The following is a 143,127-nucleotide window of genomic DNA, read 5'->3' as shown; positions in this document are numbered from 1 at the left end:
AGTGGCGCCATAAAGGGGGAAGGGCTAAGACCACCTGAAGAGCCTGGAACAGCCTTGGAGCACAAAGTTACATTGCATTTGTGATTCAGGTATTAATTTTGTAAGTGGGAAAATGTGGCTGTGAACCAAAGATTCAACACCCATACCACACTTCTTGGGGTGCACTACACCAGACCAAACTCCAGTGAGATAAATAAAGGTTAATGCTAACCACTCCTTTCAGTTTTTGTAGAAAGCTATCTCTAATGCAACCCAGCTCTTTTCAACCATACAAATTCTCCCCTACTGTGTATACTGCATATTCTCTGAAGAAGATAACTGAACCTTCTAAACCTTTATACCTTCTTTAATCATAATTTCAACTCTACAGCCCAGGCCTTTGTGGTGTGTGACAAATTTAACAAGACAAGGTTATGAAAGCTAGCTTTTATTAAATGTAGCAAGCTAATAGAGGAAACTAACAGCAGCAGTATGAGTTAAACCATCACTTTAGACCAGGGGTGCCCAATACGTCATTGAGATTGACCAGTCGATCGCACAATGTGATTGACATGAAATGTGGACACTGTTTCTTTAATTTGCGGTTTGTTACAACAGCTAGACAGTTTTCATTCATCAGTAGCCAGTTTGCACCATTTTTACACTGTTTGTGAAGATGAGTGCGCAACCAAGTACAAAGAAATCAAAAACTGATCGATTCGGGCACGACTACTGCAAATACGGAGAACAGTCAGATCTCGTTACATACAATTTTGACCCTACAATCTGACATTCATATGAAGACAAGGGACAGTTTTGGAACTTGCTGGCTGAGGAAAAATATCCAAACGTAAGGATATGTGCCTCATATTTCACAGCATTTTTTGGATCAACCTACTTGTGTGCATCAGCCTTTTCCCACATGAAAATAATCGGGCCATATCGGACCATCCTTACTGATGATCACTTGGAAGCCTGCTTGAGAATTGGTATTCAGTGCAAATCATAAGAATCATCAGATGGTTAGTGTGATTTTTCAGTTGCTTGCCCTGTAATGCTAAATATCAATATAGGCAACTGAAGTGCATTTACATTTACATTTTCGGCATTTAGCAGACGCTCTTATCCAAAGAACTTACAGAAATGCTTCCATAGCATAACATTTCATTACTCTAGTTAAGTAAACAAAAGTCCAAGAACACAAATCTGCTAAAACCTTGATAGAACCAAAGTTTTTTTTTTTGGAAAGAAATGAAAGAGTGTTACTAAGTAAGTACAAGTCAGCTTAAGTGCTTAGTGAAAAGGTGAGTTTTTAATCGTTTTTTAAAGACAGCAATAGACTCAGAAGTTCGGACAGACAGAGGAAGTTCGTTCCACCACTTGGGTGCCAGTACAGAGAAGAGCCTTGATGATTGTCTTCCTCTAGTCCTGGGTGGAGGATCAAGTTGAGCGAGACTAGTGGCTCGGAGGTTGCGTGGTACAGAGTGGGGTTTGATTAGATGGATGTATGGATGTATGGATGTATGGATGGATGGATGGATGGATGGATGGATGGATAGATGGATAGATAGATAGATAGATAGATAGATAGATAGATAGATAGATAGATAGATAGATAGATAGATAGATAGATAGATAGATAACTTTATTAATCCCATAGGGAAAGTCAGTTATTACAGCAGCTCCAGGTACAGGGGTTGGACAAAATAACTGAAACACCTGTCATTTTAGTGTGGGAGGTTTCATGGCTAAATTGGACCAGTCTGGTGGCCAATCTTCATTAATTGCACATTGCACCAGTAAGAGCAGAGTGTGAAGGTTCAATTAGCAGGGTAAGAGCACAGTTTTGCTCAAAATATTGCAATGCACACAACATTATGGGTGACATACCAGAGTTCAAAAGAGGACAAATTGTTGGTGCACGTCTTGCTGGCGCATCTGTGACCAAGACAGCAAGTCTTTGTGATGTATCAAGAGCCACGGTATCCAGGGTAATGTCAGCATACCACCAAGAAGGACAAACCACATCCAACAGGATTAACTGTGGACGCAAGAGGAAGCTGTCTGAAAGGGATGTTCGGGTGCTAACCCGGATTGTATCCAAAAAACATAAAACCACGGCTGCCCAAATCACGGCAGAATTAAATGTGCACCTCAACTCTCCTGTTTCCACCAGAACTGTCCGTCGGGAGCTCCACAGGGTCAATATACACGGCCGGGCTGCTATAGCCAAACCTTTGGTCACTCGTGCCAATGCCAAACGTCGGTTTCAATGGTGCAAGGAGCGCAAATCTTGGGCTGTGGACAATGTGAAACATGTATTGTTCTCTGATGAGTCCACCTTTACTGTTTTCCCCACATCCGGGAGAGTTACGGTGTGGAGAAGTCCCAAAGAAGCGTACCACCCAGACTGTTGCATGCCCAGAGTGAAGCATGGGGGTGGATCAGTGATGGTTTGGGCTGCCATATCATGGCATTCCCTTGGCCCAATACTTGTGCTAGATGGGCGCGTCACTGCCAAGGACTACCGAACCATTCTGGAGGACCATGTGCATCCAATGGCGGTGCCGTGTATCAGGATGACAATGCACCAATACACACAGCAAGACTGGTGAAAGATTGGTTTGATGAACATGAAAGTGAAGTTGAACATCTCCCATGGCCTGCACAGTCACCAGATCTAAATATTATTGAGCCACTTTGGGGTGTTTTGGAGAAGCGAGTCAGGAAACGTTTTCCTCCACCAGCATCATGTAGTGACCTGGCCACTATCCTGCAAGAAGAATGGCTTAAAATCCCTCTGACCACTGTGTAGGACTTGTATATGTCATTTCCAAGACGAATTGACGCTGTATTGGCCGCAAAAGGAGGCCCTAAACCATACTAATAAATTATTGTGGTCTAAAACCAGGTGTTTCAGTTATTTTGTCCAACCCCTGTACATTAAAGCAAAAAGTATTAAAGTACAAAGAATTAAAGTACACAAGTAATGTTGTACACATTATGTAATTGAATAAATAGAATAAAATAAAATAAATGAGATATGTAGTACATGATATACTAAGCTGTTGTAAGTGTTAAATAATAACAGATATGTAGTACAGTCTAAGACCACAAAGGTAGCTTGGGGTTGGTCCATTTTTTTGGCTTTGTAGGCGAGCATCAGTGTTTTAAACTGAATGCGTGCTGCTACAGGAATCCAGTGAAGAGAACGCAGCAGTGGGGTGACGTGGCAGTGCTTAGGTTGGTTAAAAACCAGGCGAGCAGCTGCATTTTGAATGAGCTACAAAGCTACAAAGCTTTTTTGTAAAATGATGAGGCCAAACAAACTAAAAAGTAGATCATTTACATTTACGTCATTTAGCAGACGCTTTTATCCAAAGCGATTTACAGTTGTAACAGTACACAGTCTATTGAGGGTTAAGGGTCTTGCTCAGGGGCCCAACAGTGGCAACCTAGCAGTGGTGGGAATTGGACCAGCAACCTTCTGATTACTAGTCCAGTACCTTAACCACTAGGTTACAGACATGTCGTCTGAAAACAGTAGATCTCATGCCACGAAAGTGTGAGCAATCCTGCTTTAGACACATTTGGTAATGGCCAAAACAACAACAAACTACATACAATATTAAAGCATATTTTAGGGAGTGTAACCATTGGTCATCTGAAAGGCTTTAAGAATATCCAGTTAACTCACTAAATCTTACAATTACCACGGTAGAGAATTGACATAACACGGTAAACAGTGTGTGTGTGTGGAGCAGGCAATAAGGAGTAGCACAACGTTTAGGACACGCGGGACCGCCATTGCGCCGAGGTGCGCCAAAACAAAACAGCGCTCAGCTCGAGTAGCGCATGCGCAGTAGATGTGTACGGGACCAAAACACGAGGACGGTCGGTTGGTCTGTGAGTTTGGTGCGCTCGGAGCTAATGAGAGCAGCGAGAGAGCTGACAGAGAATGCCACAGCAAGCCGAGACTCAAGTGTTCAGCCAGGGCGAAAAATTACTCGTTTTCTTAAAGGTGCTTACAGTTTAGACTTAAGACCTAACTGCATCCCGGCTCATGCTAGAAACCTTACAAATAACATGCCAGAGGGAGTGAATGCGCAAGCTTCTGGGATCCCCATGTCCAATGCGATGGGTACGTGCAAGGTCAATGCCATTCAACCGGGCGCCTGGTTTAATGTGAATAGATACTTATTGTGGTTGGATTGCTGGATTTATCATAAACTACATATCTGAATTAGTAATACCTTGTTTGTTTGACCTTGTTTTTAAATCATGCATGGTTTTCTTTTTGTTTTACCACACAGGTTTTACACACACGCATTACAGTAACAATATCTATATTATAGGGCTGATATTGATGTGACAGACTGTTGAGGGAAAATTACATTATAGGTGTGGCAGAGGTTTATGTTTATGGTCGGTATGTGCTGCACCAAAATCTTATTTACATTTTTCATTTTTGGACATTGTTCCTTGATGTCATCTTGCAAGATGGGAGTTTTAAAACCCCAGTTCAAAACAATCTCTAGATATAAACACCAGCAGTGTGTAGCTTGAATGGTCCTGCTTTAAATTACTGAATGGTTGAATGGTTTGTTTACATGTAGTACATGTACTTGTTCATTGTATTTACTGTATTATTATTAATACTAATGTAAACATAATGCCTTCCAAAATCGATAAAGCTTTTTAGTTATCGGCACAATGGAACAATGGAGCCCCGCTAAAGTAATTTAGAGGGGAGAATGTGGTTGGTTTGGTTCCCCCCAGGTTATTATGAGAAGCTGGCACACTAATGCATCATAATGTTTACCTTTTGATTTAAGGTGATTTAGTTTAGATAGATAGATTCTTTATTGATCCTTTGCAGGAAATTTCTTTGTTACAGCAGCTCACATCATACAACATTCACTTACAGTATAAAAACAAGCAATAAGAATAAAAATGTACAGTATGGTACTATATACATGTAAACATTTTATGGTGTATGCATAGCATACAAAAATTAGTATTTATTGAGGTATGTAAACATTGGTTTAATGGTGCATGCATAGCATACAGAAGTAGGTATTTATTATAAATGATTTATTTGGATTATTATGAATTGTTAAACAGTGATAGCAGTTATAAGAAAAGATTTTCTGTAGCGTTCAGTCCTGCATTTAGGAGGAATCAGTCTGTGACTGAAGGTGCTCTGTCGAAACACCTCCAGCGTATGAAGTGGGTGTGAATTGTTTTTGATTATCGAGTTAAGCTTTGTGAGCATTCTTAACTCTGCTGTCTGCTGAACTGAGTCCTGTTCAGACCCCACTATGGAGCTGGCCTTTTTGATCTGTTTGTTTATTCGGTTTGTGTCCATTGTTCTAGCACTCTCACCCCAGCAAACCACTCCAAAGAAAAGAGCACTGGCCACCACAGACTGATAGAAGGTGCACAAAAGTTTAGTTGCTCTTTGACCAAACAGGGTACATGAGTAATACAGAGTGGTACAGTTGTGCAGCCGGGGATAGGGGTTCAAGACTGTGTTTGCATTTGTTTTCTTTGGGTACTCTGGGGATAGGGGTTCAAGACTGTGTTTGCATTTGTTTCCTCTGGGTACTCCGTTTTCCCCCACTTCTTCTCAAAACATAATTTTCTTTATTATTATTATTATGTGCCATCAAGTTGATTCCAGCTTCTGGCCACCATATGTAAAGTCATAATGGCTGAAGAAGTCACTTGGATGAGGGACGAAACGTATCTCTACACCAAACTTGTATCCAGATGAACTGATTCAACTTATGGACATATGTATAGTGTTTCTCCAGAACATCCTGTCTTCTGTATGGGTCTTCAGGCTTCAGTTTGGTTATTTAGTAAACAGATAAGCATGTGTTTCCTTGTGATGGATTGGTGCTCTGTCTTAAATAAATAAATAAATTAAAATTAGTAAAAAATAAGCTGAATTACATATAAACCACTGACAGGTTGTTGGGCAGCCAAGACACATTAATGCCAGAAGACGCGAAGGCTATAATGTCTAGTGTAAACCAATGGAAGAGCTACTGTGGCTTAATTTGATTATATACTGCTGATGAGGTGACACACACAACACGCATTGGAATTAAGCCTTCTGTGTATTGGGCTGTGTAGTCACAGGTCAGTCAAAGTGCCTTTGCTAACTTCTGTCTGGTGTCAAAAGCACCTACAAATGGGCAACCAGGCATTCTGTTTTCTTCAAGATCATGTTGACGGATAAGCATGTGTGCATTGTTTACCCGCAAAAGAGATGGCACCAAGATGCACTGTAGGATGATATACCTGATGATATACAAAAGTATACCATAGGACTCCATCAGAAGTCTTGTAGAGTTCATGTCTTGGTAGGTTAGAGCTGTTTTACAGCATATTAAGCAGGTGGTCTTCTGTATAAAACCTGGATACATGTCATTACAATGCTTGTAAACAGATGAGCATGTGTTTTGCTGTGATGGATTAGTGCTCTGTCCTAGAAATAAATAAATTCATAGTAAAAAATAAGCTGAAGTACATATAAACTTTTATTTTTCAGGTGGCATAATGATGTAGCAGGTCGTGTGGATGTTGGGAGTTGGGCATTTGTTTAGGGTTTATTTCCACATTGCAATCAGTGTTCCTGGAATTGTCTCTAAAACCACTGTAATCCTGCCCAGGAAGGTAAACCATCCATTGATTAAAAAGTTGTAGTTTCAATGACTAAGATAATTAATACCAAAGGGGTAAAGCCAGTATGTTTTGCTTGGCTTGGTTATTTTGCTGATTCTTCAAATCATCTACTTGCTGTGACAAAAATATAATAATAACAATGCTGTGGGGCATTTGGTTTTTTCCCCTCACTGTTGGAGGGACAGTAGTAGCCTAGTGGGTAGAGCTTTGGGCTATCAACTGAAAGGTTGAGAGTTCGAATCCCAGTTCAGCCATGCAGCCACTGTTGGGCCCCTGAGCACTGTTAACCCTCTCTGCTCCAGGGGCGCCGTATGATGGCTGACCCCAGCTTCCAAACGGTGCCAACCGTCCCAGCAACCTTTTTTGCTCTGGCTTGACAGATGAGTCAAAACATTTGGCTCCCCCAGAAATGTGCATTGTAATGCCTACTTTGTAAGGGATATATAAAATGCTGGACGGATGGTAGTTACTCATAGTACATCTGTTAAATGGGCAGCATAAAGACCTGAGTGACTTTGATAAAGGCCAAATCGTTATGACCAGATGAAATATCTCAGAAACATCAAAGGAGTGCTTGCGGGCAGCCTTGTAGAGTATCCACTGACAGTGGTCAGATAAGGGACAAGCCACTAACCACTGACAGGTTGTTGGGCAGCCAAGACTCATTAATGCCAGAAGACGATGCCAGAAGGCTATGATGTCTAGTATGGACCAATGCAAGAGCTACTGTGGCTTAATTTTATTACTGCTGATGAGGTGAAAGTGTCACAACACGTATTGGATTTAAGCCTTCTGTGTATTGTGCTGTGTAGTCACAGGTTAGTCAAAGTGTCTATGCTAACTTCTGTCTGGTGTCAAAAGCACCTACAATTGGTCAACCAGGCATCGGAGCTGGGAAGATGGTTTACTGGTTTGATGAATCCTGTTTTCTTTAAGATCGTGTGAACGATGAGCATGTGTGCATTGTTTACTCTGTGTTTTAAGTGTCCATATACTTATGATGCTGGAATTTATGACCGTTATGACTGTTATTAATGTCCTTTTTATCTCCTCTCCCCTAACCAAACCTTAAAGGTATTCTAGAGATATATGTGTCTATATAAGCTCCTGTAGTACTAATAATGAATGAAGGCATCTCAAACTCTGATTTGTCTCTTGTCAGAATGCTTTCCCCATATGGGACTCATTAAGTTCTTCCTCTCCTGATCTATGTCTATAGAAGGGATGTCTGTAGTAACTTTAGACTGCACCAGGATTCACTAGAGGATGATACACCTCCAAGGTACAAAAGTTAGTCCTAATACCGTATACCACAGGTCTCGTAGAATTCATGCCTCGGTGGTTTAAAGCTGTTTTTACAGCAGGTGGTCCTAATGTTTTGGTTCTTCTGTATAAAACCTGGATACATGTCATGCTTGTATAACAACGGTCTACTGTATTATTTTTTAGGATCCTTTAAGAGGAGGAAGAGGAAGTCCATCATAGTGACCGGGATGCTGTTTGTGGTGTCTATGCTCATCCTCGTCTTTGGCTTGGCTGCTACCACAAAAACACAGAACATCACAGTTGGAGGCTACTATCCTGGAGTCATCGTGAGTAATAATTATATATCCCTGGTTGTTGCTTTTAAATTAAAATTATGGAGGAAAGGTTTAAACCTTGAGTATTAAACTTGTGATTTTGAGAGCTGGGCTGTTTATTATTCGGTCTGGACAGGATAAAACGTTTCATGTTTCACGACTGTAAAAAAGAGAGAGAGATTTTTTTTAGCTAAAGCTAACTTGCTGTTATCTAATCAGTATTCATATATTACTTATATTGTGTTTTTATTATAATATTATAAGATTCATAGTATTTGGGGAGTTTTAGAGAGAAAATCCTTCCAAGATATCATATGCAACAGTTTCAATTGCAAAATGCCTACAATCAATTTTATTTAAGCACATTATTCATTCAAAAAGGTATTGTAAAATAATAGGATGTATGATGTATTTGTTTTTTTCTCTAAGTAATGAGTAATAAAATAGTCATAAACAACATTATAATACGAGGGATCTTCAAAAAGTTTCCGTTCTTTTATATTTTGGTTGGAAAAAAAAGGGAGGGACGAGTAGTAATTGGCAGTGATTGAGAGACTGAGAGAGAGCTTATAGTCCACATTTAGCACCATCTGAGTTCCATCTTTTTGGATGCTCAAAGAAGCTTTAAGGGAAGACGATTTTCATGTGATGACACGCTCAAACAAAAGCTTTTTTGCTGATGGCATTAAAAAGTATTTGAGATCTCAGCTCTGGTGAACAGCGTGTGTTTTTGGAGAATGTTGTCATAAGTCAGTAATTTGAGGCACAGTTAGCAATCGCGACCGAAAATTTGTAGCACAAGAGCAAGTCCACCTCTAAATGGTTCAAAAGAATATTAAAGGATTTGGAATGGCCTAATTAAAGTCCAGTCTTAAAGCCTATTGAGACTTTAAACAGGCAGTTTGTGCTCAAAAGCCATCCTAAGTGGCTAAATTAAAGCAATTCAACAAAGAAGAGCGAGTCTGTGACTGATCTCCAGTTGTCAGGATTGGGTCAGAGTTGTAGCATACACAGAAGTGTGTTAGTGTACTGTATGTGTTCCAATAAATCAGTCACAAAAAGAACAGTGCAAAATCATTATAATCCATGTAACCTACATGTAACTTACAAGTGTATTTAAGCTTCTTACTTCAGTTGTAGCCACACTTAATTTGGGACTTAAAAATCTTTTTTGATTCTGTTGTACTGATTGATTTACACTGCTGTAAGACTTCTTTCTTTGGGATTTAATTTATTTCTACACAGAGAGTGTTACCTCTATGTGTTGCCTGATTTTGCCTGTAATTTTGACTGGATAGTGCTTTTTTTAGACACTATCACTGCAAATGTATTACTTTACATGAGCTCCTGATGCGTAGATCAAGTTCACACACTCATAGTCATCTCAGCCTGTGGTTCAATGTAAAGAATAAGACTCAAAGGAATCTTAATGGCCAATGTGCACCAAGAAATTCTGATCAGTCAAATTGTTATGCTAGTATAATGATTTGTAATAAATTCTTGTAATAAATCATAAAATGGGAGAATTTTCAATAGTGTTCATGCAGGCAGACTTGACAGCAAAGCAAGCCGTAACATCCCCGGTCCAACAATGCCCCTACCCGCCATCAGATCTCAGACCTATTATAAAAGCACACACCACAGAATCTTGGCAAAGGAATGGGAAATTCACCAATTCCACTAACAATGTCTAGGAGGTCCACCCTACCATAAAAACGAATAGAGCTCACTACCCCAAAAAACGATGGGAACAAATTATCTACACAAGATGCTGCATAGAACACACCGAATTCACCCATACCTGCTAAAAGGAGACCAGGCCCCCACTTGCCCCCTCTGTGGATCCAGAACTTCTATCAAACACATCCTATATTAATGCCAAATGATGAACCCCATCAGAATAAAATTCTACCATACAAATAACTACAAGAAAATCTTCACCTCAGTACCCCCCCCCAAAACTGCTCAAATTCGAAAACTAAAACCCCATATAAGTTATTAAAAAAAACTATTAAACTCTACACCCTCATAGTCACACAAACACTCAAACCACTATACACACAAGTAAAGAAAGCACATCGACCCCCTACTTTGATGTTTAAAGAATCTATTATCCAGCTATGATAATAGCCATAGAAGCTAAGAATTAAACAAACCAACAAACAATAGTGTTTGCAGACCTTTGACCTGGTGCTGGGTGGTATATCACAAAAATATATATTTGATATTTGATATAACTTTTTACACAATACTGAAAATGACCATAATCGTTATATCGAGTATGTCTAGGATACACAGGTTACCATTTGAAAACGTTTAAAACAGAGCAGAAAAACGGTGTGCCTGCTCTCTTTCACACATGAGCGATAAAAACAAGTCAAAAACGACTCCTTTCAAACGAATTATTCATTGGAATCGAATCGGGAGCTGTGCTCTTATCTATGATAAAGATTAATTCGTTTTGCTCACTCTATTTTATTATGGTGTTGTGCGTAAACAACTCCATGGATCAGAGCGCAGTTGTTTCAGTGAATCAGTCATGGTTCTATTGGTTGTAGAGGTATAAGTGACAGCTTAGCCAAGTTACCAGTTTCAGCTTTTAACCGCTAAAGCCGAGATAATAAATGATCCGTTGAATATGGATTTATATATTCTGGAAACATTCTGGAAACATGAAGGAAAACTTTTACAAAAAAAGTGGATTTTATCGCTGATGTAACAACGCACGGGTATAGATTTGGTCTCAATTTGAAGAAGAGAAGAGTGACCTGCCATTGTTCTGTGTTAAGTTTAATTACAGTAGACACTTGAGTTACGAACGGTTTACCATACGAACATTTTGGGTTACGAGCGATCTTTTTTAACTTAACGTACGAACAAATTTCGGATTACGAACCGAAACACGTGACGTCATGAACAAGTTGACTCATAGCGTCTCTCTCTCTACAGTGAGCGAACATTCGAACAGCGGACAGTGTTTTTCCGATGTTTTCTTTATATTTTGTAAAATTCTATATTAAAATGTCCCCAAAGAAGGTGCAGAGAGAGCGCAGTGTTGAGAAAATGAACAAATCTATTACATTTGTTGTTGTATAATTACTCCTGACAGTGAGTGAGAGAGAAGAAGGAATTCGGCTCAGTAAAGTATTCTTTCTTTCGTGCAATTACACCTACAAAATACAATACTATTGAAATAAAGAAAGAAATAATAGAAAAATATGAGAGTTATTGTTGTTTCTGGTAGATACATTTTATATAAAAAAGAAGGAAATTTATTATGATGTATGGTACAGCACACGTACTGTACTGAAATGTGATGTGTGTTTTTATGTACAGTACTACTGTGTATTGTTGTTTATTATTGTTTATTACAGTAATGTCTATTCTATAATTTAGGATTGAAGGGGAAATATACTGGTATTTATAACAAAAAAGACCATTTAAGACATTAGAAAGATTGGGTAAGGTTAGGTTAATTGTATTTACATTATTTCTTATGGGAAAAATAGGTTTAACTAATGAACATTTTGACTTAAGAACAGCCCTTTGGAACCAATTAAATTTGTAAGTCAAGGGTCTACTGTATATCGTATCTGTTATTCCGTTATTTTGTCCTCCCCATGTACTTGTACAACAATAACACTTCTGATTATTAATCCTGGTAAAACATGTGAAAAAGCAATAAATAAAAATTATGTAAAATGTCCATGATTGTGGTGATAATGAACTTGTTTAACTCAGGCAAATGATCAAACCAGTAACTGCGTCTATCCTGTTTTATTTTTAGCTCGGTTTCGGTTCATTTCTGGGAATCATCGGGGCTCATTTAATAGAGAATAAGAGGCAGATGGTAAGAGGTTTTCTGTTACATTGCTTCTTCATATCAGTTTCTCTGTTTTTGCTCTGTACTCTATAAATTATGCTGTCATGGAAAGAAAATCTGCAATGCTTATTATTTATTGAAAACAAATCCGAATTCTTATTACGAGCAGGAATGACACGACTATAAAAGATGTGTTCATAATTTGACACGGTGACAGTAATAATTCAGTTTGAACATAAGAATATGTTTCAGGGACTCTGGTGGGATAGACCCAGAAATAGCTCCGTGAAAGAGGAGCAGGATGGCTGTCCAGGCAGGAATGTACGACGCAAACAGGACAGCAAAAAAAAAAACTTCCATGAAAAAATATCCATTAAATCGAATCATTAGGCGCCACACAATGCACAGACATTAAGCTGGCAATTTATTAGGATTGTTAGAGAACCCGATCTGCTATATAGAACAGAGTGCTTGCAATAAATCTTTAAAACATTCAGACTGTAACTGTTTAAACAAGTGCTTTTCAATCCAGCTCGGTGGCTGTGTCAGTTGTAGAATGTTGCATGTCACTGGGAGTGTTCAGGTCCCTCCTTTAGCAGAGCTGCGTACACTGCAGACAGAGAGGGATGACGCCAGTCGAATCCTCCCTGTCTCTCGGTCAAAGCAGGGAGGGGAGAGCTCATTCAACGGGAGCTGGGCACAGCTCCAGGTAGGGGGCACAAGTGAAGGAAACTCATTCACTCTCATCATGCTTTCTGCTAAGTGTTTTCTCACTTGCTGAGCTATGTCTGCAAGCTAACAGATACACCGATTAATGCATACCACTATGGGGTCCGTCAGTAATTAGATTTACACTACGTCTTAATTCTGTGATTAATCATTTTGGGCATAATTGTGTGGATGAGTAAAACTATGTGGCTTGCCATTGCAGTTTTAGGCAGAAAAATAAGATAAAGTGTCTCAACAGTTTTGTGAATAAGAGTTTTTGGTGATCAAGTGAGCTTGATGGATCAAATGGCAATTATTATTATTTTTTATATATATTTTTGATATGCATTTCTCCCCTTTTTTTTCTCTCGACTTTTTAGCGTATCCAGTTACCGAAATGCCGATCCCCGCCCTGGTTGAGGAGAGTGAGACTGACACACGGTGTGCAGTAGCCGACCGCATTTTTTCACCTGCAGGAGGCGAGTTCATATGCGGATCAGCTTTGTGTACATAGAGACACACTCTGATCAATGTATTATTCCTCGACTCAGCCACCGTGTATGAACAACAGCCAATCGTTGTTTATGTAGGCGCCCAGCCTGCCGGCAATTATAATCATTTGAAATCAGATTCACAACACTATAAAAGGTGCATAAAGCCCAGGGATCTGATTTCCACTGTATTATTGCTAGTTCTGTTTTAAAGTTATTAACTTATGCTTATCTTCCTGGTGCTGATGTGTGATTTCTGCACTAGCAGTCTCAGCTCTGCTCTGCCCTTTTCTTACAAAAGTCCGGCGCTCAGGTGGCGCAGCGGTAAAACACGCTAACACACCAGAGCTGACATCTCGAACTAATCGTTTCATATCTCAGCTCTGCCACTCGTGAGTGCCTACACGAACAACGATTGGCTTGTTGTTCAAGGGTGGGTGCCAGAGAGGATTCTTCATAACTGATGCAATTTCGACCTTTGTTGGCTGATTGATGCCGCCCGCACAGGGACAAGGGATAATGAAATCAGGGTGTGGCTCTCTGTACACAAAGCTGATCCACATATGAACTCGCCTTGTGCAGGTGAAAAGATGCAGTCGGCTACTGTACACATGTCGGAGGGGGCGTGTGTTAGTCACGGCTGTACTCAAGACAGGAGTGGAGGTCAGCATCAGTAGAGAGGAAGTGTAATGTAATCGGGTAATCGGATATGACTAGATTGGGAGCAACATGGGGGGGAGTGCAAAAACCAATAGAATTCATGTAGTTTTTATGTTAATATTTGTTTACAGTATGATTTTGGATAGGAATAGGGAGTCTAATTGGGCTTAATAATTATGAATCTGGCTGTGTTGACACATCTGTTTAAGGGACAGTGGTAGCCTAGTGGGTAGAGCTATGGGCTATCAATTGTAAGGTAGAGAGTTTGAATCCCAGCTCTACCATGCATCCATTGTTGGGCCCTTGAACAAGGCCCTTATGCCTCTTTGCTCCAAGAGCGCCAGACAATGGCTGACCCTGCGCTCTGACCCCAGCTTCCAAACAAGCTGGGATATGCGAAGAAAAAAAATTGTTGTACTTTACATCTGTATATGTGTATATGTGTGTCTATTCTATTCTTTTTTCTATCTCGGTTGCAGCTGGTGGCCTCCATTGTCTTCATCAGCTTTGGCGTGGTGGCTGCGTTCTGCTGTGCGATTGTGGACGGCGTGTTTGCCGCAAGACACATAGTGAGTTCTTGTAGTACTCCAAAATACAGTACCCGCCACTTCTCATACTATAATGTGCATTTTTCATGGGTGTTCTGTCCCACAGGATCTCAGACCTGTTTACGCTGGACGGTGTGAATATCATTCCAGCTTAAATACTTTTGACTTGGTGGTAAGTTTTCATCCACATGTCGCGAAAGTCGAAGTAGGCCTGTCATGGCTGAACATATAAGCTATTGAAACAATGGGTCATTTGCTGCATGTACTGCAGTCAGACTATTGCAGAGGGACAGTGATAGCCTAGTGGGTAGAGCTATGGGCTATCAATTGTACGGTAGAGAGTTTAAAGCCCAGCTCTGTCATGCAGCCACTGTTGGGCCTTTGAGCAAGGCCCTTAACCGTCTTTGCTACAGGGGCGCCGGACAACGGCTGACCCTGCGCTCTGATCCCAGCTTCCAAAATAAGCAAGAATTTTGTTGTTCTGTACACCTGTATATACACTGACCAGGCATAACATGACCACTGACAGGTGAAGTGAATAACACTGATTATCTCTTCATTATGGCACCTGTTAGTGGGTGGAATATATTAGGCAGCAAGTGAACATTTTATGACGACTGGGTCAGAGCATCTCCAAAACAGCAGCTCTTGTGGGGTGTTCCCGGTCTGCAGTGGTCAGTATCTATCAAAAGTGGTCCAAGGAAGGAACAGTGGTAAACCAGCGACAGGGTCATGGGCCGCCAAGGCTCATTGATGCACATGGGGAGCGAAGGCTGGCTCGTGTGGTCCGATCCAACAGACGAGCTACTGTAGCTCAAATTGCTGAAGAAGTTAATGCTGGTTCTGATAGAAAGGTGTCAGAATACACCGTGCATCGCAGTTTGTTGCAGATGGGGCTGCATAGCTGCAGACCAGTCAGGGTGCCCATGCTGACCCCTGTCCACCGCCGAAAGCGGCAACAAAGCTCCAGGCCGAGCATCTGTGGGATGTGCTGGACAAACAAGTCCGTTTCACGGAGGCCCTACCTCATAACTTACAGAAGTTAAAGGATCTGCTGCTGACATCTTGGTGCCAGATACCACAACACACCTTCTGGGGTCTAGTGGAGCCCATGCCTCGACGTGTCAGGGCTGTTTTGGCAGCAAAAGGGCGACCAACAAAATATCAGAAAGGTGGTCATAATGTTATATTAATAAAGGCTGTTGTAAGGCAGTTGTAGCCTAGTGGTTAAGGTACTGGACTGGTAATCGAACGGTTGCTGGTTCAAGCCCCACCACAGCCAGGTTGCCACTGTTGGGCCCTTGAGCAAGGCTCTTAACCCTGAATTGCCTAGACAAAGATACTATCACAGTACTGTAAGTCGCTTTGGATAAAAGCATGATGAATTTTGTGTAACCAGTAATAACCAGTCCTGTCATGAACGTAACCAAAGTGTGTAAAATTTTTTTTTTTTTCAGGTAAACTGCCCTACGTCATCTCGTGTGCCATGTAACCTGCGTGTGAAGAGTAAAACCTGCTACTGCTGTGAACTCTATACCTGTGGCAAGTACGTATATAACCCTGACTCTGATTCCACCCTGTGTTTGACAAGGCCGCTCGCTCTGTGGTGAAATTCTACTATCTTTGTTTTAATCTTGGTTCAGTTACTGTTTCTATTTGCTTTCACTGAGCGTGCTCTTATTTCCTCTAGCTCTATTGGAATAGAACGCTTGTGTTTACTTATGTTTCAGAGAACATCCTCTTTTGGGACTTCAGAGTAAAGATGTTTTGAAAAAATTTAGGAAATCATCCGTGGTTTGGAAGTAGGTTTTTCCTATTTTTGTAGCCCCTCCACAACATTGACAAGCCATACACCGATCAGCCATAACATTAAAACCACCTCCTGGTTTCTACACTCACTGTTCATTTTATAAGCTCCACTTACCACGTAGAGGCACTTTGCTGTTCTACAATTACTGACTGACTGTAGTCCATCTGTTTCTCTGCATGCTTTGTTAGCCCCCCTTCATGCTGTTCTTGGACTCCCAAGGACCACTCCCAGGACCACTACAGAGCAGGTATTATTTAGGTGGTGGATCATTCTCAGCACTGCATTGTGTGTTGTGCTGGAATGAGTGGATCAGACACAGCAATGCTGATGGACTTTTTAAACACCTCACTCTCACTGCTGGACTGATAATAGTCCACCAACCAAAAATATCCAGACAACAGCGCCCCGTGGGCAGCGTCCTGTGACCACTGATGAAGGTCTAGAAGATGACCAACTCGAACAGCAACAATAGATGAGCGATCGTGTCTGACTTTACATCTACAAGGTGGACTAACCAGGTAGGAGTGTCTAATAGGGTGGACAGTGAGTGGACACGGTATTTAAAAACTCCAGGAGCGCCGCTGTGTCTGATCCACTCATACCAGCACAACACACACTAACACACCACCACCATGTCAGTGTCACTGCAGTGCTGAGAATGATCCACCACACAAATAATACCTGCTCTGTAGTGGTCCTGAGCAGACTAAAAAGTATGTAGAGAAACAGATGGACTACAGTCAGTAATTGTAGAACTACAAAGTGCTTCTGTATGGTAAGTGGAGCTGATAAAATGGACAGTGAGGGTAATGTTATGGCTGATTAGTGTAATTTGTTGTGGTTGAAGTACTCGGTGTGACTGTGACCTTTTAATCCATTGGAAACATGGTAGTACTGGAATGAGCAAAGCCTTTTTTCCCTCCCTCTGGCACTTCTTCCTAAAGTGAAAACCAGGCCTCATTCCACTATAGAAGCACAATGTCATTTCTTTTGTTTCTCATTTGTGGGTTTAAAAGCAAATCATTACATATTGGTAAAGCAAATCAAACGGTTGTATGTTTTATTCATGTCATGCTCTTCTTAAGTCTGACGTTCACTGGCACGTCATTGTTCATCTTGCATGAATGTGTTTTTGTGTAGTACTGGTTTATATGTGGTGTCCATACTCATTTTGTTAGTATTTTGCCAAAATGCTTTTCTCTGTTCCCTTGGGCAGCCATGTTGACCAAAGAGGAGGCTACCACGAGTACACAGAAGTGCGGAGCTGTCAAGATGTTGTGCATCTCTACCACCTGCTGTGGACTGGCACCGCTCTCAACATCATCGCCCTCTTTCTGGGAATCATCACAGCAGCTGTGCTTGGAGGCTTCAAGGATATGGTAGGATCTGAATACTGCAACTGTCTATTCAGGTAGCCTGAGGATAGTGGTAGCCTAGTGGGTAGGGTTTTGGGCTATCAACTGAAAGCCCATGCAGCCACTGTTAGGCCCTTGAGCAAGGCCCTTAACCCTCTCTGCTCCAGGGGCACCTTATAATGGATGACCCTGCGCTCTGACCCCAGCTTCCAAACAAGCGGGGATATGTGCAGAAATAATTTCGTTGTACTGTACACCTGTGTATGTATATATGACAAATAAAGGCATTCTGTTCTATTATATTCTATCCGTTATTCAATAGGGCTGCACAGTGGCTCGGTGGGTAGCACTGTCGCCTCACAGCAAGAAGGTCCTGGGTTTGATTCCCAGGTGGAGCAGTCTGGGTACTTTCTGTTTAGAGTGTGCATGTTCTCCCCGTTGGATTCCTCAGGATGCTCTGGTTTCGTCTCAGTCCAAAGACATACAGTCAGGTTAATTAGAGCTACTACAATTGCCCTAGGTGTGAATGTGTGCGTGTGTGTTTGCCCGGAGATGGACTGGCAACCTGTCAGCGGACTGGCAACCTGTGTAGCCTACCTTTCTCCTGATGGATTGTACGCACCGTGACCTGGAATAGGATACAGCGGTGGTAAAAACAGACAATAAATGATATAAATTAATAAATATTAACAGTGGTAGCTCAGGGGTTAAGGTACAGGACTAGTAATCAGAAGGTCGCTGGTTCAAGCCCCGCATCTGCCAGCTTGCCACTGTTGGGCCCTTGAGCAAGGACCAACCCTCAATTGCTTGCAATGTATACTCTAAATTGTAAGTCGCTTTGGATAAAGGCGTCTGCTAAATGGTGAAGATGTAAATGTAAACAATTAATTGGCTTTGAATGCTAGAGGCACAATCTATACTCCTGAGTCCACTATCAAATGAACATTTGAAAGGGCAGTTGTAGACTAATGGTTATGATACTGGTCTAGGTGCAGCGGTAAAAACACACGCTGCAACCAGAACTGGATTCCGGATACATGGTATCGAATCCAGCTCTGCCTTACCGGCTCGAGGCTGAGTGGCTACATGAACAACGATTGGCCGGTTATTCAGTTGGGGGGCGGGACAAGGGGCCGGAAGTGGGTTTCTCTCTGTCGGAATGGTGCAGTTACGACCTCTGCCGGCTGATTAGAGGTGCCTGCACAAGAGATGAAGAAGGAGTGCTCCTAGGGTGTGTCTCTCTGCATGCAACGCTAGGTGGCGCAACACTCATCAATGTGTAGGTGAAAAAATGCAGGTGGCTGCTGTCCATGTTTCGGAGGGGATATGGGTTAGCTTCGATCTTCTCGGTCAGGGCAAGGATCGGTACAGACAGAGAGGAAGCACGATGCAAAGTGGATAATTGGACGCGCTAAAGGGGGAGAAAAAGGGGAGAAAATGCAAAACAAAAAAAAGATACTGGACTAGTAGTCCCAAGGTTGCTGGTTCAAGCCCCACCACTGCCAGAAAACCTTTGTCACCAATACAACACCAATGTTAACAAGCTAAAAATTGTGTTCAACAATAGACAAATAGCAACAGTTTTAGTTAAACCGAGCTGTACCGAGCATTTCTCAAAAGCAACACTGCTAACCTGCCAGGCGTATACACAGAACCGATTGGCTATGTCTCAGTTGGTGATTAAAGCCCTGTGACAGATTATCACCCAGTACAGGGTATTCCTGCCTTGCGCCCAGTGTTTCCTGTGAAACCTGACCCGACCATGACCAGGATAAAACGCTCGATACAAATTAAGTTTCAAAGCAAACATTGAATTCTTATTTAACATATCTATTTTTTTAAGGTGCCAACTGCCTCCCCTGAGATATGTGAGCCAGACCCTCAGCTCAACCCAATGCCCCCTGAGACTGCTCTTCCAACTGCCTCCAACTCTTTCTACAACACTGCCCCCTGCCTTCCACCTTATACAGCCTACGACCTGCAGGTAATCTTTTTTTTTTATTTCACACGATTTAATTTATAATTAATTTATAATTTAATACACTTCTAGCATATAAGTCCTCACTATGTTTACATGCATAATGTCATATGGGTTTGTACTTATTATAAAAAATGTAATCTGACATAAACATGTTTAAACAACTAAATAGATAGAGAAGAATACAGTGGTCCCATGAGGATGTGTTCCATGGTTCCATAACATTAAAACCACCTCCTTGTTTCTACATTCACTGTCCATTTTATCAGCTCCACTTACCATATAGAAGCACTTTGTAGTTCTACAATTACTGAGTGTGGTCCATCTATTTCTGTACATACTGTTTTAACCTGCTTTTACCCTGTTCTTCAATAGTCAGGACCCCCACAGAGCAGGTATCATTTAGGTGGTGGATCATTCTCAGCACTGCAGTGACACTGACATGGTGGTGGTGTGTTAGTGTGTGTTGTGCTGGTATGAGTGGATCAGACACAGCAGCGCTGCTGGAGTTTTTAAATACCGTGTCCACTCACTGTCCACTCTATTAGACACTCCTACCTGGTTGGTCCACCTTGTAGATGTAGATGTAAAATCAGAGACGATCACTCATCTATTGCTGCTGTTTGAGTTGGTCATCTTCTAGACCTTCATCAGTGGTCACAGGACGCTGCCCTTGGGGTGCTGTTGGCTGGATATTTTTTTGGTTGGTGGACTATTCTCAGTCCAGCAGTGACAGTGAGGTGTTTAAAAACTCCAGCAGCATTGCTGTGTCTGATCCATTCATACCAGCACAACACACACTAACACACCACCACCGTGTCAGGGTCACTGCAGTGCTGAGAATGATCCACCACCCAAATAATACCTGCTCTGTAGTGGTCCCGTGGGGGTCCTGATCATTGCAGAACAGCATGAAAGGGGGATAACAAAGCATGCAGAGAAACAGATGGACTCCAGTCAAAGTGCTTCTATATGGTAAGTGGAGCTGATAACATGGACAATGTGTGTAGAAACAAGGAGGTGGTTTTAATGTTATGGCTGATCGGAGTATGTATTGGTAATAAATGGCCAGTGTCCCGGTGGTTGGGGACCACTGTATTAAAATGAAGTGCTTGCTGGCTGCAGGTTTAGTTTAGTTTAGTTTAAAAAACAAAACCTGATTAAGCAAACAATAAGTTGTAGCTTGTGCCAAATTTGTATAAAATCATACATAGATAAGATGGGTTATAATACCTTATTGATGCACTATAAATTCATTAAACTGTACTAATAATCCTTGTCTTTTCAGGGCCCCATTATGTTCCCTGACTCCTCTGGGATTTCTGATGACTCGCAGTCTGGAGCCAGTCACATGTGGCCCACCATGATTCCTCCACAATACTCTCCTCCGTATTACCCACCTGATGAGAAGCCTCCACCATACAGCCCTTAACAGACCGTGTGAAGGACAGCGAGAGGTCTGCAAGGAAAACGGTCGTATATACCTTGAATAATTGGTATACGGTTGGTATGAGCTACGATTGCCCTGAAGGCTAACTGCACGGGTATTGCTGTTTGATATCTGCTGCATGGAAGCAGATCACAGATGTTGGATTGAACCAGGATGGTCTTCCATACAAAGTGGAATTTACCATGTTGGATTTGCGCAGACCTTCAGAATAGATGATTTCTGCACTCTGTCATGATGAACATGAAGACTATTCACAGATTTGCCTTAAAAGTGTCTTTGTGCACCTGTCGTGAGTCTTCTCTGTGTAAAACGTCTATGTGGGCTTTTTGGAAGCGGTGACTCTGCCGAGGGTTGGGTTGATTTGCATCTTGTCATTCTGGAATATAAATACACAAGCATTAAGGGAGTTAATTAGTTAGTTTCCTGTTCATTTGGGCAGCTAGGGATACCTGTATGGAGTCCACTTTTATAATACATACAATACATAGAGGTTACGGTGGACAAAGTAATACAAACACACACGTGTGCTACATATTGTAGAACTATACCATCCACAATGCACCAATTAGGTATACTATTAATACGGTATGTGATTTGGGAGACGGCTTGCATCTACTTTGTATGTGCTCCGGCTATATTACGTGCAGTTGGCTTATAGATTTAAACTTTTTGGCTGTGTAGGTCAAACGTGGCTCAGGAAAAAAAGACTGATTGCATTTTATCACTTACTGTTGCCACTTTACAAGATTGTTAGCGCACTTTCATGAGCCATTATCAACAGAAACAGTATGTTGACGCCTTTGGAAAGCTAAAATGAATGAGAACAGAAAACCTGGACCCCTAAGCAATGGAAAAAATACGTTCTAATAATTGTTGTTCTGTTTATATTTGGACAAGCCAAAATATGCCATCAGCACAGAATTTCTCTTTCTAGCTGTTTAGTACAGTGTTGCATCCATATTGGTTTCAGAAATCATTGGGTTATAGGATTGTTGGCATGACTGGGTAGCACTATCGCCTCACAGCAAGACGGTTCTGGGTTGGATCCCCAGGTGGGGTGGTCCGGGTCCTTGCATGTTCTTCTCGTGTCTGTGTTGGTTTCCTCTGGGAGTTCCGGTTTCCTCCCACAGTCCAAAGACATGCAGGTGAGGTGAATTAAGGATACAAAAATTGTCCATGACTGAGTAACTGCCGTCTCTGTTATGAATGCTAGCGGCCATCCGGCTGGGCTGGGCGGCTACATGAGCAGGATAGGGACCTCATAACTGATGCAATTACGACCTCTGCTGTCTGATTGATGGCACCTGCATAGAGTCAAGGAATAATGCATTGATCAGGGTGTGTCTCTCCATGCCCAAGGCTGATCCACATATGAACTCGCCTCGTGCTGGTAAAAAGATGCATTCGGCTACTGCACACATGTCGGAGGGGGCGTGTATCAGTTGCGAAGCTCTTCAGTCAGCAGTGGAGGGTTGTATAGGTATAGGTGAAGCGTAACGCAATCAGGGTAATTGGATACAACTAGAGAAATAAAAAAACGTTGGTTTTTTTTTAGATTACGATTTTTCCTGTGATCACAACTTTTCTGGTGATCAAATGCATGAGCTGACTGTTCTATACATCACATCATAGACCCACCTATAATAATAGTTAATGCATAATAACCTATAACACATTTTGAACTGTACGATATTATTTTTACATGGTCATACCTTCATCGAAATGACAATAGTTATCAATAGTCTTAACCTTTATCCATCCAATAAAAAATTTACACCCACCCACAGAAATTCCAATAAATTACTGAAAAACAGTCTATAAATACCTACAGGAAGGACACACTTCCGTAGACATCATTTGCGTTATTGATCGGTATGGGCCAGCAGCATTGGCCAATAGAAAATATGTATGGAGTTCCCCCCACTGACCAGCAGTGCTGGCTGAAGAATGCAACAACATTACACGCAACCTTTGTTAGCTTGAGAACACTGAAAAAATAAGTCTTGTTCTCAAGAAAACGTTTGTTATCTTCATAAAACCAAAAAATACAAAGATATAACGCATAGACTTTCTGTGCTTCCATAAAAAAGAGCCTTAATGCACGTCGATTAACATGAGATGATCCAGACTTGTGGGGTTTGATAAGTGCTTTGAGGTGGGTCGGAGCTGGTCCGTTTATTGTTGTAATTTGAAAGCAGGAAGCGCAGCAGAGGGGTGACAGCTTAATAATAGAAAAAAGAATAGACATAAAAAGTCTTCTGAATGTAAAATTGTGAATATTAATAAACAGGACAGTATTTACAGCATTCTGCCAAATTGTCTCTAATTTGCAAATACAGTGGTACCTTGTAACTCCAAATGTTTAAAACTTGACACACTTGGTGGAGAAATTTGTACCCCTAAACTCGACATGTTCACCTTGCAGTAAAACATCATCAAAGAGTGAATATGAGACGAATCTGCATTTGTGTGGAATAACCGTCAAATTCACTCTGAAAGCTCCACATGTATCTGTTTCACTTTTAAACTTGTGTTATAACTCGGGGTGCTGAGAAATTGTGAGAATCAGCTTTTTTTTGAGAGTTTAAAACACTTATTATAAAAAAAAGCTTGATAAGGCTTAATGTATTAAAAGAATGACACATGGGCACTAAACCTCTCATAATTATTACTGCTCATAAGTTCTCTTCACTAAATTCCTCGCTGGTTGTTTTAATACAATACGTCTCCAACATTCCAATTCCAAGATCAAACATCTCCATGATTAAGAAGCATAAAGAAGTGAAGCTAAAGTGCAGGTTTTATTGTACTTTATATTGATTTTTCAATTGTATTTCAGTATTTTATACTCATCAGCCATAACATTAAAACCACCTTGTTTTTGCACTGTTTCTCTGCATGCTTTGTTACCCCCCTTTCATGCTGTTCTTCAATGGTCAGGACTCTCCCAGGACCACTACAGAGTAGGTATTATTTGGGTGGTGGATCATTCTCAGTACTGCAGTGACACTGACATGGTGGTGGTGTGTTAGTGTGTGTTGTGCCGGTATGAGTGGATAAGACACAGCAGCGCTGATGGAGTTTTTAAACACCTCACTGTCACTGCTGGACTGAGAATAGTCCACCAACCAAAAGTATCCAGCCAACAGCGCCCCATGGGCAGCATCCTGTGACCACTGATGAAGGTCTAGAAGATGACCAACTCAAACAGCAGCAATAGATGAGCGATCGTCTCTGACTTTACATCTACAAGGTGGACCAACTAGGTAGGAGTGTTTAATAGAGTGGACAGTGAGTGGACACTGCTGTGTCTGATCCACTCATACCAGCGCAACACACACTAACACACCAGCACCACTTCATTGTCACTGCAGTGCTGATAATGATCCACCACCTAAATAATACCTACTCTGTGGTGGTCCTGACCATTGAAGAACAGGGTGAAATGAGACACATGGACTACAGTCAGTAATTGTAGAACTACAAAGTGATTTTATATGGTAAGTGGAGCTGATAAAATGGGCAGTTAATGTAGAAACAAGGTTGTGGTTTTAATGTTATGGCTGATCAGTGTATATGCAGTTCCACTGAACCAAGCAATACCTTGAAAACACTACGCCACTCTCCGAACTAACTGACGTCGAGTTTCAAGGTACCACTGTACAGAAATCTGATAGCACAGAAAGTGTTTCAGATTGTTTGGTCTGACAACAAGGGACAAGGTTCTTACATATGGTAATTTTTCCTTTCAGCTTTCTTAATCACTGCAGGAAGATGATATAGACTGATATGATTATACTGTCCATTTGTACAAATGCCATATAAAGTGTTTATTTATTTCCAAGTATTACATGTTGGAACTACACAAACTGTTCATACTGCCATCTACTGCATTGAATATACACTTAGAGTCTTAATTATCGCAGGTGTGTTTTCACACTGTTTTTGATGAGTCTATAGATAATAATGTGTTGCTTTACTCACAGTAAAAAAACACGAGTCACAAAGTCTACTGTGTGTTTAAAATAGATTTTATATGTATAAATGTTAACAGTCTTACTTTGTCCTACTGTTTGTTTTTTTTTGTTTTTTTTATTGGGTGGTTTAGTCCATAAAGCAGACCTGACAATGTAGCCCACCACCTTCTGTACACTTTTTAATCACAGACTCGCCGTGTTAAAAGACACCAAGGAATTCAAAGCTAGACCCCACCACGAAAAAAGAAGCACCGAATCAAATGCAGCGTGCTGTGGAAATACAAAAAATGTAGTCTTTTAACATTTATTTCACATTGTACAGCACTATGACCTAATAAATATGGGTTTTGAATCAAATCAAAGCTGTATTTAGTAACACAAATATGTTGACACTTTGTTGCTGAGGACACACCGAGTCACGTGATCATTGTACAGTCTGACATGACATTTACTGACAAAATTCCTATGGAATACATGTATAAACGTAGAACATATTTTAAAAAAAAGCAATGAATTGTCAATTCTGTACTAAGAAGCTATTTAGCTTCATATATTTATGATGGAAATGACTACAGCCATCCACAGTCAGTATTCAAATATACAAGTACAATATTACAAGTGCAACCTGCTCAATAATGTCATTCATTCATAATTCTATTCCATCCTGCTCTGGAGTCGAAGCAGAAATGCAATTTGCGTCTTCAAGCCACCATTTGATGTGATGTTAGCTGATCTATAAACTGTCAGGGGGGAAAGGTAATTTGATTTCATGTAATGGCACAGGAACTGAAAATACACCGATCAGCCATAACATTAAAACCACCTCTTTGTTTTTACACTCAGTCCATTTTATCAGCTCCACTTACCACATAGGAGCACTTTGTAGTTCTACAATTACTGACTGTAGTCCATCTGTTTCTCTGCATGCTTTGTTAGCCCCCTTTCATGCTGTTCTTCAATGGTCAGGACCACCACAGAGCAGGTATTATTTGGGTGGTGGATCATTCTCAGCACTGCAATGAGACTGACATGGTGGTGGTGTGTTAGTGTGTGTTGTGCTGGTATAAGTGAACACCTCACTGTCACTGCTGGACCGAGAATAGTCCACCAACCAAAAATATATCCAGCCAACAGCATCCCATGGGCAGCGTCCTGTGAACACTGATGAAGGTCTAGAAGATGACCAACTCAAACAGCAGCAATAGATGAGCGATCGTCTCTGACTTTACATCTACAAGGTGGACTAACCAGGTAGGAGTGTCTAATAGAGTGGACAGTGAGTGGACACGGTTTTTAAAAACTCCAGCAGTGCTGCTGTGTCTGATCCACTGATACCAGCACAACACACACTAACACACCATCACCATGTCAGTGTCACTGCAGTGCTGAGAATGATCCACCACCTAAATAATACCTGCTCTGTGGGGGTCCTGACCATTGAAGAACAGGGTGAAGGCAAGTTAAAAAAGTATGTAGAGAAATAGATGGACTACAGTCAGTAATTGTAGAACTACAAAGTGCTTCTATATGGTAAGTGGAGCTGATAAAATGGACAGTGAGTGTAGAAACAAGGAGGTGGTTTTAATGTTATGGCTGATCAGTGTATGTCATTCATTCAGTGAACTTGAACAAATCCTCTTACAAAATGAACATGAGCAAACACAAAACAGATTAAAAATTCCTTAATTTATTGAAGTTAAATGGCTATGCAACACCTATATTATCCATGCTTATTGTAAATACCCCTAAAATTAAATTGGTTTGCCACTTTTAGCAGGAACAAATACAACCGAATGCTTCCAATAACTGGAGATTTTGACCCACTCTTCTTTGCAGAACTGCTTTAATAATAATAACTGCTGTCGCAGGAGATTTTACCACAGCATCTAAATAATTAATCCTCTCCACCAATGCCGATACCCGCTCTGATTGAAGAGACACCGAAGCTAACCCACGCCCCCTCCGACACGTGGGCAGCAGCCGTATGCATTTTCTCACCTACACTTTGCCTACACTTTCTCACCTACACGAGTGCAATGCGGATAAGCACTGTGTACAGAGAGACACACCCTGACAGCACTCTTTTCCCGTCTCTGTGCAGGCGCCATCAATCAGCCAGCAGAGTTGTAATTAATTGCATTAGTTATGACAGAGTCCCTATCCGGCTTTTAATATCCCACCCCTATCTGAACAACAGGCCAATCGTTGTTCATGTGGCCGCTCAGCCTAGCCGGCAGGCAGAGCTGAGACTCGATACGATGTATTCGAGATCCCAGCTCTGGTTCCAGCGTGTGTTTGAAGTTTAAAATTTACATAATGACAGAGAACAGCTTAGGCATGTTGAGTCAGATTAAACCTGTTTACTTATTTATTGAGTAACTATGATGCAATAACTACCCCACCCACACACACATACAGGGGCTATTGGTGTTGAATAACTTTTTTCCTTCAATAAATCAACAATAATTTACAAACTATTTTGTATTAGGTTCTTGTTTTATAAGATTTAAAAATGAACAAATTAAAAAGGGGGCAGTGACTTATAGGGCCATGTATATCTACATGAGCATTATTAATTTAAAGTGTTAAAAGTTAAAGCATAATTTAAACAGAACTGCAGTGCATGTCTACAGTTGTTCACCAACATATGCCAATGCCACTCTATTTTGTCCCAAATATTATTGATAAAAATGCATAAAAAATACAACATGAAGTTTGTTGTTAATTTTCCTCAATACTAACATACATACAGATTATGTTAAAGCAGGCTTCCTAATGACCTGATTAACGCAGGACAGAAATGGACTAGAAATGCTATTAATTTTGCTTAATGATTCTTCTGTACATAAAGTGAAACCACATATTGTGATGTTAGGTTGTCAGGAATCTGTTGTGTGAGCACTACCTTTGATAGGTTGAAGCAAATCTATAAATATAACAAGGATTACAGTTTATGCTCAGGTGTCCATCAGTTAACTGCCTTGTTTTACCCCAAGTGACTGAATTCAAGAACAATCTAAAGTCAGGCTGCATTCACACTGCAGACAACAGTGATCCAATATAACTGTTAAACATCAAACATTACATGGAATCTCAGATCTTTTCTGTTCTTAGCTATCAACTGTGGTCCCGAAATTTAACATGCATCTGATCAGCAGCAATGCATCAGTCTGAACAGTGTATTTGGGATTAATGTAAGATTAATCTTTTGCGGATTACATTACAGCTAAGAGTTCTGGGAAAGTGTGGGTGGAGCGGCTGTTAATGAGAAACCATGACATCAATGACATCAATTTTTTTAGAAGTGGCTTTGGTGGTACATAATGGCATTTATTTAAATGCTTTGGTATTAAAAACATTTTCTTCTACTAGAAATAGCAGAACATAACAGTTTTCTTTTAAATAAAATTAGGTAGTAAGTAAAACGTATACCATCAATGACATGCAGTTACTTAAACGCCTCGTTAAGGCGAGCTGGCTTATGATTGCTAAGTCCCTTAAACTGATAGTTTACATATATGTTTTATATATGTATTATAAAATATTTACAAATGTTTTATATACACCGATCACCCATAACATTAAAACCACCTCCTTGTTTCTACACACACTGTCCATTTTATCAGCTCCACTTACCATATAGAAGCACTTTGTAGTTCTACAATTACTGACTGTAGTCCATCTGTTTCTCTACATGTGTGTTAGTGTGTGTTGTGCTGGTATGAGTGGATAAGATACAGCAGCGCTGCTGGAGTTTTTAAACACTTCACTGTTACTGCTGGACTGAGAATAGTCCACCAACCAAAAATATCCAGCCAACAGCACCCTGTGGGCAGCATCCTGTGACCACTGATGAAGGTCTCGAAGATGACCAACTCAAACAGCAGCAATAGATGAGCGATCGTCTCTGACTTTATATCTACAAGGTGGACCAACTAGGTAAAAGTGTCTAATAGAGTGGACAGTGAGTGGACACTGTATTTACAGCATGAAAGGGGGGTAACAAAGCATGCACAAAAACAGATGGACTACAGTCAGTAATTGTAGAACTACAAATTGCTTCTATATGGTAAGTGGAGCTGATAAAAATGGACAGTGAGTGTAGAAACAAGGAGGTGGTTTTAATGTTATGGCTGATCGGTGTATGTATTATAAAATAATTACATAGTATTAGAGTACTCCGGTGGCAATCAAGTGGCGATCAATCTATTACCCTAGCCCACCACTGGTGACATCCAGGTTCGGACATTACTAGACCTGCGATGCATTGGCGCCCCGTTGAAGTGATTGATGAAAAGGAAATAAATAGTGTTACATTTTTAACAGATGATTGTAGATGCTTTTATCCAAAGCAACTTCCAGTTGTGACCATATACAATGCAAGCAATTGAGGAATAAGGGCCTTGCTTGAGGGCCAAACAGCGGCAACCTGGTAGTGGTGGGACTGGAGCAGTGACATTTACATTTTACATTCTGCATTTAGCAGACGCCTTTATCCAAGGCGACTTACTGAATACAAATTGAAGGGGTTAAGTGCCTTGCTCAGGGGCCCAACAGTGGCACAATTTCAGCTTGCTGGTCCAGTACCTTACCCACTGAGTTACTACTGTCTAGTGATCTTTACCACTGACATTATTTTTGGGTGTAGAAATGTTCTTTTTTCAACAGTAAGGGGGTGTTGTTTTAGTAGCGAGAATATTCAGACACAGAACACTTTAAAAATAGAATTTGAACAACCTAGTACAACATGGACGAATTAAATCCTGCAGTGTGAATGTAGCCTCAGACTCAAACAATAAAAGGCACCATGAAGCTCAATTATTAGAAATCTGCTCAGTATGTCTCTGGTATGACAAATTCAAACTCTGTCGTCGTGTTCTCTACGTTCATTTGGTTTGTTGTATGAGGCATGGACCCGAGTCGCGCGTGCGCCCCCGGTCGAGTGTGCGCGTCGGGCTCGACAAAGATGTCATCCCATCTTAACATTTTGCTTTCGCTGGAGGTAAGTTCCTCCTCTGGGAAGTTTGGTTCGTCCAGGCTGACGTGCTGTACGGTCCCGTCTTCGTTTATCATCGGAATTCCTTCTGGATCATCCGGAGCGAAAGAGTACGGTTTCGACTGCGAGCCCTTAAACGGGAGCAGGCGGTACAACTGGTCGTGCGTCTCATCCTTATGCTTGCGGCCCGACGGGTCCCGGTTGTGCATTTGCTTGCAGTGAGTGGACAGAAGCTGGTAGTTGAGGAACATTTCGTTACATAACAGACACTGGTACCTCCTCTCGCCGGTGTGAGTGAGCTCGTGTTTGGTTCTGTATTCAGCCAGAGCGAACACCTTATCGCAGTAGTGGCATGGGTACTTCCTCTCCCACGAGTGCGTGTTAAAGTGGCGCCTGAGGCTGGTCAGACAAACGTAGGGCCGCTTGCAAACGGCGCACACGTAAAAAGTCTTTCCATCCATAACAAGCTCGTAATGATCCTTTTCCTTTCCCTTCTTCTTGCCGGGGGGTGAAGTGCTGGTCACGTTGCTTGCACCTTCTACAGGCGGTTGTGGTTTTTTTCCAGAAGTGGTCTGTGCCTCCCCTTCAGTCATGAACTCTTTCTCAGGAACAATATCATACGTGTTCTCCCCTATGTTGGCGTACACCTTGCATCCTTCTGAGAGTGAGTCAATTTCAGAAGCTTTGTCTAATGTTATCGTCTTCTTGGTCAGTGTAACGTCCAAACCTGATACACTATCAGTGCTAAAGGATGGTCTGACATCTGAAAGTTTGATTTTGCCTGGCCGATCTGGTGACTGCTCCAGCATTACTTTCTTCTTCTGGACTCCAAGGACTTCACACACTTCCGGAAGCAGACAGGAATTTAAGGAGGCACTGTTTGCTTGAGTTGGGGTAGAAGGAGCACTCTGTGTAAATGATTTTACAGAAGGTGTGGAAAGGCTGCTGTTGGTGTTGGTGTTTGGGGTGATCACAGGTGGAGGTGTGACTTGTTGAGGTTGAGGGTTGTCCTGTAATTCCTCTCTCACTTCACCTTCAGAATGGACCTTAGAATTCTCCTCTTGGGGTTTTTCCACTTCAGGGTTCACATCTTCTTTAGTTGAGACTTTTTGCTTTTTAGTTTCTGGTTCGTCTGTATCTACATCGATAACGTCGGAGGATTTTGTCTTCTGAGTTTTTGGGACTTCTGTTTTTGAAACAAAAAGAACATCATTGTCAGCGTCCTCCTTCTCAACGGCGTTGGTGTTAACCATACCGAATTCTTCAGCGGACAAAGAAAACGATTCAGTGATGATCGGCATGTTTTTTGATCCAGACTCCGTTTTCTCAGCGGCGTTAACATTGCTGTTTTCTGCTTCTTTTGACAAGCCAGGAAGGCTCTTGACTTGTGCCAACGGCGTTGCGAGATTGGCAATAAAGTCGACACCTAAGACCTGGCCAGCGCTGATGAGATCCTCCAGCTTGTCGGACCGAATCCGAGTAATTTTTGAGCTGTATATGTAGTTCAGCACTTCTTGAAATATGTCTGCCTTTATAAAATTGAGCTCAATCACTTGTTTTGCGACTGAAAACAGTTGCCGGAAGTAAGAGCTAGATGCCGCTAGCATTAGCCTGTGTGCCTGGAACTTGCGGTCCTGAACGATTATGGTCACATCGCAGAATAGTCCACTGTTTCGCAGCTCATTGATGGACTCCAGCAACTTCGTGGGAAGCTGTGTGTCAGTTACTGATATCAGCTTTAATTTTGACATTTCTGTAAAGAGAATGAACAAAACAGATTTAGGGATTGCAGTGCATGAATGCTTGGTAATTCTCTTAGGAATTTACACACACACAAACACCAGAGTGAAAACTCATGTCGGGAGTAAATTACCGGGGCACTCTGGCACAAATAAAATAAGAAAGTAAAACTCTCCCATGTGCTGAAAGTGTGTAGCTATTTGGATCTATTTTTTACAGCTAACAGCTTGTTGGGAGTGATGAGGATGGACAAAATTAAGAAATTAGTTTATAAAAGGACAGCACAGGATGTTTTGGAGATAACATTAGGAAGAGAAGACTGAGATGGTTTGGGCATGTGCAGAGAAGGGATGAGAGCTCTATCAGGAGAATGGTGCTGAGCAGGTGTGCCCAGCAGGATCGAACCCAGGATCTTTTTGCTGTGAGGCGACAGTGCTACCCACTGTGCCACCATGCCGCCCATTTGTGAGCAGTAAGTATTCTTACTCGGCCTTTGTCCCGTTCGGTTGCAGGGTCGGCTCTCTGTGGATCATGATCCGCATTGATTTGGCACAATTTTTACACCGGATGCCCTTCCTGACACGCCCCTCCCTATTTGATCCAGGCTTGGGACCGGCACTACAATGCACTGGTTTGTGCATCTAGCGGCTAGGTATCTATAGGACAATTCAGTGTTTCCAATTAGCCTGGTGGCATGTTTTTGGACTGTGGGAGGAAACCGGAACTCCCAGAGAAAACCCAAAAAGACATGGGGAGAACATGCAAATTTCACACAGAAAGGACCTGGGCCGCTCCACCTGGGAATCGAACCCAGGACCTTTTTGCTGTGAGGCGACAGTGCTACCCACTGTGCCACCATGCCGCCCATTTGTGAGCAGTAAGTACTGTGGTGAAGAAAAAAAAAAAGGCTTTTGAGAACATGTACATGGGCAGCTGTAGCCTAGCGGTTAAGGTACTGGACTAGTAATCAAAAGGTTGCTGGTTCGAGCCCCACCACTGCCGGGTTGTCACTGCTGGGCCCTTGAGCGAGGCCCTTAACCCTAAAAATTGCTTAGACAGTATACTGTCACAATTTTGTTGGTCGCTCTGGATAAAAGCATCTGCTAAATGTCTAAAATGTAACTGTCTATAGAAAAAGAGGAATGCAAACAAGGCAGTCTTTACCTATGTTGTAGATGCTGCTTTCTCATGAAAGCTTTGCTTTGGTCACATTGTTTAAATAATTCTGCCTGACTGTGCTAATGTGTTTATATATTTACACTTTATTTGCAAAAATAAAACCAAACGTTTAATATTAAACGGAATGGATAATTTGTTATGATGTGTTTATCATAGGTTGCTACAGCTGCAACCACATCTGTATGAAAGCCTACATTCCATACGAATGAATGAATGTGATGCTCTTTGTGCATTACTCATCATAAATATACTAAATGCCGACCAAATAAATATTCATACGGTTGTTATTGTAATAATAATAATAATTATTATTATTGTTATTATTAGAGTCGCGCTGACAACGGTGTACAAATGATGCTTGCTAACGTGCTAAACTGAAGAAAAAGCAACAAGGCAGATAAAACTATGTGCGGTGAAAGTTAAACCTAGTGTCGATAAACATTTAAGAAATATAAAGTAGCTTTTTAAATATAGTTTACAGCACAAATGTCAGCGGTGTGGGTAATAAAAACAAAAACAAATAGCTAGCTATGAAATGCTGTCACCGTCTTCACCGGTTTGGCGGCATATTGCGGCCTACTGGATTAGGATAGCACACTTAGCTAAACAAAGCTAGCTAGTTAATGTAGCAAACCGGAAAATAAATTAAAATGCGATGTATAATAAAATAGCTTTTTTTTACAAATAACGATAATATACGTATTAATAATGTAGAATTGTGTACCTGCAGTGTGGCGTTGTTCTATCCAGGCTTGTGTTTTCTTTTTAATTAAAAACGGAGCGAATTTGTGGCAGCAGAAACAAAAGTGTGCAGAGTTGTAGCCGGTTTAGCTCTCACCAGCAGGAGTCGGGTTTGTGCTTCACCTACACAATGCGCCCTCTTGTCCCATCCCACTGAGCTGTCTACTATGGTAAAGTACTTTTTAAATCAGTAATCCTATGTGTAGTGGATGTTTCCATTGCCAAGTGAACCGTACTGTACTTAAGCTAAATGCTGAAAATGTAAATGTAAATGTAAGCACCCGTGCTAAATTTGGTTACTATTGGACCAGACACTATGTGTATGGAAGCGGGTTGTATGGGTGGATTGGTTAAACAGAATGAAGTCACACAAGTGACATATTTTTAAACCAAGCTGCAATAGATTTTATTAAAATTCAATGTAAAAAAAACTTAATATTAATTCAAAACAACATTAATTACAGTAGATCAAACAAAAAAAAATCGTTCTGATGTTGCTACTGCTATTATTTACAGTTGCCTTTCAGCAAACCTCTCCTTTCTTCCTCTTATGAACCCCAAATCCAATAAGCACTTTTGATAAGATAACATTTTGGATTTAAAACATATCCCAGAATTGTTTATCATGTTGTTGTTTGTTGTTTATTAAAGCAATAAGCCACGAGAGACCGTGCGTTACTGCGATTTTATCACGGGGAAGGATGTTTTGCCTAAAACGTCTTTCCCCGTGATAAAATCATAGCAGTAACGCACGGTCTCGAGTGGCTTATTGCTTTAATAAAACGGCGGTCAACATAAAATATAATAAAATACAACAATGTTCGATTTATAAATGTTTTTATTTACAAAAACACTTACAAAAAGCATTCTTCTGCGAAATCAGGTAGTCCGTTAACAGTGTTGCTAGGCAACATGAGGGCGAACATAACATAACCATTCCTCCACAAATACTATTTGACTATTTGTTGGACGAAACACCCGCTTAATGATTAGGATTACTGTTTATATTATTCTGGACATTTCCATGTATAGTACATGACTTAAAATAGTGTTCAACCAAGTTTGTACTTTTTCTTTTCAGTGGCGTATTAATATGGAATGATGTGAGGTGGTCATAGGTGTGCGTATATCAGGGATTTTACAACGGCTTCGAACGCGGCTCAGCCAATCAGATTTTAGGACCGGAACTATCCGTTTTATAATATGTTTTACACTTTCACAAGGTTATATCGAACACAGTCATGGACAATTTAGTGTCTCCAATTCACCTCACTTGCATGTCTTTGGACTGTGGGAGGAAACTGGAGCACCCGGAGGAGAACATGCAAACTCCACAGAGAAAGGACCCGGACCGCCCCACCTGGGGATTGAACCCAGGGTCTTCTTGCTGTGAGGCGACAGTGCTATCCACTTAGCCACCGTGCCACCCTGTTGATTATGTAAAAAAAAACAATGAGGTTGAGTAATGATCAGACAATTTCAGTGAAATACAGTATAAGTGTGTGTACAGGGCTAACTGATTTATATTAAGTGGTTGTGCATAATTTCAGCAGCTAACTGAGAAAAATTTACATTTAAATTCAACATTTACTAGATGTTTTTATACAGAATGATTTACAAAACACATAGTGGAACAATGTTACACAGAATAATTTGACATTACCTAATTGACTAAGGACTGCATGTGCATGAGAAATAAAAAAAAAATCTGTACACAAGAAGTCATTAAAGTTAGCAATATCAAAGCCTGCCCATTTAGAGAGATTATATGATTGGTCAATTTTACTGTCATTTAAGTGTGGCATCGTGGCTCAGTGGGTACCACTCACAGCAAGAAGGTCCTGGGTTTGATCCCCAGGTGGGACGGTCCAGGTCCTTTCTGTGTGGAGTGTGCATGTTCTCTCGTGTCTGCGTGGGTTTCCTCCCACAGTCCAAAGACATGCAAGTGAGGTGAATTGGAGATACAAAATTGTACATTACTGTTTTACATTAAACTTGTGAACTGATGAATCTTGTGTAACGAGTAACTACCGTTTCTGTGATGAATGTAACCAGTGTGTAAAACATGACGTTATAATCCTAATAAATAAATACATAAATAAATAAATAAATACTGTGTCTTGTTGAATGACTATTGCTTGACCCTCTGTAAATTTATAGCTGGACCACCAGTCAACATTCTTTCCAGCAACAGGAGATGCAGCCACAAATCTGACAGGGAGACAAAGAGGCTTCTTTCATTTTAACACTTCACATTCCAATACAAATTGAATAGGCAAGTATGAAGGATTTATTTGCTTAGATTTGTATTTGTTTAAATGTTGACTGTCAAATTATGAGTTGATAAAATAAAACTAAAACTGCTTACTTTTAAAATAGAGGGTGTAGAGGGCCATGACAGATCCAATCTTCAGTATTCTAAAGGTCCGGGTCTGGGTCCTTTCTGTGCGGAGTTTGCATGTTCTCCCCGTGTCCGTGTGGGTTTCCTCCGGATGCTCCGGTTTCCTCCCACAGTCCAAAGACATGCAGCCAGGCTAATTGGAAACACTGAACTGTCCTATAGATACCTAGCTGCAAGATGCACAAACCAGTGCGTTGCAGTGCCGGTCCCAAGCCCGGATGAATAGGGAGGGTTGTGTCAGAAAGGGCATCCGGCGTAAAAAATCCCGCCGGCGACCCCTAACGGGAAGAAGCCGGAAATGCCGACCCTGTAATCGAAAACGGGACAAAGGCTGAGGAACAAGAAGTAGACACTTTATCCAAGGCAACTTACAGTACTGTGACATTATAGAGTCTAAGCAATTGAGGGTTAATGGCCTGGCAACCTGGCAGTGCTGGGGCTTGAACCAGTGACCTTTCGATTACTAGTCCAGTACCTTAACCACTAGGCTACAACTACCCTAGCCTGAATAGCCTGGGTTTTCTTGTCACCTCCTAAAAATATGCAAGAGGTGGATTGACTCACCGCGACCCTGACAAGGATTAAAAAGACAGAAGAGAAATGACAAAAGGCTAGTTAGACTGTTGTTGATTTCCTCCGGAGCGGTAGGGGGCAACATAACGACCTGAACCTCAGCACAGCAGTTCATACTGCGCCATACACACACACACGACATGGCGACGTAAACAAGGAGTTAGCTTCACTTACTTTTAACGTTTAGCGTATTTTTGCTTTGTAAATTTGATAAACGCAAACAGAAATTACAAATTAAATACATTTTACACTTTTGAGGGCTGACAGCGGATAGTTAAACACTTTCGGTGTGTGGATAATAATAATGTAAAAAAGAGGTAACAGTTTAGCTGTGTTAGCTTCTCTAGCAGCACTGCAGCGTGATCGAACTCAACTGTAACACACAGCAGGTAACGGCTGAAACATGCCCGAACTAAGTAGCAGATCTCCTGGACGGATCAGCCCGAGAAAGCGGCGGCACAGTGGATCGAGCAGCGGCAGATCCCGAAGCAGATCCCGGGAGCGACAGGTCAGTCCTACCGTACACCACTCCAAACACAACGGTACAGACGAGCGAAAATGGAAGGGACCTGAAAACAGGGCGAGGAGCAAGAACAGATTCCGGGTTGCTTCACGCAGTCGGTCCAGATCGAGAGAGCGAGAGAAGAACTCGTGGACTCATGATCGTGGACATCACGGAGGATCACGATCTGATTATTACGACAAGAGGGACGATATCCAACGACAAAGACAAGAAGCCTTCATAGCTAGGTGATTTACACTGCAGTCACTATACTTAAGTGAATATATCTAAGTGAATATCAGGATACTGTAATGGTGATGCTGATTATATACAATCACTGAACACTTTATCAGCTACACCCATCTATTATGTACATTAATGAAATATTTTATAATCAATATATCATAGGTGCAGTGGTAGCCCAGTGGGTAGAGCTTTGGGCTATCAATCGCAAGGATGAGAGTTCGAATCCCAGCTCAGCCATGCAACCACTGTTGAGCAAGGCCCTTAATCCTTTCGGCTTCATGGGGTACCGGACAATGGTTGACCCTGCGCTCTGACCCCAGCTTCCAAACAAGCTGGGATATGCAAAGCTGTATATGTATATGTACGAGGGCAGTGATAGCTCAGTGGTTAAGGTACTAGGCTAGTAATCAGAAGGTTGCTGGTTCAAGCCCTGCCAACACCAAGTTGCCACTGTTGGGCCCTTGAGCAAGGCCCTTAGCCCTCAGTTGCTCAAAAATCGTGTTCAGTCATAACTGTAAGTCGCTTTGGATAAAATCGTCTGCTAAATGCCGAAAATGTAAATGTATTTGATAAATAAAGACATTCTATCATATAAGCTGCATCAACCATAAAGATGTTGGTATACAATTACTGACCGTAGCCATTCTGTTGCTCTGCAGACTTTGTCACCACCCATACTCCTTTTACTATTCATAATTGATGATGCTTTGGTGGTGGACCATTCTGAGCTTTACAGTGTGTAGTGTTCTGTTATGAAGAAGAATAATACCTTATTTGTCATGTATACATACACACATGTACAGTACAATGAAATGCTTTTTCCACACACCAGACTGCAGGGTTTAACCATTGTATAGTGCCCCTGGACCAGAGAGGGTTAAGGAAGGGCCTTGCTAAAGGGCTCGACAGTGGTTGCATGGTAGAATCTGGATTCAATCCCACAGTCTTTCGATTGAAAGCTCAAAGTCAACCTACTAGGCTACATATGTTATGAGTGTTGTTGGGATTTTTAAATACTGTTCAAACTTGCTGGCCTGTTTTATTAGGGAACCTGGAAGTGCATTTATAGGTGAACAGTTAGGAACTAGAGTAGGGATTTCATTAATCAACCAGTCAACTGATAACTGACAAGAATGTCATTGTTCGAAGGAATTAAATTAATTACTTACAGTCTTTAAAATAAAAAAGTGTTATTTTTATTCATTTAATCTAATCATTACAAGATGATAAGCTTAGGTCTGGTCTGTATACTGGAACATCATGCAAAATATCCACATAATTACACACAGATCCACATGTGCAGAGTTTAAACCTTTTGGATTGATTAAAATATCTGCATTTAAAGATAAGTATTAAATAAAAATATTTTTACTTAGTAACAATAAACAATAAAATTATTGTTTCTGAAATATTTCTATAAACTGGTCTGTCTTTCTTTCCTCAGGCGCCTACAAGAGCGTGAGAGGATTGGTGAGCTGGGATGTCCTGAGGTGTGGGGCTATTCACCAAGAGTCAGAGAACCAGAGTAAGTCAGATCTGTTAGGTCTACTACAACAGATTGCACAGTGGATATAGTCTACACAGTCCTGCTAAAATGGCAGGTTTTTGTGATGTAAAAAATCAGACCAAGATTTCTATTGCAAACTAACTGAAATTGTTTGGAGGGTAAAAAAACTAAAACAATGTGTTGGCATAAGTGTGCACACCCTCTTTCAATTGGTGTGCACATTCAACTCATGCTAAACAGTAGTCAGTACCTGCCATCAATTAAAGTGACTCTGAATAACCCCATATAAAGATTTTCCTGACATTTACTTACTTGTGGGCGGCACGGTGGCTAAGTGGGTAGCACTGTCGCCTCACAGCAAGAAGGTCCTGGGTTCGATCCCCAGGTGGGGCGGTCCGGGTCCTTTCTGTGTGGAGTTTGCATGTTCTCCCCGTGTCTGCGTGGGTTTACTCCGGGTGCTCCGGTTTCCTCCCACAGTCCAAAAACATGCAAGTGAGGTAAATTGGAGACACTAAATTGTCCATGACTGTTTTCGATATAACCTTGTGAACTGATAAACCTTGTGTGAAGATAAACTACCGTTTCCTGTCATGAATGTAACCAAAAGTGTAAAACATGACGTTAAAATCCTAATAAACAAACTTACTTGTATTTTACATCAAATGTCATGGTCCAAAAAGAGGGATCTCATTGTTGAAGGGTACAAAAAATCCAAGGCATTAAATGGACCATGGAACACATTAAAGAATGTCATCAACAGTTGACTAAAATATGGTTCAAGAACTGGACGTCCCTCTAAAGTTGATGAGAAGACAAGAAGAAAACTGGTCCGGAAGGCTGCCAAGAGGCCTGCTGCAACATTAAATATGGCAAGTACTGGTTGTGTAATACATGTGACAACAATCCCCAGTATATTTCATATGTCTGGGCGGTGGGGTAAGTGGCAAGAAGCCTAGTCTGCCAAAAGCATGTGGGAAAATGTGTTGTGGTCTGATGAGACCAAGGTTAAAATTTTTGGCCATAAATCCAAAAGGTAAGTTTGTTGCTAAAACACCAAAAGGTCAACATTAACGGTGGAAGGGTTCTAAAATTATTAATTGTGGTCTCATTTTTTTACATCTTAAACCTGGCATTATAACAGAGGTGTGTGGACTTTTTATACTTTCTTCCACTCTATGTAAGTTTTACATGTATTTAATCATTGTTTTCCCTCACCAGCTCAGATGAACACACTCCTGTTGAAAAGGATGTGAAGCACAGCAGCTCTGACTCAGGTTCAGAAGGTGCAGTAAAATTAAGCAACTTCTATTTGTTGATCATAGATAGTGGACATACACTGATTTTTTTTTGCTTTGTTAAATGTTTGATTGTGGCTTGTGGTAAGCCTTATTAAATAAGTATACCCATTAATGCGTAAGTGTCATGATGGGATGATGCTTTATTTACAGATAAAAAGAAGAAAAAGAAGAAGAGAAAGTCAAAGAAAAAGAAATCCAGGAAGCACTCAGAGGACAGCGAGTCAGAAAGTGACTCAAAGGGTTGGTTTTTCTTATTGGTTTACAATTTTTTTCATTGGTTCTGACTTCCGATATGAGTAATTAAAGGCCCTATAAAATCGGTACATTTTTAAATATATATTATGGATGTTGTTGTGACTATGATTTAAAGCTTTTATCCATTCTATCATTTTAAAACAAAGAAACGACTTCAGTTTGATGCCGGAAACACATTTAAAATCATTAGGACGAGGGCAAAGTAAGAGAAACATTTATAACATATTCAAGTTACACTATTTTTAAACATTCCACAATAAGCAGGTAACTTGCTAACAGATGAGGGTATCAGGATCCACCAAATACGTAGTCTTTGCTAACAAAAATGGGTCGTGGCTCACCACTTTGTGCAAAAACCTGTAAAGTAAAGCTCAGTCAATTTAAAAGAAAATTTCTCAATGCAAGATTGCATGTAATTTAGGTCTTTTACCATCTACCATACATAATATTGTGAAAAGAAGCAAAGGAATCCAATTTCCAGTGCCATTAAATGTCTTTGAAGGGACGTTGTACCAGGACATATTATAGAAGAATTTAGTAAATTGAGAAACAAGACACCAACCCCAAACATGAAGCCCACTGTGTGTGTGTGTGTGTGTGTGTGTGTGTGTGTGTGTGTGTGTGTGTGTTTGTGTTTTTTTTCTTTTAACACATTTCCCTATTAATTACGTTTTACATGTGTGTATGAGTGTGCTTTGATGTGACCTCCTTCATTTTCTCTGAGGACCTGCTGGGTAAAAACAGATATGGAGTAGAACAGCATCAAAACCAACACAATTTATCAGGCAGTGTCTAAATATCCTGATTAAAAGGCTATGCCAAATTAGCACACTTCAAGCCAATTTACACCAGGGATTTTTGATTTCCGCAATTCTTAGTTTTTGCATTTTTCCTCCCAATCTAGTCATATCCAATTATCCATTCTTCTTCTGCTCTACTAATGCTGATCTTTAATTTAATTGTGGAGAGCAAGACTGACACACGTCCCCTCCGACATTTGTGCAGTAGTCGACTGCATCTTTTCACCTGCACGAGGCGAGTTGATATGCGGATCAGCTTTGTGTACGGAGAGATTATGCATTATTCCTCGACTTGTGCAGGTGCAATCAATCAGCCAGCAGAGGTCGTAATTGCATCAGTTATGAGGTCTGTATCCGGCTCCCCACCCTGTATGAACAACAAGCCAATCGTTGTTGATGTAGCTGCCCAGCTGAGTTTCCTAGGACTTATGTGGGGGAAAAAAAAAACTGATCTTTTGTCAGATGACTACAAACTGCTTATTGTATAACACCACGTTTTACTTTTCTTTTTTGCAGAAGAGGTAAAGAAGAAGAAGAAAAAGAAGAAAAGTAAAAAGTAAGGGTTTCTTTTCTTATGTGTGTATTTTTATTGACAGACAAAAGTCTGGTTTATGCTTCTTCAGAGGAAAGCTACCACTCTCAGAATTCATGCATGTATTCCAGCTGAGAATTACAAGAATATTATTTTTTCTGTTCATGATTGTATAGAGGATTACCTCCTTCATCAAATGGAGTCCTCCTCTTCTAACATGTTATTACTATCTTAGGAAGAAATCCAAAAAGAAGAAGGCTAAGAAAAGCCGCAAGGAGTCTAGCAGTTCCAGCAGCGATCAGTCAGCAGAGGAAGAAGAGGACATCAACGGAGAGCTTTGGGTGGAGAGAACTGGAATTGATAACCATGTGGTTGGACCTGAAGCTCCACTAACTCACCTGTCTCAGGATGATAAACCATTAGAGTGGGTAGCCTTTATTTTACACTGTACCTGGATATAAAATTACAACTAGAGATGTTTAATTTCTAATTATTGGTCACATTAAAATGGAATCATTAAGTGATTCGTTTTCTCTTGTCTGTATCTGTAGTTTTGGTCATGCTTTGCTACCTGGTGAAGGTGCTGCCATGGCGGAGTACGTAAAAGCAGGAAAGCGCATTCCGAGAAGAGGAGAAATCGGTTTGACCAGCAATGAGATTGCAGACTTTGAGAAGTCTGGATATGTAATGAGTGGAAGCAGGTATGGTTCGTTTTATTTTTTTTTCTATTTGTATCAACCACTTAATCCTCTTAGTCTATGATGTCTGTTTAGATGCCTGGCCGGCCAATAGCACTGCTGAGATTCGAAACCCAGATCTCAGTGGTGGTGGGCTACCGCTGCACTTGAAATAAATACATGCATGCATACACTATATGACTAAAAGTATTTAGATATCCCTGATAGTTATTGAGTTCAAGTGTTTTGATCACACACAATTTATGCTTTCAACCTGTGGCAACAGTTTGGGGAAGGCCTGTTTCAGAATGACTGTGTCCCTGTACACAAAGCGTCATGGTTTGACCTTCTGGTATGAAGGAATTTTCTTGGCCTGCACAGAACTTTGACCTCTGGCATGAATTAGAATGTTGTTTGTGAGCCAGGCCTTATTGTTTAACATTAGTGCCTGACCCCAGAAGTGCTCTGTTGACAAAATAGGCACACAATCCCTCAGGCATATTTCAAAGTCTTGTGAAAAGCCTTTCCAGAGGACTGGAAGCTGTAATGGCCATAAAGTGGTTGGTGACACTATATTACTTATGGTTCAGGATTGGGATGTTTAGAAAGCTCATGTTCAGGTGTTTGCATACTTTTGGCCATATAGTGTACACACATACATCCAGAAATAGAGATTCCCACTATTACCACACTAAAAACTTTGCCATTGCCCAGTTGATGTAGGTAGGTAGGTAGGTAGGTGGGTGGGTAGGTAGGTAGGTAGACAGACATGTCGACAGACAGGCAGATATATAGATACTTTATTGATCCTGAAAGAAATTAAAGCTCCAGTAGCATGATACAACAAAGAATGTACACATTGTAAAGAATAAACAATACAAATACAGGAGCATATCAACTGAAACTGAATGGTTCCAGTACTTTATATAAGGGTTCTTCAAAAAGTTTCCGCACAACTCTATTAAGAATTTCAAAAACAAATTATATCATTCTTCTACACAGTCACTTTCTGATGCATTTTTCCCAGCGTCCTACCAACTTTTTAATGCCATGAGCAAAATATGTTTTTAGTTAAGCAAGTAGCCACTGATGCACCACTGCTTTCACATCATCATCACATGAAAATCTTTTTCCCCTTAAAGCTTCTTTGAGCGGTCTAAAACGGTGCTAAATCCAGACTATAAGCTCTCTCTCAGACACGACCAATTGCTACTCCTCCCACACTCACCGTTTCCAACCAAAATATAACAGTGTGGAAACTTTTTGAAGATTGCTTGTATATAATGGTTAACTGTAGCAGGAAAAAGTGTAGTATAAAGAATTAATGAATGTCCAGGAAGTGTAGTTTTAATATAAAGTAAGAATTAAATATAGATCGATAGATATCCTTTATTTGTCATATATTCATATACAGGTGTACAGTACAATGAAATTCTTTCTTCACATACCCTAGCTTGTTTGGAAGCTGGGGTCAGAGTGCAGGGTCAGCCATCGTATAGCGCCCCTGGAGCAGAGAGGGTTAAGGACCTTGTTTAAGGGTCCAACAGTGGCTGCATAGCAGAGCCTGAATTTGAACCGCAAATCTTCCGGTTGATAGCCCAAAGCTCTAGGCTACCACTGTCTTTCTAAATGATATACTATCTAAATAGTAATTAACTATTTGGTATTTAGTGTGCAATTTGGGACACAGCCTTGACTGTTATGATTTAATAGCAGTGAGAGGGTGATGAACTATGATATGCTATGTTCAGTCATTATTTAAGATTTCCATTTTTCTTTAATGTGACATCAGTATCAAGGTCGAGTTTCCCATGCTAACCAGTACAAGTACAGAGATTTCTGTATTGTAATGTGTGCAGCCAACATTGTCTACATTCTGTTTAACTTTACAGGCATCGGCGTATGGAGGCTGTGCGTCTGAGAAAGGAAAACCAGATCTACAGTGCAGACGAAAAGAGAGCTCTCGCCTCCTTCAACCAGGAAGAAAGGAGAAAGAGAGAAAGCAAAATCCTCTCCAGCTTCAGAGAAATGGTGTACAGGAAGACTAAAGGCAAAGAGGAGAAGTAGAAGGTCGAGCACAGTGCTAACAGTTCCAACCTTGGTTTTAATCTATGATTTTGCATATGCAGATTTAAATATCCTTAATTATGGATTTTGTAAATGCTCACTCTGCATATTCATTTAGCAAACCTTAATTGTATTTTATTTCTTTAAATAAAGTGCTGTGATTCTGATGGATTGTGTTACTGTTTATGATGCAGCCTTTACATTATTAAGTCTGGATTTACAACAAAAATGTTACTATACTAATAAATTCCCTAAAATCCAAACTAGCTGACTCGAAATTGTTTTATACTGTTAAACTAGTACTAGATTAAGTATTAAAGATAAGAAATAGGAATATACACTGATCTGCCATAACATTAAAACCACCTTCTTGTTTCTACACTCACTTCGTTTTATCAGCTCCACTTACCATACAGAAGCACTTTGTAGTTCTACAATTACTGACTGTAGTTAATCTGTTTCTCTACATACTTTTTTAACCTCCTTTCACCCCATTCTTCAATGGTCAGGACTGCCACAGGACCATTACAGAGCAGGTATTATTTAAGTGGTGGATCATTCTCAGCACTGCAGTGACACTGACGTGGTGGTGGTGTGTTCGTGTGTGTTGTGCTGGTATGAGTGGATCAGACATAGCAATGCTCCTGGAGTTTTTAAATACCATGTCCACTCTACTAGACACTCCTACCTAGTTGGTCCACCTTGTAGATGTAAAGTCAGAGACAATCGCTCATCTGTTGCTGCTGTTTGAGTTGGTCATCTTCTAGACCATCTGTGGTCACAGGAAGCTGCCAGTAATTGTAGAACTACAAAGTGCTTCTATATGGTAAGTGAAGCTGATAAAATGGACAGTGTATGTAGAAACAAGGAGGTGGTTTCAATGTTATGGCTGATCGGTGTATATCAGTCACTTATCTTTGATGAGCACTTGATCCTGGTCAGGCCCACATCTATTTATTCACCTATTTACACCTTGGAGCAATTTAAAGTAGCCACATAACCTACTGGGGAACGCCACAACTGACATCTTTTCACCTGCACAAGGCGAGTTCATTTGCGGATCAGCTTTGTGTACAGAGAGCCACACCCTGACCAATGCGATACTCTTCGACTCTGTGCAGGCTCCATCAGTCAGCCAGCAGAGGTCATAATCGCATCAGTTATGAGGAGCCCTGGTCCGGCTTTCCCACCCTGTATGAACAACAGCCAATCATTGTTCATGTAGCCGCCCAGCCTGCCTATTTCACATTTATACTAATAACATACATTTAGACAGTCAAAGACTTCAAAATTAAATCAGTTTATCAATTCTTTCTCATGTAATCTCAGCTTATCTGTCCTGTTGACCAATAAAAGGACTTTTCTTGGCTTAGATCACAACCCAGTCAGAAAGTCACACTACACAAATCACATATATACATTATTTTATTAGACAATTGGGCAAAATACACATTTCAAAACTTTTAGACGGGGGACTGGCGTAAAGCTCTGGCTTCATCTTCAGTTAATGTTCTCAAGTCCCTGTAAAATAAAGACATAAAGACAACATTTTAGAGAACTATCCAATACACTCCAATACAGTACACTACTATCAACACACAGTCCCAGGCAAATATATGAACACCCCTGGTCTAGTTCCATGTTTTGTTTACTAGTTTTCTAAATATATTGAACCAGTGTCCTTGTGTTCTCATAAGACTGCATATGCAAGACATGGCATATTTAACTTTGGTACATTTTTGGAAACTTCTTTTTACTTAACATTGAAACATGAAATTGACCAGAGTGTGTAATATTTTGCATGTCTACATATGAATATCTACAGTCTGATAATAAAGTAACACACCTTTGATTGGTAATGTAACCCAGTTCCTGATACCCGCTTGTCTCGTTCCATCAGGTACCAGTGGTAAGGTACTCTCGCGGTTCTTTTTTCCTAAAAACAACAACAAAAAAAACTGTCAGCAAATGCACTGAAACTTGTTTTTTAGTGACCTTCGGTTTGCCGGTCAGGAGTTTCAATTCCGAGAATCTGTAAGACAGATGTCACAATTGACACAATGTCCATTGTAAAAAGTGCCATACAAATGAATGTGAATTTGAAAACTGGGACTTGACTGTTTGATCCCGTGACTTTTTAAATTGTATTCCAGATGGAAATGTTACTTCATTTATTAAGATAAGATAAAAAAATATTATTAAAAAAGCACAAAAGATATATGACTGGGTGCAGCACAAAATAAGCTAAAAATATAATAAATATGAGTATTTACATGGTGAAACAATATGGATATAATTAAAATAAAAACATATTAAAATATGTTAAATATACTACTAGGTATTATGCCCATTTTCAAGTAAACAAGGGTTATTCACAATCAAGATGGACAAAATCACCACCAAAATGTGGAGGGATAATAATGTGATGGCTCTAACAGCACATCAACATGGGTCTTTGGGACCTGGTTTCAATCCACACATTTAATCAACAGTCTAGGCTGACATGTCCATGCTGGTTTAATTTGGGTACTTCAGTTTCCTTTCACTTCCAAAACACACCAAAGGTGGACTTGCTAAACTATCCCCATGTGTAATGCCCTGAGGTGGATTGGCACCCTGTCTAGATTGTATCTACTCTTACTCTTTCATATATCTGCTGCTATATAAACCCTACGCTACTAACTGTATATTAACATTTACTTAGTACCATGTACTAGCCAACACTACACGTGTCTCTAGTCTTGTCTCCCTCGATTACTTTTAGGTTTTGTATTTATTGTAAGTCTTTGTATTTAGTGTAGTTTTTTATCTGTACTGTTTACACTGATCAGCCATAACATTAAAACCACCTCCTTGTTTCTACACTGTCTATTTTATCAGCTCCACTTACTTTGTAGTTCTACAATTACTGACTGTAATCCATCTGTTTCTCTACATACTTTTTAAAACCTGCTTTCACCCTGTTCTTAAATGGTCAGGACCACCACAGAGCAGGTATTATTTAGATGGTGGATCATTCTTAGCACTGCAGTGACACTGACATGGTGGTGTGTTAGTGTGTGTTGTGCTGGTATGAGTGGATCAGACACAGCAGCGCTGCTGAAGTTTTTAAATACCGTGTCCACTCACTGTCCACTGTATTAGACACTCCTACCCAGTTGGACCACCTTGTAGATGTAAAGTCAGAGACGATCGCTCATCTATTGCTGCTGTTTGAGTTGGTCATCTTCTAGACCTTCATCAGTGGTCACAGTGCTGTGTCTGATCCACTCATACCAGCACAACACACACTAACACACCACCACCATGTCAGTGTCACTGCAGTGCTGAGAATGATCCACCACCCAAATAATACCTGCTTTGTGGTGGTCCTGACCATTGAAGAACAGCATGAAAGGGGGCTAACAAAGCATGCAGAGAAACAGATAGACTACAGTCAGTAATTGTAGAACTACATAGTGCTCCTATATGGTAAGTGGAGCTGATAACATGGACAGTGAGTGTAGAAACAAGGAGGTGGTTGATCAGTGTATATTGTATTGTTTTGTACTTTTGTTGTGTGTTGTTTAGTTTCAATATGTACTTGTATATAGCTGAAATGACAATCTAGTGTCCGGGTAGTAGCACGGACCCACTTCGACCCTGACAAGACAAGCTGCGAACTGCTAATAATGTAACGATTAAGATATATAAGATGGCTATGAGAATACATGCAGCTCTGTGCTTATTAACTGTTATATTAGAATAAGATGAACAATCACTCACCTTTCCTCCATTTGTCCACTTATGGATCTGAGCAGTAGCGATTCCAGGAATAATCAAACACGCTGTCATTATAGCGAACCCGGGTATAATTTCATACCACATGATTACACTGTAATGTGACCTGACTGATGATTTAAATCTATCAGTTCTTCACTGATCCCTCCAAACTCCTCTATTTTCACCAGTATGTCTCCTGCGTTGACGGTCACAGCTCTACTTCCGGTCGATGGACCGCCAGCATCCTGTTTATTATCTGCACCGTAATTGTTCAGCTCCCTCTTTTGGTTCAAACCCGGTACATACAGTGAAGAGGAACAATTCTACTGCACTTTTTAAATAGTCATTTTGGTTTTGTCAGTGTACTTACTACCAGTGCGTACAATCCTAGGTAAAGGTTTGATTTAGATTAGATTAGATTAGATCAATTTTACTGTCATTGTGCAGAGTACAAGAACAGAGCCAGTGGAATGCAGTAGCATAACCAGAAGCGCAGGATAGAGATTATTTACATATAATGCAGTTAAAGTGCAGAAGTGACCAGATAAGTGAAATGAGGAGACACAAGTTAAAGAAAAGTTTATAAACCAGTATAATTACAAAGAAATGAAAGGTGAATAAAAGTCGCTAATTAATGAATGAGTAACGAATGAGAATAGAGTATAGCAGATATATACAATATATACATTATTACAATATATACATTATTTAAAAGTGAAATATAAGCATAAATAACTGTACTAACAATTTTATTTAAACTGTGGATATAAATATGTAGACTTAAATATGTATATAAATATTACTTAAACGACATGTTTATATATATTAGGGGTTAAATAATTGTATTATATTATGGGTTAAATGCTAAGTATTATAATATTCTGCTCATTTTCTTTGTTAATTTAACTAATATTGTTTGGGTTAGCAATGGTTAGCACTCACAGCAAGAAGGTCTTATACATATACAGTGTATCACAAAAGTGAGTACACCCCTCACATTTCTGCAAATATTTTATTATATCTTTTCATGGGACAACACTATAGAAATAAAACTTGGATATAACTTAGAGTAGTCAGTGTAAAACTTGTATAGCAGTGTAGATTTACTGTCTTCTGAAAATAACTCAACACACAGCCATTAATGTCTAAATGGCTGGCAACACAAGTGAGTACACCCCACAGTGAACATGTCCAAATTGTGCCCAAAGTGTCAATATTTTGTGTGACCACCATTATTATCCAGCACTGCCTTAACCCTCCTGGGCATGGAATTCACCAGAGCTGCACAGGTTGCTACTGGAATCCTCTTCCACTCCTCCATGATGACATCACGGAGCTGGTGGATGTTAGACACCTTGAACTCCTCCACCTTCCACTTGAGGATGCGCCACAGGTTTCGAAGGGAGGGGATCATGCTCTGTTTCAGAATGTCACAGTACATGTTGAAATTCATGTTTCCCTCAATGAACCGCAGCTCCCCAGTGCCAGCAACACTCATGCAGCCCAAGACCATGATGCTACCACCACCATGCTTGACTGTAGGCAAGATACAGTTGTCTTGGTACTTCTCACCAGGGCGCCGCCACACATGCTGGACACCATCTGAGCCAAACAAGTTTATCTTGGTCTCGTCAGACCACAGGGCATTCCAGTAATCCATGTTCTTGGACTGCTTGTCTTCAGCAAACTGTTTGCGGGCTTTCTTGTGCGTCAGCTTCCTTCTGGGATGACGACCATGCAGACCGAGTTGATGCAGTGTGCGGCGTATGGTCTAAGCACTGACAGGCTGACCTCCCACGTCTTCAACCTCTGCAGCAATGCTGGCCGCACTCATGTGTCTATTTTTTAAAGCCAACCTCTGGATATGACGCCGAACACGTGGACTCAACTTCTTTGGTCGACCCTGGCGAAGCCTGTTCCGAGTGGAACCTGTCCTGGAAAACCGCTGTATGACCTTGGCCACCATGCTGTAGCTCAGTTTCAGGGTGTTAGCAATCTTCTTATAGCCCAGGCCATCTTTGTGGAGAGCAACAATTCTATTTCTCACATCCTCAGAGAGTTCTTTGCCATGAGGTGCCATGTTGAATATCCAGTGGCCAGTATGAGAGAATTGTACCCAAAACACCAAATTTAACAGCCCTGCTCCCCATTTGACACATGACACCAGGGAGGGACAACGACACATTTGGGCACAATTTGGACATGTTCACTGTGGGGTGTACTCACTTATGTTGCAGCTATTTAGACATTAATGGCTGTGTGTTGAGTTATTTTCAGAAGACAGTAAATCTACACTGCTATACAAGTTGTACACTGACTACTCTAAGTAATATCCAAGTTTCATGTTTATAGTGTTGTCCCATTAAAAGATATAATGAAATATTTGCAGAAATGTGAGGGGTGTACTCACTTTTGTGATACACTGTATATATATATATATATATATATATATATATATATATATATATATATATATAGTGAGAGACAGAGAGAGAGAGAGAGAGAGAGAGAGAGAATAATTAAATACATGTATATAGCGTAATTAAATACATGTATATGACTTAATTAAATACATGTATATAGCGTAATTAAATACATGTATATAGCATAATCAAATACTGTACATGTATATAGCGTAATTAAGTACATGTATATAGCATAATCAAATACATGTATATGACGTAATTAAATACATGTATATAGCATAATTAAATACATGTATATAGCGTTATTAAATACATGTATATAGCATGATTAAATACATGTATATAGCGTAATGACATACTTGTATATAGCGTAATTAAATACATGCATATAGCGTAATTACATACTTGTATATAGCGTAATTACATACATGTATATAGTGTAATTAAATTCATGAATATGGCATAATTAAATACATGTATAAAGCATAATTAAATACATGTATATAGAGTAATTAAATACATGTATATAGCATAATTAAATACATGTATATAGCGTAATTAAATACATGTATATAGAGTAATTAAATACATATATATAGCGTAATTAAATACATGTATATAGAGTAATTAAATGCTTGGATATAGCTGTCTAGTTACTAGATTTTAAAACATTATGCATACCTTTACGGACAAGGCTTTATTGAAATAATTAATAGTAAATGCATATAGATAAGTAAAAACACAAATATTTAAATGTAAAACTGATGTGGAAATTAGAAATAAACACTTCACTTTTTTTCTTTCGCAGTATTCTTTCTTTTAGAGTTTATGTTCAATCTGTGAGATTTAAAAAATATATAAATATAATCTGTGAAAGAAAAAATATCATTAATGTACAGTATATATTAAATATAAATAATTTATTTAATTTCATTAAAGAAGGCTTCATGGCCACCACACGGGAGCGCTGGGTCTGTGTTATTGATGAAAGTACAACTGAAAGTTCAGAAAAGTGCGCTGCTCTGCTGTCAGCTAAGAGCTTTCAAACCACAACACTCACATATTTCACTTTAAATTAAACAAACTTCGACAGAAGCATGAAAGAGGACAAAGAAAACACTTGTCCCAGAGAAAAGAGAGTGGAAATTAAATGTGAAGACAATGAAAAATCGGAGAGACCAAATAAAGAGAAGAAGGAGGCCATGACAAAGGTAGCTTAGCTTTTAGCATTGCCCTGGTTCTGCTCTAGGATAAAGTTAGCTGTTTATGCTAGTTTTAATTAAACCTTGTCTGTTAATAACCGTTTAAACAAATAACATGGTTATAAGTGTTGTGTTAGTGCTTTATTTGAGGAAGTTCGTTCGTTTAAAAGTTTAAATAAAAATGTGCTACGCTACTGGACATGCTAGCATAAAGTTAACTCGGTAGCTGACTGGCTAACGCTACCCAGTTAAAACAAAATATCCAGCGAACGTACCTAGCAAATTATCATAACAAACTATACAGCCTACAAAATAAATTATAAAGGTATTTAATTAAAAGTTTAAGATTAGGATATTTGAGGATGGCAGCCCGGTTTGACAACATGACATTGTGATACATTTGAACACGGATCTGGTATTGGAGCAGATGCTGTTTACAGTCCAAGCAATTGATAGTTAAGGGCCTTGCTCAAGGGCCCAGAGGTAGAAACCAGTGACTTTCTGATCAGCAGTCCAGTACCTACCACTGCACTAAATAAGTCTAAAAATCAGAATTGGGATTGAGTTAGATTTGATAGATGTAATGGTACATTCAGTTAATGTATTTCATGCTGGTTTTTTATGTGGATTTGACAGACACACCACAGATCATGCTTATAAATAATAAATCACAAATTATTAGTTTAATCTTGGGCAGGTCGGAGCAATCCATACTATATCTTGGGAACACTGGGTGCAAAGAAGGAATCCACGCTGGTACTGGAGCAATAGAATTGCAGAGGATTACATACAGACACATAATATTCAGTGGGTAGGGTTTTGGGCTATCAACTGAAAGCCCATGCAGCCACTGTTGGGCGCTTGAGCAAGGCCCTTAACCCTCTCAGCTACAGGGGCGCCATACGATGTCTGACCCTGCGCTCTGACCCCAACTTCCAAACTAGTTGGGATATGCGAAGAAAGAATTTCATTGTACTGTACACTTGTATATGTATATATGACAAATAAAGGCATTCTGTTCTATCATCCAATTGTTATTCATGTAGCAAGTATTAGATTGGGCATTATCATAGCTTTTTAGATATCTAAATTTGCATTGTAAACATTTTGTTTCCATATTAATCAGATTGTCATCCGACGGCTCCCTCCAAGTCTGACTAAAGAAGAGTTGGAAGAGCAGTTACAACCTCTACCAGATGTGGATTATCTTGAGTTTTTCTCTAGTGACACCAGGTCTGTGGTTACATTTTTGCTAAAACACTGCATTTTTTTTAATGAGACCGAATCTATTACTATGAGAGTTCATCAAGATTATTTTCACTTTTGCAGCCTCTATCCTCACCTCTTTGCAAGAGCATATCTTAATTTCAAGAACCAGGATGACATTGTACTATTCAGAGACCGTTTTGATGGATATGTCTTCATTGATAATCGAGGTAATAGATGTCTGGGAATATCTCACTGCCAGTGTTTAGTTAACACATGGTTAATTAACACAATGTTGCTTTTTAAGGACAAGAGTATCCTGCAGTTGTTGAGTTTGCACCTTTCCAAAAGATTGCTAAGAAGAAAAGTAAGAAAAAGGATGCCAAAATTGGAACAATTGATGAAGGTAAGAATTAGAATTGAGAAAACAGACAACCTGCAGGCTTGCTTGATGCAATAAGTGCTAATGGGATGTTACTTTGCATAGATGCTGATTATAAAAGATTTTTGGAGCTTTACAATGGTGACGACGAGAAATTGTCTTCTACGCCTGAGACATTGTTAGAAGAAATAGAGGCTAAATCAAAGGAACTGTTTGGTAGGTTACACACTCTATACAGTATATACACACTCAGCCAAACGTGTGTTTCATTTTGTCCACATCTATTGTAGTTATTGTAGTAGCAAGATGGGCTACTAATGCCCATGGTTTTAAGATGTCCAACAAACTTATGTTCAGATGTATGTATACTGTTTGTATAATGTATAATGTACTATGCATACATTTTGATGCATCTTTAAATGTTTACAAATTCATATTGCATTTATTGTTTGTAAAATTAATTTAAAGTTTTTTTTTCCCAACTCAGCCAAGAAAACAACTCCTCTCTTGGATTTCCTTAAAAACAAACAGGTAAATGATGTGATTCTGTGGTGCAACTTTACCTCTCCAAACACTCACTCAATGTCTTAACTGCTTATCCAGTTAGGGTCGCAGGGATAGGTGGGTGGTGTTGGAGCCTATCTCGGCTTTTTGATGGGCACAAGGCACACAGTAACACCCTGGACAGGGCGCCAGTCCATCGCAGGGCACACACCCATTCACCTACAGGGCAATTCAGTGTCTCCAATTAACTTGACTGCATCGAACCCAGGACCTTCTTGCTGTGAGGCGACAGTGCTACCCAACTGAGCCACTGTGCCGCACCCTCTCCAAACATGTTTACTTTATATAATTTATTACTTGTGTGAAAACCTACATTTTTATTAGACTCATGTCTGTCTTTTTCTGTGAAAAAAAGATGTTGTGGAATCTACTGTTAGCAAATATGACTTATCTCTGTCTCAGTATATTATTTACTGTTTACCAAAAACCCATCCAGGTTTTGTTAGACTCTAGCAGCCAATTTCTATATGTGCATTATTTTTAATAAAGCATTCTTGTTCATTTTTAAGAGAATAAGAGAGGAAAAGAAAGAGGAAAGAAGAAGGAGAGAGCTGGAGCGCAAACGCCTGCGCGATGAAGAACGGCGTAAGTGGAGAGAAGAGGACAGAAGAAAACGCAAAGAAGCCGAGAAGTTAAAAAAAGCTGAAAAGGCACCTGACAAAGACAGGGACCAACCTAAAGAGGATCAGCCAAAAATTAAGGTACATTACTGTGTTGTATAACAGAAGTGAAACCGGTTCCTTGTATTCATCGTCTGACACACGGCATTGATATTTGTCTTCAGCTCTTGAAGAAGCCAGAAAAAACAGAGAATTGTGATACTGAAAAGCCAAAAGAAAAGCCTAAAAAACAAGACCGAGACAAACTAAAGGATGATAGAGTTTCAGCAGGAGATACAAGGAAACGTCAAAATGGAGAACACAAAGAGGATAAGACAAAAAGGTTTGTACTAAAGGCACATTTGACTTCACTTTTAACACTTAATTTTGTTTATTTAGTAATAATGTTGCGTAATAATCTTTTTTACTACTTATTTTGTTGTTTGATACATAGTGGTAGATTTAAGCAGGCATGGCCAGTTAGAGCTTCAAATGAGCAGTTAATAATAATAAGAAGAAACTTACTCAGACATGCTGTGGACTTTCAAACACTTTAGACGTCCAGAGTCATGGTTTTATCCCAGGTCCCCTAGACCCTTGTGGTGCATGGCACTTAATCAAGAATCATTTCAATATATAGACTGGTGTAAGTGAGTACAAACATGTTAAACTCATTTTTAATGTCTTTTACTATTAAATAATCGTAACTCTTTACCACTTTTAATACAGATTCGAAGAGGATGGACAGAAGGACCACAGGGAGCGGGATGCCGACAGAGAGAGAGACCGCGAACGTGAAAGAGAGCGGGAAAGACGTCAGAAAGAGAAGGAGCGCCTCAGGAGGCAGGATGAAGAGCGCCGGAGGAGGAGGGAGCGACAAGATGGGGAAAACACATACAAAAGAAGAGAAGATGAGGGGAAAAGAGAAAAGGAATATGTTTGGGAAAAGAAAAAGAATGAGAATACAGCTGTGTCTTCTGGCCACGCTCAGGCTGACAGATTTGAAAAGCCCTCTAAGGATGGTAAAAAGGAAGATAGTGTGAGAAAGGATCGTTTGAGAAACAAGGTACAATGTTTAATACATGTCTATATAAACTTGACATTAAAAAGGTCATTTTTTATACGTCTATTAACCTTTGTGCAGTAGTACATTCATCCCTCTGTGACTTTCATTATTATTGTTATTTGTTTTGCCCCAGGATCGCCCTGCCATTCAGCTGTACCAGCCAGGAGCAAGAAACCGCAACAGAGGAGCAGGAGCAAGGGATAGTCAGGAAGGGGAGAAAAAAGCTGAGAAAGATGTCAAAAATACACAGGAGAAAGGGGAGGAGTGAAGAAAGACCACCGTGTTAGAACAACACAGTGATGGAGAAGGAATTCTGCCCAAATTTAGGCAAATTTGCACCTCTTACGAGTGCTGCCAAAGCTGGAGGTTCCTGTTCCTCTCAGGCTCTTTCTCAGAGATGCAGAAGCAAAATTCTTGTCACCTTACAGTGCCTAAAAAAGTCCCTTTAATTTCTGTTAGTTAGAAATGCAAGGGAATGCTTACAGTGGGAGCTTTGCATGAAAGTGGACCCTGAGCACTCAAAGTGGCCTTACTCCTGGTACACAGCCAAAAATAGAAAAAATAGAATTCACAGCGGGTTACTGATCAGTTTACCACATCTTGTTTGTTATAGCCCAGATTTAGTTCGGGTACTTTAAAGACCATTTTCTTTACTTTATAACAGGGCCTTTATTATTGCACAAAGCATTAGAGGTGGTATGATGCCATTCTTCATTTTACACCTTTGTTTAAAAATCTTTTGAAATTTAGTAAATGGCCTTCCCTACTTTGCCAATAAAGTTTTTCCCACAACAGAATCAATATGGGCTTTAATACATTTTCTGTTCAAAAAACACCTGTCATACACAAGATGAATTGCATTGTATTTACAAGACGTTATGTTCTCTTAAACAGTAAAGAGCAACAACACCACGGTAAATAAAAGCCATTTCATTTGTAATTTGTCTGTCTCATTAAATGTTAAATATTAACCGATGAGGCATAACATTAAAACCACCTCCTTGTTTCTACACTCACTGTCTATTTTAGCAGCTCCACTTACCATATAGAAGCACTTTGTAGTTCTACAATTACTGACTGTAGTCTATATGTTTCTCTACATACTTTTTTAGCCTGCTTTCACCCTGTTCTTCAATGGTCAGGACCCCCACATGACCACTCAAACAGCACCAATGGATGAGTGATCGTCTTTGCCTTTACATCTACAAGGTGGACCAACTAGGTAGGAGTGTCTAATAGAGTGGACAGTGAGTGGACACGGTATTTAAAAACTCCAGCAGTGCTGCTGTGTCTTATCCACTCATACCAGCACAACACACACTAACACACCACCACCATGTCATTGTGCTGAGAATCATCCACCATCTAAATAATACCTGCTCTGTGGTGGTTTTGTGGGGCTCCTGACCATTGCATGCAGAGAAACAGATGGACTACAGTCAGTAATTGTAGAACTACAAAGTGCTTCTATATGGTAAGTGGAGCTGATAAAATGGACAGTGTGTAGAAACAAGGGGGTGGTTTTAGTGTTATGGCTGATCGGTGTATGTATATAACACCACATTCATTAATTTATTCTTTTCAACTACAATGTTTGCTGGTTTGAAATAATATAATTTATCAGAATAAATCAATATAGTATTGTATATAATATAATAGGGGCCAGTGATAGCTCAGTGGTTAAGGTACTGGACTAGTAAACAGAAGGACTAGTAAAAAAAAGGTTATTTACATTTTTCAGCATTTAGCAGACGCTTTTATCCAAAGCAACTTACACACTGAGCGGAACACAATGAGCAATTGAGGGTTAAGGGCCTTGCTCAGGGACCCAACAGTGACAACTTGGTGGTGGCGGGGCTTGAACCGGCAACATTCTGTTTACTAGTCCAGTACCTTAACCACTGAGGTGTCACATTTGATTTGGGAATGTCTGGGGAAACCACAAAACAAGCTAAAATCTGTGGCTGTGGGTATAGAAGCTGGACTGAGCTAACATAACTTTTTTTGGGACAGGTTGAGAGTTCAGATCCCAGCTCTGCCATGCAGCCACTGTTGGGCCCTTGAGCAAGGCCCTCAACCCTCACTGCTCCAGGGGCGCAGTACTGTGGCTAACCCTGCGCTCTGTGGGAGCTTCCAAACAAGCTGGGATACTCAAAGAAAGAATTTCGTTGTACTGTACATCTGTATATGTGTATATGGCAAATAAAGGCATTCTATTCTATTCCATTCTATTCCATTCCATTCCAGTCCAGTCCAGTCCAGTCCAGTCCAGTAACAGATAATGAGTTGAGATGATAATTGAAGAAACCACATACCTGGAATGGACAAAGGAATGAAAACCCCATAAAAGTTGATTATCATCAAAGTGCTAATAAAGATTGGTGAGATGTGCACCTGAGAACTTTACAAGATATTATTTTTTATTTTTTTATCGTCTATTTTTTGTACTGAGTGCTGTACTATCCCTTTGCTGCTGCAACAATGTGAATTTCCCCATTGTGGGACTAATAAAGGATTATCTTATCTTATCTTATTCAGTTATCTTCACATCTGGTGATTGAAAGGTGTGGGGGTCTGACCACATGACAAAACATGGCTAACAAAACCAGGCTAAACACTAATCAAAAAAATTATGAAAGTGAAACCTTGTTAGAAGTCAAAGTGAACTTTCAGATAGTCATTCAGACTATAGAAAGGGCCAGTGATAGCTCAGTGGTTAAGGAACTGGACTAGTAAACAGAAGGTTGCCGGTTCAAGCCCCGCCACCACCAAGTTGCCACTGTTGGGTCCCTGAGCAAGGCCCTCAATTGCTCAGCGTGTTTTACTCATTGTGTAAGTCGCTTTGGATAAAAGCGTCTGCTAAATGCTAAAAATGTAAATGTAAATATAGAACTGGGAGTGCACAGCTGAACGAGATTGCGTTTCTCAAACTTCAATGTGCAAAATATGAAAAAAAGAAAGAAAGAAAGAGCATATAAAAGACAAAATACATTAAGTTTAAAAAATATCTGTTATAAGTAATAAATAGAATAAAATCAAATCAAATGCCTGGTATTAGAAACTTAATTAAGTTATTGCACAGAATAAAAGAGTAGCAGCATGATGTAGGTATTGGCTCTTAATAACTAAATGTGTTTAGACAGTCTGTAAGTGTGAACAGGTATGTTGTGTGTGCTGTTATAGGGAGTTGTCTGCAGTAGTCTGGTGGCTTGTGGAAAGAAGCTCTTGCTGAGTCTGGCGGTCCTGCATCGCATGCTGCGGTAGCGTTTGCCAGAGGGCAAAAGGCTGAACAGTCCATAGGCCGGGCGTGTGGGGTCACCAACTATCTTGGTGGCTTTTCTGAGGCAGTGTGACTGGTATAATTGTTGTATGGAAGGGAGTGAGGTTCTGATGATTCTCTCCGCCGTCCTCACTACTCTCTGAAGGGATTTCTGGTCTGAGGCTGTACAGTTTCCATACCAGACTGGGAGGCTGTTGGTCAGAATGTTCTCTATAGCACCTTTGTAGAAAGTTGTGAGGATCGGAGGGGGGAGGTTTGCTCTTCTCATCCGTCGCAGGGAGTGAAGACGTTGTTGTGCCCGCTTATGATGTAAAAACAGGACCCACAGCGACCCTGATCAGGCTAGAAATGTCTGATGAAAATGAAATGAGTGAATGGACCTGGTCGGGTGATATCAGTGTCCGCAGAGGGTCGCTGTGTTTGTGTGACTCCGCCCCCTCGGTACGTAATTACAACACGGCTGTTTCCCATGATTCCTTCTTTTCAGCCACCGTCATAGTGGTGAAAGGACTGTGTGTCTGCGATGGTGAGAAAATATCAGCCAACATCGGCTTATATATACATTTTCTGTGGAAAGTCGTGTCATCCTTATGTAGTAATGAATGTCCCATGTTTGTATATTTGGGAATTATTTTCATTAAATACGTTTTAGTGTGTTAAATTGACTTGAACGCAATAGTGGGCTGTACGGTATGTTCGGCGGTTTGTTACAGGCCCGCCATATTTTTTTTAAATCACTTTTAGTCATCAGTTAACATGACCAGTTTGGTTAAAATTACCTTCTCTGTGTTTTGCCGTATATACGTATATTTTCTAAAAGTTAAAAGTTGTGTTTAACTATATAGGCTAACTGTTTAGCTAGAAAGCTAACGCTAACACAGGTGGCTAATTCATATCCTGCGTGTTTCAGGCGTCGCACAAGACCTTCAGGATAAAACGCTTTCTGGCCAAGAAGCAGAAGCAGAACAGACCGATCCCGCAGTGGATCCGCATGAAGACCGGTAACAAGATCAGGTGAGAAGTGCTTGTTTATACGAGCGTTGCTGTTTGGATGCTGAACTTGGTTTAGTCGTGGGGTGTTGTGAGCTAGTTGTCTGGTTAGCTTTAGCTCAATGCTACACTTGAGGCAGATCTGGTGGACGGTACAACTGTTGCGGTTTTGCTTTCATCACAATAGTCATCAAAGTGACATTAAGCTGTTTATTATGCACTAGCTGCTCTTGTGATCAAATCGTTTATAAACTCGTACACTAACACGTGTATTATACCGTTGTGATGTGTAATTTTCACATTAAATGGTCTTTTATTGACAGCTGTGCAAAAGCTATGGACATTAAACATAACATCTTGGGCAGTTGTAGCCTAGCAGTTAAGGTACTGAACCAGTAATCAAAAGGTTGCTGGTTCAAGCCCCACCACTGCCAAGTTGTCATTGCAAGGCCCTTAACCATCCATTGCTTAGACAATATACTGTCACAGTACTGTAAGTTGCTTTGGATAAGAGTGTCTGCTAAATGACGTAAATGTAAATATCTAAAGTCATAGATTATTAAACAGTAAGCATTTTGTGGTAAGTCTTAATACTCTTATAAATCCCCAGGTGGGGTGGTCTGTTCCCAGTCCAAAGTGAGGTGAATTGGAGATGCAAAATTGTGCATTACTGTGTTTGACATTAAATATGTGAACTGATGAATCTTGTTACGAGTAACTACCAAGTCTGTCATGATTTTAAACAAAGTGTGTAAAACATGACACTAAAATACTAATAAATAAATTCTCCCATAACATGCAGTCAGTGGTTCAGAGCATCACTGATGTTCCCAAGCTGATTAAAGTGATATGGCTTTATCCGACTACATATCAGCATATAACAGCAATAGTTTGGAGAGAAAAACATTCCATTAAGAAGCCAGTGCAACACCTTGTTGGGTTTCTGTGACCTTAGTGTAACTACTGAGAGTAGTACCCACTTTCACACTCACTTCCATGGCATTATGGCCATTATTGGTTGGGAACAGACAAAATTATGGCTCAAGTGGTTAATTTTGCAGCCCCGTTTACACCTTTCTTTGTAGGTGGGGTGTGGGGGGAAAGTTTTAAGAACAATTGTTTAAACATGGTGGATATTAAGTTACACAATTTCATACTTGGACAGCTTAGACAGCATTCTTTCAATGTACTGTTAATTAATAACATGAATGATGAGTTCAAATAATTGCTTTTGGACATTTTATGTAGCATGACTTCTTATAGATGCAGACTAAACCTAAACTCAACCACCAAACACACAATTCTCCCTTGTAGTAAACACATCTTAAGCAGGCTGCAATTACAGTGCTTCATTTTGTGGAAGGACTGCCATTAACCTGCTGAGAAAAAACATCCTGCTTCAGAGTCTCATCTTACCACCGGGTGTGATAAGAACTCTCTGTTGTGGGGACAACTCTTGACATTCTGAATATATTAAGATTAAGTGTTATCCTTATGCCAATCCGTACATATTACTGACAGTTGATTCAGTTTTGGAAAGTTTTGTGACTGGGTGTAACAAGTGTTTTTAAGCCGAGCTTAGTGCAGCACCCAGTTTCTAGTGTGAAGCTGATCATTTTTATTTGTGGAATTACATTCCCCCAAATTTGCCTCAAATGAACTCTCCATTGGTTTAGGACAGTGCACAGAACTCACTTATTTTCTAGTTTGGTTTGTCTCATAATAGTACACTTGGGCAATAATAATAATTATGTGCATGCTGTATGATTAAGGTTTAAGTGCTGTAGCTGCCATTGATTGAAAATTTGGGAGGGTATAAACAGGCCCTCCTTATAATGACAGTGGTCAATAACATTTATTTGGCCTATAACAAGCAGTAGTTAAAAAATGTAGGCTTCACATATTTAAATAATTACTGCCCTTTCAGATTAGGTGCTCTGTAATAGAAACCTGATGTGGCTGGGAGTTGTTAAAGTGTAAAATGTCAGAGTATTTTTGCATTTCTGAAAGGTTCTAATTGAAAGTGAGTGAGCTACTATAGCTTTTCTTGGTCCATTCCTGTTGTGCATTTTTTACTTATCACTTATTTTGCTTGCAGGTACAACTCCAAGAGGAGACACTGGAGAAGAACCAAGCTTGGCCTGTAAGCCCATTACTGCTTCAGCTTTGTCTGAATCTACACCCTGTCATCATCACCACCTCTGCCCAAATGTGGCAAGACGACATGCTGTGTGGAACAGAAGTTTCTCTTTTGTACAGATCTGGAAATGCTTGTGGGAAACAATAAATGATTTGTCATCAAAACACATATGTTCTCTGCTCTTTCTTGCTGAATGCCCCTTTATTCGATGAAAGCGTGTTGTGGGGGATTGTGCATGGTTCAGTTAGCTTTTAGCTTCGGGAATTTAAAACTGTACAGTGGCTTGCAAAAGTATTCATACCCCTTGAACTTTTCCATATTTTGTCACATTACAACCACAAACATAAATATATTTCACTGGAATTTAATGTGAAAGACCAACACAAAGTGGTATACAATTGTGAAGTGGAACGAAAGTTATACATGATTCAAAACATTTTTTACAAATAAAAAACTGAAAAGTGCGGTGTGCAAAAGTATCCAGCCCCCCTGAGTCAATACTTTGTGGAACCACCTTTTGCTGCAATTACAGCTGCAAGTCTTTTAGGGTATGTCTCTACCAGCTTTGCACATCTAGTGACTGACATTTTTGCCCATTCTTCTTTGCAAAACAGCTCAAGCTCAGTCAGATTAGATGGAGAGCGTTTGTGAACAGTTTTCAGATCTTGCCACAAATTCTCGATTGGGTTTAGGTCTGGACTTTGACTGGGCCATTCTAACATGAATATGTTTTGTTTTAAACCATTCCATTGTAGCCCTGGCTTTATGTTTAGGGTCGTTGTCCTGCTGGAAGGTGAACCTCCGCCCCAGTCTCAAGTCTTTTGCAGACTCCAACAGGTTTTCTTCCAAGATTGCCCTGTATTTGGCTCCATCCATCTTCCCATCAACTTTGGCCAACTTCCCTGTCCCTGCTGAAGAGAAGCAGCCCCAGAGCATGATGCTGCCACCACCATTTGACAGTGGGGATGGTGTGTTCAGAGTGATGTGCAGTGTTAATTCTCCACCACACATAGCGTTTTGCATTTAGGCCAAAAAGTTAAATTTTGGTCTCATCTGACCAAAGCACCTTGTTCCACATGTTTGCTGTGTCCCCAACATGGCTTCTGGCAAACTGCAAACGGTACTTTTTATGGTTTTCTTTTAACAATGGCTTTCTTCTTGCCACTCTTCCATGAAGACCACATTTGTGCAGTGCACGACTAATAGTTGTCCTGTGGACAGATTCCCCCACCTGAGCTGTGGATCTCTGCATTTCGTCCAGTCACCATGGGCCTCTTGGCTGCATCTCTGATCAGTGCTCTCCTTGTTCGGCCTGTAAGTTTAGGTGGACGGCCTTGTCTTGGTAGGTTTACAGTTGTGCCATACTCTTTCCATTTCCGGATAATGGATTGAACAGTGCTCCGTGAGATGTTCAAAGCTTGGGAAATCTTTTTATAGCCTAAGCCTGCTTTAAACTTCTCCACAACCTTATTTCCTGACCTGTCTGGTGTGTTCTTTGGACTTCATAATGCTGTTTACTCCCCAATATTCTCTTAACCAACCTCTGAGGCCGTCACGGAGCAGCTGTATTTGTACTGAGATTAGATTACACACAGGTGGGCTCTTTTTAGTCATTAGCAGTCATCAGGCAACTTCTGAATGCAATTGGTTGCACTCAGAGAAAAGGGGGCTGGATACTTTTGCACACCGCACTTTTCAGTTTTTTATTTGTAAAAAATGTTTTGAATCATGTATAATTTTCCTTCCACTTCACAATTGTATATCTAATTCAATATATGGAAAAACTAAATTTTATTTTACTTAATTTCCATCAGGTGATCAGTGGATGTATTTCTTTTTTTCCCCAAACTAACTGAAATTACATAAAGCATGGAATTCTTTAGTACAGTATTATCAATGAAGTGCATGTTTGCAGTAAAGTGGAATGCATTAGATGTTTGAGTTTTATTTAAGGCAATAGAATTATTGGCTAAATATAAACACTACTACTATGAATAAAAACATCAAATTACATTAATCTGCTGTGTGGCTCTAACACAAGGTGTCATGACTTTATAATAAGAGTTTGTGCTCATCAGAACAGAAATTGAATGTGATTCTTGAGCCCAAGTGAAACCATTGTGACGGTTCAAGTAATCCCCATTCAGATCATGCACCATTCTTTTTTTGGCTCACACTTACAATTATTTGTGGTTTTCATTATTTCAGAATTAAATCATATGTTCCTTATGAATTCCACTAAACATGGGCACACATTTAACCATAGTTGCGAAGGTGGTTTTAAAAATGCCCTGAATGGTTGTAAGAAGATACAAGTTAGGATTTTAATGAACAACTTTAGCCCAGTCAGGAATGTAGTAGGTCTGGTTCCATCAGGGAGAAACACTGGGTTGAAGGCAAAACTTCAAAAATTGTTTAAAAGAAGGATATTTGGCACTTGCTATACATGTTTGTTTGAAAGGCAATATAATATATAACATTAAACATCTTGTTATACAGTTTATAACATACAGGTCAAATAAGATTTGCCAGTCACTGCTGTATTTATTTACATTTTTCTAAAGTCTGTACTCTTAATGTTGTGTTTGTATATAAACTGAACAGCTAAAAGCCTGTTTGGTTAAATTAATCAGAAGTCTTTGTGTGTTCTTAACCTTTGGATTATTGGTGTGTTTTTAAAAACGTTTGCACAAGACATGTAAAATCACTTTACATAATCAGTCATGTTGTAAAAGAACATTGGTTAAAACATTTTTGTAATAGTTGGTACCTATTGAACTCTGAAAAGGAGCTCTGTTGTTAGTTTTACTTCTTGCCTCCTGAGAAAAATGGTGTGAGACGCTTTCTAAATGAACCAAACCACGACCTGTCATTTCTTTTGAAAGAGTCCACTACATCAAGGTCCTTCTGAATTTCCTCTGTCGGGGTTGCTTCGGTGCTACCTGCACAATTGTTATTAACATTTAGTTGCCAGGGAGAGTGTTCTTCATCCCATGCTCCAAGCAGCTCCTTCATCGCTGATGGTGCATCGTCTTTAAGATACTGCCATGCTCTTTTGCCATTGTAGTCCATTAATTCCACGTTGGCACCAAAAGCCCCTACTAATATCTTGATGACCATGTACTGGCTGTGCATGACAGCTAGGTGTAAAGGTGTGAGACCTCCACTGCCCTTCATGTTCACGTTAGTTGGATAGCCTTCTTTCTCTGCGAGTCTCAGAAGCTTTACCAATATTTCATGTTTGCCATTCTTGGCTAACCAATGAAGAACAGTGAAGCCACTTATGAAGTCTTTCCTGGTAAGTAGACTGGGGTCCTCCGAGAGGAATCCCACAATAGTGTTGAAATTCCCATTCACAGCTGACAGCGTCCATGCGTGCTCCATGGGATCTAAAGCCCAGAATGTATTCCTCTCCTCAGGTGCATCGTCGCAATCCCTTGATGCCTGTCTTTTCAAGGACAAGATACTAGTCAGTCCACTATGCGTATTGTAATTGAGAAATAAGTTCTGTAGATGTTTTTTGCGCATTGAAGGAGTGAGAGTTGCTTTTTGTGAGGAGTCCGCTACACTGGTCTGGAATCTGGATCTGCGCGCAGACGCGGTGGGTGGAAGCGCTTGCGCAACTTCAGACGCGCGCCTTCGGTTCGATGCTCTATTACTGGCAAAGTTTGTTTGACTTATAACACTATAACTGCGGAATTTATCTTTAGATTTGTTTGGTTCATCTGAACGCGCTTCTGATGAAGTATTGGAGTGGTTAGGATCGCCTTCTGATGGCTGGAAGCTGGCAGTGAGATCACACATGATTATAGGTTTATTAGGGCGCGTCTTCGCTTGTTTACATAGACGTTGGCAAATTTTGCATAACCACACACAGAGCTCTTTAACATCCACTGTTCTCTGGATCTTAGACTTTTTTTATTCTGAAAAAACACACAAACATTACAATTAAACTCGAAATCGAAGGTTCCTCATTTTATAACAGTTCAGTTCCTGATTTTAAAGTGTTTAAAACTCGTTTAACCACTAAAGTAATACAACCACTGCGATAACACATCTTAAATTAAAACGAAAGAAAGAGAAAACAAATAAAAACTCACCTGTTACAAAGTTGCCCATTCATCAGTGCTCATGGCAAACTCTCCACCGCTTTTCCATTCACAAAAATCCACTATTATCCACTACCCTACAATCAAAATCCACCAATCGTGTGATCATTTAGGACAGCACACGATTGTGACACATGATCTGAAGTAAAAAATCCTGATCTGTTTGGATTAAAAGAAGTTTCACTTTAAGAAGTGCTCCACCCTTTAAGATTCAAAGGTCACAACTAATATATTTTCCAAGTCACCACTGAACTGCTCAAACCACGTGACGTTTAATGTTTGGTATCTTTGAGGAAATCCGTCTCATTCATCAGTTACTTATTAAATACAACACCAAAATTCTTCACAGTGACTGAACATGAGCTACCAACTGAAATCAGAAAAGAAGTTGGGACGGTAAGGAAAATGCAAATAAAAAAAAAATGCAGTGTTCCGTACATTTACTTTGACTGCTCAACTTCATTGCATTTATTGCATTTGCCTGCAACACATTCCAAAAAAAAGTTGGGACAGTAAAGCATTTACCACTTTGTAATGTCGCCATTCCTTTGCACCACACTTCATAAAGCAATAAGCCACGAGAGACCGTGCGTTACTGCGATTTTATGATGTAATTCCAAACAGGTGATTGTAATCACGGTTTGGTACAAAAATCCATGCATTTCTCAACAAGACAATTCAAAATCACATGCTGCACACATTACAAAGGTCATGGCTGAGGAAGAAGAGGGTACGGGTACTGGACTGGCCTGCCTGCAGTCCTGACCTGCCCCCAATAGAAAATTCGTGGAGAATTATTTTGAAACGATAATTGCGACAATGTCGACCCCGCTTCGCGTCGTGCCAAAACATCCTTCCTCGAGATAAAATCATAGCAGTAACGCACGGTCTCTCGTGGCTTATTGCTTTTATAAAACGGCGGTCAACATAAAATATAATAAAATACAAAAATGTTCGATTTATAAATGTTTTTATTTACAAAAACACTTACAAAAAGCTTTCCTCCACGAAATCAGGTAGACCGTTAACAGTGTTAACATAACAGTCGCAATAAAAATTCCTCCACAAACACTATTACACTATTTCTTGGACGAAACACCCGCTTAATGATTAGGATTACTGTTTATATGAATCTGGACATTTCCATGTATAGTACATGACTTAAAATAGTGTTCAACCAAGTTTGTACTTTTTCTTTTCAGTGGCGTATTAATATGGAATGATGTGAGGTGGTCATAGGTGTGCGTATATTGGGGATTTTACAACGGCTTCAAACCATGATTTTAGGACCACAACTATCTGTTTTATAAAAGTTATATAATCCATTTTGGCACTGAGGATACCAAGTGATTTAGTGTTGCAGGTTGTATTTTGTCCCATTCTTCCTGCAGACACGTCTTAAGATGTGCAACAGTACGGGGTCGTTGTTGTTGCATTTTTCGTTTCAAAATAATTCTCCACACATTCTCTATTGGGGGCAGGTCAGGACTGCAGGCAGGCCAGTCCAGTACCCATACCCTCTTCTTCCTCAGCCATGACCTTTGTAATGTGTGCAACATGTGATTTTGCATCGTTTTGTACCAAACCATGATCACAATCACCTGTTTGGAATCGAATAATTATTTAGTTTTTTCACCTCATTACTATCCCTAAATTGCCCCCATCCTAACTTTTTTGGAATGTGTTGCAGGCCTGAAATGCAGGAATTGAGGTATATTAACAAAGGAAATGAAGTTGAGCAGACAAAACACGAAATATCTTGTGTTCAAACTGTCTGCAATCAAATAAAAGTAAAAAAAATGTAAGAAACACTCTTAACCGCTTATTCAATCAGGGTCGCGTGGGTCGGGGGGCGGGGGGGTTCAGATGCTGGAGCCTATCCCAGCTTTTCAATGGGCGCAAGGCACACAGTAATACCCTGGATGGGAGGTCAGTCCATCACAGGGCAGACACAAATACATACACACACAAACACACACACACACACACACACACACATTCACCTATAGGGCAATTCAGTGTTTCCAATTAACCTGACTGAATGGTTTTGGACTGTGGGAGGAAACCGGAGCTCCCGGAGGAAACCCACGAAGACACGGAGAGAACATGCAAACTCCACACAGAAAGGACCCAGACCGCCCCGCCTGGGGATCGAACCCAGGACCTTCTTGTTGTGACAGTGCTAACCACTTAGCCACATTGCCGCATGTAAGAAACACTGCATTTTTATTTTGTTTGCATTTTCCACACTGTCCCAACTTTTTTTTGATTTGGAGTTGTATTTAATTAAAGAATTATTAAAGCATAACACTAGACAAAAACTAAACTAATGTACAGTGTTTTAAGTAACTCTAATGATAAAATATGTACATATAGTTATTGCCACCAGTGATAAAATGGCCATTAAGCTCTAGACTTTAGTGTGTGTGAGTGTGTGCAGCAGATTATCTAAGCACAGTATCCGATAAATTAAGAAACACCCCGACGAGATACAGACTGAGCGCACACGACCTGGCCGTGGAGACGGGGCGACACACCCGGTCCTGGCTGCCCCGGGAGGAGAGGTTGTGTCAGCACTGCACTCTCAGTACAGTAGAGACGGAGCTACACTTCCTTACCCAGTGTACCAGGTACCACCACATCCGCTCCCAATTCTTCCCTAAATTTAACAACGTCATCCCCAACTTTACCTCCCTCCCAGACCCCGACAAACTGCCCCACCTACTGGGGGAGCACAGAGAGAGCTGCACACTAGCAGCACTCTATACTAATAATAATAATACATTTTATTTATATAGCGCTTTTCAAGATACTCAAAGACGCTTTACATAAGACAAATAATCAAAACAAATACATACACCATACAAATCATAGTACAAAATCAAAATAGTACATCAACATCAAGAATAATTAAGATAAAAACAAAGAGAGCAGCATAAGACAGTTCATTAAAAATTAGCTAAATTATGAGAGAGAACAACAAATATAGAACAATTTCTTAAAATTAGACAGAAACAGGACAGATTCACATGCAATCAGGAAACTGAAAACTTTACAAGTTTTAGGATCTAGGACTTCACATTTCTGTCGTGATCTAAGTATAAAAACTATTAAAAAGAATAGCAAAAATAAAAGCATTTATTTCGTGTTGTTACAAGTTAAATGCCACTCTGAATAGATGAGTTTTGAGAAGTGACTTGAATTTGGACAGGTCAGGACAATCTCGTAGGTGTTTGGGGAGAGCATTCCATAAAGATGGAGCAGCTATGGAAAAGGCCCTGTCACCCCAGGTCCGGTGCTTGGTCCTAGAGGGTATGGACAGTAGGTTAGCCTCAGAAGAGCGAAGGCTACGGGAGGGAATGTGCTGATGGAGCAGGTCGGTGAGGTAGGATGGGGCCTGATTATGGAGAGCTTTGTGAGTGAATAGAAGAATTTTGAATTGAATGCGTTGAGCAACGGGAAGCCAATGAAGTTTTTGGAGAACAGGTGTAATATGATTACGGGAGCGAGTATGAGTAAGGAGGCGAGCAGCTGAATTCTGGATATACTGAAGTTTTTTTAGGATTTTGTTAGATGTTCCATAAAGGATGCTATTGCAATAATCAATTCTGGATGTAATGAAAGCATGAATCAAGATTTCGGCGGAAGAAAAGGAGAGTGATGGACGTAGACGGGCTATGTTTTTTAGATGAAAGAAAGCAGTTTTGGTGATGTGATTTACATGGAGGTCAAAAGAGAGGTTGCTATCAAAAATTACACCAAGATTTCGGATGTTAGAAGACGGAGACAAAGTGTCATTATCAATGGTAATTTGAAATTTTTTTGTGGTTTTTGCCAGGGATGTAGGACCTACGATGATCATATCAGATTTTTCACAGTTTAATTTGAGGAAATTAGCTTTCATCCACAATTTCATTTCAGTGATGCAATTTGTCAGAGTGGAGTGAAGCTCAGTATTAATGGATTTGGAGGAGATGTAAAGCTATATATCATCAGCATAGCAGTGGAAATGTAAACCATGCCGACGTATGACGTCACCAAGGGGGAGCATATAAAGAATAAACAAAAGGGGACCTAACACTGAGCCTTGGGGAACGCCTTGGGACAGTGGAGCAATGGCAGAACTACAATTGTCACCAGGTGAGGGAGAGTGGGTGACCATGTCTCATACACACACACACACACACACACACACACACACACACACACACACACACAAACTGATCGTTATTACTACCTCGTTACTGTAAATATTATAATTTTTATTGTCATTATTTTGCACTGTTTTTATTAATATTTTATTCTATTTTATATTTTTGCACATTGAACTGTTTTGTATATATTTGTTCTTTCTTATTGTTATTTTTATTATTTCTCTGTAACTTGCTTTGGCAATACGAATGTCCTTATTTGTCATGCCAATAAAGCTTCTTTTGAGTTTGAGTGTGTGCGCTTGTGTGTATGTGTGCGTGTGTGTGTGTGTGTGCGCGTGTGCGCGCTTGTGTGTGTGTGTGTGTGTGTGTGTGTGTGTGTGTGTGTGTGTGTGTGTGTGTGTGTGTGTGTGCTTGTGTGTGTGCGCGCGCTTGTGTGTGGTGTTTCCTGTTAAGGTTCTTCATGCAGGAACGGACCATGGCGGCCACTGAGGTAGCACGACAAGCGGTGAGTGAGCTTTTCAGTTTTAACCCGGTGCTTTGTTTAGAATGTGCTACAAACATTCAGTATTAAAATGGAAATAAATGTCTAAATGTTTATCACGGTACCTGTGTTATTTGAGTAAAACTTGTAAATAATTGGCTTTATTTGAAAAGCTCATATCCGTTGATGTAGGGCACAATAAATAGCCTGTGGGTTTACACACACACACACACACACCGGTTGCAATTTAGCAACGTTAGCGTGTTTTACGCTAATTTAACGTGATAATTATTTGTTTATTAATGTCTGACGCTTGTATTAATGATATTTTTAGTCGCTTTCACACGTTGGTGACTCCGTATTTCGATATATACTAATATGTGACTAATTTAAATAAGCCTCAATGCTAGCCTGGTGCTTTAAGCTGACAGGGTTGTGTATAGATTTTCACATATGGAACATATAATCGATTCTGTAATGGCGTCCGCCATTGAATTGTAAAGTAAGAAGAGCCGGCCATGTCTGCTCTCGGTACCGTTATTTAGTTTTATTCCATCCTACGCGCCGTTAGCTCGATGGGCGTTGTCTAGCGCAAAACAGTTGGTGTGCAGGAGGATTAAAAAGAACAAATGTCGTCTTTACACCAGTGTTTTAAACACAACATAGGCCGAGGTTTACTGGGCCACTGATTCAAACCCTTAGAAAAAGAGGTTGACCCCCCTCTCCTAACAATTCCATTCACCGGGCCTTTCAGTTTCTGGCATATTAAATACAGTAACCCTTATTTTAAGTGAGTATGTGGACACCCAAATGATTAGATATTTCAGCCACAATCTATTCTATCAAAAAAACTGTGTTATGAGCTGAAAACAGTTTAGGGAAGGCCCACTTTCGGTCCAGCGTGACTGTCCCCTTGTGCACAAAATGAGCACGGTTTGATGAGTTTCCACTGGCCTGCACAGAGCCCTGAGTCAAACCCCTTTAACCACCTTTGGAATGAAATGGAACTATTAAACCGAAGTGTTTGACCTCACAGATGCTCTTTTGACTAAATAGGTACAAATTCCCATGGACACACACTAAACCTTTTTAGAGGAGAGAAGGCAATTAGTTTCAGATAATGACAGTTGTAGTAACGTGAAGTTATTAATTATTATTAAACATTTTTCTTTGCATTGGCAAAACACAGTGTGCATAACAGTGAGTACATGATCATTTTATATTACACATTATATAATATATTATATAACATAATATGTCGGGCAGCACAGTGGCTAAGTGGATAGCACTGTTGCCTCACAGCAAGAAGGTCCTGGGTTCGATCCCCAGATGGGGTGGTTCGGGTCCTTTCTGTGTAGAGGTTGCATGTTCTCCCCGTGTCTGCGTGGGTTTCCTCCGGGTGCTCCGTTTTCCTCCCACAGTCCAAAGACATGCAAGTAAGGTAAATTAGAAATACTAAATTGTCTATGACTGTGTTTGATAAAAAAGTGATTTTTCACTTTCCTCAATAAACCAGCTGGACAGACATGATGGGCAGACTACTTTGGGCTAAACTGTATTATTTGAATACTGAGCTCAAATTAGCTCTGTTTAATAGCGATCTGTGAAACATATGTTTTGTAAGCACTCTGTCATAGTTTGGGATAGTCAGCAGTTTGTCTAAAGCTTTTTATCCCATGTTTAGCTGGTACTTGCTAACCAGACATCTACTGTCATGATAATATTAATAACACTGTCCTCCTTTTGGTCCTTTCTGTACAAGTGACTAACCATCTTAAAATACATACTCTACATACATACTTTGTATGTACATTGCTTTGCAACGTCTGTGTAATAACATGGTAACACATTATCTCTGATGTTCACATTTCTCTGAGCTATGGTGTCCTGCAGATCATAGTTTGTCATTAATCACATCTGTACCAAGCACAACGTTTCCTGTTAGGTTGTGTAGACCAGGTGCAGACACAGTGACAAAGAAAGTGCTGAAATCAAGCCTAACCTGAAGCAAACCTGTCTGAATTAAAGTGTTGACTGAGACAGATTCATTGTTACCTAAAGTTTTCAATATATAATGGACTCTACATACAGTATATATATATATATATATATATATATATATATATATATATATATATATATAGTGGTATCTACAAATGTCTTGTTGTTTTGTAGGCTTGCTAGTTTAGTCAAAACAGTGACTGCTTTTGCACTATGCTGTTATCTAAATGTGGTTTAAAACTGTTGCTGTTAGACAGGAAAGAGGATGTGTGCTACCTGATTTCTCAGCATTTAACCCTAAATGAGCTACTTGTAAGAAAAATAATTCCACATACTGTTGATGTAGCTTATATGATTGCATATCAAAGATTAGAGTTTTGCATATATATATAAATGTAAATATATATAAATGTATCTTTTTTTTTTTTTTAAAGTTTTTTAAAATATATATTTTAATGAATCTTTTAATTCTATCCACCTTGAAACAGGGTGTAGGCTGGAATACACCCTAGACTAAGTTCCATTCAATCAGGGCATACAGCTGAAATAAACCTATTATGTAATATTGCCTCTAGGATGAGAGTTTTATCCAGAGAAGGGTGCTGAGGAGGAGAGGAAGGCCAAACAGGAGGTTTATGGATGTGGTGAGGGAGGACATCAGGTGGTTGTTGGAGGATGGATATAAGATGGATAAAAATTGGCTCTGATTTTGACGTTGGATAAAAGCGTCAAATAAGAGCCAATTCGAATTCGGAAGTATAGGCCAGAATCAGACTTTTAGTACTCCATATGACATTGTTACAGGAGACCTGTAACTTGATTTAACAGAATTTCAAACAAAAGCTAAAATACTGTAAAATCAAAGCTAATTTAGAAACATAAGTGGGTAAAATCTACACTACTGTAATATTTGTAATAAATGTATTCTTGATCATTGTGTTTTTAGGGAGAGGGCGCACGTGCCGTTCCACTTTCTGGCCATGTCGGCTTTGATAGCATGCCGGACCAGTTGGTCAACAAGTCTGTCAATCACGGTTTCTGCTTCAACATTCTCTGTGTTGGTGAGTTTCACATGAAGACGAAACTGCATTTTCTTTAAACCTATTTACTGTAAATGGGCTGACTGGACAAGTCCATTGTTTTTTTTATAGCATGTAACGGGTAGTTCAGATAGTACTGTGGTTAGAATGTTCCTCATATTACTTCCATCTGCTGGAGTTCAGCTGGGTTTTACAGTGGATACTGACAGATGTGTAATATTGTGTCACCAATTATTAACAACTCGACTGACAAGCAAATCAATGTTGCCTCGAACAATTGTATGCATATGTTTGGACAACTCTGATCAAATCCAAGTAAAAGTAATGTAGCACATCCACAGGTGATCCGTTTAAAGCTCTGTGGACAGGTGCTGCATTGGCAGGGTTAAACCTGCCTTAAACTGTGCATTTATCAGCCTGAATTTGCAATACAGTATTATAAAAGGTTATCTTTGGTTGGTGGTCTTAAGTTGCACAATGTGACAGGCTCAGATGTGACTGATTTAGTGTTCAAAGAGGGCAGTCATTCGTGATTAGTGAGAGCAGTGATTTAGTGACACTGCTAATGTCAAGGTCATTTAACAATAATAATAAAGAATAGAATAGGTCAGCCTTTCTCAACCGGGGTGCCGTCTGGCTTCGTCAGGGGTACCGTCAAAAATATTCTGACGTTACTGATATTGAAAATGAAATAAATTTAAAATACAAAAAAGTCAACTCATCATGAAAATGTAGACCATTAGCCGCCTCAAACATCATTTGTCTCACACGCCCCTTTCCCCATGCTACAACGTCAACGCAGGTTGCGTGCGTTGCCTATAATGAGGGGTCGTTCGCGAACGATCCGATTCTATTGAACGGCTCTTTAAAATGAACAAACGGAACCGAGTCGCGCCTCTGGGAGCCGTTATAATATATATTTATATTTCTGTGCAGTTCTTATTGGCTGTAATTCAACCAATCCGCTTCCATCAGTAGAGGGAATTAATCAGTCATAATAAGAGCTGTTTATTGTCGAAATTCAAATCACTTTCAATATCGCGGAGAGAGCAAGCGACACACACACACACACACACACACAGAGAGAGAGAGAGGTAATTACCTCATTAATGTAAATATTATAATTTGTATTGTTATTTTTTTGCACTGTTTTTATTAATATTTTATTCTATTTTATATTTTTGCACATGTATCTGTTTTGTATATATTTGTTCTTTTTTATTGTTATTTTTATTATTTCTCTGTAACTGAGCTTTGGCAATACGAATGTCCTTATTTGTCATGCCAATAAAGCTTCTTTTGAGTTTAAGTTTGAGAGCCGTAACCGAGCTACAGAAAAACCATGTAGACAATGAGCAGTGCTAGTGGTATAATGACAAATAATTGAGAAATAAACTATAAACTTTTTTAATGATGTTAAATCTGATTGGTTCATGGCGCATATGTTTTAAAGCAGAAACAAACACAGGCTCATCTCTGCACAAGAGAGGATTTTTCTGAAACTTAATGCAATGCAAACACAGTATATCTCATCCCTGTAGTGTTTTTGTGTGTTAGCAGTCCGAGGGATGCAGAGTGTAAGTTTTTTAATACATTTTAGACTGGGGTGACTTGAGATTTTGAATACTTTTAAAGGGTGCCGTTGAGAAACACTGGAATAGGTAATAGAACAGATACTGATCCAGCTTTTTAGACTACTCCAGTGCCAGATACCAGAATAAAGAATTACATTTTACAGAACTAGGCTAAATAGTTTACCAACCACTGTTAAATCCAAGTCCAGAACACCATTAATTCCCAAAGCATAATTACCATAAGTGAACATTTTAGAATTAAATCTGGGACCTGGGGTTTTATTGGGACCGTAATTTGTCAGTGTTGCAACTTGTAATTTTGCATTGTATTTTAGAGCCATAAAACATGCCATTCACCTAACACATCTATTTGGGGGTTTTAGGAGAGACTGGGTTGGGAAAGTCCACTCTCATGGATACGCTGTTCAACACCAAATTTGAAGGCGAGCCGATGCAGCACAACCAGCCAGGAGTGCAGCTCAAGTCCAGTACGTATGAGCTGCAAGAGAGCAACGTCCGCCTCAAGCTAACTATTGTCAACACGGTTGGCTTCGGTGACCAGATCAATAAAGAGGACAGGTAAGATTCAGCGTGACTTAAAGCTATAATTAACTTATTGTAGACTAACCCAATACTAGCCCAATACTTAAAAGCCTAAAGTTACCAGATTGCTACGCCCAGAACACTTCTGGAAACAACGCAAATCCAACTGAACTAAACTCAACTGTTTATTCTAAGCACTATAAGGTACATTAAAAAAACTCGGGTTCAGTTTTATTATTATACTTTGGTTCTGTTTGCAGCTACAAACAAATTGTGGAGTTTATTGACACTCAGTTTGAGGCCTACCTGCAGGAGGAACTGAAGATCAAACGTACCCTGCACAGTTATCATGACTCTCGCATCCATGCCTGCCTGTACTTTATTGCACCCACTGGACACTCCCTAAAATCCCTGGATCTAGTAACCATGAAAAAGCTGGACAGTAAGGTTAGTGCTGTCTTATTGGTTGTTAAGTTGCATTTCATACCAAGGTTTGATTTTGTCGTGATCGAGGTCGTGTTTTCAACCATCGGCTATTTGTTTTAATAGCTTCATTTGCATTGATTGTCTTGAATATAACCCTTAAAACTTTCCAGCAGTTGTGCCAACAAGTAGGCTTAAACCATTTAGACAAACAATAACTGCACCCATTAAACTGAACCACATTCATTACAATGAAAAGGATGAAGGGGATTTGTACAGATTTAGGAAAGCAGATTGTAGATTATTGGTCAGGAATGTTAATTGTCTGTATATGCCAATGTTTAAAAGAATAAAGTACAAGAACAGTGTAAAAGTGCTGTATGGTCAAATGGAACCTAAAAACTGGGACAGGATAGGGCCTTGTTCAAAGGGTGATGCATATTAATTTATTTATTTTATTTTAACTGCTTTCATATACCTGTCAGCAATGGGTGTGGCTAAATCACCCAACAGGGTTGCATATAGTGTAAATATTTGTGTTTATAATTAGCTCTGTCAACAAAAATTATTTAATGGATGTTTTTTTCTTTTCCCTTTTGGTCTGCAGGTGAATATCATCCCCATTATTGCCAAGTCGGATGCCGTCTCAAAAAGTGAACTTGCCAAGTTTAAGATCAAGATTACCAGTGAGCTGGTCAGCAATGGTGTGCAGATCTACCAGTTTCCCACTGATGATGAGACTGTGGCAGAGATTAACTCCACTATGAATGTGAGTCAATAAAGGTCTTGTCTTCAAGAGCTTAGCAATCCATCCCCACATCCATAACGTCACAACTCTTAAGCCACTCTTCACTTTTTAACACCCTCTTTAATATTTATATTTATAAATATGCAAATGTTTTTGTTTTATAGTGTTTTTATATTCTTTTATTCAGTCTTTTTCATGTTATAACACCACTTTATCGAGTAATTATAAATTTATATTATTATATTAATTATATTATATTAATTATAATAATAAATTTGTAAATAAGATTGATAAATGAAGACAAAAATACCCACTCTAATTTTTTTTAACCCATATAACTATAAAGAACAATAATGCATGCAAAACTAAATGTAAGAGTTGTTCTAATTTGCATGTGACTTGTCTGTGTGCTGTACAGGGCCATCTACCATTCGCTGTGGTGGGAAGTACAGAGGAAGTAAAAATTGGGAACAAGATGGTCAAGGCACGTCAGTACCCCTGGGGAACTGTTCAGGGTAAGTTCTGGTCATGTCTTTTAGAGGATGCAAAACTAAGCTCAACTGAACAGAATCAGAGCTGTTCAAACAGTCTTTTTTGCACCCTGACACACAGGGAATAGCTGCTCTATATGAGCTCTATTTTCGGCTTTTTCTATATACAGATACAGGAGCCAAGAGCTGTAGCACTTCTGACTTGATTCCTGACAGAACATTTTTGAAATCTGTTCTCAACCACCATGGTTTCATAAACTGACAAGCGGAATGGTCAACGTTTTAATGCTAGTTTTGTGGCAGTTTCCCCCTTTTTCACTCTATCTAGTCATTCTTAATTCTTAAATGTAACTCTGCCACTTGCACTACATCCGTATTCGCCAAGGAATGCTGTAGACCATCAAACCCAATCAGACACAGTTGCCCAGTTGCCAGCTGCTTCTTATCACCTCCCAGTGTTGGGTTCCTACACAAAGCCATATCACCTACAAGAACCACGGTATGCTTCAGTCCACTTTTGCATGCACCTGGACTGTTAGCAACCGTTGCCCCTTTCTCACTTAAGCACGACCAACTGTGTTAATGTGAACACCTGGCAAGGTCAGCGACACACTTTTTGTCCAGAATTTATACCGCGACCCAGGCAACACAAACAATTCATCAAAACGAAACCCAAACCAAAATATATCTAACTCATAAAAATAGTGGCAATCTGGTCCCACTGTGGTTTACAAGATGTAACGTAAAGCCTCCACAAGAGGGCGTTTGTGTACAAGTTCATTTCCTGTTTGTGCCTGTTAGAAGTTGTTAATTTAATTATTGATATTTTTAACTGCAACCCATTTTGTAGAATGAATGAAAGTTGTATTTAACGTAAGCAGTCTGCTCATTACGCAAATATTCATTTTGGTGATTTGTCACCGAAGTGGTTGGGCTTGAACCAGTGACCTTTTGATTACTAGTCAATTACCTTAATTGCTAGGCTACAACTGCCCTAAATGACTTTCGGTATGCACTTCCAAAAAATATTGCACTTTACTATAGTCATGACTTTAGTGTTTTCCGTTGTATATTTAAATATTAATAATGTAATAGTATAAAACTTGGTTGGCTGTTGAATCTTAATTTTTTTACTGTTTAACAGTGGAGAACGAGAATCACTGTGACTTTGTGAAGCTGAGAGAGATGCTGATTAGGGTAAACATGGAAGATCTGAGGGAACAGACCCACACACGCCACTATGAGCTCTACCGCCGCTGCAAGTTAGAGGAGATGGGATTTAAAGACACAGACCCTGATAGCAAACCGTTCAGGTAAAAAGAGTCTCCAATGTCTAGTGGTCTGTATGGCTCAAGCACTTATTTGTTTTGCACCAGAGACAAGTATAAACTCAACCTTACATTTACTATAAGCTTTTCTTTTTTTATCATGTTCAGTCTGCAGGAGACTTATGAGGCCAAGCGGAATGAGTTCATGGGTGAGCTGCAGAAGAAAGAGGAGGAGATGAGACAGATGTTTGTCCAGAGGGTAAAAGAAAAAGAGGCCGAGCTGAAGGAAGCTGAGAAAGAGGTCAGCATGTTACTTAAAGCATAATTATGTACATTTAAAGTAGAGATGCATGAGTACCGATACTAGTATCGGGTATTAGCCCGATACACTTGTACTCGTACTCGCAAACGAGGCTCCGATACTAAACATCCGATACCTTGTGCCTAGTGCAGGTTGCTGCGTTAACGCAGGAGTTTTCAACCTGTGGGGCGCGAGTACTTGTCTGGGGGGGCGCGAGTGCCTGACCGGGGGGGCGTGACATTACGAGATTTTTTTACTTCTAAAACTAAAGCAATTCATTTTTCACCCACGGGAGACAGATTGAATTATTCTCACTGACCACGCTCACATGCACATTTAATGTTATTTAGTTCCGTTTGACAAAAAAAAACCTTCAAAATAGAGCTAACAGCGAAGATAACCGGTTACAAAAGCAGCGACCGCTGTTATAGGACGTGTTTGTGTTCAATACTCTGTTCACAGTGTCGATACAAGTGATTCAGGAGTCGACTCATTTTAAGCACAGCGTAAGTTTCTTTTCTCAGTCAATTCTCCGTTTTTACTGTTATAATGAATGTTGCGGTTGTATATAAACACCAAATACTACAGAACATTTTGTGTGACTCGCTTACCTTATAAAGCTCAGGCTTAATTATACTGGTTATTACCACAGAGCGGGAGCCGACTCAGAGTCGTTTACGATTTACCGAGGTGAACCACGAATGTATGTGCTGATAGAATCGGCTCAGATGGGATCGGACTGTATTATCTTTTTAAAGTAAATATTTCAATCAGCAGAATCGCATCGCATGTATGATGTGCACAGCGTTAATTACGTGCGTTTATTAGTGAACGTTTACGTTAGCTTGTCAAAAGCTTTCTCAATGATGTCTGTTCCACTGCACTATTTTACACTAAAAACTACACTATTCCATAATGATCCAGATTGCATCATTCTAAATAGGTATCGGTATCGGCGAGTGCAAAAATACATGTACTTGTACTCGTACTCGGTTGGGAAAAAATGGTATCGATGCATCCCTACTTTAAAGTATCATTCGGTGCTCGGGTGGCGCACCAGTGAATTACGCTACCCCACTACTGCTAGGGTCCAGGATTCAAGTCCTGTGCTGTGATGTCAGCCGGCTGGTCAGGCATGATGTCTAAGGGGGTGGACGAAGCCCTGCGATGGATTGACTGTTGGCTTTATATTTTATAGGGGCAGTTGTAGTCTAGCAGTTAAGGTACTGGACTACTAATCAAAAGGTCGCAGGTTCAAGCCCCACCACTGCCAGGTTGCCACTGTTGGGTCCTTGAGCAAGGCCCTTAACCCTCAATTGCTTAGACAATATACTGTCACAGTACTGTAAGACGCTTTGGATGAAAGCGTCTGCACTTGATACACTTTTACCAGTATAACACACACTACCATGTTATTACCATGACCGTGTCATTGCTCCATGAATAATGGTCCACCTCTGTGTTTGGTCCATGTTCTGGTCATTTAAATAGAGGGGTAAACAAAATGTACAGGTGTGGCTAATACCCACAAGAACATTTATCCTCTGATTCTCATGTGCAGCTGCATGAAAAGTTTGACCGTCTAAAGAAGCTGCACCAGGATGAGAAGAAGAAGCTGGAGGACAAGAAGAAGTCGCTTGATGACGAGCTGAACATCTTCAAGCAGAAGAAAACAGCAGCTGAACTCCTGCAGTCTCAGGGCCAGCAAGCAGGGAGCTCCACCACACTCAAGAGGGACAAAGAGAGGAAAAAGTAAGTACTGGCTGTTTATTTTATTTTATTACAGTCACTTGCCTTTGTGTGGTCCAAAAATATATATGATGCACAAGTGTCCTGCTGCATTGTGCATAAAAATTTTACCTCTAGTGATATTACAAAGAGAAGCATCTTTCTGCGTGAACACAATATAACAGTTTTATTTCTCGTAAAAATTTCTGTTATATAAAAATATATTAGTTGTCAGATTTATAGAAATAGGCAAAAAGAAAAATCATCTGACTGCACACACCAAATAAAAAAAGTCATTTCAAATTATTTAATTTTGTTTTCATGTTTGACTTACACTATATGGTCAAAAGTATGTGGACACCCTTTTGATTATTGACATCCAATGTTTTAGACACACATAAATTTAATTGTATTGCAACGGTCTTTTCCTTTTCCAGAATGTCTATTTCCCTGTGCACAAAGTGAGCTTCATAAAGATATGGTTTGACGGGGGATGAATTGGAACATTAATTATGAGCCAGGCCTTCTTGTCCAACATTTGCACCTGACCTCACAAATGCTCATTTGACTAAATGCACAAAAATTCCCACTGACACACTTCAAACTTATTGAAAGCAGTGAAGGCTGTTAAAGTCAGGAAGGGGTGGTAATTTCATGTTAATGCCCATAATTTTGGAAAAAGATACCCAACAAGTTCATGGTCAGATGTCCACATAGTTTTGACCCTATAGTGTACTATTGGTACTGTGAATAAGACCTTGTATCAGAGGTGGACAAATGTAGCGTGTGCATCTGGAACGATTTATGTTTTCTAGATGCAATTAAAAACACAAAGTGCATATTAATATTACTCACCAGTGATGGAAAATCATTGGGAACGCTGGGATTTTTTTTGCTGCAATGAGATGCTCCCACCTAGGTGTGATAGGAGGCAATAACACCTGAAGTGTGTTCCTTATGTTTGACTTACAGTTGTGACCATATACAATGTAAGCAATTCAGGATTAAGGGCCTTGCTCAGGTAACCAAGAGTGGCACCATGGCCATGGTGGGTCTTGAACCTGATATGTTCTGATCAACAGTCAGAAGGTCAATTAGTGAACACTTTTATCTAAAGTGACTTAGTTGTGAAAATATACAATGTAAGCAATTCAGGATTAAGGGCCTTGCTCAGGTACCCAAGAGTGGTACCTGGTCATGGTGAGTCTTAAACCTGAGACCTTCTGATCAACAGTCCAGTACCTTAAACACTAAGCGTTCACTGGGCCCATCAGCTGATATTTGAACCTTTTAACCTTCTGATTGATAGCCCAGTGCTCCTCCCACTGAGCTACCACTGCCCTACAATTTTTTTTGTATATATAGGATCACCAAAGCGCATCCGCATACCTAATTTGGCACAGTTCCCTTTCTGATGCACACACTGAAAAGTGCACCTCCCCAATGGCTAGGCTGTTCAGCCATTCCCACCTCAGATGTCAATCATGTATGTGATGTGATGAGATTAATACAACTGAGATTTGCATATTTTACAGCTGCGATTTCATTATTTGTTTAGCTTTGTTAAGTCTATCATGTGTTTTTGCACTCACGTCAAATGATTCTTCTGCTTAGTGTACATTTAGTGTATTTTTGTCCACCTCTGATTCTAGTAAAGCTTACGCAGTAGAACTTTCTTTTTTTTACAGCAGGTAAATCTTTTACACTGATCACACTTCTGCCCAATAGAGAATAAAAAGTAGCAGAAACTTAAACACTATTCCTGTCATTTTTGGTAATCACTAATGGTTGTGTATTCAAGCTGATTTGGTCCCACACATCAGAGCATTAAAAAGGAGGAAGACACTTGCACCAATAAGGTTTTTTCTTTTATATTTTTTCTGTCACTGGCTTGTTCTTAAACAGTCCACAGGTTTCCTCACAGGCTGCCCACTATTCTTGGAAGCTCATCACATTTCAGTTTATTTCATAATCACAGTACTAGTGACATCCAAATATCTAGTTCTCCCCAGTAACCAAGCAGGGCATGATGTAATAGTGTGCTGTGTTTATGCTGTGTGGTGCATGTTCTGCATGTTATTCTCATGCTTTTTTTCCAGTTAACTGCTCATCTGCTTGGTGCATGCTGCATGAGACACCTTATGCTGGTAAGGGTTAAGGCACAAACAATTAACTGATAGGCGGTGTGTTATTGAAAGAGTGTGTTTAGTGAAAGTACATTAGTGACTATATATATTTAATTGCATTTTCATCAGATGTTTTTCCCAGTCAGTGTCACTCCACTTTGAAACACTTGTGCGCCAAACACCCAAACGAAAAAGGGCTCTGGCTACCCCCATTTCAGACAAGACAAATAATGTCTGCATACAGACTCGACCAGCCATTTGCATCACTGAGATTCAAAGCCTTGATCTCAGCAGTGGTGGAATAGCTTATTTTACCATTGCTCCATTTGAGCACCCAGCAAAAATTTGTTATGGTGCAATGCTAGGAGCCATTTAGCTTGTAAGCAGTGCCTGCTTATAAATACAGAGGCACAGGGCATTACGTTAACCTAGCCATTAGGGGGGCATATTAGCGCACCCTTAAGAGGGTTGCATCACAAAGGGCAACCAGTTTAAAACATGCCAAATCAAACATGCGGTTGAATAATCCGCTGTGGCAACCCATAAATACTGAAGCAGCCAAAAAGGAATCATTCATTGTTAAATATTTTAAAAATCACAAACTTTTTATACATGCACCAGAAATGAGTTTTGAAATTCTGTAAAAATAGTACAATATTATTTACCAACAATAGCAATTTAAAGCACTATTTATTCCTTATGATTTAAAGCATTGTTTGTTTTAAAATGTTTTAAAGTAATGTTCATTGAAGGTATACAGCATAGACAGCATAACCAACAGAAGCAAGAACCTCCTGTTTTCTTTTACTCAGTACAATCAGTACTGAAGCATCATAAATTCATGACAAAACAAGCTAAGCAAAATAAACACTGCAGAATTAAAGAAGTTACAGTGCCACTGCGGAGAACAGGCTGTTGGAGGGGTCATTCCCTTCTACTAAGCTCGTAAATCCAAAATATATGTTCTAAAAGCATGTATCTTTAGTACATGTATTCTGTTTACTGAGGGATAACAACTGCCTAACATTAATTGTTAATCTACACCCAGCGATGGGTCCCAACCTTAATTTGACTCACTAATTAGTGAGGCAGTTATTGGTACTTTTTTCCATCTTCATCAGCTGCTTTATCCTGGTCCAGGTTGGTGTGGGAAACACTGGGCGTGAGGTGGGAATACCTTGAACAGGGCACAATCCCGCGCAGGGCTTCGTCCACCCCCTCTCCTAAGTCATAGCCAATCATGTCTGTGTAGACTCCCAGTCGGCCTATAGCCCCGCTGATATTCAAACTGGTGGGATAGCTTAGTAGACCATTGTGCCACACAAGCATCCCATCAACTGTCACTTCCTTAACCGCTTATCCAATTAGGGTCGTTTGGGGGGGGGGGCTGCTGGAGCCTATCCCAGCTTTTCAATGGGTGCAAGGCACACAGTCCATCACAGAGCAGACACACATTCACCTATAGGGCAATTCAGTGTCTCCAATTAACCTGACTGCATGTTTTTGGACTGTGGGAGGAAACCGAAGCTTCCGGAGGAAACCCACGCAGACACGGGGAGAACATGCAAACTCTGCACAGAAAGCACCCGGACCGCCCCACCTGAGGATCGAGGCGACAGTGCTACCCACTGAGCCACCGTGCTGCCCATAACAAGTCAATTAACTTGAAATGATTTTTACAACAGTTCTATTTTGTTATACACCTCTGCGAATATCACACCAGCCAGACACACAGTTTGTGGTTTTGGAAAACAAACAAAAAAAATAATAAAACAAATAAAAAGTTAGGGTTATAGTTCTTGCTTGTTCCATCAAACACCTAACACTTTTGATTATCACCCATTCCCATCTAAAACTTATTTCACAGCCCCTTTCAGTATCTAACACACTGCTTTATGTGACCCTTTAGATGATGTAGTTGGAATTTAGTCCTAGAAAAAATAATCCTCATTCTCTCTCATTTCCAGTTCAGGGTTCCTGTAGAAAAGTGCTTCCCAAGCCAGCTGTGAATGAGTTCTTCCCTCTCAGTGCTCCTGAACCATGCCACTTCCAACCGCTCCCCTTCCCCTCTATTCCCTTCTCTTCAAAGTCTCACACATTACCATGCTGGAGTGGGACCTTTAATGTGAATGGAATCCTTGACTTGATGCTTTCTGTTTGCTTATTGTTAATTTTTTTATCATTATTTTTTTTATTCCGGTGTTTCTTTTCAGTGTTGATGTTGATCTGTTCTGCATGACAAGTCAGGCTTTTAACTTTAACAAGTGTGACTACCGTTATGGTGGCAAGGCTAAAATGAGACTGGCATCAGCTTGGCATGGCTTGTCATTCACCAAATATTGATCATTGGCTTTATTGCTCATACTGAAGGTGTGTATCACTCCAGAATTGCTCATCAGCTTTGATTTGAATTGATGACAACTGATTAGAGTCAGTAAATCACACACCTTCAGGATCTGAGTCGTGCATGTGGTGTTTGGTTTCATTTTATCCTGACGCATGTTATCTGAACATTCCTTCAGCTCAACCTTCATGTTTTTTAGATATGCCATGAGCATGCTTTTTTTTATGTATTATTATGGCAGCATTTTTAGCCTTTTGTGATTATAAAACTCAATTCATTCTGACATGCTGTATTTAGTATTTTTAGATACTATTACCAGGGGACCAATATTGCACTTGCACAACTCGGTGTACAAAAATTTAATGTATTAAACAAATAATAAAGAGCCGTTTTCACAAAGAAAATCAACTGTGGGCAAAATTATTGTGTATGATTATCATACTGTACATTCCATATTGCTCCATACTTGTAGCCCTTTATAAATATCATGCTGTATGATTTTACTTAGGTCTTAATTGTTGGGTGGGCAAAGTACAGTTGCATGGAATTGCCTGAATTTGGTTGATCATTTTACAGTAAGGGTGCAGTGAACCTTTGTGATTAATTGGTCAAGTCAGAATATTTGAATTGGATGCTCTTCCTGACGCAACCTCTTTATTTTATCCGGGCTTGGGACCAGCACTAAGAGCACTGACAAGTGCACCTCACAATGGCAAGGCTAGCCGCGTCTAGGCTGTGTAGCACCACTGAGATTAAGTAGTGGGATAGTGTGTTTTATTGCAACACCATTTGAGCACCCAGCAAACACACCTATAGTAATAGTAATAAAAGATGTTTACATTTCAAATATGTAAATTCATTTAACATGTAGGGATAATTTTACTGTGTTGCTTCCTCTTAAATAATTTGGCAACATCTATGTGGTTACATTTAATAGTTTAGTTCCAGTGGTTTGAATCCAAGGCTAGGCTTAAAATTGGTTATGCCCCAATCATTTTCCCTGTGGCTACCATACAGAGGAGTTTCAGATCATTATGGGATTTCTAGCTTAAACAGGTGGTTTTCAGCCTAAAGTCTTACTTGATTAATGGTACTTCTAATTATTTTGAATTCATGGTTTTCTTACTGATAAAATGTGCCACAGCCCTAAACCATGATGCTCCTTCTACCATGCTTCACAGTTGTGATAAACTTTCAGTGTTAGTGCGAGATGTAAACATAAAATTGTGCGTTTAGCTGTTTATAGAAGCTCTATTGAACATCCAGGTGTTTTCAATGTTTTGGTGTGTTTACATGAACACAGTTTTTTTTTTTTTTAATGATTTCTGCTGGTTCTTTTTAGACTCTTACTGTTTTGCCATAAAGGAACTGAACTAGATGCCTACTTTACACTGATCGGCCATAATCCTTGTTTCTACACTCACTGTCCATTTTATCAGCTCCACTTATAGAAGCACTTTGTAGTTCTACAATTACTGAATGTAGTCCATCTATTTCTCTACATACTTTTTTAACCTCCTTTTATTCTGTTCTTCAATAGTCAGGACCACCACAGAGCAGGTATTATTTGGGTGGTATGATCATTCTCAGCACTGCAGTCACAATGACATGGTGGTGGTGTGTTAGTGTGTGTTGTGCTGGTATGAGTGGATCAGACACAGCAGCGCTGCTGAAGTTTTTAAATACCGTGTCCACTCACTGTCCACTCTATTAGACACTCCTAACTAGTTGGTCCACCTTGTAGATGTAAAGTCAGAGACGATCGTTCATCTATTGCTGCTGTTTGAGTTGGTGGTCATCTTTGAGATTTTCATCAGTGGTCACAGGCTGCTGCCCATGTGGTGCTGTTGGCAGGATATTTTTGGTTGGCGGACTATTCTCAGTCCAGTAGTGACAGTGATGTGTTTAAAAACTCCAGCAGCGCTGCTGTGTCTAATCCGCTCATACCAGCACAACACACACTAACACACCACCACCATGTCAGTGTAACTGCAGTGCTGAGAATGATCCACCACCTTTGTAGAACTACAAAGTGCTTCTATATGGTAAGTGGAGCTGATAAAATGGACAGTGAGTGTAGAAACAAGGAGGTGGTTTTAATGTTATGGTTGATCAGTGTTTATTACTTACAGCCAGAAGGGTGGGTGGTACAACTTAAAATGTTGATATTGGAATTTTTTTACTGGACACATGGATAATCACTCATCTACTCGTCTACTTATTTACTTACAAAGTTAATGTGGTGTTTTTCTATCTTTCAGTACAGTTTTCCTTTAACCTGTGCTTTAAATGTGGTCAATATTTGATCCTTTTATTTCTTTCCATGGTTATGTAACCCATAATATGTCATTTAAATACTATATAACTGTGAGTTCACCAGAATTGTTTTTATTATTGATTTATTTTAAGGAACGGCACTCAGCAGCTGTGTCTCTATGTTAAATCTTAGGACGGATGGGTGTGAGCAGTGCTGAAGTATCGTTTTGTTTTATGGTGGGTCGTGTTATGCTGCTTTCTGCACTGGAGATGCTCACTGCTGTGTGTGTATTTTACTTTCCTTTGCAGTACTCCCTGGCTCTGCACTGAGTAGTGCCTTCACTTTGCTACCCTAAGGACACAGGAAGACTGTGGATCCCTGTTCTCGGGGTGTCTTATTGAACGCATCTTTGTTTCGATTGAAGACCCGAAGTGTTTTGTGTATTACTAAATCTAGTCACTTGCATACGGCTGTGCTTACTTTGTTTGAGGTTTACTATTTGCAGTGCTGCGTGACTAACATTCTTACCATGTTTCACTTCTTCAGGGAGCTTGTATGCTTTTAAAGTATTTACTAATGGGCAGTTTTATAATGAAGAATTCTGCAATATACACCGATCAGCCATATCATTAAAACATCTCCTGGTTTCTACACTCGCTGTTCATTTTATCAGCTCCACTTACCATATAGAAGCACTTTGTAGTTCTACAATTACTGACTGTAGTCCATCTATTTCTCTACATATCTTTTTAACCTGTTTTCACCCTGTTCTTGAATGGTCAGGACCACCACAGAGCAGGTATTATTTAGGTGGTGGATCATTCTCAGCACTGCAGTCGCAATGACATGGTGGTGGTGTGTTCGTGTGTGTTGTGCTGGTATGAGCGGATAAGACACAGCAGCGCTGCTGGAGTTTTTAAATACCGTGTCCACGCACTGTCCACTCTATTAGACACTCCTACCTAGTTGGCCCACCTTGTAGATGTAAAGTCAGAGACGATCTCTCATCTATTGCTGCTGTTTGAGTTGGTCATCTTCTAGACCTTCATCAGTGGTCACAGGACGCTGCCCACAGGGCGCCGTTGGCTAAATATATTTTTGGTTGGTGGACTATTCTCAGTCCAGCAGTGACAGTGAGGTGTAAAAAAGCTCCAGCAGCGCTGCTGTGTCTTATCCATTCATACCAGCACAACACACACTAACACACCACCACCATGTCAGTGTCACTGCAGTGCTGAGAATGATCCACCACCCAAATAATACCTACTCTGTTGTGGTCCTGTGGTGGTCCTGACCATTAAAGAACAGGGCGAAAGCAGGTTAAAAAAGTATGTAGAGAAAGAGATGGACTACAGTCAGTAATTGTAGAACTACAAAGTGCTTCTATATGGTAAGTGGAGCTGATAAAATGGACAGTGAGTGACACTGATCGGTGTATAACATTTATCAACATGAAGGAATCGGTGCTTGCAGGTTTGCAATATCCACACATTCATTAGCAGCTGAAATTTGTGTTTCTGTGTTTGGACCTGTGCTTGTATATACAGTGAACACAAAGCTGTTTGTTCACATCAAATATGCATCAAATATTTCATGCTTTTCGTCATGGGATTTTTATTTTCCATTCAATTGTTCAAGCCTTGCTTCTCTGTGGTGGCTAATATGCTTCCTGGCTGCTTGACTTCTTCTCTAACTTGCATTTCTGTTCCTTTCTGTTTTCTTCTAGCTTCTTTTAAATCTGTCTTGACCGCCTGTCTGAAGAGGAGGTTGCAGCTTTTACAAGACCTAAGCATCCATTTCCTTTTCCTCTCTCTCTGCCTAACTCTGCCAACCTTGTTATTGTTATTTTGAACGTTTTAAAATCTTCGCTGTCTGCTAAGTTAGGTATTGTGTTATGTGGGCTTTACATGGTATTTCTTGCAATTAGAATTAGCTTTTTTTTTTTATCTCTAATTACAGCACGCAGTGCAGCTCCATAGTAATATTGTTACAGATGTTGGGTAGATACTGGAACAAAGTTCTGGTAGTAAAAAAAAATCATAATTCTTTGCTCCTGAAGACTTCAGATTAATAAATGAACCATATACACTGATCAGGCATAACATTATGAGCACTAACAGGTGAAGTGAATAACACTGATGATCTCTTTATCACGGCACCTGTTAGTGGGGAGATATATTAAGCAGCGAGTGAACATTTTATCCTCATAGTTGATGTGTTAGAAGCAGGAAAACTGCAGCTGGTCCAAGGAAGGAACAGTGGTAAACTGATGACAGGGTCATGGGCGGCCAAGGCTCTTTGATGCATGTGGGGAGCGAAGGCTGGCCCGTGTGGTCCGATCCAACAGACGAGCTATTGTATGTAGCTCAAGTTGCTAAAGAAGTTAATGCTGGTTCTGATAGAAAGGTGTCAGAATATACAGTGCATCACAGTTGCAGGGCTGTTTTGTCAGCAAAAGGGGGGGCCAACACTATTATGAAGGTGGTCATAATGTTATGTCTGAACATGTATATTGCCTTAGGGTCTTACATTTATGCATTTTCTCTTGAGAATGGTAACATGCATATGCCAAAAACACAACCAACCTGATAGCAGTTGATGGAGATACTTTGCTTATGTAGATGTGAAGGAGTCTCTTTTATGAATCCGGAAACTTCCTGTGAGCTGCAGTTGAAGTAAAAAAAAAAAAGTACATCACTTGTGAGGTACATGTCCTTAAGGGTTGTTTTGGGATTATTATGATTTCCGCACCTGTTTTTTTTTTATGTGACTAAATGATGACCACACACTTCTTCATCCACATGCTCCTTCAGGAAGAAACAAAAATCTAGGAATTTGAGTTCTAAGATTTCTAAAGAATATGGTAGGCCAAAAATGTACACACACGCCGGCCCCAGCTCTGATTTGAGGAGAACGAAGCTAACCCACACCCCCTTCGACACGTGGGCAGCAGCCGTATGCATTTCGTCACCCACACTAGGCGAGTGCATATATGCGGATCAGCCTTGTGTACAGAGAGACGCACCCTGGTCCGCACTCTTTCTCAGCTCTGGTGCGCCACCTGAGTGGCCTAAAAGTTAGTAGTTACTTAAGTTCAAAAGTACATGGAACAGCCCAAACTGTCAAGCTATGCTAAAAGAATTTGTCTAGCACATAACTCATCTTCCAGCAGCTCATCTTATTCTAGTCAGACCTGATTTATTTGCTTAATCATAAACACTAGCAATGAGTTAGGAGGTCATGCTTTTTGATTTATTCTCATCAACTGCTTTAGTTAATCCAGTTCTATCTGGAATCATTGGGTGCAAGTCATGAACACACTTTGGACAGGGCGCCAATACATCATAGGGCTTTGGCCATCAAGACCACACCTCCATAACATGACACCCAGCTGGCTGATAGCACCACTGAGATTGGAACCTGGCTCTCAGTGTTGGTGGGCATTTGTTTAAACTATTTCGTCATAGAAAATAAAAGGTGCAGAAATGATTAAAGCCCTCCCAGACCTATAGGTCTTCTGCTAATGTATGTAACTTTGAACCCAAAATGTATAGGTATAAATAATCTACAGAACCAGTTACAGAACTTACTCTTTAAAATGTCCAGTTATTCAAGTCTGGACAAGATGCAATTGCAAGCGATTGTCCTGTCTTAATGAACTTTAAAGACTAGGTTTGGGGTGTAAAGACAATGTTCTAAATACCATGTAAAACACATTCAAGTCATACTTTTATGCTTTTTTTAGGCTTCACTTGTGTATTTATTCCAGGTACATATATATTTATATAACTGTTGTTTTGGCAGCTTTGTTTGAAAGGGTTAAATACAGGAGAGCCCTACATAAATATAATTTATAATCTATTTTGTGTATTTTAAAGATGGTGTGTTAATGATCTATTATGCTGTTGCTAGGTGACAGTTTCCATCCTTCTGCTTGCCTTATCGGGTCATTTTTCTAGCATCTTCCACAATTTCCTCCGTCGCCTGTTGTAACAAAAATGTGGAATATTTACTTGTGATGAAATTTCATTGGTGTACATTTTTAATAAAATATTAAAACAGTGCATTAGTGAGTCTGTCATTTCTTTATTTATCTTCTGGGTCATCCAGTGAATTCTTGTCACAAAACATGTCTGGAGGAGAATGTACAACTGTTTTTAGGTGTGAGTATAAATGTAAGTGAGTGTATGTTGAGAAGAACTGCCATCGCATAGGCTATGCATTCATATCATACCTTTCAACCTTAATTACCTTTAGATTTATTACAGTAATTTTCTTTTATTAAAAAACAACTGCTTATTTAGATTAGCAACCGTTTTTTGTTTGTTTGTTTATTAGGATTTTAACGTCATGTTTTACACTTTGGTCACATTCATGACAGGAACAGTAGCTACTCATTTCCTAAACCTTAAATGAGATGGGATGTGTAATATGGACACAGTTTGTTTTATGGATTTTAACCAGGGGTGTAACTACAGTGGGGGGAATGGGGTGGGGGTTGGTGGCAAGTGCACTGGGGCCCATGGCAGCGAGGGGCCCCTCCACGACATGAACTCAACCACTCACCTCACTTTAATTTAATTTCACCTACCTTTAATTAATTCTTATCAGCATATATATAAATATATATACAAATAATAAAAAAAAAAAAAAAAATTTGCACTGGGGCCCATGAGCTCCTAGTTACACCACTGATTTTAACCCAGGCAAGTTTGATATTTGTAATACAGTATAAGATCCTTGGTGCATTATTTCCTTACTCTGTGGCTCAGTGGGTAGCACTGTCACCTCACAGCAGGAAGTTCCTGGGATTGATCCCCAGGTGGGGCGGTCCGGGTCCTTTCTGTGTGGAGTTTGCATGTTCTCCCCGTGTCTGTGTGGGTTTCTTCCGGGAGTCTGGTTTTCTCCTATAGTCCAAAGACATGCAAGTGAGGTGAATTGGAGATACAAAATTGTCCATGATTGAATTGAGTGTCTAATAAAGTGGTCAGTGAGTGGACACGATATTTAAAAACTCCAGCAGTGCTGCTGTGTCTGATCCACTCATACCAGCACAACACACACTAACACACCACCACCATGTCAGCGTCACTGCAGTGCTGAGAATGACCCCCCTGCTCTGTGGGGGTCCTGACCAGTGAAGAACAGCATGAAAGGGGGCTAACAAAGCATGCAGAGAAACAGATGGACTACAGTCAGTAATTGTAGAACTACAAAGTGCTTCTATATGGTAAGTGGAGCTGATAAAATGGACAGTGCGTGTAGAAACAAAGAGGTGGTCATATGACCTGACCTGATCGGTGTATATATATATACAGTGTATCACAAAAGTGAGTACACCCCTCACATTTCTGCAAATATTTTATTATATCTTTTCATGGGACAACACTATAGAAACAAAACTTGGATATAACTTAGAGTAGTCAGTGTACAACTTGTATAGCAGTATAGATTTACTGTCTTCTGAAAATAACTCAACACACAGCCATTAATGTCTAAATGGCTGGCAACATAAGTGAGTACACCCCACAGTGAACATGTCCAAATTGTGCCCAAAGTGTCAATATTTTGTGTGACCACCATTATTATCCAGCACTGCCTTAACCCTCCTGGGCATGGAATTCACCAGAGCTGCACATGTTGCTACTGGAATCCTCTTCCACTCCTCCATGATGACATCACGGAGCTGGTGGATGTTAGACACCTTGAACTCCTCCACCTTCCACTTGAGGATGCGCCACAGGTGCTCAATTGGGTTTAGTCCATCACCTTTACCTTCAGCTTCCTCAGCAAGGCAGTTGTCATCTTGGAGGTTGTGTTTGGGGTCGTTATCCTGTTGGAAAACTGCCATGCAGCCCAAGACCATGATGCTACCACCACCATGCTTGACTGTAGGCAAGATACAGTTGTCTTGGTACTTCTCACCAGGGCGCCGCCACACATGCTGGACACCATCTGAGCCAAACAAGTTTATCTTGGTCTCGTCAGACCACAGGGCATTCCAGTAATCCATGTTCTTGGACTGCTTGTCTTCAGCAAACTGTTTGAGGGCTTTCTTGTGCGTCAGCTTCCTTCTGGGATGACGACCATGCAGACCGAGTTGATGCAGTGTGCGGCGTATGGTCTGAGCACTGAAAGGCTGACCTCCCACGTCTTCAACCTCTGCAGCAATGCTGGCAGCACTCATGTGTCTATTTTTTAAAGCCAAACTCTGGATATGACGCCGAACACGTGGACTCAACTTCTTTGGTCGACACTGGCGAAGCCTGTTCCGAGTGGAACCTGTCCTGGAAAACCGCTGTATGACCTTGGCCACCATGCTGTAGCTCAGTTTCAGGGTGTTAGCAATCTTCTTATAGCCCAGGCCATCTTTGTGGAGAGCAACAATTCTATTTCTTACATCCTCAGAGAGTTCTTTGCCATGAGGTGCCATGTTGAATATCCAGTGGCCAGTATGAGAGAATTGTACCCAAAACACCAAATTTAACAGCCCTGCTCCTCATTTACACCTGGGACCTTGACACATGACACCAGGGAGGGACAACGACACATTTGGGCACAATTTGGACATGTTCACTGTGGGGTGTACTCACTTATGTTGCCAGCTATTTAGACATTGATGGCTGTGTGTTGAGTTATTTTCAGAAGACAGTAAATCTACACTGCTATACAAGCTGTACACTGACTACTCTAAGTTATATCCAAGTTTCATGTCTATAGTGTTGTCCCATTAAAAGATATAATGAAATATTTGCAGAAATGTGAGGGGTGTACTCACTTTTGTGATACACTGTATATATATATAATGTGGTAATAATAAGGGGGAGGACCTAAAAATCACATTTACATAGTCACACCAGACCCTCTGATTTAGAGGCCACTACTGTTGTGATGTCATAGGGTTCTAAATTGGATGCTCTTTATTACTGCTGCCTTTGCTTTTTCATTTCACTTTCACACAGACCTGCTGGTGAGTTGAAGCAACATTTCCTACCTGTTGAGTAATTTTTATTTATTTAATATGTTTTATATTTATAAAAAATGATTAATTAAGTTATTAATCTGTGTAGCACCATCTGTTCTACTCTTTTATTTAATGAAATTGTTGTTTTTTTTTTTTTTTTTTAAGTATGTTTTTAAATTGTTATATGGTGGTTGGTCAAAAGTAACTGATCCAAATATGGGTGGGTCATTCCTACAATTCGGTGCCTTTTGTGTCCCCAGTACTGATCATTGTACTTATTAAGTAAATTTTAAACAATACAATTTCTAAACATCTTACTGAAATAATTGACACTTTTAAATACTGAACACAATGTTTCAGACCCCCCCCCCCCCCCCCCTAAAATTACTGTATACATTTTACAATGTTTTTATCTCTTAGATACCAGAGGTTTTCCCATGTTCCCAGTACTGTACATTCTGATTTAGTGATGGATATATGAGGTTTAATCATGAAAATAACTCAGTCTTTCAATACTGTTTAAAAGGTTTGCTTAAGTCCCTCTAAACCTTAGATTGTTTCATTTTATTGCTGATTATAAGGGTTTTTCACACGTCCCTCAAGTTGCTGTCCACCCTGTTATTTTTTACTACTATCTCTTAAAATGAAGAGCTGTTTTGATGTTTTCCATCATTTCCTGGAACTCACATGCTCTTTTTTGGAGGGAAAACAACTGTGGAAGATGAGTGGCTTATTAAACTCCTCATTTTACTGTTGTTTTTTCCACATTTTATTCTAAAAGTCTTATATGGTCAACCATAACATGTCCTTCCTGTAATGGGATATATGAGAAAAAGCAATACGATTTGATCATTTAAAAAATAATCATACTAAAAAGCAGAGAATTCACTTTTATGCTAGCATGGTTTTGCTCACTCGCTATCTAATGGCTAATTTTATGTAAGAATGTCCACCCTCTTATGGTCCGCCCTGTTACGACCTAATCTGTATAAGGTGGACGTCACAGTGTATATGAGGTGCATGTGTAATTTAGCTTGACCAATATTAGTTTGGGGACGGCACGGTGGCTAAGTGGGTAGCACTGTCGCCTCACAGCAAGAAGGTCCTGGGTTCGATCCCCAGGTGGGACGGTCCGGGTCCTATCTTTGTGGAGTTTGCATGTTCTCTCCGTGTCTGCGTGGGTTTACTCCGGGTGCTCTGGTTTCCTCCCACAGTCCAAAAACATGCAAGTGAGGTGAATTGGAGATACTAAATTGTCCAAGACTGTGTTCGATATAACCTTGAGAAGTGATGAACCTTGTGTAATGAGTAACTACTGTTCCTGTCATGAATGTAACCAAAGTGTAAAACATGATGCTAAAATCCTATTTAATAAATAAATAAATATTAGTTTGGAAAAGTATAACATGTAAAAACAAATTAAAACAGTGTTTCATTTTCAAAAAGTTTTAAGGTCCAAAAGGCACCCGATCCCAGGAATGAGCCGGGTGTTATATTTTAAATAAAAGAGATAGTAAACAACCCCATAGAGTTTTAGGCTGTGTGCAAATGACCAGACACACATTTACCCTATTGAAACACCACACCGACTTACAGTGCTGTGAAAAAAGCACAGCTTATTTGCTCCCATCCTAATTTCTTTCATTATTGAATATTTGTTAAATAAATCCACTATTAGAGAGCTAATCCATTTAGTCTGAAAACATTAATATTTAAACCACTATTTTCTATTAACAGCTGGATACTGTTTGAATTCAACCTGCTTTGAAACAAGCCATGGGCAACGGACGCTCTACGACCTACTATAGTAGTTTCTCTAAACAGGTGGACAAACCTGTGCATGATCAGGATGCCTTAGGGCAGAAGAAAAAGGCCAAGGCCAAAAAAGGCCACTTTTTTTCTCGGATCCTTTCCCGGCATTGCAGAGTGGCTCCTGCACCGGAGACCGAACCTCTCATTAGACCCAACGGTTCAGACGAACTGGATGAAGTTTCTGAGGAGAACGTCAGCAACCAGAGCCATATGAAATTCCTGAGTGATGTAGATTTTTTTGCAAAAACACATGAGGCTGAGTTGATACTAATGAACTCGTCTCTCAAGGAGCTTCTGCAGTGTCTGGGGGAGTTCCTGTGCCGTCGCTGCTCTCAGCTGAAATCTCTGACTCCAGTGATGCCTACAGAGTGGCTGCTAAAAACTGATTTCTTCTTGACGCTGGTGGGCTGGCAGAACAAGAGCTACATTGAGCAAGGGAGTGTGGTCTTCTTATACGCTCTGTGTCGGGAAATCATCTCGGCCGAGGTGGCCAGTGTGAAGGAGTTACGCTCTGTGCTCCTAACCTGCCTCTATGTGTATTATTCCTATGCTGGTTATGACATTTGCTACCCAGTCAAGCCGTTTATCAAGGCACAAAACAAGCAGGTCTTTTGGAAGCGCGTTCTGGACATCATCTACAAAACAAGTAGAAAGATGTTGTTGCTCCACACTGACCCAGAATTTTTCTTACAGGTCCTCAATGAGCTGAAAAGTGGTATGACCCGTTAAAATACCAGCTAGGTAGGCGCCCAGGTGGCGCAGCGGGATATTCCGCTAGCACACCAGCACAGAGTTTCTGAACCCCCTTCGGTTCGAAACTCGGTGTTGCCACCGGTCGGCTGGGCACCATCTGGCGGGCATAATTGGCAGTGTCTGCAGCAGATACTAATTGGCCACCGTATCTGCAGGGTGGGGGCCGGACTATGTGTGTGTGTGTGTGTGTGTGTGTGTGTGTGTGTGTGTGTGTGTGTGTGTGTGTGTGTGTGTGTGTGTGTGTGTGTGTGTGTGTGTGTGTGTGTGTGTGTGTGTGTGTGTGTGTGTGTGTGTGTGTGGGTGGGTGGGTGGATCTTCATACGCTGTGTAAGGACCCTGATTGGCAGAATGCAGGGGCGAGAAGAGGAGGGCTGTGCACGTGTCGGAAGAGGCTCGTACAGCGACGTGCTCTCCTTGGATGCAATCTGGTATCTCTTAGCAGCGGAGGACAAAATTGAATGCGCTAAATCGGGAGGGAAATGAGGAGTAAATGCATAAAAAAAACAGCTAGGTTATTTAATTTAATCTAAATATTATTATTTTTTAATTTAGCACGGGCCTAATTTAAATATACCTGATTCCCCTCTGCACTTTGGTAACCCCTGACACTTGAATGACATCTTCACTGACCAAGGAAGGCCACAAACTAACACACGCCTCCTCTAATGCTTGTGAAGTAGTTGGCTGCTTCTTTACCCTTGCAAGTGGCAATTTTTTTACAGAAAGCCCTAACACATAGTGCCACAATCAGACAGTAAACGATTACATTTACTGCAGTCTCTTTTCTCAGATTATTTGTGTTTTGAGGTCCCAACCAAGCCAGGTCGGCTGCATGGCTGAAATCTGAAGCTTCCTTCTGTTGCTGCCGAATGTTCCGAGCTTCCAGACTGTTGTCGCTGCCGCTACAGAGGCTACATCTGTTGATGTTACACATTGAGAGCCTTCAGACCTTTGCTGCTGCATCTTTAAACCCTCAGTGCATCACTGTTGCCACTGTAAAAGCATCAAAACCACACTGTAAAAGGTAACACTACTACTTTCTTAAATAAAATGAGTGTACTTCACTTATTTCAGACTATCCTAGTGATTTCACTCATGTAATTTAAGTAATGTACTTATTTTTAGAGATGCATGAGTACCGATACTGGTATCGGGTATTTGCCCGATACCGCGCTCATTAACTTGTACTCGTACTCGCAAACGAGGCTCCGATACTAAACACCCGATACCGTGTGCCTAGTGCACGTTGCTGCGTTATGCCTAGTTCACACTACACGATTTTTGCCCTGATTTTCGCTCGCCGACTGGTCGGCGCTAGATTTGCCGGCTCGGGAGCAACTCGGCGTTCGTTCAGTGATCAAAACTCGGCTCTCGATCGCTAAGTGTGAACTATCCAACAACTCGATCCGACCAGCTCACCGAGCGCTCGAGTTTTCTAGCACATCAGATATCTGATCTGAGATGTGCGACTGGGAATGAGTGACATGTCGAACAGCCAATGAGAACGCAGGATACGGTGTGAGGGGAAACGCAGGAGAGGAGTGTAAACAGGTGGGAGAGGGGGATAATATAGTTTATATCAGAATACACCGGCACACACACACACGTTTTACAGTATTTCTGACCTGATCGTTCTCAACAAAACATAACAACAAAACACCAACATTGCAAAAATATTTATTAACCTCCAACTCACTACAGAACAATCCATGCTATTCGTGTTGCCAAATCCACTCAGATTCATTTATTTTTCCTCCTTGATTTCATCACATCAGCGCACAAACACTTTGATCACTCGCTACTTGTTGATGTGCATTTTTGGACGTGGTATCATTAAACTTCTCGTCACTTCTCACGTGTGTTTTTGTTTAAAAAAAAAAACGGTATTCTAAATAGGTATTGGTATCGGTATCGGCAAGTACAAAAATACATGTACTTGTACTCGTACTCGGTTGGGAAAAAATGGTATCGATGCATCCCTAATTATTTTGTATGAAAACGTTTCAAAACTGGATATGCTGAGGTAATCAGCAGAGGCTAATGCTAACATTAAGCAATTAGCGCAGCTAGCTTGCTAGATGATATGCCACATAGCCACAAATTTGTTAACCTAGCTCATTTTTAGTTCGTCAGTAAACAGCACGAGTATGAAATACACTGATCAGACATAACATTAAAACCACCTCCTTGTTTCTACACACACTGTCCATTTTATCAGCTCCACTTACCATAAAGGAGCACTTTGTAGTTCTACAATTACTGACTGTAGTCCATCTATTTTTCTACATACTGTTTGATGCTTGCTTTCACCTTGTTCTTTATTGGTCAGGACCCCCATAGGACCACCACAGAGCAGGTATTATTTAGATAGTGAATCATTCTCAGCACTGCAGTGACACTGACATGGTGGTGGTGTGTTAGTGTGTTTTGTGCTGGTATGAGTGGATGAGACACAGCAGTGCTGCTGGAGTTTTTAAAGAGTGGACAGTTCACTCACTGTCCACTCTATTAGACACTCCTACCTAGTTGGTCCACCTTGTAGATGTAAAATCAGAGACGATCGCTCATCTATTGCTGCTGTTTGAGTTGGTCATCTTCTAGACCTTCATCAGTGGTCACAGGACGCTGCGCTGTTAGCTAGATATTTTTCGTTGGTGGACTATAATCAGTCCAGCAGTGACAATGAGGTGTTTAAAACTTTATTAGCATTGCTGTGTCTTATCCACTCATACCAGCACAACACACACTAACACACCACCACCATGTCAGTGTCACTGCAGTGCTGAGAATGACCCACCACCCAAATAATACCTGCTCTGTAGTGGTCCTGGGAGAGTCCTGACCATAGAAGAACAGCGTGGAAGCAGGCTAAAAAAGCATGCAGAGAAACAGATGGACTACAGTCAGTAATTGTAGAACTACAAAGTGCTTCTATATGGTAAGTGGAGCTGATAAAATGGACAGTGAGTGTAGAAACAAGGAGGTGGTTTTAATGTTCTAAAATTCAGATTTTTATAACTGTGTTGCTTTAGTCTGACAGAATCCCCATACACATAAGAGAATGGTTGTGCTGTTAATATTGTGCTGTTATATTTACACGTTGTCACGTTGGTAACACTTTAGGCCAATTTTTAAATACACTTTTCAAGTTTTACTCTATGCACATACTGCAGTATGCCTACAAACATCAGGAACACAAAATTAAGGCTTAAATAGCTTTTAAAGTGACAGCAAAAGCTCTAAGAACACTTCCCGTCAGTTTAGCTTTTTATAATAACCGTGCTCATTGTGTTTTGAATGCTAATAAATGTGGTTAATTTTTTTTATGGACTTAAAATGTTAATTCAGTATTTAAATTAAGGTATTATAACCAGGTCATACTGTATTTAAAGCCTACAGTTAAGGCAGTGTGCTATATTATTAACAAACCCTCACTTTCAAAGCTGTACAAAAATCAGTCATAACATTAAAACCACCTCACGCACTGTCCATTTTATCAGCTCCACTTACCATATAGAAGCACTTTGTAGTTCTACAATTACTGACTGTAGTCCACCTATTTTTCTACATACTGTTTTAGTCTGCTTTCACCCTGTTCTTCAATGATCAGGAACCCCACAGGACCACCACAGAGCAGGTGTTATTTAGGTAGTGGATCATTCTCAGCACTGCAGTGACACTGACATGGTGGTTGTGTGTTAGTGTATGTTGAGGTGTTTAAAAACTCCATCAGCACTGCTGTGTTTTATCCACTCATACCAGCACAACATACACTAACACACCACCACCATGTCCACCTAGCTGTACAAAATGCAGACTGTAACGTAGTGATTTCTTCATTTTTAGGACTTAAATAAGATGTCTACAGATTGCCAGCACTTTTCAGAAAACTGTAGGTATAAGTGTATTTATTTAAAATAAATCAAACTTAAGCTATACAAATCAGACATAAACACATTGTTTCTACCTAAATATTGTGGCCATTTCTTAGGACTCTATTTGTGTTATGTTTTATTCTTAAAGATTTTTGAGAGTTCACAAGAGGAAAGATCTTGAACAATACTTTTTTGACTCCTTGGACCACCACATCCCACAATTTGAGATCTTCAAATCCAAGAAAGTCATTGTTGGCAGGACGGGAGAAATCATGGTCCATGTTATAATGAAGGTAACTGTTTGAAATTGTTTAATGTTTTAATGTGTTTTGTTCATAACTTAAAGCACTGAAAATTACCACCAATGTGCTTTCTTTTAATCGTTAATTAAGGAAAAGCTTGGTTTTTTTAGGTTTTTATTTTTAAAAGATGCTTATTCTTGTTTTTTTTTTTTTTTCTTATTTGTAGATGCACAATATCGTAGCAAAGTGGACTGCTGTTCAACGATGTCTTCCAGTTTTTCTCAAGGATGACTGCAGCGATTTTTTTCATAGTTAGTTTTATAAGTAGCAAAGAAAATAATATAATTTGATTTTACAATAAAGCCATGAAGACCTTCACCCTGGGGGGTATCTCATTTCTTGTCACATTTACTTGGGCCATATACACCGATCAGCCACTTTGTAGTTCTACAATTACTGACTGTTGTCCATCTGTTTCTCTACATACTTTTTTTAGCCTGCTTTCACCCTGTTCTTTAATGGTCAGCACCCCCACAGGACCACCACAAAGCAGGTATTATTTGGGTAGTGGATCATTCTCAGCACTGCAGTGACACTGACATGGTGGTGGTGTGTTAGTGTGTGTTGTGCTGGTATGAGTGGATCAGACACAGCAGCGCTGCTGGAGTTTTTAAATACCGTGTCCACTCACTGTCCACTCTATTAGACACTTCTACCTAGTTGGTTGACCTTGTAGATGTAAAGTCAGAGACAATCGCTCATCTATTGCTGCTGTTTGAGTTGGTCATCTTCTAGACCTTCATCAGTGGTCACAGGACGCTGCCCACGTAGCGCTGTTGGCTGGATATTTTTGGTTGGTGGACTATTCTCAGTCCACCAGGGACAGTGAGGTGTTTAAAAACTCCAACAGCGCTGCTGTGTCTGATCCACTCATACCAGCACAACAGGAGTCTGCACTAGTAATGCGTTGATCAGTGGGGGGGGGCTCTCCGTACACAAAGCTGATCTGCAGGTGAAAAGATGCTGTCGGCTACTGCACACGTGTCGGTAGAGAGGAAGAGTAATACAATCAGAGTAATTGGATACGACTAGATTGCGAGGAAAATTGGAAAAGATGCAAAAAAATGCAACAAACAAAAAACATGACATTAAATAAGGCAACTAATGTTTCTAACTTTGCAAAGATTCAGGTTGGAATCTCAGCGGTGCTATAGGCTGGCCTGGCATCTACACAGACATAATTGGCAATATCTGGGGAAGTTGGGGAGACTGGTGCCCTATTCAGGGTATTCCTGTTTTGCACAGTGTTCCCCGGTGGAACTGGACCCACTGCGACTCAGGATAAAGCGATTGACCAAACTCATTCACTCACTCACTTACTCACTTTCTTAACCGCTTATCCAATTCAGTGTCTCCAATGAACCTGACTGCATGTTTTTGGACTGTGGGAGGAAACCGGAGCTCCCGAAGGAAACCCATGCAGACACGGGGAGTCAAGTCAAGTTTATTTATATAGCGCTTTTTACAATAGACATTGTCTCAAAGCAACTTTACAAAATCCAGGACCAACAGATACAAAAACCCCTGTTGAGCAAGCCGAGGGTGACTGTGGCAAGGAAAAACTCCCTTAGAATTACAGGAAGAAACCTTGAGAGGAACCAGACTCAGCAGGGCCCATCCTTCTTGGGTGTATGGAGGATACTTTAAATGAATAAGATTTACACAAATAATACCAACACAGAAATAAAATGAACTAAAAGTTATAACTAGCAATAAAAAATAAAAAAAAATAATAGAGTTATTATTCATTCCAGTCTGTAATAAAGTCTGACATTCTTGGTGCAAACACGCCAGGGACCCGTCACATCCGGCAGGAGCAGTATTGTTGGCACGGCAGTCTCGACTTCATTCCTTAACCTCGGGCAGGTAAACGGGTTTCCATCAGAAGGACCTCGGGGTAAAACAACAGAAACTGTAGTTAAAAATGTAAAATGCGCACAGAAAGGACCCGGACCTTCTTGCCGTGAGGCGACAGTGCTATCCATCGAGCCAACTGATTGACCAAAGTGAAAAATGAAAAGACAATGCTAAGCTCTTTCTAACGCCCTGTCCAGGGTCATATTTTTTGCCTTGAGCACGGTGTATTTGGGTGAGCTGACTTAGACTTAGACTTAGACCTAGACTTATACGAACTTTATTGTCATTCATTATACACAAGTGTACGCAAAACGAAATTTCGTTGCAATTGGCCCGCACGGAATTAAAAAAGTAGGCGAGAAAAAAAGCATTGATACATAGTATCATAGAATTAAGATATGAAAGTATAGCAAATGAAATATACAGCAGCATAGATTTAAAACTATAAAGTATATGATGTAAGTGGCAGCACAGAATAAAAATAATAAAATTTAATATTAATAAAAGTATATGAACATATACAAATAAATAGCAGCAGGAATTACAATATAAAGGTAAATATATATATATATATATATATATATATATATATATATATATATATATATATATGGTGATTCTTCAATTGCAGGCTCTTTTGACCATCTTAACTTTTGAAAAATAAAATTAGGAATAATTTAGTTTTAATTATGTCAAGGTAATGCTAGAGCAAAGAATTAATGATGGCTACAAGTGAGCTTATATAAAATTGTAATATTTCATATTTATTTGCGAAGTGGCATAGCAAAATGTCATTATGTGTTGGTAATGACGTGTTGCGGTAATGACAATTTTTACTTTCTTTAAGAAAAAAACTAGGTAGGCCATGGATTTGCTAAAGCTAGTCAACATCTAGTACAAGCTAGTGCACTTTAAATACGTATAAATAATGTGTAAATTTCTTTTTTTTTTGGTAAAGTACTGCCATACTGATGTAAATGGTAATGACGCTGAATAAATATACTCTATGATCAGGAGGAATACATGATTAAATTACTCACATTTCCAGACATTAAAATGTTAATCTTCTCTCATGGCTGGCATGTGCTTCCTTGCAAGTCTTTGTTTCCATGGTTACAACATAAACAAGTGTTACCTTCAAATGATTCCCTACAGAAACCATACACTGTTACGGTAATGACGATAATGCTGGGGACAGTAATATGTTACTCAAAAATATGCATAGGTTGTACAAATATGAAAAAAAAATTACATTTTGTTTCTTTTTAAGTTATTATAAAACTCATATTGTGATTTTTATAATGAATTGATCACTTTTTAGCATTTTATTAGAGCAGAGAAGTTTTAAAGTCTGGGTTGGGGACAAGGCCAAAGTAGCAAAATATTGATGTTTAAATCATCATAAAAAATGAAAATCATAATTATTTTGGTATGTAATTTTTTTTAGTGATGCAATGAATGATCTTTTTAATACCTAAAATATTTGTTTTGTAATAAAGTATTTTTAACACAAATTTATAACTTAGGGACGTAAAAGTTCCCCCAGTTGAAGAATCACCCATATATATATATATATATATATATATATAAAATAGCTGGCATATGAAATACAACAAATCTGTTAATACATTTACAGCATTTAGCAGACGCTTTAATCCAAAGCGACTTACAGTACTGTGACACTATACAATCTAAGCAATTGAGGGTTAAGGGCCTTGCTCAAGGGCCCAACAGCAACCTGGCAGTGGTGAGGTTTGAACCGACAACCTTCTGATTACTGGACCAGCACCTTAACCACTAGGCTACAGCTGCCCTAGGTTATAAACTAATGTATTTTCTTATAACTGAGTACAATGGACTGTATGTCGCGGTTTCTGGGTGGAACAGTTGGATTTTCTGTGTTGGACGCAATGCGGCGCTGGAGGACTCGGAAACTGTGGCTGATTCTCTCCCGCTGCTGTCTGATGCTACACTGTCCTTGGTCTGCTCACCGAAAACAGCCTACACAGCCCTTGTTTGGTTTATTCAATAAACATGTCCACTACGACCGGCGGCGGAGAGTTCGGAAACCCTCTGCGAAAATTTAAGCTTGTCTTTTTGGGCGAGCAGAGTGGTGAGTAACCTCTGTCATTAAATATTAAACGATCAAATTCACAAACAACACCGATTAGACAGGCCGAGTCGAGGGATGCTCCCTGCCAGCTGACAGACGTGGCTAATCTAACGTTAGCTTGCTAGTGAGATAAGGCCTCGTAGTGTATTGATTAAAAACACAACACTGAACGATAAACCTGGATTAACACGAATAGATATTTCATATTACATTATTTAAGTTAGTATAATATGCTATAATATATTATAGTAACGTTATTTAACGCGAAAAATATGTAATTGTTGACTGAGGTGTGTAGTTAGCTCAAAGCTATCGCTAGCTAGTTTGGTGAATCTAGCTGGGTTTACGTTAAGACACGGGCTGCGTCCCAAACAGCGTAGTACATACTAAATAGTATGTACACACCCTATTAGTGGAATACCTTTTAATCATGCTATTAAGTACGAGAGTTTGATGTTTAAGACACAGCCAAGGTATCTAGTTAGCCCTATATTAACATTAACCAACCGGCTAACGTGTATTAGCTAGCTTAATAATATTACACACTGGTAATATTACGAATTCGTTGTTTTAAATGTATTTTTGCGAGCGTTTGTATTGGAACATGCTGACATAGACACGGCGGGTTTTTAATATTTAACATAATGCCATTCTAAACTGTCGCTAGCAGGTTACAAATGATGGCTAAACTGTTAGCAATATCTGCACCAATCACTGTCAGTTTACTTTGATTAGCTAGGGTTAGCTATCCGATTTGTCAGACAGTATGAGTCACACCGCACATATCAGCTCTTTATAGTAATTAACAAAATAACAGAAGGTTGTTATAACATGTCTGTGACTGAAACATTCAATATGTACTAGATGTGTAAAAAAAGGCCTTCGGAACTAACACCACTCCCTGTGCCAACTCACCAACCTTAGTTTAGAATCCTACTTCAATACATGGCTGCTTGATTGTACATTTTGTACATTATCTTCCAAAATTATTAGTTAAACATTAATTATAGCACCCAGTTTTGTCTGGTACATCTACCTTAATTTCCTTTGGGATTAATAAAGTATCTATCTATCTATCTATCTATCTATCTATCTATCTATCTATCTATCTATCTATCTATCTACATCAGCTGTAGCCTAGTGGTTAAGGTACTGAACCAGTGATCAGAAGGTCGCTGGTTCAAGTCCCACCACTGCCAGGGTGCTGCTGTTGGGCCCTTGAGCAAGGCCCTTAACCCTCAATTGCGCCGACTGTATACTGGTGTTTGCTAAATGTTGAAAATGTCTATCTATCTATCATTTGTTAATATACAAAGCATTTTTATTTCTGCCCCATCCATTAATAGGATTATGTATTGACCAGGTAATAATTTGGATTTATCAGCACATCAGAAATACTGAGTGTGGGGAGCTGGTACCATTGCAGGAGCGGAATGAATCACCAGTGTTGCCACTCTCCATTTTAAGAATTTAGAAGATCTTGCCACAAAATGTCAAGATTGTACTAAAAATCCCAAGTAACTGAAAACAACCAAAATTGTGAAGATTTATATAACGCATTCTCACAATTATACACAAAAACAAAAATCCTGCCGCTCAGGTGGCGCAGCGGTGAAAACACATGCTGCAACCGGAGCTGGATCTTGAATACATCGTGTCGAATCTCAGCTCTGCCATGCCAGCCGAGGCTGAGCAGCTATATGAACAACGATTGGCCTGTTGTTCAGATGGGCAGGACTAGGGCCGGATGTGGGTCTCTCTCTGTCGGAGTGGTGCAATTACGACCTCTGCTGGCTGATTAGAGGCGCCTACACAGAGATGAGGAAGGAGTGCTCTTAGGGTGTGTCTCTCCGCACACAACGCTAGGTGGCACAACACTCATCAATGTGTAGGTGATAAGATGCAGGCGGCTGCTGCTCACGTGTTGGAGGGGGCGTGGGTTAGCTTCGATCTCCTCGGTCAGGGCAGGGATCGGCAGAGAGGAAGCATGATGCAGTTGGGCAAATTGGATTCACTAAAGGGGGAGAAAATGGGGAGAAAATGCAAAAAAAAAAAAAATCCTGAATTAACTAATAAAGAAAAAGCGAGATCATTATCAGTATTAATATGTACAAATTGCAATACTGTATAAAAAAATATTAATGTCTTTCAAACAATGTCTAATCTGTCTAATCTGATTCATTCTCAGTATCGGACTCCGAAAGTCCGGTAACAATATTAATCAGATCAGATTTTAAACTGTTTACACGGGCGGCACAGCAAGAAGGTCCTGGGTTCGATCCCTATGTGGGGCGGTCCGGGTTTGCATGTTCTCACTGTGTCCGCGTGGGTTTCCTCCGGGTGCTCCCACAGTCCCACAGTCCAAAGACATGAAAGTGAGGTGAATTGGAGACACTAAATTGTCCAAGACTGTGTTCAATATAATCTTGTGTAATGAGTAACTACAGTTTCTGTCATGAGTGTAATCAAACTGTAAAACGTTAAAATCCTAATAAATAAACAAACAAACAAACTGTTTACACTACGACGATTGACACGGATTTATTCCTGCAATCTATTGCAACAATTTCCAAAAAACTGAAGTAAAATGCACGAATGACAACAGAAGTGACGGCATGTTATTGCACCCAAGAAAATGTAAGTAAGTAAGGAAGTAAACGTACATTAGCTGTAGAAATGGCCAGCGACAACCAAAGGTTATCATTTAGTACTAGTACGCTTTGTCATTTCTTATTTATGACTGTAGACCATAAAAATTGCTTAAGTGCAAATTAAAAATGCTAAGATTACTTAGCTAAATCCCAGGTCGATCCCACAAATCCTAAGATCTTGGGAAAAATCCAAAGGAGTGGCAACACTGCAAATCACACGTTCAATTGCTGAGTGGGTATTCACAGTCTTAAGAATTTGGACACCTTCGAACAACAGATATCAGTGCACCCTTGGTGCTGGTCCCAAGCTCATATAAAATAGGAGGGTTGCGTCAGGAAGGGCATCCAGTGCATATCAATTATGCAGACAAATGATTCGCTGTGACAACCCCTAATTGGAACAGCTGGAACAAATCATTAATCATTTGCACGTCTTACACAAATGCTCAGTTACGGTTTAATTAAGTTGCTGTATTTAACATATAAATTATGGCAAAACAGAAATTATTACTTGGAAAAATCAACGAAACAAGGAATTTAACAAAGGGTTTTAAATTAATCATAGGACTCTATTAAGACATATCTGTTTTGTAGTTGCCTGGGAACAGAAATAAATGAAATATGTACTACTAATTACAGACCACCATTAAATATAGGTGCAATTAAGTACTGGCCAGTAAAAGCAATAACCAAACAAAGTGAATCCTCTTTTAGAATTCATAAAAATAGTTTACACCTTAAATAACAAAGGGTATTCCCTGGAGTAATCAAGTACATTTGGGGTTTAACTCAGGCGCTTGGGTGGTGCACGGTAAAACGCTAGCCCACTACTGCTGAGATCCCAGGTTTGAATCCCAGCTGTCCTATCGACCAGTCAGGTGATTGTCCCTGAGATCTCATGACGTAGCATGAACAGACCTTGCCTCTCACAAACACAGCCAATTGTGTTTGTGTGGGTGCCCGGCCAAGCTGGTGGCTTTGGTGACTCAGGTGCAGTCTCAGTGCCCATGCAGCTAAGTTGGGACTTTCTTCAATACGAAATAGACACTAATATCTACAGCTAGGACAAAATCCAAAAATGATCTGCTCAAGAACAATTCATTAAATAAACATCCAGTCTGGATCTTCAGCAATATTTCTGACTATGCTCTTAGGACTCCAGATGTATGCACTTGTTGTGTGTGTATATATAGGAGCAGTCCTCAATAAATGGTCAGGGTATGCATATAGACCATTTTGTACAACTAAAATATTTTTTCTTTTCTCTGCAGTTGGGAAGACTTCTCTAATCACCAGGTTTATGTATGACAGCTTTGATAATACTTACCAGGTATGACTGTGTAGCTGTATTGGTGTTTTATTTTAGCCATAAGAATGAATTGTAAAAAGGTAGTTTCAGTAGTTGTGTGTGAGTCGAATAAATATATACATGACTTTCTTTTGTTTTTTAGGCAACAATTGGTATTGACTTTTTATCAAAAACCATGTACCTGGAAGATCGTACGGTAAGAACCGTTTAGTGCCATTAACTTTCAGATCTATAAGTGTTTATTTTCTTGTATTGTTCTGAAATACAGAAGGTTTTTGCCCACCTACTGTGTATGAATTTAGTTTGTTTAGTTTTATTTTCTAGAGACTTTACAGCCTGACTTTTAATCTTTAAATAAACACAGCATAATGTATCGCATGACTGTCATACTTTTTTTAACACTTAAAAGGCATTTTAGTCAACATTTTTTGCAGATGTGCATGCATGACCCTCATTTTATACATAATTATGAAACCGTTTGGACGCCACTGGTCAAACTCCATGTGTTGGTCATTTCTTTCTGGATTTCCCCCCTGTATCTCCAAGTTTAGTCATTTTCAATTCCCTCTCGTGAATCCGCTGTCGCTTGTACAACCTCTGATCAAGGAGAGCCGGATCACCACACGTCCCTACCATGTATCCAATCTTCAGCCACTGCTTATCACCTGCCAGTGTTGGGTTCCTCTACAGCAGTGGTCCCCAACCACCAGGTACTGGTCCGTGGGTCGCGGACTGGTACTGGTCCGTGGGTCATTTATTACCAGGTCGCACAGAAAGAATAAATAATTAGAGATCGCTACATCAGCAATGAAAACACTACTTTTTACGGGTGTTATTGTCCCCAATCACACCTAGGTGGGAGCTGCGTCTCGTTGCAGCAAAAAAAAGCTCATTTGTGAGTGGTACAGTTATTCTATTTTAAATCCCCCCTGCCCCTGCTGGTCTGTGAAATTATATCTTATATGAAACCGGTCCGTGGTGCAAAAAAGGTTGAGGACCGCTGCTCTACAGAGCCGTATCACATACGGACAGCTACGCTAAGCTTCATATAACCCAACACACCCATCCCTTTCCAAACTTGCACCAGCTCCCATACCAGTCCTGGAAATCACATATTGCAGCTGGAAGAGACCTTGTTTGACTTTTCTCCCTTAAAACATGGCCAATTATTTTAGCTTGGACACCTGGTCTGGTTGATGGCTCTGCTGGGATAGAACACTCTGCGGTATTGTGTTGGGGCTTTAGACCCCTGCACCACCTGAGCTTCCTGTGGCATCATTTTAGCACTCGCTACATATTATGTTTATTTTGGTCCATTATGTTAAATTCAGCAAAATTACCACACAGAATTTGACCAGAGGCTTTTAAACGTTAAGTTTTATGTATTGTACCATTTATTTTCATTTTTAATTTTTGGTTTGGTTGTCTTTGTCCACCCTCACCCCAATCATGGCTGTTTGCTTAATGGGGCTCTTGTGGCTCATGTTGTATGGACGCTGATAGATTCGGCTGCAGTTGTGGGACACAGCAGGGCAGGAGCGCTTCCGTAGCCTCATCCCCAGCTACATCCGTGACTCAGCAGCCGCTGTGGTGGTGTATGATATAGCAAGTAGGTAGTCGGTGCTCTGGCTTCACTCCATCATGATGCCTGAAGCACGTGGTGGAGTGGATTTGAGCTGGCAGGGTTGAATGGCACTCGCATAGCTTTGGATATGTTGGACAACTTTGAACTTGATGTGCAGTTAAATCATTGATGCAACAATTAAAGCAGGTGACCATGGCTAAACAATTGCATTATTGGTTACAGGCACTTGAGCATTAATTAATTGCTAAATTTATCTATTAGCAAAGTAGTGGTAGAACATGGAGAGAGGACCGCACAAGTGCACCTAGATGGTGTTTACAAAGTGTGTCCAGTGTTACTTGAGCAGGAAGAGTGCCATTCCTAGTGAGTGCCAGGAGCAAGAAAGGAAAGAGCAATCTTCCAATCACAACCGCTTGTGTGCATGTGATGATTTTTTTCTAACATCTTAAATCATCTAAATAATTCACTGATCTCTAGACCTGCCTTTTTCTGATTTCTAGATGGTTGTTTTATCCCTTATTTATCCAGCTTCCTTCTTAATACTGTTGTGTCTTCTTTTTAATGTCAATTCTTGTCTGTTTGCTGCTGCTATTCTCTTCTGCATGCTGTCAACTGGGTCTTCAGGTTCGGCTGCAGCTGTGGGACACTGCAGGGCAGGAGCGCTTTCGTAGCCTCATCCCCAGCTACATCCGTGACTCCACTATCGCTGTAGTGGTCTATGACATCACCAGTGAGTCTGAGCAACCACTCATTTGTTCAGAAAATCTTTGTAGCCCCAAGTAGCATAATCCAGAGGTTAAAGGGGTTCCATTTTCGTTCTTGCTGGTGCCTCACCTCTGGGTTGCTCCATTCTTTTGACTAAATCATATATTACATGATTATTGTGGGTTTAAAAATGTTCGCACTTCTTCTATGTTGTGCTATTCTTTATCCATACCTTTTGCTAATAGGAGCTCTGCATTTTCCATAGACAAACATTGGCTGTAATTGGGCACAGACACAAGCCAGTGTTAGACTGTGCACTGTCCTGAAACACAAGTGCCTCAAATGAGAGCTTAAACGACTGTACGATTGTTGTGATGGTTCGAGTCGTTACAGAGACGCAGTTATAATTTAATGGGACACCTGCGCCTTTTAGTGCAACTGGTGACATCGTAGTCATGGCAACTAACTTTGACATTCGCTGAGAAGCCGTGTGACTTTTACGGCAAAAGAACGCGGGTAGTAATGTAAACAATAATAATAAATACAAATAATTATCTTGCAGTATAATACAGAAGCATGGTCTGTAAGTAGTGGCATTTATATTCTCAGTTGTTAGTAAATGTTTAGTGAGTATATCACAGCGCTTTAGTTACAAATTTACCATAATTAAGTACTGTTGTTACCGTTACTATAGCAATTAGTATCTTTACACAAAATGCTAACTCCTTAGCGCTATTTTACGTTTGGTTAAATCTCATATTGTACCAGATGTAACACTCGACTACATCTGTGTGCTTTTTACTGTATTAAGTTCTTTATTGTTTTTATTGTTTGTATTTTTACTTCATTCTGGTGCACACAGTGTATCACACAGCTGGGAAGCAAATAAAACCGACTGTATTCTGAAGAGAGCTGTCTGTCTGTCTGTCTGTCTAGCTGAGAAAGGGGGATAAACTCTTAGTGAGGGCAGAAAAATTGTCTTAAAATACACTGTAAAATCCTACATTAACTGCATCTCTCAAAATGCATGCTGATTTTGTGACCTGCAAAGTGACACAACCCGGCAGTAGATGATGTTAAGAAATATTTACACATAATCCCAAAATGTACAAGAAGATAAGTAAGAAAATTAAACAGAAGGAGGAAATTTAATGAAAGTGAAAACAAGTTTGTGCTTCAGGAAGAGAAACCGGTATGTCTCTTGTGTTATGAGGTCGTGTCTGTGGTAAAGGAGGACAATATAAATGCAGAATTTAGCCTCCCAAGAAAAACAACAGACTGCAATCTCAGCAGGATACATTACAATCGGCCCTTTGAGGGCCACCATAATGCTGATGTGGCCCTCGGTGAAAATGAGTTTGACACCCCTGGTCTAGAGCTTAATGGATTGGGTTTCCATGACTGAGCCGCAGCAGTGGTGGAAACTCGTTCTCTCATTCAGGGACTGATGTATTATGATCTTCGAGTGTTCAACCTGTACAACAGGTTCTGGTCAGGTTGATTACAAATATTTCTGTTAGCAGTGGGTAAGACTAAAACACCTAAACTCAGTAATTAGAATGGATATCAACATACTTGGCCATATTGTGTATATTAAATGAACTACTGGGAATGGTTTAGTGCCAAAACTATGGTACAATTGTACCAAAAATGTACAATTGTGCATTTTATAAATTCACTGAAACATATTGTATAAGCAAATTCAGGTTTCTGACCAGTACCAGCTTCAGTACACTGGAAAATGTACAGCTCTGACTAAACTGCTCTTTAACTGTCTTTCTAACTTGTATACTAACAGTTTACATGCTTGATCTTCTAAAATCTTGCTTCAGCGTGTTTTCTGTTTTGTGTTGTAATTAGAATCTGTTGTGCTATATAAGTATCTGCACATTCTGACCCATCAGCTAAAATAAACACACATTCATTTTCTTTTTAGATCTTAACTCATTTCAGCAGACTTCCAAATGGATAGATGATGTCCGAACAGAGAGAGGAAGTGATGTCATTATCATGCTGGTTGGCAACAAAACAGACTTGGCTGATAAAAGGTACAGTGTTGTTGTACGTGTGACCCTAACTGTGCGTAAGATTGTACTGTGTCCACCTCCACCTTCCACTTCCAAATGCTTCTTTTACCCTTTCGAGCTGCTTGTGTGTTCAGTCACTTTTCATTTGAATTACTCCTTTGATGATTATGATTTGAATACAACACCATTCCTAAGTTTTGATTTGCATTAATGTGTATCACTATTGCTTTACTTTGGTATGACATTTCCATTTGATTTCGTTTGATATTTTTCTTTTTCTTTATCACTGTTGTCTTTCCATACTTCATTTTGATTTGATTCATTTCCACACCCTTTTACACTGGACTATGGCAGACAAGTTTCAGTAGAGGCTGCAGAGAAGAAAGCTCGGGATCTCAATGTGATGTACATAGAGACCAGCGCCAAGGCTGGTTATAACGTCAAGCAGGTAGGTTTTAAACCTCAGGTGTGTAGACAAAACTGCAGAGGGGATTAAAATAATCTCATACTCTCATGTGAGTCCGATGTGCTGTTATACCTTAACTATGTGTATCTGTATGCAATACAGTCACCCCATATATCCCTCTATAGATCAGATCCCTCTATAGATTTTGCCCATCTATCTCCCCACCTAGTAATTTTCAGTTCCTGATTGTGAATCCGTAGCTACTTGCGCAACCCCCGATCTAAACAAGAAAAGCCGGATCACCACTCGCCCCTTTTAGCGTGTGTGCAATCTTTGGCCACTTCTTATCACCTGCCAGTGTTGGTTCACACACAGAGCCATATCACATATGGAGAGCCATGGTAAGCTCCATGTGAAGGTCACTGGTCAAACCCTACCATTGCCAAGATGCTACTGTTAGGCCATTAATCCTCAGTTGCTTAAATTGTATTAGGTCACAACTGTAAGTGACTTTGGATGAAAGAATCTGCTGAACACATTAAATGTAAATGTAATACTGAATTCATTTAATTGGCACATACTGTAAGTGCAAAAGCTGTTTGGCTGCTTACCACATGAATACAGCCTAACTCTTGGATGGCAGCTGTGTTTACACATACACATAGTTAAGCAAAAAGCTACTCTGCGACCAGGTGGCGGAGCAAGATATTCCACTAGCACACCAGCGCTGAGAATTCTGAACACCCCGGTTCGAATTTCGGCTCTGCCACCGGTCAACTGGGCACCGTCTAGCGGGCACAGTTGGCAGTGCCTGCAGCAGACAACAATTGGGATGACCGGACTAAAGTGGGTGGGGTCTTCAAACGCTGTGTAAGGACCGTGGTTAGCAGATAGAGGTGCCTGTGCAGAAAGCATGGGTGAAAAGAAGGTGTGTGAGCAGCAACATACCCTGCTCGAATGCAATCAGGGATCCCCAGCAGCGGAAGACAGATTGACTACGCTAAATCGGGAGAAAAAGGGGGAGAAAATGCATAAATAAACTGAAAAAAAGCTACTCTATTGCCAAAAGTATGTGGACACCCAATCTAATTATTGAGCTCAGGTGTTCTAGCCACACCAGTTGCTAAATGGTGTATAGAATCAATTAAAAGACTCATAGGCTAGAACTCCAATGACGTGCACACAGCTCTGATTTTAACCCCTATGGACACCTTTGGGATGAATTGGAATGTTAATTGCAAGTCAGGATTCTACGTCCAACATGAGTGCCTGACCTAAAAAGTCTTCTTTGGACTAACTGGGGACAGGTACCCAAAGACGCACTCAAATCTTGGGGAAAAGCTTTTCAGAAAAGATGAGGCTTATATAGCCACAATAGCAATTCTAACCCCATGCTATTGGTTTTGAAATAGGATGTTCAACAAACTCATGTTCGGGTGTACACATACTTTTGGCATGACATCTTTGCTAATTCCGGTGTATTTTTGACCAAAAAGTTAAACGTTTTGTGTAATTAGAGTTTTCTGTGTGAAATTTATTGGTGGTTTTGGCCTGCCCGCTGTCTCTACTTAACTTCAGAAAGCATAATATGAGAGAACTAATCTTTCCCCCTTTTCCTATTACTAATTTAACATTACATTTTATCTTTTTCTCTTTCTCCTCTTCTGTTCTTCCTGGCATTGTTTCCTCTTTCCTTTTTATATACCCCCCTCCCTGCTCCAACCTGAGCAGACAGATCACCACGGAAGAGGGCGAGCAGAGGGCTAAGGAACTGAATGTCATGTTCATTGAAACCAGTGCAAAAACTGGCTACAATGTCAAACAGGTATAAACTCGAGTGAAACCGGGACATTCCAGCCCCTCATCAGCCAACCCTTTCTACTGCTACTCATTACTTTCCCAAAACCTTTTGTTTTGCTGTCTCTTTTCTCCTTGCCCAGGGTATAGTCAGACATTATTTTCTTTGGTTATTTAGCATGTGTAGTTCATTAAGAGTTGTCGTTTGGTCACCTTCTCTAATTTACAAGCTTGAACAAGCTTAGGTTTGAGCTGTTTACTTGTAGTGCTTGTCATGAGCATCCTCTGCAATGCTACGTTCTCCAAAACAGGCTATGTTGAGCTGATGCTCTAGAGATCAGGTATTTAAATGATCATTTCAAGAATCATGTCTTTTGTTCCTTGTTTATTACCAAAATCAGAGATCAGTTCAGGAACACATGATTGTAGTTTGATCTGTCTTTATGTATATTTATATTTCACAATGTATAACGGAACACTTTCATATTTTTACAGCTGTTTAGACGTGTTGCTGCAGCCTTGCCTGGGATGGATAGTGCGCCAGAGAAAAGCAAAGAGGACAGTATCCTTTAACAGGCTAAATTTGGCATGTTTTATTCCGAAAATTGTTATGGTTGGTCAATAAGATAGTTGATATATAATCATGTTGAGTGGGGTGTAATGAAATTTGTTTACCAGTCAGTCACGATACACTTTAAATGAGTCACCCCATTTTAAAATGTATTAAAGAACGTACAATCTGCATCACTCTGGCCCACACACACACGCACACGTACAAGGTCAATAAAAAAAAACAAATAAAAAAAAAAAACAGGTAAGAGGCACTCAGGTGGCACAGCAGGATATTTCCCTAACACACCAGCTCCAAGACTGGTTCGAGTCTCGGCTCTGCTACCGGTCGTCTGGGCGCCATCTAGCAGGCACAATTGGCAGTGCCTGCAGACACAAATTTGCCACCGTGTCTGCTGGGTTGGGGAAATTACCTGACTAAGTGGGTGAGGTACAACAGATAGAGGCATCTGTGCAGAAGCACGGGCGTAAAGAAGGGTCTCGTGAGCAGCAAATTTCCACTTTTCAAACGCAATCAGGGATCCACAGCAGCAGTGGACAAATTGACTATGATAAATCGGGAGAAAAAGGGAGAAAATACATAAATAAATAGAAAAAAGGTATATGGGGAGCCTGAGACAATGGACACAACCACTAGATGATGATGATGACACCTCGCATTCAGAGTTATCTGTTTAATAACTTGTCCATGATAGTTTGTAAGTTTCACTCAGCACTCTCGTAATGCATTAAGTAGTTCTGGGGGAGAAAACAGTGTAACTACAGTGTATGTCTAAATGTGAATGAAATGTATTATATTGAATAATGTACTTAACTAAATGCTCTTAGTGATTGACATTAAACTGGAGAAGTCTCCTGAACTGCCGGTGACTGAAAGCAGCTGCTCTTGCTAGTACCCACCCCGGATCCACACCATCTCGGCCTCCTCCCCACCAACAGCTTGTCTCTCGGTGGCCCTGTGCCATTAGTCAGAGCTTTTTTTTTCCTCTTGACTCAGTGACTTTTCGGAGTAACCGTGTGGATGTGCTATTACTCTGTAATTAAACAGATTATTAAAATAAGTATATATATAAATGTTAAAGGGAAAAAGTCAAGACATCACAGTATAAGTAAAACCCTCATAAGATTTTCATCTGTTTTAACTGCATGGCATTATATATAATTGCAGAGTGATGTGGCTCATCTGCTCTTGCAGTTTTTTTTGGGCATTAGTGTTACATCTCACGTGTTGGATCAATGTCCTCATGTCATTTTTATTTCAGTAAACAAAATAACAGGGGGGGCTAAAAAGCAGTGTGTGATATTTTTCATTTGCAGTTTTTTCCCCTTCTCATTAGCAGCTATTTTATAAGGAGGTAGTCTGTAAGGAGCCGGTTCTGATCCAAACATTATAGTACAGACCTTTCATAACTTTAGGTCAATTTAAGGTTGAATGTCATGTCAATATTTAAAGAAAAAGTCATTTGGACAACTGTTAGAGATCAGTATACAGTCTTTCTTTCAGGGTATCTGTGTATGGCCAAAGAAAACTTGATAAAAGTAGGAAAATATAGACGAGTCTTCATTCTAGTCAGGATCTTTTACTCGTTTGCATCTTTTTACACATCTCTGTAGGAAACTGCATGCACATACCTGTAGTATCTAACTGAGACAAGTGGATGTATATTCTCAAAAAACGTTTTCTAGATACTAGATGTCATTATAACATGCAGTCTGTGTTATGTAACCTATCTGTAAATTTATAAGACCTAACCCTAAAGTAAAAGGACGTATGTACTAATACTGCATAAATACCTAGGTAAACACAAGGTTTCTTGAGGTAAAGGAAAGAAGTCGTTCACACTAGATGGTGTTCTGAATTTTTGCAGCTGAATCTGCTCTCTGCTCTGTACTCACTGCCACTTGTTTTGCTTGTGTTGGTTACACTATTGTAGAACCAGCATGCTCTGTAAGGGTGGTTGTAACATAAAGTGCCGTGCTTGTTTTGCTCAGTCGGGTCAGAGTGCACCAAATCACAGCATTTTGGTTTCGAGAGGCCTGCTGATTTGCATAGAGCCGCAGAGGCTTAGTAAGCAGAATATCCGGATTTTTTTTGTACGCAGTCAACGCTTAGTGTAGAAAAATGTTTTGAGGAGTTGTTTCACGAGCATGTGTTGCTAATGCTCGTTTTATAACTGTTGGTTTTACGTGTTAATTTATTTCGCACTCAAAAAGAAACAATGTGTTGTATGCTTGACCTGAAAGTTCATTAAAACTTGAGGAAACAATCAGTTGTTTTTATGGCTTGCTCTGCTTTGGCTACTGTATCACAGAGACCTGGTTGTGTAAGTTTTTCATCACTATGGTAAATTTTCCCTATCAATTGTATGCTGTGTATGTATTTGTAAGAATATAGCTTGACTGGATCTATAGTTGCGTGTGCACAAACACTCAGCTGTACATTTTGACACCATGGTGCACAGCAAGCTTGTTTTGATGTTAGCATTTGACATTACACAGATATGTATTTAATTACACGAAACGAATCTCTTGAACAGCTCTACACATGCCGTAACTGATTGAATACTCTGCAGTGTGCTATTCTAAAATGTATTAGTTGAAATATGCTGTCTAGTGTTAGCAAAATTTGTGTGAAAAATCTGCTGTTAAAAAAAGGTTGAAAAACTGAGGTGTATCACATTAAATAAAGATATTTCACCAAATATTTAGTGTCATTATTTTGTGTTTATAATGTTTTATGTATGAGTTTTAGAGGTTAAACATTGTATGTTTAATCCCCAGTGACCAAATGTTATTCCAGTAATGGGGCTTAAATATGATAATCACAGGGTCATGTGTGTGTGGTTTATTATGCATGAACCACAACTCTGCATATGTGTGTGTGTGTGCAAATATGTGTGCATGGTGCCCTGGGATTTACCAGCATTCCATCCACAATGCACTCCTGCCACATCCAGTTTCCTTAGTAACAGTTCAGAATCAACTACAATTGAACAGAAATGAATGATTACAATATTTTCTTATCTTTTTAGTTAAACGAAAACTCAACACTTTAATATAAGAAACAATTGCACTATTGAGAAAATATTTCCAGTTAACCTTGGTCTTGTCCTCAGTACATGAGCAATACTGGTGGAATACCAATAAATGACTGGTGGTATCATGTCACATCCACCACATGCAATCTGAATGATCATGCAGTGTTTTAAACGATTATTAAAATGTAAAAGATTTTTGGCTACATTAAACATTTTTGTTATAAGTCTAGGTGCAATAGTATGGGACAGTGATAAAATAAAAGTATTATTACTATGTCTTTAATTAAGAAACTATGTTTTTAAATTGTCTCACTATAATATAGGGAATAATTTAGGCCTTAGGCCTTTAGATAAATCGGTATTCCCCTTAAGTTTTTAAATCTATATGATTGTTTTAAATATGCATTTTGTAATGCTTTAGATCTATAGTACACAATGTATTGTAAATGCTAAATACAATCCTTAAAATTAGAAGCTAAGTGGTACACATAGCTTTTAAAGTATTCATCATATTGCTCCAAAACAAGTTGTATTTTATCAGGTGTAACCCACATTACATACTACAACTCTTATACTGACACTTTTACCCTGTATTACATAATAAAAAACAGATTTTTATTCAAAACTTCAATAGCATTTAAAGTATTCAGCATATTAGTAACTTCAATAGCATTTAAATTATTCAGCATATTAGTAACTTCAATAGCTTTTAAAATATTTATCAAATTGTTCTAAAATAAGTTGTATTTTATCAAGTGTGCCCCACATTACACACTACAACTTTTACACTGATACTTTTACCCTGTATTACATAATAAAAAACAGATTTTCATTCATAAATTCAAAAGCATTTAAAGTATTCAGCATATTAGTAACTCCAATAGCTTTTAAAATATTCATCAAATTGCTCCAAAACAAGTTGTATTTTATCAAGTGTAACCCACATTACATACTACAATTTTTATTTTGACACTTTAACTTTTTAATACCTAATAAAAAACTGATTTTTATCCATGACTTTAATACCATTAAAAGGATTTAGCATAACAATAATCTCAATAGCATTGCAAGTATTCAGCATATTAATAACTTCAATAGCTTTTAAAGTATTCATCAAATTTCTCCAAAACAAGTATTTTATTAAGTGTGTAATGCACTTGGAGATGGAGCGACGAACTGTGTTCACTGACAATGGTTTTCTGAAGTGTTCCTGAGCCCATGTGGTAATATCCGTTACAGAATGATGTCGGTTTTTAATGCAGTGCCGCCTGAGGGATCGAAGGTCACGGGCAATCAATGTTGGTTTTCGGCCTTGCCGCTTACTTGCACAGATTTCTTCAGATTCTCTGAATCTTTTGATGATATTATGGACTGTAGATGATGAAATCCCTAAATTCCTTGCAATTGCACGTTGAGAAACGTTGTTCTTAAACTGCTGGACTATTTGCTCACGCAGTTGTTCACAAAGTGGTGAACGACTGAGCCTTTCGGGGATGCACCCTTTATACCCAATCATCACACTCACCTGTTTCCAATTAACCTGTTCACCTGTGGAATGTTCCAAACAAGTGTTTTTTGAGCATTCCTCAACTTTCCCAGTCTTTTGTTGCCCCTGTCACAACTTCTTTGGAACGTGTTGCAGGCATCAAATTCAAAATGTGTGAATATTTGCAAAACACAATAAAGTTTATCCGTTTGAACATGATATGAGTTAAAAAGGAATTGCAAATAATCATATTCTGTTTTTATTTATGTTTTACACAACGTCCCAACTTCATTGGAATTGGGGTTGTAGAAATTAGAAAATATAAAGGCTTTTATTTAAAAATGATACATCAGAATTGCTTGATATTAACTGAGTGTAAACTACAGATGGTGTACTATCATTATGAAGTGGAATTGTTCTGTGGAAACTAGAGAATTCCTTTTAATAACAGTCTAGAGTGAAAATAATAGAAAAATAACAATATAAAAGGCCTTTTTTTTTTTAAATGACACATCAGAATGGTTTGATATTAACTAAAAGACATCTACAGATGGTGTACTATCATTATGAAGTGGAATTGTTTTGTGGAAACTAGAGAATTCCTTTTAATAACAGTCTAGTGTGAAAATAATAGAAATTTGACAATATAAAGGCTTTTATTTAGAAATGATACATCAGAATGGTTTGATATTAACTGAGTGACATCTACAGATGGTGTACTATCATTATGAAGTGGAATTGTTCTGTGGAAACTAAAGAATTTCTTTTCATAACAGTCTTGATTGAAAATAATAGAAAAATTACAATTTAAAGGCTTTTATTTAGAAATGACACATCAGAATGGTTTGATATTAACTGATTGACATCTACAGATGGTGTACTATCATTATGAAGTGGAATTGTTCTGTAGAAACAAGAGAATTCCTTTTAATAACAGTCTAGATTGAAAATAATAGAAATGTGACAATATAAAGGCCTTTATTTAGAAATTATTCATCAGAATTGCTTGATATTAACTGAGTGTAAACTACAGATGGTGTACTATCATTATGAAGTTGAATTATTCTGTGGAAACTAGAGAATTCTTTTTAATAACAGTCTAGAGTGAAAATAATAGAAATGTGACAATATAAAGGCCTTTATTTAAAAATGATACATCAGAATTGCTTGATATAAATTGAGTGTAAACTACAGATGGTGTACTATCATTACAAAGTGAAATTGTTGTGTGGAAACAAGTAGATTCCTTTTAATAACAATAAAAATTAAAGAGCTAAGATTAAATTTTAGTTGACTTTAAATTTAAAGTAAAATCATAATGTCAGGTTATTAGCAACTCTTTTTTCAAAGCTTGAAATTGTATCTCAAATACAGTTTGCAGGAAGAAATTGGTTTATTTAATTATTCAATTTTTAACTGATATATTTACATATATTTTTAACTGATATATTCATATTTTTAAGTGATATTTTTATATATATTTTAACTGATATATTCATATTTTTTAACTGATACATTTATATATTTTTAACTGATATATTTCTGTATTTTTAACTGATATATTTATATATTTTAACTGATACATTTATATATATTTTAACTGATATATTTTCTATATTTATAACTGATGTAGTCACGTTCAGGTCGTCAGTGAGTATTTTTATCAGTTTTACCAGACGCTATTACCGTAATGTTTAGTATACGCACATCCTTAGAAACAACGTGGGGGGCTGATTTGACTGAGCATTTCGAAGTGGATGCTGGCTTGACCGCAGTAGTTAATCGGTTTCGGTTAATACATGTGAATGAGTTTTGAGGTGTTCACTACAAATACAGTCCTACATCATCATGTATTCATGAACACTGAACCTATAGAGATGCGTCAGTATCACTAACTACACCCATTTCTCACTGACACGCCTTTATTCAGGAGGAAGTTGTTGTAGCTATATAAAGAAAACGCATGTTACTCAGTCTCATTGGAGTTTTGTGGTTGAGAGGAATTGCGGGGTTGTTTAGTGTTTTCCAGGCTCTGTTCAGTGATCTCCAGTAGAGGCTGTGCTTGGGGAATTACTTCCACCTGCACTGAACGCGGAAGTTGAGATAATCGCAGCTGCCATTGCTGCGCTGCTCATAGTGAGTGAAACTGCTTTATAGGATCGGAAGTCTGTAGGAGAACTTTCATTCATTTAATTCAGGGTTCATTCGATATGAGTGGAGGAAAATACGCACACTAACTCGGTCGAGTGTTTGCTGAAGACTGAAGGAAGGAAGCATCAGACACATTTCGGTTATTGGATATTTTTAGAAGCTTGTTCAGTATGTCTCTGGGTTCAGGAATTATTCCAGGTGAGGCACTTTTCTCTGATCTGAGGCGTCAGTGTCTGACCACAGAGAACTGGCAGAATAAATACAATAAAAATGGCATGGAGGTCTGGGTCGAGGTGCCTTCTGTCTCCTCGTTGTCCCAAGGAAACAAGAACAGCTACTCCAAAGTTCACAAAGTTAAGGTAAGTGATGTGTTTTTGTATATGTTTAAAACATAAACCAAAGTTCAGGGCCATGGTCCAGCAGTTGCTTTTGTTAGAATATGCATAGAATTAAAGATAGAATTAGAATTAAAGACAGACAGACAAATATACTTACTTTATTAATCCCGAAGTAAATTAAGGCATAATAAGAAATGAATGGAAACCCATATTATTGCTGTTTTAAATAAACCCTGATTGCTGCACTTGTCATTGTGTTTCACCACAGATGTGGGTCACTAACAAAATAGTTCACAATAGGTTTATATACTTTCAAACATGATCATTTAAATGAAAACAGCAATGTTTATTTCTTACTAAGAATGGGTTTATTATGTCAGAACTCAAAAAACATCAATCACAACATTTTCTGGACCTGTGATGTACTCATGCTCATGATGGCACAATATTATCAGTATCAAATGTATATTATAAAACGGATAGTTCCGGTCCTAAAATCTGATTGGCTGAGCCGCGTTCGAAGCCGTTGTAAAATCCCCGATAAACGCACACCTATGACCACCTCACATCATTCCATATTAATACGCCACTGAATAGAAAAAATTAATGTTATTTTCGCCCTCATGTTGCCTAGCAACACTGTTAATCGAACTATTTTGCGTCGCGGAAGAATGCTTTATTGTAAGTTTATACACAATAAATACATTTATGAATTAAACATTGTTGTATTTATTATATTTTATGTTGACCGCCGTTTTATAAAAGCAATAAGCCACTCGAGACCGTGCATTACTGTTATGATTTTAGCACGGGGAAAGAAGTTTTAGGCACTCCGCTTCGCGTCGTGCCAAAAACGTCATCCCCGTGCTAAAATCACAGTAATGCACGGCCTCTCGTGGCTTATTGCTTTAATGAAATACAATAATAGATCTTTCAGCTTTGAAATTAAGTATACATTCATTTTAACTGTCAAGAAGGAGTTTATTTAAAGCAACCTACACTTGTCAAGCAGTGGCGGTTCTAGGGGGAAGCCAGGGGGGGCCAGCGGGGGCCTGTGCCAACCAGCTTGCCCCCCTAGGAATACAGTATATGTAACTCAAATTGAATATGAAAAAGAAAAGGACTGAATAAATGACATTTAAGCAGAGCAAATGTAGACTGAAAACTGCATAAATAAAATGTTGAATTCTATTGAATATTGACTGTTTCCTCTTAATGCCCACAATGCACATTTGGGCAGAAAGTAATTGGCCCCTCTGACATTGCCTCTGGCCCCTGCCTGCACCAACCCCCCCAACCTGGTCTAGAACCGCCACTGTTGTTAAGAACCCCGCCCTTGGGCCCAACAGTGGCAACTTCATGGTATGATCACTAATTAAGTATCTTAAGCTACAACTGCCCCATCCTGGGGGCCTTTCATTTAACATGGTAAGCTACCATTTTAACCATTATACCAAAAGATTGCACCACACATAATACTTGGGACTGTTTTATGACTGAATACCCTACCTAACATTTATTCTTACTTTGTTTGTTTCCTTTTGTTATGGGAGTCCTTTTGTTTCGCTGGTGAAACGGAATCATGCCAGAATTTATGGACTGAACAAGAAAAATGCATTTAAAATACTTTTTTTTTGCCAAAAATTACCTTGCCAAACAATTTTATTCAGAAATGTATTTACTAAATGATTACGTAGTTACGTATGTACAGGATAGTCACAACACCTGAGTCACAACCTTTGTGCCAACTTTTATAATGATAACTAGATTTGTAGAATAATAGTGTATGTAATTACAATTATTAAAACTATGAATACCATGACAATTATCTACACTTACTATCTACTTAATAATAATTACATTTTTTGTCTTTCAATAGTGTAAAATGGCTATAAATGATGTGTCTGCTGCCACCATGTATGATGTTCTTCACGACAACAAGTATCGCAAAACGTGGGACCCTGCCATGCTCGAGAGCTTTGAAATTGCTCGTGTTGCACCCAATGCTGATGTGGGCTACTACTCATGTAAGTTCTTTGCTCCTTCATTGTTTTTTTTACAAACACATTAAGTAAAATATGGCACATTTTAATGTCCTGAATCCCATGTTGTTTCGGCAATTACCATAGACATTTATTCTGATTTGTCTCTACTAATTTTGTTTATCTATACTAAAAAAAACAGAAAGTCTATTTACTTGAAGCTCTAATTGCTGGACTGTAACCCTGATCAGGGTGAAGTGGTTATTGAAGATGAATAAGTGAATGAGTGCTTGTTTGGCCATTAAGTATTTACTTACTTTAATTACTTTAATTACTTTTTCGCACTTTTTAATGGCTTTGTATGTGTTGGTTTATAAAAACATTGCCACATTGTCTCTGGTGTAATAATATTGTTTCTTAATTTACCTTAAACCCATTTTTTTTCTTTGATCCACAGGGATTTGTCCTAAACCACTGAAAAACAGAGATGTGGTCACACTACGTTCCTGGCAGTCATCTGATGATGAATTTATAATTGTTAACTACTCAGTTAAGCATCCGGTATGTCTACCTCTTTACATGCTATGGATGGTTTTAGAGCTAACTGTTTGGAGATTTTGTCCATGTTTTAATCTTAATGTAATATATGCATCAAATGGTAAAGAACACTGATTTTGTAGTGAACTGATGGCAGCATAAACAAATATTTAATGGAGGACTAAGAACTAGGAGTTTTTAAACAACTCAAACAAGGTTTTTCTATGACATTGCTGTAAAGTGCTGTTGGCCAGCCATAGTAGTTTGTAATAGTTAAATAAACTAAATTAAATGCCAGTGTTTTTTTTCTTATATGAGTGGTTAATGTGGGTTCTTGTGTATTATAGAAATATCCTCCACGAACAGACTTGGTAAGGGCAGTCTCTGTTTTGACTGGTTACCTGGTGAAACCAACAGGGCCAAACAGCTGCACCTTTATATACCTCTCGCAAGCTGATCCTAAGGGTAAGAACACATCTTCTGTCTAAGAATCATCAATCAAAATAGATCAGTGGTTTATAGAAATGAGACAATTTACAGTTAGATAAATAGTTGACATTTATTGTATGACATTTTCATCAATGGTATTTATTTACATCATGGTAGTAGGTTAAATAGTTCTCCTGTAAATACACTATACATGCTAAAGGGTTGCAAACAGTTCCCCCTCTTCTGGGAAGGCTTTCCATAAAATATTGGACTATGTCTGGGAATCTTTCCCCATTCAGTTAGATAACAAGTTGTGAGAACTGACACTACAAGGTGACTCGCATTCATCATTTTAGTTCATCCCAGAGCTCTTTATTGGGGTTGAGGTTAATATCCAGACCACTGGATTTTCTTCACACTTGTAAAAGCATGTTTTATGGATGTTGTTTTGCCTTGATTCATGCACCTGTTAGTAATTAATGTGGCAAAACACCTAAACCCAGTCATTAGAACCTCCCAGACTTTTGGCCATATGATGTATGTATTGACTATTCATTTATCCTCTTTTATTAGGATCTCTTCCCAAGTGGGCAGTGAACAAGGCAACACAGGTCCTAGCACCCAAAGTAAGTGTATTATTTTAGTTTGCTTTTTTGTATTTGGCTTGGTTTGTCTGAGACTGAAACTGCTTATCTGTGTTCTGTTTTAGACCACATCATAGGTATCATCTTCCCTAAGGCATTTGGCATTTAGGTTTTTTTATTTGGTACTCTGATGGAATTTTACATTTATTTATAAACATTTTATTTATAATGTGTTAAACCTTTGTTTTTTGAAGACAATTTGCTAGAAAATACTATCTATGAGACTGGCAAACTCTGTTGTATAAAATGTTCTTAATATTTTAGTAATAATAATTGTAAAATTAGTTATTCGCTTGGGCTTCCCCTTTAGTGGGACACATAGAAACCTGGCTGTCTGTGTTTCTAATATTGTAACCAACGAGACTTGAACTTCCTGCCAAGTGTGTTTCTAAACCTTAGATTCATGTTCAACCTGTCTGTCTGGTTTCACAACATGTATTACTGCTCTAGTAACTTAAACTATTTAGTGCAAGGTGTATCTTATCTGGATTTTTTGAGGACTAGTCTAAACTAGCTGGACAAAACTGAGAGTGTCTTCAAGATCATAAATGCTTGCAATGTTTTAATATATCATTAAAAAGTTAAATCATACAAATATAAATGTAAAGGACAGACAAATTTGTTTGGAAATATACTGTATATGCTGAAAAGATCAGCCAGTTTCTGTACCATGTAGTCAGACCCCTTGACAAACCCCTTGATTTCATTTTATATGAACATAATTGCCATTTTGCCCATCAATCTACACATAATACACACATAATCTACACATAAATTGCCCATCAATCTACACATAATCGAATTAAAAATTGAGACCATTTATTCAATTCTTTGTAAAAACCCATTTGACACCAGTTAAAGCTGCAATTCTTTTTGCACTATTGGATTTGGGCAGTTTATCCCATTCCTCATGGCAGATATTCTCATGCTTCGTTAGATTGGATGGCGAGTGTCTGAGATGTGCCTTCTTCAGGTCTCTCTGCAGATGTTTGATGGGATTTAAATCTAGAATTTGTCTGGGTCAATCAAGGACATTTAGAGACTCAATGTTTTGGCAAATTATCACCCCAGTCCGAGTGTAAGTGTAATTTTTTTTAGCTATGTTTTTGTATTTGGCTGCATTTATCCTTTCCTTAAGTCTCACTGAGAAGCACCACCACAGCATGATAATGCCACCACAGTGTTTTACTGTATATCAGCCAGGTGATGAGCAGTGGATGTTTTTTAAAAGACATAGTGCTTCTGCCTAAGGAGTTAAATTTTCATCTCAGACCAGAGAATCTTTATCCTCACTTTGCCAGAGCCTTGCCGTCTAGCAAACTCAAAGTGGGTGGTCATATACCTTTTTGACAGTGACTTCTGTCTTGCCACTATATAGGCCATATAGGCCAGAGTGCTGGAGTGCATCTCTGTACATGAATTTTGTAGCTCCTTTAAAGGAACTATTGGGTTTTATCTTACCTCCCTGACAAAGGCCCTTCTTGCTTGGATGGCCAACATTAGGTTTAAGTTTGTGTTGAGACCACTAGTGTTTAGATATTGCCTTAGATATTGTTTTATATTCTTTCCCTGAGCTATTCCTTGCCACAAATGGATTGCAGAGATCCACAGACAGTTCCTTGGCCTTCATGGCTTGGTTTTCGTCTTGACAATGGAATGCAAATTGTGGGCTCTTGTAGCCATAAGTGTGCCTGTCCAAACTATGTCCAATCAATTCAGAATGCAACAGGTGGACTCAAATTCTAGACACATTTCAAGGATGCTTATGGCCAGAGCAAAGGGTCTGAATACTTTTGTAATTAGGAGATTTTAGTTTTTAATTTTTAAAAACAAATCCACGACACAAAAATGTGGGTAGATATAACCCCCCCCCCCCCCCCCCCAACACACACACATGGGTGTTCAGGTGGCTTAAACACATGAACTAAAGTCTAAATATAATATAGCATTAACAATATGGATTAATCAGACTAAATGTTTAAGCAAAAGTAATTGACACTGGTAAGTTACATTTTTATAATTGACAGCCTTGATTAAATGATCTATTCACTGCACACTAACTACCATGTCATCACACCTAGCAGTAGTTTTCTTCTTTTCAACAAATAGATAAAGATCCTAAAAGAAACATGACCCGTACCTTTATTTTTAGAAAAAAATGTTGCTGTAATTCTGACTCGTCAAGTCCTGAAAAGCAGGATTCCAGTACCATAGGTCAAACTTTACTTTCTGAGTCAGCACAGTAACAGTGTTCATTGTCACCGATACTTCTACAACTTGCTTTACCCCTCCCTTCCTGTGACTCTTGCAGGTTATGAAAAGTGTGCACAAGGCGGGCCAGAACTACTCTATCTGGAAGGCACAGAACTCCCCAGAATACAAGCCATGGCTCTATCCCCTCCAGAGCGATATTCCTTTCATGGACCCGGCCCTGTTGAGCATTCAGCAAGGAGACTCGCTGGAAAATGTGGATGAGACCTCCACTCGTGACGCAAACGAGAATGAAGACAGCAGTTGAAGTGACTGATGAAGAAATGGACATTTAAAAATTTCAGTTTGTCATGTACTGTATTTGGTACTATAATGTGTTCTTTACCTTGTTAGTTTATTTATACAAAAGTGTTTAGACACTGTGGCACAGCATTTTGACTTAGTTTTACCACAACTCTAAAATCACTTCAGAGATGGCCACTATTTTTACATTTTCTTTTGATTCTCTTTAAGAAGTGAATATGTTGCCTGGCGTGTTTTTATTTGTTCTTTAAAGAAGACGTACTGGTTGATTTAAAACCACTGAAATGAAGGTTAATTATTAATCTTTTCTATAATTAAAGGTAAATAAGCTTGTATGTATCTAAATTATAATTAGTTTGAAATTACTTTATTTATATTCAGCTGATTTATTAAACTTGAAGTACGTAGTAGTGGGCAAAATAAGACTAACAGTCATTCCAGTGCTTTATAAATTTATATTTTGTTGTTTATATTGTTGTAGCTTGATATTACATAAGTAGCCCAGGGACAGTAGTAAATAAAGTGTTTTATCACTGTATGATTACAGGGCATTACCTCAGATTTATTTATTACATGATTGCTAAATTGTCAGACAGAATCAGGCCTGCATACAGTGTCAAGCCAGATTTCAGTCATTCTTCTTGTACTGTTGAGCTCAGTCACTCCCACATCTAGGGATTCTATGCTACTCGATTTGCATTTGCCAACGTGCCTAACAACAGATTTGTAAATCAGCTGACTGGTTGACTCACGTGTGTGAGTAACATGTGGGGTTTGGGGATTGGGCACTGATTTACAACAAATGAAGGATATAAAAGAAAAAAAGCAGTATATTATCTTGCTTATTTAAACACTGTGATGTCCCTTTATTCTGTTTTCTCAGAGGGGACAGTCTACCCTACCTAACAGTGGGGTTTGAATAGGGATGGATGTGTAGGATATATTCCTGAAATGCTTACAGGCTTCTATTACTCACTATTAATGAAAGCATTTCCTTTTATAATAAATTATTAATATAATATTTTCTGTATAACTGTTTAGTTTTTACTGTAAGGGTTGTTTTAATAAATAACAATAAATCAAGACCAAAACTGCCTTGTCAGGTTTATTTAAAGACTTCTGCCATGTCAGGTTTATTTTAACCCTCTATGGTAGGCATTACATTATCAATAAGGAAAATTTTGTTTGTGATTATTTATATACTGCTTATAAAAGTTGAGGAAGACATTCATCTGAACAAAAACCACAGGTAGATTGCACTTTTTGCTTTTTTTATTTATTTATTAGCTTTGTCTGGCTTACAGGATATTACCAGCAATTAGGCGACAGTTGATCTGAACACCAAGTCTGACTGTAGGTAGCTTATTGCGGGATACCATAACAAAACTCACAACGGAGAGCAATTTTGACTTTACATTTTCAATAAGGGGGGAGGGCGACAAAGTGGCTTGGTGGGTACCTTGTGGTGTGCGATACTGCAAAATTTGGTAGCGACCCGATATCAAGTAAATACAGGGCCAGTATCGCCGATACCAATACCAATAATTTTTACTTATACAAGCAGTGTGTTTACTTTCATGTAGGGGAGAGCAGTGTGTCATGATTTATGAGCAGGTCATTTATTACTATAATGAATAGTCTGAGGTTTAAGTTCAGAACCAATTATATAATAACAAAACATAATTCATCTCTTTTATTGCACTTTTCTGAAAATATCCACACACAGTTCCTCTCTCTCTCTCTCTCTCTCTCTCTCTCAGCCTGTTCTTTCTCTCTCACTCACTCACTGCTACGTGTGCTCAGGCTCTCGGTGCCCTCAGTCACGTGACGGTACGACAACAAAACACAGCAGAGCAGGAGGTGTGCTTGTACAATGTGAGAGAAGCGGCGTCTGTACAAACATGGTTTCTATTTTCTGATAAAACGGGAGAAACGTGCTGAATGTAGCGGAGAAAAAGTAAAAACTGAAGTATCGATACTATCGATGTTGGGATCGATCCGCCCACCCCTACTAATAAGATTTGAACAGCCGTGTGAATCAATACCTAGCCTAGCCAACTAGTTCACAGCTGAGATACTGACTAAAACCCAAAATAACTCATAACACCATAACTATTATTATGAAAGATATACAATAAAGACTTGTGGACTGTGTGCAGTATTTTAACTATACGAAAGACTTTACAGCTGTGAGTAAATATCCGAGGTAAACAACAGGAGTACTTGTTAGCTTATTTGCAAGTGTTAGCTGCTAAGCTAATTGCAGTAATTTCTCTTTCTATAAGCACTCTGTATTTATAACCCTATTGTATTAATATTGTAATTCATACATTTTTTTTTTCCAGATTTCTTGTTTCTGGGTGCTTTTCTTTCTCACAACGTTACCATTATGGCGTAATTTCCCCTGGGATAAGTAATGTATCTATCACCACCAAGCGGCTAACTCGTAGTTGTGTTTGCTGGGTGAGTAAATATGTACATTTTTAATAGCGACCAAATACACGTGTCCTTGTTAATTTAAAATAAAAAATAGATGCTATTATGTTAACATGAATAAGCGCAAAGTCGAAAGAAAAGCATTTATTAATAAAAACACAAACACGGAATGAGAGCCTCACTACGCATGCTCCGATTCACAAAACTGACCTACGTATTAGGGTCGTTTCGTGAATTTGCGTAAAGTGCGGTTGTACTTCACCTATGTACTGTATAATTTACATTATAATTTCCTTTAAATTGCCCCTATTTCTGTATGTGCAAAGAAAAGTATTAAAAAACGTACAATCTTTGGTCAGAAATAAAAGAACAAAAAAATATTAATTAGATCTAAGAAAAAGTTTCAGCAGGAGGATTGATATATGCTTCTGCTAGCTTTAAATGGCAAAATCGTGGACTAACAGTAATTGTGGATTGCATTATTTGTTTTTCTGATGATAATTAGGCCTACATTTTATAATGCACAGAAGCCTTTAAGTATACTAATGAACCATCCTCTCGACTAGAGAACCATTGTTTTAAAGAGTGTGTGCAAATCAAGACAGTAATCAAGTACAGTTATGTAAAATTTCAAACATATGTACTTTATTTGTATGTAAATAGACACGAACAAAAACTAGTACTCTGCAAAATAAGCAGCATGAACAATACAACCGCAACATGGTCGCTGTTCCACCTGCTCTCAACCAACTTATCAATGCTGTTAACAGATGATAATGTATCCAAACATCGATCCCAGGCATCCTAGCTGAGTTTTCTGGTATGGTTTCCTCTCATTTCGCATCTGCTCCTCCAGCTTTCACTGCTTCAAAAGAATAAAAAAAGTAATGTAAGTGTCTTTGCTGCTACTTTTACTAAACCACTAACAAAAACACACTAGTGATGGGTCATTCGCGAACTATCCGATTCTACTGAACGGCTCTTTGAAATGAACGAAAGGAACCGAGTCGCGCCTCTGGGAGCCGTTATATATATTTTTATTTCTGCGCATTTCTTATCGGCTGTAATCCACCCATTTTGCTTTGCATCAGTAGAGGGAATCAATCAGTCATAATGAGAGCTGTTTATTGTTGAAATTCAAACCCGAAAACACTTTCAGTATCACGGAGAGAGCGATACACACACACACAAAACCGTAACGGAGCTACAGAGAGAACATGCAGAAAATGAGCAGTTCTAGTAGTTTAAGGACAAATAATGAATAAACTTGTTTGATTATGTTAAATCTGATTTTTTCATGGCGCTTATGTTTTAAAGCAGAAACAAACACAGGCACATCTCTGAACAAGAGAGGATTTTTCGAGTGAAACCTTCAAAAGTCAGAGAACTTGTTTTTTTTAATGCAAACTTGCCGTAAATGCTGCAGTTGTGCACTTTTTGTAAATTTTACTAAAATTGTTTTTGTTTCTAATTTTTTTTATGTTTGAAATGTAAAGTTATACAAGTTATACAACAGATGATACAAACCTTATTTGTTTGCAATTTAATAAAGCAATAAGCCACTCGAGACTGTGCGTTACTGCGATTTTATCATGGGGAAGGTTACCTAAAACGTCTTTCCCCGTGATAAAATCATAGCAGTCTCGAGTGGCTTATTGCTTTTATAAAACGGCGGTCAACATAAAATATAATAAAATACAACAATGTTCAATTTATAAATGTTTTTATTTACAAAAACACTTACAAAAAGCATTCTTCCACGAAATCAGGTAGTCCTTAACAGGCAACATGAGGGCGAACATAACATTCACTTTTACTTTTCAGTGGCGTATTAATATGGAATGATGTGAGGCGGTCATAGGTGTGCGTTTATCGGGGATTTTACAACGGCTTCGAACGCGGCTCAGCCAATCAGATTTTAGGACCGGAACTATCCGTTTTATAAAACTATTTTTTGTTTAAATATTGTTATTAAAATATACTCGTCAATTTGTATATAAATCTTTTTTTATAAATAAATCTTTATTTCTCATTTAAGTGTTGTTTGATTTAGGCCGACATTTAAGGCAAGGTAGCAAAATGTGATTGTTCATCATTGATGATATTAATATCGGGGCTGTATTATAGTTTACCCAGTAGCCCCCTTGCTGCCTAAAAAATGAACAAAGAGCCATTTTTTTGAACGGCTCTTTAAAAGGAACCGAGCCAAAAGATCCGACTCCATTCAAAGAGCCATAATTCCCATCTCTCTCACACACTCTCACACACACACACACACACTCTCTCACACTCTCTCTCTCTCACACACACAGAGTGGGGCGTCGGTGACGTCACCTCGCTAAACATGTGACTGACACAGCAACTAGTGATGAACTATTGAATCACTGAACCGACACATCATTCATTTTAATGCGTATTATAATATTGCTTATTTACATTTAAATAAAATCATTTATTGCAGTTCCGTATATGAAAATAATTAGTTGTACTCGTTATTTTGACAGTTTCGATAATAAACGGAAATTTGACCAAATGAAGCGTTTTCAGAAGGTTTGTGGTGTTTCTGCGCCATCATGTGGATCTTTGCTGAGGTAACTTGTTCAGTTGCAAACTTAGATGAGCTCGTCCTCCGGGGAGATTTACTATATAAAGAAGAGTAAATAAACATTAAACAATGTGGCTGCACCGCAACAGCGTCTGTACAGGAGCTCAAATACTAAAGAAAATACAATTCAACACGTTTCCATGTTGTGTTTTGAGCACTGAGGCATATCGAGTGTACTGAAAGTATGTACTTTTTTACCGGCCGAGTAGTGCATACTTCCTCCAATCTAGTACGTACTCTGTAAGTATGCGATTCCGGAAGCAGCTATGGTTTTTACTTTCTGATGAAACTGGAGAAACGTGCTGAATGTTGCAGAGTAATTTAAGCATTTACTCACTTAGGGCTCATTTGGAGCAGCCCATACACCCTCTGCCTGTTTTTGGAAGGTGGCTAAAAACAGAGGACAAGCACAAGAGAAGCACAACCAAGACTTCTCACATGGGTTAACTAGTGCTAAGGATCCATGTTTCTGCACACCACCCACACAATCTACAGCACCACACATATACTAAAATATTATAGAAATGAAAAGCCATTTTATATATAAATGTATTATTTAAGCTTTCTCCTGGCTTCTAGTGAATTTAATGTAGCCACTCAGTGGAAGTAAGTTCCCATTAGTAGTTAAATATTTTAAAAAGAAACACACACGCACACAAAATCTCAAAGCATTTAATTTAAAAAGAAATCACTACAGGATGGGAAACATAATGAATACAAAGGTTTAATACACATAAGACTTGACTGTTAATGGTATAAAAGAAAAAAATGTTGCATGCATCAATTTCCACAAACAAAAGGTGCACAAAAAGTCAGTAGCTCAAACCAAAAAGGTATATTTATTTTGGCATAAATAATGGATTAGTCACAAATCACAAAATATAATAATAATAATAAAAAATACAATATGTGCCCTAATCAGTGAAGGTTTTTCTTTAGTACTTTTTTGGACACTATACCAGTTGTAATAATTAGTGTTTTTTTAAATGTTAGTATTAGTTATATTTTTCAGTAGTTTTATGTCATTCAGCAGGGCAACAAGTTGTAAAACAACATTCTTGACATATGATATTGGTGGTGAATTACAAATTTTCTCCTTAAGACCCCAACTTATTCATTTATTTATGTTTCCTTTATAGCATGTCCATTAGTATTATCATAATCATAATACATACAGCCAAAGAGTGGTTATGACTGTTAATTGACAAGCTAACAATTGTTCAATTAATACTTAAAAAAGGTAGTTAAATTTAATGCATGAGCTTATGTGAGACAGACAAAAAATAAATTTTTAATCATTAGAAATGAAATAAATACATAAAAAAAAAAGAAAATCTGGACCTTTTTTCCTGATTAATTGGTAAAAACCTTACCAGCATGCAATTTTGGCTAGATGTTACTTGTGAACACCGATTTTTTATTATCATGCTATTCACTGCTGGTGGTCCAACATATAGCAGAATAAATTCTACACTGATTCCTACACATATAGACATATTGGCATTTCTTATAAAATGACATTTAGCCCTGTGACATAGGACACTGCAGATTATGTTGTATGTGGCTTAGTTATAAACAGTAGCATCAATACTGCCTTTGTTTTATGTACACAGATCAGCCATAACATTAAAACCACCTCCTTGTTTCTACACACACTGTCCATTTTATCAGCTCCACTTACCATATAGAAGCACTTTGTAGTTCTACAATTACTGACTGTAGTCCATCTGTTTCTCTACATACTTTTTTAACCTGCTTTTACTCTGTTCTTCAATGGTCAGGACTCTCACAGGACCACTACAGAGTAGGTATTATTTGGGTGGTGGATCATTCTCAGCACTGCAGTGACACTGACATGGTGGTGGTGTGTTAGTGTGTGTTGTGCTGGTATGAGTGGATCAGACACAGCAGCGCCGATGGAGTTTTTAAACCCCTCACTGTCACTGCTGGACTGAGAATAGTCCACCAACCAAAAATATCCAGCCAACAGCACTCCATGGGCAGCGTCCTGTGACCACTGATGAAGGTCTAGAAGAGCACCAACTCAAACAGCAGCAATAGATGAGCGATCGTCTCTGACTTTACATCTACAAGGTGGACCAACCAGGTAGGAGTGTCTAATGGAGTGGACAGTGAGTGGACACAGTATTTAAAAACTCCAGCAGCGCTGCTGTGTCTGATCCACTCATACCAGCACCATGTCAGTGTCACTGCAGTACTGAGAATGATTCACCACCTGAATAATAACTGCTCTGTGGGGGTCCTGACCATTGAAGAACAGTAGAAGCAGGTTAAAAAATATGTAGAGAAATAGATGGACTACAGTCAGTAATTGTAGAACTACAAAGTGCTTCTATATGGTAAGTGGAGCTGATAAAATTGACAGTGAGTGTAGAAACAAGGAGGCCGTTTTAATGTTATGGCTGATCAGTGTATTTAGTCCCATGGCAAAGAACATAAAAGTCACTAGAAGCTACCAACCTTTTTGGTTTGTTCAAAACATGTATACTTAACTAGTCTAGATCAAGACGTCTGTTCATGTATATTTTAATAAGTCTTGTCAGCATTAAAAATGCAGTCAATTGTCTGATATTTTGTTGGGTTGCAATAAGCGTGTCAGGTAACTATTAAGCCTTGACTAATAACTTGTTGTTAGTTAAAAGACTGACATTGCATACCCAAGCTTAAATATTGATCATTATATACTAATATATAAATATAATCATAAATATCTCTAATCATAACACCAAAATTGGACATTTGGGAAGTCAACCTAAAGTGCCACAGAACTAGAGAGGTTAATGTTTGTTTCATTAACCTCATAAGTCCTTGGCATTTAGCTAATAAGTTTATAAAGACAATGCTAAACTCTACATGATATTTGTTTTTAAACTTTGCAATAAAATGAGTGTTTAACAAATAGTGTTCCTTAGAAACAGTACAATATAGTACAAAAACATACAGAGTAGTCTTTATGTTAAAGCTTGATAAGGAAGGGGTGACCTAATATTTCATGTCTCTGATACAACAACTGATGAAAGCAGCATTAGTCATAGACAGAGGTTTGCATGGTGATAGTGTACAGCATGTTTGATCAGATCCCCAGGCCCACAGAATAAGTTGCACCTATTCACTCCTCAGCTCATCTCTGAGGACGCCTAGTGTACTGTCCTCTCCTTCTGTCTCTGGTAATCTAACAAGCCAGAAAAAACAGTGAATATTCTGTATGATAAAATCACAAGAGATGTTTGATGTAGAACGATTCTCTATTCCACAACAAACATCAAAATCACCATTAAAGTGGACACAAATACTAGAATGCTATATGAGTAAGACAACTCACTGTAAGGGAAGAAGCGCACCCTCATTATAATCTCCCTGGCTGTCTTCAGAATCTCCACAGCCTGAAACAGAACTCAAGCATGATTCCTTCATCTAAATTAATGTAAGGTAGGAATTGTTATGGGTAATTCTGTTGCTTATTTACCCTCGAGTGCTCTATATCCTGAAAGTCCACGTCATTAACCGTGAGCACCTGATCTCCTTCTTGAAGTCCAGCTCTGTGGGCATCTGAATCTGGCACCACCTAGAAAACAGCAAAGGAGAAAAATTTATAAATAGGAGAAATAGTCTTAGGTCCTACACTTCTGCAGGCCCAGAATTTCAGAACATTATGTGATGGAGTGGTTTAAAAATAAATCCTTAGTCAGTAAGCTTGCAAGAATTAAACCAATATACATCCAAACCTTTGACCACTGTGCCACCATTTGCTACTCAACTTTTGCAAAAGTAAATTGTTTGAGAACTGAGCATTTTCAATAGCAGTCATTAATACATAACTTGGCTTTTTATTATAAAATACTTTGGTGTACAAAGAGACTATCTGTATAAATGTTCATATATCCAGCTTTTTCTTCAAACACAAGAAAAAAGCCCACTACAATTGTCCAAATTAAAGACCTAAGAACACAACACCATTTAAGGAACAATTACAAAAAGGTGATCTTGTGCATATTTTCAATTATACTCACCTTTGATATAAAGATACCAAGCTGTGAAGCCTTTCCTCCTCGGATATTGAAGCCCAGCTGTGCTCCAGGAGGTTTTTTTAGGATGACCGTGCGTGGCAAGAACTGTGTAAGCTCATTGTTATAATCAGAATGTTTTACCCTCTATCAGTTAATAAGACAAAACAACAATAGAATTAAAAAGTAAAACTACATACAATAAATACTGTAACAATGTAGTTGTAAATCGACACAATTACAATGGTTTCTTACATCCTGAGGAGAAATCCATGCAGGAGGATTTTCATATGAGGGCAGAAATACAACAGGAAGTTGATAGTCATCATAAGGAATTTTCTGATCCATTTTGTGTGCTAAAAAGAATAAACCAAGAAAATGGCCACCAATTTATTTACACTTGACATTGACAGTTACAGTACATGACAACTGGTATGGGAACACCTCTTTTAATTAGTGAGTATAGCCATGCAATCTGTATAACATATAAGCATACTACGCTTTGTGACACAACAGCACATAAACAGTTGCAAGTTCATCATGCACATTGCCAAGTGAAGGCTGAAGAAGTATATTACACAATGCTTTAAGACTCAGGAGTAGTATGAACAAATCTGGAACTGACGTATGACAGGAGAGTGCTATGGTAAATTTTGTGAACAGGATTAACAGTTGGGGGATGTTGTTTATGGTTTGGGTTAGTTCCTATGAAGAGAAATACTAACGTAGCAGTATATTTTAAAAATTGTGTCTTCTCAATGTTGTGGCATCGGATGGATGGATGGATGGATGGATGGATGGATGGATGGATGGATGGATGGATGGATGGATGGATGGATGGATGGATGGATGGATGGATGGATGGATGGATGGATGGATGGATGGATGGATGGATGGATGGATGGATGGATGGATGGATGGATGGATGGATGGATGGATGGATGGATGGATGGATGGATGGATGGATGGATGGATGGATGGATGGATGGATGGATGGATGGATGGATGCTTATTAAATGCCCATTGCTTCCACTGCCTCATTCAGTGGTTGAGAGGTGTTCTCCATTAAGGATGACAGCTTGGCCATCATCTTTCTTTCCCCTACTGCTCCCACTGAGTCCAGGGTGCAGCCCAGAACAGAAGAAAACCTGCTCCAGAGCGCTCTGGACCTTACACTGGGGCAAAGGTTTACTTTCCAACATGACAACGATCCGAAGCACACAGCTAAGAGAACAAAGTAGTGAAAGTCTAAGAAGGTCTGTGAATGTCCTTTAGTGGCCCAGCTAAAGCCCAGACCTGAATGATAGGGCAGTAATAGCTCAGTGGTTAAGGTACTGGACTAGTAAACAGAAGGCTGCCGGTTCAAGCCCCGCCACCACCAAGTTGCCACTGTTGGGTCCCTGAGCAAGGCCCTTAACCCTCAATTGCACATCGAGTTCAGCTCATTGTGTAAGTCGCTTTGGATAAAAGCGTCTGCTAAATGCTGAAAATGTAAATGTAAATGAATCCAATCAAACATCAGTGGAAGGAGCTGAAAATGGCTGTGTACCGACGCTCCCCATCCAACCTGACGGAGCTTTTAAGGATATGCCAAGAGGAATGGGCAAAGTGTCCAGAAACAAGTGTGCCAAGCTCGTAGCTTCTTTCCCAAGACTTGAAGCTGTAATTGCTGCCAAAGGTGCATCGACCAAGTATTAGGCTAAGTGTGTGTACAGATATGTAACCCCTTGCATATTTTCTAAACCCTGTTTTCACTTCGTAATTATTGGCTATTGTGTGTAGATATTTGAGGCAAAAAAAGAACTCAATCTATTATAGAATAAGTCTGTAACGTAATAAAACGTGAAGAAGGTGAAAGGGGTGTGCAGACTTTCCGGCTTGACTGTACCAATCTTGTTACCTTATTGGGTTTTCCTACTATGTAGGTACGTTTATAGACTTTATGTGCTACACGTATAACGTATACATATATTCACACCCTATTTCTGAAAGATTTGAGCCATTTTGTAAAATTAAATTAAAACAAGAATCTGTGACACTGTGAATCTGTGACAGTGGTAGCTCAGTGGTTAAGGTATAGGACTAGTGATCAGAAGGTTGCCGGTTTAAGCCCCCCACATTACCAAGTTGCCACTGTTGGGCCCCTGAGCAAGGTCCTTAACCCTAAATTGCTTGAATTGAATTCAGTGATTAGTGTAATTCGATTTAAATGTAAATGAATGTAACCCTCCCTCCGCACATGAATAAAAAGGGGCCATATGACCCCAGCTGACCAGGTACAATTTGGGTGGTGGACCATTCCTTGCACTGTATACAGTATTAACACAATGTGCATGTATATGACACATGTAGCGCTAAAATATTATAATAAATGTGCATAAAGATAAAATGAGCTTATATAGTGACCGTTGAGTGTGCAAATCAACTTATATTAATGAACTGTCTTCTGTAGCTATGTAAACAACATACGATGTGACCTACTCCAAATGCAACAGACTTTAATATTTATATTCCTCCGTAATTAATTAAATTAATGTTTTCTTTTATTTAAAACCAATGTTTAGATTATAACAATGTATTTTATTACTCACCAGTTTATACACTCTCGTCTTTTTACAAATGTACTGTTTACTTCTAGTTCCTTCACCACTTCCTGTTTTTTCACATATACATACACACCGCCATCTAGTGCACTGGTGCTGTTCATCTGCACCACATTTTATTTGACAACCAAATTTACCACTAACAAAACAAGCAAACCAGAAGATAAAAATTTAAAGATAGATGCTAACAAAAATTCATTTAGAAAGGATGTTTTAATATAATGATTAACCTTGTAATGATGTGTAGTGATGGTGCATGTTATGTAAAAGCCCCTTTCCATCACCTAGTGGAGAAAAAAGATAGCAGTATGTCATATTCAAACTTAAATCTCTTACAAAATATAAAATGAAGTTTTAAAATAAGTTAAATGTCGACGTAACTCACCAAAAAGACACAATGTTTACATACATATAGCCTCTTTGTGCTTTATTTCTGTTTTTTTTTTAAAGACCTCCAACTAGGGTTGTGGTCATTTGGACCATGTTATAAATGACTTAGAGATGACGCATAGGTGTCAGTATATATTCACGTATATACACTATGTCCTGCCAAAATAAAGCAGATTTCATAATGTGTAATGCCTAAATACAAGTCCACACACCTTTACCAGAAAGGATTGACACTGAGTTCTACATTTTCCATTTTTGAAGGCAGCATATGTTGTTGCTTTAAGATCTCAATGTACTTTTCTGCATTAATGCTGTCATCACAGAAGTGTAAATTACACATGACACATATTCTGACACACCCAGGCTTTTGGACTTGTTGCAGTCTGGATGGTCCTTTTCGTCTTTGGTCCGGAGCACATGGCGTCCGTTTAAAAAAAAAAAAAAAAAAAAACTCGAATGCTGATTCATCTGACCACAATACACATTTCCACTGTGTGATGGTCCATCCTAGATGCCTCCAAGCCCAAAGAAGTCGACGCCGCTTGGTGACCCATAGGTGTCAGTATATATTCACGTATATACACTATGTCCTGCCAAAATAAAGCAGATTTCATAATGTGTAATGCCTAAGTACAAGTCCACACACCTTTACCAGAAAGGGTTAACACTGAATTCTAGATTTTCCTTTTATAAGATAGTTTAAATACTTACTGTGAGGAGAAACAAGTATTCAACCACTTTTGCTTTTGTTATTTAATATGTACATAAAGAAGATGACTTTCAGGATGAATAGCAGAGAGGAAACGAGGTGATCCAAAAATGTAAAGCTAAAAGAGTTCAAAGATGGACTGCCTCCCGTACAGTGCAACACTGAACTGCCTTTGACACAATCCTTAGTGTTTCCCTCATCCTGTTCTACTGTAAACATCAGTAAACTATTACATCTACCCACAGTGACCAGAGAATCACCACCACATCCCTTAACCCCACCTATTATAAACTCATGAACATACTACCAGATCCATTAATTGATAATGAGTAAAGTAGAAGTTGATTTCAGCAGAACAATGCTGTAGTACTAAAGCTGTGTTGATAAACCAGGTGAAATCCTCCACTGCATTTTTCACCTGAGCTGTGTTCTAGAAAAGGTCCCAGTTATATGGAGGACATCATGTGTGGTCCCAGTTCCCAAGAACACACAACCTAACATCCTAAATGATGACTGACCAATGAGGGTGGCTAATTATAGCTCAGATTGGACTCTGAAAGGCAGGAAACATCCTGACAGGTTTTATAACCAATAATTTTCTATTCTACTTCAAGACTCTCTTCCTCAATATACAGTGTATCACAAAAGTGAGTACACCCCTCACATTTCTGCAAATATTTCATTATATCTTTTCATGGGACAACACTATAGACATGAAACTTGGATATAACTTAGAGTAGTCA

The 143,127-nt window shown here is 39.3% G+C and overlaps 12 protein-coding genes, 1 long non-coding RNA gene and 1 other non-coding gene across 22 annotated transcripts; 10 read left to right on the top strand and 4 right to left on the bottom strand.

Moving 5' to 3' along the window:
* The first annotated feature begins 3,930 nt into the window (after positions 1–3,930).
* On the top strand, positions 3,931–21,363 carry tmem255a (transmembrane protein 255A). The gene is made up of 9 exons (XM_062999839.1): positions 3,931–4,120; positions 8,122–8,264; positions 12,040–12,102; positions 14,414–14,503; positions 14,589–14,654; positions 15,940–16,028; positions 17,509–17,671; positions 19,491–19,631; positions 20,914–21,363. The coding sequence occupies exons 1-9, from the start codon at positions 4,066–4,068 to the stop codon at positions 21,055–21,057; spliced, it is 954 nt and encodes a 317-aa protein (XP_062855909.1). The 5' UTR covers positions 3,931–4,065; the 3' UTR covers positions 21,058–21,363.
* Positions 21,364–29,185: 7,822 nt separating this feature from the next.
* On the bottom strand, positions 29,186–31,799 carry zbtb33 (zinc finger and BTB domain containing 33). Its single transcript, XM_062999837.1, has one exon. It carries the CDS (start codon positions 31,797–31,799, stop codon positions 29,886–29,888), a length of 1,914 nt encoding a protein of 637 aa, XP_062855907.1. The 3' UTR covers positions 29,186–29,885.
* Positions 31,800–33,780: 1,981 nt separating this feature from the next.
* Positions 33,781–44,733, top strand: nkap (NFKB activating protein). Of its 2 annotated transcripts, none has more exons than XM_063000504.1 (10): positions 33,781–33,878; positions 35,869–35,983; positions 37,069–37,432; positions 38,875–38,955; positions 40,156–40,220; positions 40,386–40,475; positions 41,807–41,846; positions 42,058–42,246; positions 42,374–42,523; positions 44,392–44,733. In XM_063000504.1, the coding sequence occupies exons 3-10, from the start codon at positions 37,086–37,088 to the stop codon at positions 44,564–44,566; spliced, it is 1,137 nt and encodes a 378-aa protein (XP_062856574.1). In that variant the 5' UTR covers positions 33,781–33,878; positions 35,869–35,983; positions 37,069–37,085; the 3' UTR covers positions 44,567–44,733. The 2 variants fall into 2 exon arrangements, with proteins under 2 accessions (XP_062856574.1, XP_062856575.1); XM_063000505.1 differs by having other exon boundaries at positions 33,782–33,878; positions 37,072–37,432.
* A 1,240-nt stretch (positions 44,734–45,973) lies between these two features.
* On the bottom strand, positions 45,974–48,564 carry ndufa1 (NADH:ubiquinone oxidoreductase subunit A1). The gene is made up of 3 exons (XM_062999836.1): positions 48,332–48,564; positions 46,413–46,502; positions 45,974–46,087 (listed from the first exon to the last, which is right to left on the bottom strand). Exons 1-3 carry the CDS (start codon positions 48,431–48,433, stop codon positions 46,067–46,069), a joined length of 213 nt encoding a protein of 70 aa, XP_062855906.1. The 5' UTR covers positions 48,434–48,564; the 3' UTR covers positions 45,974–46,066.
* A 3,181-nt stretch (positions 48,565–51,745) lies between these two features.
* On the top strand, positions 51,746–56,574 carry upf3b (UPF3B regulator of nonsense mediated mRNA decay). Its single transcript, XM_062999835.1, has 10 exons — positions 51,746–51,965; positions 53,083–53,189; positions 53,286–53,392; positions 53,470–53,568; positions 53,650–53,760; positions 54,032–54,075; positions 54,618–54,809; positions 54,893–55,050; positions 55,437–55,773; positions 55,907–56,574. Exons 1-10 carry the CDS (start codon positions 51,852–51,854, stop codon positions 56,039–56,041), a joined length of 1,404 nt encoding a protein of 467 aa, XP_062855905.1. The 5' UTR covers positions 51,746–51,851; the 3' UTR covers positions 56,042–56,574.
* Positions 56,575–59,472: 2,898 nt separating this feature from the next.
* Positions 59,473–62,349, top strand: rpl39 (ribosomal protein L39). The gene is made up of 3 exons (XM_062999834.1): positions 59,473–59,579; positions 59,964–60,067; positions 62,142–62,349. The coding sequence occupies exons 1-3, from the start codon at positions 59,577–59,579 to the stop codon at positions 62,188–62,190; spliced, it is 156 nt and encodes a 51-aa protein (XP_062855904.1). The 5' UTR covers positions 59,473–59,576; the 3' UTR covers positions 62,191–62,349.
* LOC134319700 (small nucleolar RNA SNORA69) lies at positions 61,369–61,498 on the top strand. Its single transcript, XR_010013550.1, has one exon. It is a non-coding gene; the product is annotated as a small nucleolar RNA SNORA69 (small nucleolar RNA).
* Positions 62,350–64,988: 2,639 nt separating the features above from the next.
* On the bottom strand, positions 64,989–65,987 carry sowahd (sosondowah ankyrin repeat domain family d). The gene has a single exon (XM_063000967.1). It carries the CDS (start codon positions 65,985–65,987, stop codon positions 64,989–64,991), a length of 999 nt encoding a protein of 332 aa, XP_062857037.1.
* A 4,818-nt stretch (positions 65,988–70,805) lies between these two features.
* On the top strand, positions 70,806–91,835 carry septin6 (septin 6). 4 transcript variants are annotated; one of them, XR_010013495.1, is made up of 11 exons: positions 70,807–70,951; positions 73,875–73,989; positions 75,926–76,121; positions 76,346–76,532; positions 77,116–77,277; positions 77,675–77,771; positions 78,892–79,060; positions 79,184–79,316; positions 80,878–81,068; positions 82,846–82,903; positions 85,138–85,918. XR_010013495.1 is itself a non-coding variant. In XM_063000503.1 (11 exons), the coding sequence occupies exons 1-10, from the start codon at positions 70,907–70,909 to the stop codon at positions 83,145–83,147; spliced, it is 1,299 nt and encodes a 432-aa protein (XP_062856573.1). In that variant the 5' UTR covers positions 70,809–70,906; the 3' UTR covers positions 83,148–83,191; positions 85,138–85,918. The 4 variants fall into 4 exon arrangements, 3 of the variants coding, with proteins under 3 accessions (XP_062856571.1, XP_062856572.1, XP_062856573.1); XM_063000503.1 differs by lacking the exon at positions 82,846–82,903 and adding an exon at positions 83,144–83,191 and having other exon boundaries at positions 70,809–70,951; XM_063000501.1 differs by lacking the exons at positions 82,846–82,903; positions 85,138–85,918 and adding an exon at positions 88,080–88,155 and having other exon boundaries at positions 70,806–70,951.
* Positions 91,836–96,511: 4,676 nt separating this feature from the next.
* LOC134319672 (cyclin-dependent kinase 5 activator 1-like) lies at positions 96,512–97,334 on the top strand. The gene has a single exon (XM_063000966.1). It carries the CDS (start codon positions 96,512–96,514, stop codon positions 97,274–97,276), a length of 765 nt encoding a protein of 254 aa, XP_062857036.1. The 3' UTR covers positions 97,277–97,334.
* Positions 97,335–97,658: 324 nt separating this feature from the next.
* On the top strand, positions 97,659–101,795 carry LOC134318885 (uncharacterized). The gene is made up of 4 exons (XR_010013438.1): positions 97,659–98,324; positions 101,147–101,192; positions 101,324–101,468; positions 101,644–101,795. It is a non-coding gene; the product is annotated as an uncharacterized LOC134318885 (long non-coding RNA).
* Positions 101,796–105,197: 3,402 nt separating this feature from the next.
* On the top strand, positions 105,198–119,191 carry rab41 (RAB41, member RAS oncogene family). Of its 5 annotated transcripts, none has more exons than XM_063000499.1 (8): positions 105,198–105,447; positions 109,370–109,428; positions 109,550–109,603; positions 110,911–111,016; positions 113,634–113,745; positions 115,862–115,955; positions 116,423–116,489; positions 117,326–119,191. In XM_063000499.1, the coding sequence occupies exons 1-8, from the start codon at positions 105,369–105,371 to the stop codon at positions 117,388–117,390; spliced, it is 636 nt and encodes a 211-aa protein (XP_062856569.1). In that variant the 5' UTR covers positions 105,198–105,368; the 3' UTR covers positions 117,391–119,191. The 5 variants fall into 5 exon arrangements, with proteins under 5 accessions (XP_062856569.1, XP_062856568.1, XP_062856567.1 ...); XM_063000498.1 differs by lacking the exon at positions 110,911–111,016 and adding an exon at positions 111,617–111,722 and having other exon boundaries at positions 105,200–105,447; XM_063000497.1 differs by lacking the exon at positions 115,862–115,955 and adding an exon at positions 114,079–114,172 and having other exon boundaries at positions 105,204–105,447.
* Positions 119,192–123,278: 4,087 nt separating this feature from the next.
* On the top strand, positions 123,279–130,707 carry stard14 (START domain containing 14). The gene is made up of 6 exons (XM_062999833.1): positions 123,279–123,531; positions 125,390–125,537; positions 125,950–126,053; positions 126,377–126,494; positions 127,032–127,084; positions 129,414–130,707. Exons 1-6 carry the CDS (start codon positions 123,343–123,345, stop codon positions 129,618–129,620), a joined length of 819 nt encoding a protein of 272 aa, XP_062855903.1. The 5' UTR covers positions 123,279–123,342; the 3' UTR covers positions 129,621–130,707.
* Positions 130,708–137,047: 6,340 nt separating this feature from the next.
* Positions 137,048–141,338, bottom strand: pdzd11 (PDZ domain containing 11). Its single transcript, XM_062999832.1, has 6 exons — positions 141,274–141,338; positions 138,938–139,038; positions 138,689–138,829; positions 138,145–138,243; positions 138,001–138,061; positions 137,048–137,850 (listed from the first exon to the last, which is right to left on the bottom strand). The coding sequence occupies exons 2-6, from the start codon at positions 139,028–139,030 to the stop codon at positions 137,816–137,818; spliced, it is 429 nt and encodes a 142-aa protein (XP_062855902.1). The 5' UTR covers positions 139,031–139,038; positions 141,274–141,338; the 3' UTR covers positions 137,048–137,815.
* Positions 141,339–143,127: the final 1,789 nt, after the last annotated feature.

This window comes from Trichomycterus rosablanca, chromosome 8 (assembly GCF_030014385.1).
Source record: "Trichomycterus rosablanca isolate fTriRos1 chromosome 8, fTriRos1.hap1, whole genome shotgun sequence".
Taxonomy (NCBI): Eukaryota; Metazoa; Chordata; class Actinopteri; order Siluriformes; family Trichomycteridae; genus Trichomycterus; species Trichomycterus rosablanca.
This window is presented reverse-complemented; position numbering and strand designations above follow the sequence as displayed.

Bases quoted from the DNA above. Each gene is read 5' to 3' on its own strand.
- stard14 (XM_062999833.1), top strand. From the start codon at position 123,343: ATGTCTCTGGGTTCAGGAATTATTCCAGGTGAGGCACTTTTCTCTGAT. The intron at 123,532-125,389 runs GTAAGTGATGTG...GTCTTTCAATAG, and splicing joins CCAAAGTTCACAAAGTTAAG to TGTAAAATGGCTATAAATGA. The intron at 125,538-125,949 runs GTAAGTTCTTTG...TTTGATCCACAG, and splicing joins TGATGTGGGCTACTACTCAT to GGATTTGTCCTAAACCACTG.
- septin6 (XM_063000501.1), top strand. From the start codon at position 70,907: ATGCAGGAACGGACCATGGCGGCCACTGAGGTAGCACGACAAGCG. The intron at 77,278-77,674 runs GTGAGTCAATAA...TGTGCTGTACAG, and splicing joins AGATTAACTCCACTATGAAT to GGCCATCTACCATTCGCTGT. The intron at 77,772-78,891 runs GTAAGTTCTGGT...ACTGTTTAACAG, and splicing joins CCCCTGGGGAACTGTTCAGG to TGGAGAACGAGAATCACTGT.
- tmem255a (XM_062999839.1), top strand. From the start codon at position 4,066: ATGCCAGAGGGAGTGAATGCGCAAGCTTCTGGGATCCCCATGTCCAAT. The intron at 14,504-14,588 runs GTGAGTTCTTGT...TCTGTCCCACAG, and splicing joins TGTTTGCCGCAAGACACATA to GATCTCAGACCTGTTTACGC. The intron at 19,632-20,913 runs GTAATCTTTTTT...TTGTCTTTTCAG, and splicing joins ATACAGCCTACGACCTGCAG to GGCCCCATTATGTTCCCTGA.
- ndufa1 (XM_062999836.1), bottom strand. From the start codon at position 48,433: ATGTGGTATGAAATTATACCCGGGTTCGCTATAATGACAGCGTGTTTG. The intron at 46,503-48,331 runs GTGAGTGATTGT...TGTTGTTTTTAG, and splicing joins AGTGGACAAATGGAGGAAAG to GAAAAAAGAACCGCGAGAGT. The intron at 46,088-46,412 runs GTGTGTTACTTT...TTTATTTTACAG, and splicing joins GGTTACATTACCAATCAAAG to GGACTTGAGAACATTAACTG.
- sowahd (XM_063000967.1), bottom strand. From the start codon at position 65,987: ATGTGTGATCTCACTGCCAGCTTCCAGCCATCAGAAGGCGATCCTAAC.
- upf3b (XM_062999835.1), top strand. From the start codon at position 51,852: ATGAAAGAGGACAAAGAAAACACTTGTCCCAGAGAAAAGAGAGTGGAA. The intron at 54,810-54,892 runs GTACATTACTGT...ATTTGTCTTCAG, and splicing joins AGGATCAGCCAAAAATTAAG to CTCTTGAAGAAGCCAGAAAA. The intron at 55,051-55,436 runs GTTTGTACTAAA...CTTTTAATACAG, and splicing joins AAAGAGGATAAGACAAAAAG to ATTCGAAGAGGATGGACAGA.
- rpl39 (XM_062999834.1), top strand. The intron at 60,068-62,141 runs GTGAGAAGTGCT...TTTTGCTTGCAG, and splicing joins AAGACCGGTAACAAGATCAG to GTACAACTCCAAGAGGAGAC.
- LOC134319672 (XM_063000966.1), top strand. From the start codon at position 96,512: ATGGGCAACGGACGCTCTACGACCTACTATAGTAGTTTCTCTAAACAG.
- rab41 (XM_063000499.1), top strand. From the start codon at position 105,369: ATGTCCACTACGACCGGCGGCGGAGAGTTCGGAAACCCTCTGCGAAAA. The intron at 105,448-109,369 runs GTGAGTAACCTC...TTTTCTCTGCAG, and splicing joins CTTTTTGGGCGAGCAGAGTG to TTGGGAAGACTTCTCTAATC. The intron at 116,490-117,325 runs GTATCCTTTAAC...AAATGCTCTTAG, and splicing joins AGAGAAAAGCAAAGAGGACA to TGATTGACATTAAACTGGAG.
- nkap (XM_063000504.1), top strand. From the start codon at position 37,086: ATGCCCGAACTAAGTAGCAGATCTCCTGGACGGATCAGCCCGAGAAAG. The intron at 40,221-40,385 runs GTGCAGTAAAAT...CTTTATTTACAG, and splicing joins CTCTGACTCAGGTTCAGAAG to ATAAAAAGAAGAAAAAGAAG. The intron at 40,476-41,806 runs GTTGGTTTTTCT...TCTTTTTTGCAG, and splicing joins GTCAGAAAGTGACTCAAAGG to AAGAGGTAAAGAAGAAGAAG.
- pdzd11 (XM_062999832.1), bottom strand. From the start codon at position 139,030: ATGGATCAGAAAATTCCTTATGATGACTATCAACTTCCTGTTGTATTT. The intron at 138,830-138,937 runs GTAAGAAACCAT...ATTAACTGATAG, and splicing joins CATGGATTTCTCCTCAGGAT to AGGGTAAAACATTCTGATTA. The intron at 138,244-138,688 runs GTGAGTATAATT...GCTGTTTTCTAG, and splicing joins TTGGTATCTTTATATCAAAG to GTGGTGCCAGATTCAGATGC.
- zbtb33 (XM_062999837.1), bottom strand. From the start codon at position 31,799: ATGTCAAAATTAAAGCTGATATCAGTAACTGACACACAGCTTCCCACG.